Here is a 144,179-nt window from a genome sequence, read left to right on the forward strand (position 1 = left end):
CGACTCAGTTTTCTCCCCTTCCCCCATCACGCCTACGACTCAGTTTTCTCCCCTTCCCCCATCACGCCTAGTTTAAAGCCCTCTCGATGAGCCCTGCTAAGTCCTGCCCCAAAAGCCTCTTCCCCCTCTGGGACAAGTGCATCCCACCTGCCACCAGCAGGCCAGGTGTCTCATATATCAGCCCATGATCAAAAAAACCAAAACCCTGTCTTTGGCACCAGTCTCTTAGCCATTCGTTGACCTGTAACCTCTTCCTATTTACCTCCCCACCCATTCTTGCAGGAGGAATGGAGGCAAACACTACTTGCACTCCAGACCCCCTAATTAGCCGTCCCAGGGCCCTGAAGTCTCTAATATATATATATATATAAAATTCTTTTTATATTGTGAGCAACTGTAACAGTTGACAATCTTGCCTGAAGTTCAATGGTGTTTTTTTAAGGAAATTTCCACATTTGTTAAGAATTGCATCACCTTGGTACTAAAATGTTCCCTCCCTGTATAATTCCTTTCCCTCTCCATCTTCTCCTCCCTGCCACTATTCCTGTCCAGCAACTTCTTTCTCTTAATCTCTCCACTTCTTGTTGGATCCTAACAGACATATTGGTAAATGCATTCCCTCAAGAATATGGGAGTCCAGAGCTTTTATGGCTTGGGAAAAGTTGGAAACGGACCTAATGCCTCTGTGCCACCAGTTCTGTAAGAGCATCTCTGCAGATGTTGCAGCCCTAGCATGCCAGAGCATTACAGTATCCTCATTATGAAGAGATGGCAGGACAGCACAATCTGCTCTCATCTAGACTCCACCAGACTGAAATCTGAGGTCTGGAGTAGAAGGTTGGTATGAGAGCAGCTTATACGGGGTTTAAAACCTCAGTGTAGGCAAGAACTCAAATTCTGAAGAGCTGAGAGGCAGAAGTATTACAGAAACAGCTGCCAAACTCCAGTCAACTTTCTGTTGAACCTAATTCCTATTGGCTGACAAAGAGTCACAATTTTGCACACCGTGATTCTGTACTTAGAGGATTCCTCAAGGCTGTTGCTTTTGTATATAGAGAACAGATACTAAGGTAAGGGACAGGGCTTCATCCCAACCTCTCAGATAATCCCTTTCTTTCTAAAATGAAACCTCCTTCACTCATTTCAACAAATGTTGTGGAAGTAACACTTCCACAAGAACATTTGTCTCACTGTTATTTCCCCTGTAGTTTTAAGTCTAAGGATCTTCAGTGATCTGTAGACTCTTTCTAAGATGTTATTGACAGCTTAGGAAAATAAAAAAATAAATGAATGAATGGAAAAAAAATCTACTATTCCTGTCAATAAACAATATATACAGAGCCACAACAGGATGGAAAAGTTCTAGGATTTTGCAAGTCAAGGAAAAACAGCATTCCACGACTAGTCCACTAAAGTGAAATGGCTAACTGTACTTCTGTGACACTCTCCCCTTTTAGGTAACTCCCAAAAAATGGAATAAAGCCCAGTCTTCTACAGTTGCATAGCTTCACTGGTAAAAACATGTTTTGTCACACACGTATGTCACATACGTGTCACACATGTCAAATACGTATGTCACACACGACCTACACATTTTATATGTGGTCCTGATCTGGCAAAGTCTGACACAGAGATATCTTTTTTCATGCAGGTATTGTCATTGACTTCAGAGGGACTATTTCCATAAGTGAACTTAGTCACGTGTGTGACACCAGGATCAGGGACCTGCTATGAGCATGTGTCCCCATTTACCGTACAAAATAGACACATGTTGCTCCTTTCACAGTAATCTCCAGTGGTGAAAACCTCATTCTGCAAGAGACTGAGTGTGATTTACTGGCAGGTGGTCTGTATTAAAAAGGTCACTGGCATTGTCAAGCATCCTTTGAATGGTGACATTGCACCTAGAAGGTTATCAAGCCAGAGCCATGATGTCTAAAATAATTTATCTGACAATATTGTAAACAGGTAATATCTCTGACTCCTTTTTAGACTTAACAAAACAGAGGAGATTAAAGTTCTTCTGCACCTCTTTCACCCCTCTGTCATCTGTGTATACACTTCTCCTACGCTTTGTCTTGAAGTACCCTGCAGAAGTAGTGAAGTTGCAAAAGAGCTACTTTAGTTATAAGTACCACAGTAATAAATTCAAGTACTCTCATTTATCATAAAGGGCTTCCCCATCTGTCTTTAAAGTGTCCTCAAAAATGTTGTGTATTTGATAACATAAAGGTTGAGAATTTAACACATTTTTGGTTTATCCACTCCATTTTGGTTAGCTTTTTATAAGGTTGTACAACTGCATTTTAACTGAAAGAACAGATTGGTGGGAGGGGGGCACATAGGGGTGGGGAGTATGGGGATGTGTGTGTGTGTGTGGTCTCTTCCTAATTTATTTGCACTTCAGCCCATTGGGATCAAGCTGCAATCCCTGTAGGCAAAAGAAGATTAGGGAAAGTGACTGACTGTTTTTTCCCAGACACAGAAGGGAAAGCAACTTCTCAAGTACCGCAAGTTTTTCTGGCCACTGTACAAATTGTTCCTGCATATGGAGAGTTTCCAAAAGACCTAATTAGCAACTTGCTGCAAACACTTCTTTGCATTACCTAATGATCCGGCTACACTTGTAAGCAAACAGTACCAACATATCTAATCAATGCAGAAAAACCAACAGAATGCCTATTAAACATCTGGATGTAATTTTCTAGTTAGACTTAGAACAAAACAAAAACATATGCAGGCTTCTTTGATCTATGCTTCAACAAAGAACTTGTTGATAAAAAAACCACACTGCCCAGTCATTGTGTCATTTTTGTAAAGCCTGGTCATTTCTCTTCAAATGTCCTCAGTTAAATTTTGTTTGTTTCCTGCAATCTCTAATTCTACCATATTGTGTGAAACCACAAGAGATTCTTTGGATCTTATTTTATTTGAGGTTTTACTGCTGCATGATCTGCTACTGACTTTTTTTTTTTTTTTAATTCAACTCAGGGAATTTTTAAGGGTGAAATGTGGGAAGGGAATACAGACATGATGGTAAAATGACCTAGTGCAACTTTTTGAACATGCTTGCCTACAAAGAAGGCTACTAATTAAAAAAAAAATCAAATGACAGAGAGGAAATGCAATGGCTATTAGCCAAAAGATAGTGCATAATTAGAAATTTAATTGCTTTATCCTGCTCATAGCATTTGCACTTCATAAATAAATAAATATTTTTTAAATGATATTGTTTCATATGCCCTCAAAATAATTTTTATTCCTGCAGCTGGATAGGCAGTCACTATTATATGGCATGCACTGTATGACTCAGACAGTACTTTTTTTCTCTATTTGATCTGGGCTGCGCTGACAATAAAAAAAAATAAAATAGAACTCACACAGTCCTGCACATATCCACATTTTTTAAACATACTCTCTGTTTCCCCTTCAGTTGAAAATCCAATGATCTCTCAACCTAAAACTCTGAAAGCATAACATCTATTGAATTCTAGAATTGCTTCTTCTACAGATTTGCTCTGACTGCAAGGCGGTAGAACAGAGAGATAAATCACAAATTTGCTAAATTGTTTCACGCCCACCTGCAGCAAACTCATAGTGATTAACATAATCAACATTTCCATTATATGTTCCAGTTTGTGGGAAGTTAAAAAATATTGCTTTTAAATAGTACTGTCAGCAGTAAAAGAAAAAAACAAAACAAAACACAAAACCATAAACAGCATGGTAAACAGAACATCATATAATACATCATTTCCCTAAAGAACAGATGCTACATCTGAAACCCTTTCAGTATACTGAAATTACATTTTTGACCCAATACTGCTTCTTTTGATTCAAAGCTCCAAATGTTTCTAGTGTGAGTTTTCCATACATAGTCAATACAGGATTAGGCCCTGTGCTATATGAGGTAGGAACACTACATTAAAATGCTTACAGTGAAATCAAATTGATTTCAAACGGAGTCAAATGGATGATTAAACAATGCTTGGAGGGTGTGTTACGTACTAACGGCAATATTTTTTTGTATTTTTAAAATGTGAGACAAAGGTTTAAACACAACAACTTTTAATCCAGTTTGAGGATTGTGTAGAGTATGTACAGTAGTGTGGCAGAATGATCTGGAATAAAGTATTACTTTTGTTGAAAGCAGCTCTTCACAACACAGCCATATTTTGGCCTGTCTTTCAGTGGTGTAAATAGTGAAAGTTACCACTGAATGAGGATGTTAAATTTACTGGGATTAATCCCGATCTAGTCCCATCTAACAAAAAGGAATGTTTTATGCTCTAATCAGCCAATGACAATGCATTATAACTTAGCTGACTATCAGGTCATGTCGGTTATTGTTGATACTGTGTAATGTCAGTGGTTATCAGTTGAAATAAACAAACAAACAAACAAACAAAAAACATTTGAGTCTACTACTGCTTTTATAGGTCTTCTGTCATGGTTATCATGGAGAAAATTCAAAATACCCTTTAAGTGTCTGATTCCAGAATCTAAGCAGGTTAAAAGCACTTGCTAAAACAAAACAAAACAAAAAACCCCAGAAACAAACCTAAACAGGAAAATAAAGCTTTTCTGTTAAAACATGCCTTGGACATTTTAATGATGAAAAACAAATGTTACATTTCAACTTCCATGTAGGTGAGCAGTTAAAAAAACCATAACACAACCCTTTTGTTTACGTTTCAAAACACAGTGTTGTTCTCACGTCGTATCTGTTAATATCTCACTAACAAAATTTGCCAGCGGGTTAAGCGAAGTACAACCAAGTTAGGTAAGTGTTGCGTTATTCCCAACTCCATAGCTACTAGGTACACACACAATATACATAATAATAGCTTGCATTTTATGGCATATTTAATTTAAAGATCTAAGTACTTTATAACCATTTATTAATTGAGCTTTCTAATGCCATGAACAGAGCAGAGAGTTGGCTTGTCCAAGGATACAAGGGAAGAGCTGGGAACAGAATGCAAGATTTTTTAGCTTTACCTATGCACATGGAACAGCAGACAAGTTTACATTCCCATCCAGGGAACTACAATCTATCCAAGGTCACTATTACGGGCATTGCCTCATATCTTAAGAAAAAAATTAAAAGTCCTCACATTTATATATTCATGAAAGAGTATACACATATATATTGTATACATAGATACAAACACATGCATATAAGGCTTTGGGGAGACCCCAGAATGGCCTTCCATTACCTGAAGGGGCTTACAGGAAAGCTAGGAAGGACTTTTTACAAGGACTTGTAGTGAGAGGACGAAGGAAAACTTGCTTTAAAATAGAAGAGGGGAGGTTTAGGTTAGACATTAGGAAGAAATTCTTGACTGTGAGGGTGGTGAAATACTGGAACATGTTGCCCCAGGAAGTTGTGGATGTCTCTTCCCTGGAAGTGTTTGAGGCCATGATGGATGGGGCTTTGAGCAACATGGTCTGGTATAAGGTGTCCCTGCCCATGCAATGGGGGGTGGAACTAGGTGATCTTTAAGGTCCCTTCCAATGCAAACCATTCTGTGATTCTACAATTCTATACATACTTATAGGTACAGACACCCATAGGCACAGACACTATTACATTGTACATATATACATGGACACAGACACACCCACACAGACATATGTGCATCTGTTTTCAATGTCCAAACTTTGTCATCTCAGAATTAAGTCCATACCTCAATGCAGAAGACTTAAGGGGTTTCATTTTCTTTTCCTTTCATCATTCCTATGTAAAACTGGGAATAATGCAGTATGGAATCTGCACTCTGAATAAGTAAATCTAGATCTTGGTATTTGCAACATACCAAATTTTCTATCAAATTTTAAACGCAGACTGCTCTTTCTTTAGGACAGAAGATGAAGCATAGGACAACTCAGTGTTTCTACTAAATATTAATGGGGAATTGTAAGAAAATACAAACTATAAAATTACCCTTAGTAGGTTTAAGTTTTGTGATACATTTTAAGACCTCTTTTAAGGTAGTATAAATAAATATGTCTTAAGCCATTGTTTAAAGTCCGAAGGCACTGGCATTTCACACTTTATTGTGTAATTCTGCTATTAATAAGATGTTTGCTAAGAGAGGATATGTTTTGAAGTTTACTTCTCACTGCAAGCTGTGTCACCATTTGTCATCTTAGTAGTCACACACGGAGTTGGTGGAATTTGACCCTCATTTACTTCAGTGGGCCTATAAACCATTTACATCAGCAAAGTTCTTGACAGCTTTTCTCTAGCAGACCTCTCTGATAAAAAAAGTCAATTTTACCCAAAGGATAACTTCCATCTGACCAGAGCAACACTCTATAACCATTTCAGTTGGCACACTCAGCTAGGAGTGCAGTGGGTTGCAGTCCTGAGCATAGGTAGGTGTCACCAGCTCACCTACACCCAGGAATTTTAAACTTACCGGCTGCTGCACCTGGACTTTTCTCCCCAATTTTCACATGACCGTGATTTGAGGATAAAGTTGTGCCTCAGGTTGTGTCAGGGGAGGTTCAGGTTGGATAGTTGGAAAACTCTTTACTGAAAGGGCTGCGAAGCACTGGAACAGGGCTGCCCAGGCAAGTGATGGTCACCGTCCCTGGAAGCACTTAGAAGAGGTATAAATGTGGTCCCTGAGAGACACGGTTTAGTGGTGGACTTAGCAGTAATGGGTCAGGAGTTAGACTTGTTCTTCTAAGTCTTTTCCAACAAAAAACGATTAGATGATTCTGAGATATTGGAGCAACGCGAGTCTGAGGTTTGATCCCTCTTTACAGCACTTTCTGCAGAGCCGAGGGCACTGTCAGCAGACGCCACAGAACACACCGACCCGCTACGGATGAGACGGAGAGGGGTGCGGCGGCCGCCGGCCCGCCTGGCGCAGGAGCTTCTCGGCACCTGAAGGTTTGGTCTCTCTTCCAAGGGCCCGGCTCCGCGGGGCAGCCGCGCAGGCAGCGGCGAGAGACGGCGGCTGCAGGCCCCCGCGCTCTCAGGACCGGTCGGCACAGGCCCGCACAGGCCCGCACCGCACAGGGCCGCTGCCCCGGGTGCGGCTGAGCCGCCCCTCTCCTCGGAGGCCTCTTTGCCAGGCGGGAGGTGCCGAGCTGCACGCCCTGGCCCGCCCTGGGCAAGTTCCAGCCCCCGCCCGCACCAGCCCCGCACCAGCCCCGCACCAGCCCCGGGGAGCGGGCCCGCCCCGCCCCGGAGCCACCCCCCCGCCGGCACGCGCAGGCGCAGCGTGCCCCGCCCCTCCCCGCGCGCAGCCCCACGTTACTTTGATTGACAGCTGAGCCTCCCCCCATCCCGGCCCCCGCCCCGCCCCGCCCGCTCCCGCTCGCAGCCCGCCCATTGGCCGGCGCTCGGCGCCCCTGCCGCTCCGGCAGGAGCGGTTCCCAGGGAAAGGCTGAGAGGCGGCGGGACGCCGGCTCTCGCCATTGGTCCGGGCAGTCGGGGCGCGTCACGGCCCCACGTTGGTGGCGGGGCTGGCGATTGGGCGGTGGCGGCGGCGGCCCCGGTAGGCGCGGCGGCGTGGGCGGGTCGGGGCGGCTGGTTAGCTGGCGGAGTGTGAAACCGCGTGCTGAGGCGAGCGGGGCGGGCGGACGGACCGGGAGAGTCGTGCTCCGCTAGGGCCGCTCAGCGCCCCGCCTCGCCACCCCAGCTGCCCCTTCCTTCCCCGTGGCCGGCGCGGAGGGGAGGGAGAAAGGGAAAGGGGCCCGGTGCCGTCTCCGGCCGCTCGGCTCGGATTTTTCAGCCGGGGAGAACTTTCTATCCCGGGCCGGCGAGGAGCAGCGGGCAGCGCGCAGGAGGGGAAGTATGAGGATGCTGATGGTGATACCGCCGCGATGCACCGCTCTCGGGGGGCTCTTGTGAGACGCGCAGCTCCCCGATGCGCGCCTGCCCGGAGGAGGCTGCGGTGGTGCCGTTGCACGAAGGAGCTTCCCGTCTGATTTAGCCGGGATACAGACGCTTTCATTATTTTTATTTGTATTTTTTTTAAGTATATATTTTTTTAGTTTATTCTTTTTTCCCCGACGGGGCTGGCGGCTTGGCGGGTCTGGCCAGCTGGCATTTTGAGTGGTTTTTGTTTTCCTTTTGTCCGAAGGACCTCTCTGAAACTAACGGAAGAGTCTCTGCTGCGTGTGTGGTTCTCCCTCCTCTGTCCGCCTGCGTTTCGTGCATGTGCTACTGGAGCTGCTCCGACCAGAGCCGGCTGTGCGGAGCCCCCCCACTTCCTCCTCCTCCTCCCGCCTTCTCTTGTTCATCGCTCCGTGTCTTGCCGATGACCTGGCTCCTCCGCCGACGCCCGGGAACACCGCGGCTCACGCTGGAGATTTTCTCTCGTCCCTCTGGCTTGCGACAGTCCCGCCGCTGACACTTCGTCCCGTTTCCTCCAGCTGGATTTTCCCTTCTGGGCAAGAGGCAGAAGTGGGGAGTGGAGTCGCCTCCGCCCCAGTTTTCCGGCCGTACGATTGCATCGGCAACTTGAGAGCCCGAAAGGGGGATTATTTGCGGCCGCGCCCCCTACCCCCCCAAGTCCGCCCCATCGGGTCCCGCCGCGCCCGGGCGCTGTGAGCGCCCCCGAAGGAGCGTGGAGCGGCGGGGACAGTCCCGAGTGAGGACCGTCCGCCTCCCCCGGGCATCCCCAGCCCTCCCCGGAACAACGAAACAAAGGACGCCGAGGCCGGAGGATGTCTCCTTGGCGGGGGCACTGAACGGTGCCTCGCCCCGCTCCTGCCCGCAGCGGCGGAGGGAAGGCGGCCGGTGGGTGTAGCTGCTCTCCTGCCCCCTCAGCTCCCCGACTGTGAAGCCAGGGCAGGGGGCTCGCCGCGAGAACCGCGCTGCGAGAGAGCCCCGCTGCGGCCGGAACCATGTTCCCCCAGAGCCGGCACCCCGTAAGTAGGGCCCGGGCCGCCGCCTCTCAGTGGGGGTGGGTGCGCGGGGCTGGCTGCAGGGCGGGGGCTGGGCACTCCGGGCGGCACCCCCAGCTCCCCCCATGTTGAGGAGGGGAGCGGGCGCCCTCCTAAGTTTGTCCCTCCTGGGAGGAGCGCTGCATCCTGCCTGTCGGTGCGGCCGGAGAGGGGACGCGCCCCTCCCGCGACCTCTTGTGTTTCGTGGGCAACTTATTTGCCTTGGGAATGACGGGGGGGGGGGTCGCCGCCGGGTTGGGCAGCATCACCTTCCCAGCCGAGCGCGGCGTTCAGGCCGTGCCCGACCGTGCCCTCTCGGCGGGGGTCGGCGGGGAGGAGCCGGCACGCCCCGCTTTCGGATAGACGGCGGCGGCAGGAGCGGGTGGGTTGGGGCCAGAGCGGTTCCCGGAGCGTGGTCATCCTCGACCCCCGCAGATGAGGGACGGGAAGGTGGGTAACGAGTGCGTAGCGCCCCGGGGCGGGGGCGGGCCGGGCCGGGCCGGGCTCTCCTTCCTTGCTACCGTCCCTTCGGTCCGGCCTCGGCCGCAGCGCCGCCCCCCGCGCCGTGGGGCGGCCGTGCTGTGTCTGAACGTGCCTCTCTCTCCCGTGCCGGCCGCCGCCGCGCCAGACCCCGCACCAGGCTGCGGGCCAGCCTTTCAAATTCACCATCCCGGAGTCGCTGGACCGCATCAAGGAGGAGTTCCAGTTCCTCCAGGCGCAGTACCACAGGTGAGCGCCGGCGGGCCGCCTCGGGGCCGGGGGTCGTTGCCCCGTCCCCGGCCGGGCACGGGGGGCTGCACTGGACGGCGGCGTCCAGGCGGTGGCGTGCGGCGTCGCGGCTCAGCCCCGCCGCCGGACCCTGCCGGCTTCGTGTAGGGCAGCGCCGGCAGCCGCGGTCCCCGCTTCCCGTGGCGGGGCTGCCTGGTGGACGGGGCGCGAAGGAGGAGGCAGCCGTGCCCAGCCTGGGTCCTCTTGCCCCTCTTCACCTGTGGAAGGGTGGCAGAGTCGAAGCTGGAGCGGCTCGGCGCTTGTATGCGTTTAAAGAAACGAATAATACTTGTTAAGAGGTCCTTATGTGGAGGTTCTGTTTTGTTTGTTTTTTTTTTTTTAAGTATGTCGAGAGAAGACCTGCGCTAGTTCGGTGGCACAGAGAATTGAGGAGGCTAGTTGTCATGTTTGCTCGTTTGTGTGTGGTGGTAGTGCAAAGACTACCCAAATACCCACGTGCCAAAAAGCGTTGTTAAAGCACAGAAGTGTTCCTACGAAGTTGATGTGAATCCCCTGAAGCCACGGCATGTGTGTATCTGGTTGCTGTGCTGGCCTTCGAGCATTTTTGTTGAGTTTGTGGTTGCTGCTGGGGTCTCTACAAAGATTCACATTGTGGGTTCTTGCGTGCACAGGATCATTGGCGTTAAGGGGCCTGACTCTTCCTTAATTTCTTACATTTCACCTGCAAGATCTGGATAGGAATGAAAGCTTCGTAGGTTTGCCAGTTAGAAATCACTTGGTTTTGATCAGGCTTCCTGCGATACTGTAGTCTTAGTCTTATCTAAAATTGTTTTTTTAGTGTTATCTAAAATTTTTAACTTGTTTAAGCCATTTATTACTTTAAAATTATCAATACTTGGTATTGGAGCTCAAAGTGAAAAATGCTGGTTTACATTGACTGTTCCCTAGGATGCTTGCTAGTGTCATTAAAAAAACCCAGAACATCAGTTTGCCAGAGAACAAGGGGAATGTTGAGGCATCTTTCTGTGAAAGTACTCAGAATTATACTGTTGTTAGCTGTGTGATATGCAAGTACCAAAAGCAAGTTATTTGCAATTAAGAAAACAAATTTGCTAGTAAATAATCATCAAAGCTACTAATTTTCAAGCTGTGGACAAGATATTAGCTAGAGTGTACTTAAGGTTGAGAATTGTAGACATACTCAAGTTGTAATTGTAAATGTGAATGGTATTACCTGGCAGTAATTCACCAAATATAGTCCACTAAGTAATACCTCTGTTTTACTGCTGAGAAGCACTTCAGAGAAATTCAGATCTTGAAAGTTATAGCACTTCATAGCAACTCTTTGCCAGACTGTGAAGACTGGATATATTTGGGTTTTAGAGACAGTTTGAGATTAATACAACACCCATGAAACACCTTTTAAATTTCCTGTTCAGGCTTTGTATCTAGAGTATGAATTAAGTCTTTCTTTCTATATTTGCATGTTAGTTTATGAGTTTTTTTAATCGACTGCTTCTGTCAAAATACAAATTAAGTGGGAGGATGTCAAAACAAATGACATAACAGTTACATTAAAGTGTGATCTATTTTGTAGCCTTAAATTGGAATGTGAGAAACTGGCAAGCGAAAAGACAGAAATGCAGAGGCACTATGTGATGGTAAGTGTATTTGTTTTTACTTTTTTCAGTAAATATCTCCTAATACAGTGTAAGCCAGCATAAGAAAATAATGTGTGCTCCTTTATTTGCAGTATTATGAAATGTCGTATGGATTAAACATTGAAATGCACAAACAGGTAAGGCATTTTGTTTTCTAAATCACAAAATCTGCAGTTAGCGTAGTGCATTTAAATGTAGGTGTTCTCTTGATGTTTGGATGACTGTATCATGTGTCTAAATCAATAGGCTGATTTGTAGCTGTGATTAGTAAACCTTTGCCTACTTGCTGTCAAATGAGGTATAGACTAGTTTGAGTGACAAATCTTTTTTGGTATTGTTCTCAGAAGATGTTGGCAAAAATAGGAAAGTTCTCGTGTCTGTGATTTCAAAAATACTATTTGGTACTTAATGTGGTTTTATTTGGTTGATGATGAATGCTTTGATATGTGGAACTGGTCTTATGCATGTGTAGACTATGTAGTGATAGTTGCTCAGATCTTTGCCATTTAGAGGTATGAAAAGATTAGTGACTTGGAAAGCTCTTGTTATGACTATGAGTTTGCAAGTTCCCATAAAATTCACACTTATGGCCACTATAATGGTGAATAAAAAGAGTATTGAACTGGAACAAGACACTAAGGACCTCATAAGAGAAGAAAAGTTAAATGATTGCTCAGCCCAGAGGACCTTCAATTGAGTAGTCATTGTCTGCCAAATAAAGCATTAATGGCAGGGTATAAGTATTCTGTATATATATGCTGACATTCACTTTTTCATCAAGATGCTGGTACAATAAGTCTTTCAGAAATCGATGGCCTCTTAAAAAAAAATTATCATTAGATGAAGTTGCACAGTTGGACACATTTCAAAGTGCAACAATACAATTCTTTCTTGATGCGTACATGCTATTTAATCTAAAACTCTTGTTTCACTAAATTAAAGAGCATGGCTGACCGGCTAGGGCACAGCGAAGAAATTGATTAGTTCAGGCTTTGAATCTTCAGTATATTCAAAGGCTTTCATTAGGCAAGTGAATTGCAGAGCTGAATTTTGCTTTTGTAACCCTGAACTCTTTGATTTTTTTTTTTTTGTTGTGTTTTCCTCTAAAAATACTATATTCAATAATGTGATATTATAATTCCATAATAACTTCATCTGCAAAACTGGGTAGTATTCTCTTGATTTTTGGAAGTAAACTTGTTTAAATCCAAAATGCCAATAAAAGAAAAAAAATATTATGACAACTTCATTTATTTTTTTTAAATAATGCACAGAATAGACAGAACAACTATAGTAGTGTTTGACTTGTTTCTGTACTGTAGCTACATTAGTCTCCTTTTTTCTTGTTCTGTAGAATAATGTCAGTTTTTCTATGAGTTGGCTTTTCCAGGCTTTAATTTGGAGATTTCCTTCTCCGATTCTTTTTTTCCTCTCCTAAACAACTTAGTGGCACTCAGTAACCTGTGAGGAAGCCAACAACTGTATAGGTGTCTCATTTAGTGTAAAATGAATGTTTACAGAAGATACTTTAAGAGAACGTGTGACTTGAGTAAATGTAGTAGGAATTAACTTTAGATAAAAACAATTAAGCCCACAAGATTGAAGAGTGTCATAACAGAGGTTTCCACTTTGACCTTAACATCTGTGTATTGCAGCGGCTTAAAGTTCTGTATGTGTGGTGACTGTAGGCAGTGATACTTTGAGGGTTTTTAAGATTTATGACAAGAGCATTACACCCATGTTGATTCTAGCTGAGGAGAGAAGAGCATGCTTGCTCTGTGTGTGCTGTTAAAAAAAGAATAAGCTTTTAATGGCATAAATACCCCTGAATTTGAACCTCAGGTACTAAGCTTTTACATGTTAAGTAATTCTGATTTCTGATAAAAGTTGCACCTTCATGTTAAAGGCTCTTGATTTAGATGTCTGCAGTGAGGAAGTCAAGTGATGTTACAAGTCAGTATGTAGGTTGTCTTAGATTACAGGAAAAAAACCCCAATACCCTACCAGTGACATTCTTCTGAATTTCCACTGCTGACAATAAGTTCTGAGGAGATTTTTGGCAGATAGTAATCATAATTCTTATTAAAACTGGTGACGTGTAGCCCCAAGGGTGTAGCCAGGCTCAAATTGATGCTTTTTGCTGGCTGATCACCAGCATGTCCTAAGTGCTCATTTGTTGTAGAGGGGGCCTTTGGAGCTCTCATTACGTTTGACAGGAATTCTCTCTAGGGGGAAACTGGGCATTAGCTAGACTCCTGACAGGCTGAAATTATTCCTGCTTTATGGCTTATAACTAAGTGCTAGTAAGGCATCAACGGGGGACACGAAAAATTGCCATTTCTGACAACATCTTTGTTACTGGAAAATGCACTGATGGGGAAACTTTCCACTGAACAAGCTTTAACGTTTTTAAGGCCTGTATCCTATGTGGCTGCTGTGCCCACTTTGTGTGAAGCCCTTCAGAATGCTTGGGCTGCTGATGGAAAAACAAAAAATTACTCTGCAGCTGTGTTTCTTTATGCAGTGTGATGTGTATGTCAGTATTAAGGTAGAGTCACTGTAATGAAATGAAGCAGTTGGAGTTTGCTGGCATATGAAAGGGACTTGTACTAATACAGTTGCATCAGCAGTTCCTTCTTCATTTTAATTTGGTAATCTGTTACAATTCAAGTAAAACAAACTTAGTTGAGACTTGAATGTTGCTATAAACAGACTTAATTGTAGTGAACTTCCCATACACTAACAGCTGTACTGCTGAGCTTTCCACTTAAATATGTTGCATTTGAATCCAGAAATGGCCATGGAAAGGCTTCCATCACAGCTTCAGCTTTGGCACTTTGCGATGTTTAATTGCATAACAGTGTGCATACATCTAGGTACTGTTGCTGCTTTTCGGTCTGCTGGCTGAACAGTAGTCAGCATGTTGGCATACTTGTGGCGGGTTTGTGGATTTGTTTTTTTTGGTCTCATTTCTATGTGAATCTTTAAATGTTGTTTCAAGAATTTCAGAGGGTAGTTCTTGAGAGGATGTTGTGTGTGGCTTCTTACACTGTTTTCAGAGAAATTATTTTAAAGTGCATAGCAAGTTTTGTGTATCTGAAACAGGAACAAGCATCTGAGGATTTGTTTAGGATTGATTAACTTGGTTCAGATACTGTTTTTTGCGTGGTCTTAGGTTTCTCTTCTATGTGTTACTGTCCAAGTCAGATTTTCCCCACTATGACTTCTGTGGCTGGCAAAGTAGTTACATCAAATGCTATCAGCAAGACGTAGAGCTGATTTGGTGTTAAAAATCCCATTGTACTTAAAGTACTGTTGCTGCCCTTGGCCATCAGGACAGTACCTCTTTATTTTCACCAGCTCTACCTGTCATCTTATGTCATAAGTCAGAAGATAAGGCTTCCTGTGTGTTTAATGTCTGGATTGTTTAGGTGCAAGATCAGCTTTTGTTCAGTGGCAGGCAGCCAAAGAAAGAAAAAAATCATCACTACTGAACCAACTGACAGACTATATAAACTACTACAGTATGTGGGTTTATGCTGTCCCAGGGGTGACAGCTAGGTTTCCTTCTCTGGATGGGTTCTTGTGATCTATGTGACCTGCTTGGAGGCAGACCTGTCATTCAGTACCTTGCCTCTTGTAGAAAAGTATACAAACTTCCAAACTGCATTGTATTAACCAGTTCTACAAGATTTAAATGTCTGTTTTAGCCTAGACTGTTTTATGGAATAATTTCTAATGCTCTATGGCAAAGGACAGAATTTCCTACTGATATCTCATTAGAACATCTGTCTTCAGGAGTGGGTTAAATAAAAGGGAATTAAGGAGCTTAGTTAGCTCTTTTACAGCTCCTGAGTAGGATGGCCGTGTTGTTGAAAGGGATTTAAAGATAAATTAAATTTTATATATTTTTTTTTTCCCCTACTTTAATTTTAATTACCGGAATGAAAAACTTCATGACTCCTTAAGGTTTTGATGGGGTGCAGTGAGTGTTTCAAGAGCATGTAACAATTGGCACTGCCACACAAGACATGCAAAACCTGGTTTTATTTAAAGGAGAAAATGATAAGGTTAATTGGGACATAGTATTTTTTCACTCAAAAAAATTGTTCTTATTCTACAAATAGTGGGTTTCTAAATGAGTACAGTTGTGTCACTATTGCAAGCATTTCAACAACAATTAGAGTTGCCAGTTTGAAAAGAGAAAGGAAGGACTGGAGCCATGTTTTAAACTTTCTCTACTTTTGAACCACATTTAAGCTTCAGGCCAGCATTATTGTGAAGGTGTTACCTGACACATCCAGGGCAATCTGTGAAATACATCTCCACGTGGCTTTTAGATAACTATATTGTCAGATACTATCTATTAATGTCAACTCCATACACAACTTAATCTGAAAATACGTCACAGTGTAAACACTGTACGTATGTTACATACTACCTGATCATCTTGCATTTTACACGTGGTTTACCAAATTTCATGTTCCTCTCTGGGTATAGGAGGGAGAGAGGAAACATGGTTGTACCAGCTACATTGTTAAACTTAAACTAGCACTTATGAGAAGACTGCATAGTGCTGTTAGTTCTACTCAAAGCTGTTGTTTTAAAATTAATGAGGTTATCTTACTCCTTGAGGTAAGATTTAGGCATATCTAATGGCATTTATATCAAACACCATTATTTTTGTCTTTTGCATTGTACTTTCTGATTGGACACTGAATATAGCTATTTGTGCAATGGTAGTTGCTGATGTGGTCCTGTTCAGAAAGGAGAAATATAACAGTCGACAGGGAATTCCTGATTTTTTTATTTTATTTTTTTTTCTCAGCATATATTTGTTAAAACAGGTAGAACAGTTCAGTCCTTATGTTTACTTGTTGGTCATGTCTTTAAAGTATTTGCACTTGGTCCCATGTTTAACATGAACTTACAGCCTGTGCTTTTGAAGGTATCTTAAGTACTTTGTGGAGGTAATCTTGTGTGACTTCTCTTGAGCAACACTTTCCAGAGTTTGACCCACCCTCATAGTGAAAAACTGTTTCTTTCACTAACTTGGGCTTGGCCTTTCTGCACTCATCATCATTGCCTGCTTTCTGTTCTTCTGCTGTGCCCCTCCAAGAAGTGCCTGGCTTAGTCACCTCTATAATCACCTCTTTGGCAGCAATCACCTCTCCTATCCAGTTCATCCTCTTCTTGAAACTAAACAAATTTAATTTTCTTGGTATGTTGTGTACTCCAATTCCCTGCTAATCTTACTGGTGTCACTTTGACTTATTGCAGTTTGGCAACATCTTCCTTTTTGCCAAAAAAGGAGAACAGTAATGGGAACAATTTATTTTAATTAACCTGCTGGCTACAGTCATATGTTTGCATCCTCAAATAAAGTGTAGCCTTCTTCAACATAAGGGTGTGGTGTGGGGCTGATGCCTATCCAACTTGTCCTCCAGGACACCTATACTCTCTTCTGCAAATCTGCTTTCTGGTGTGTTTACACTCTGGCTGTACTGTTGTGGGTGTAGGACATCCACAGGTGTAGGACTAAAACCAACATTTGTTTGCTTTAAGCTTGGTTTACACTATCTATTTGATGGCCCTTAGTTCTAAGAACCGGCATGCAGCTGATGCCTAGCTTCTTTTTCAATGCACTTAAAATTGTATACCTCTGTCGCAACATACCTGACTTCTTTGCAGGTTGGGCAGTCCCAGCCTACAAAAGTGTGTAGCTTTCTTTTATCATCTTTGCTTTTCCCTTAAACTTTATTATTTTGAACTTAGCCTATTGAAATGACGGGAACTGTGTGTAATTCTCAGGATACAGGTGAACCAGAAGTGTATATTATGACATAATTATCATCACATAATTCTGTTTTCTAGATGCTTTTATCTTTTTCTGGTGTGAGGTTTGTTTTTTTTTTTTCTTAGCAAAGTTCCCAATACCCAGTTTCTCTTTTGGCTGCTATGAAATTATGGACTGCTGGAGTCACCTTTTGCATTTGAGTTTTTGTTCATGAATGATGTTTGGAAGCTCAGGAGCCATCATTTTACATTGAAGCTAGGGGTGGCTACTCCAGTGTACATACATTTTGTTTATATACAATACTTTTCATTGCCCACTTAAAGTTGTAAGATCTCTTTGCAGTTCTTAAGCCATTGTTTTTACGTTGAATGAATTTGCTTATGAGGCAAGCATCCTTCTCACTGCTTAACATCTTTTCCAGGCTGCATTGTTGAATATATTAGTAAAATAGATTTCAGTAAAGGCCTCTCTGAAATTCCACCAGTGACCTGTTTATGCTGCAGATGATTGAAGAGTAGAGTAGAGCTTGCTGAAACTGAGTTTATTCCTAACTGAACTCTGATTTTTAAACCTAATGAAATTTAACCTAGTTGCTTCCTAAGGTTGTCTCTTAAAAGAAAGCTGAATGATGTGCTTATTTTGGTATTCAAAAAAAATGAGCTTGTCCTGTTGCTGTGTCATGATTGATGTAAATGGTGTTGAATTGTCTTGCTTGGAACTGTATCACACTATGTTTAAGTGAAGTTGGAAATAGAAAAATGTGCATAGCTTTATTTCATGGGGTAGTAGCATTTTAACTTTGGAAGTGCTGCGTATTGTTTTACTTGTTAGCAAGCCTAGTTGTTATAAAATACTTTCTAGTATGGGGAAAACAGTTCAGGAAATTAATCACTTTGGTAGGTTTTACTGAAGTTTTTATAATAATAGTATTCTGTGGCTAATGATAAATTGCACAGTGTTTAAGAAGAGACTAATCTCTAGTTGGGCATTGTCTGGCCTGCTCTCACCTTTTCTTGATGTTGGTCAGATGTGTGAACAGATTAGCACAGATGATTAGATTACAGATTAAAGCTCTTTGAGGGGTTTTGCGTAAGCTTTGTGTCAGGGCTGCATATCTGGAAATATTTTCTGTTTCTCAAGTGATCTGAAGAGCTAACTAGCCTTTTGGCTATGTGATAACAAAAGAGAAAACTGAGGACAATTTGTGTTTTGATGTACGTTTTTTGTTGTTGTTTTTGTTTCTTCCCTCCCCCAGTAGGATGTTGCTTTTTGTGGGGTTTGTTTTTGTGTGTTTTTTTCCTGTTCAGTTTTTTTATTTCTCTGCAAGCTTTTAATGTTTCTGTAAACAGTCGGTCAAAGCAACTTGTAAGGTGACCACTCAGTGTATTGACATGAACAGACACAATAGAAAACTACTTTAGGAGGCAAGCCATTGGGATTTGCAGTAAATATATTACTGAACTCAAGTGAATTGCCGATACTGCTTGTTTAGCAGTTTGCAAGGGCAATGGTAGTATGGATTTTTGAATTAGAAGGGAAGGACTCTTCTTTCTCTGTGCTGGAACAGCTAGTAGATGGCTGAGGATAAAACTGATCTAGAGAACAAAATGCTGCCACCTCTACTTGTGCCATGTTAAAGGCTTCTATGGAATACTGAGCAAGATCAAAAAGAGAGCTATCAGTTTTGGAGAAGGGGAGCAAGAAAGTGTATACTTGTTTGGCTGCATCTTTAATTAGGTATTATGTCTTTGAGGAAACTGGCTTTTGTTAGATCAGTAAAAGGAAAGGATATCTGAAACTGGGCAGGTTTTATGATCTGTGGAGATCTTGCTATTTATTATTTTTTTCCCAAGTGTTCTAAACCCCCTGATTTCCTGTGCTTTCAGCTTCATGATATGATGATCCCAACTTTTTGAAAATGCAAAAGTTTAGATTAAATTCCTATGGGGAGGGGATGAAACTTCCTCAGTTTCTTGGGCAAAACAACTAATAGAAAAATCTTTTTTTTGTGATGTTGCCACAACAGTTTCCATTTACAGCAAAGTAACCCACAACTGCAACTCTCATCCATCTCTTCATGTGTGAGTTTGGGTGTGAAGTAATTCTGAATTTCTATTTTTGTAACTCGTTATAGGGTCTCCAGCTGTTTCTTTGCAGACAGCTAGCTGTTTGTGGTCTTAAACGATGGACATAAATTGCCAGTTAAGCAAACACAAAGTCTTTAATTAAAAAGACTAAAGGGAAGCTTTTAAGTTGCTTCTTGAAATGGAGATATGAACTGTAAGATCACAGCACTAGGAAATAACTTCCAACTTCCACTAGGAAGCGCCTTCCAATATCCTAACAGGATCAGCTATACCAGTGTACCATTGTTGCTAGTGTGTCATATCTATTAGCAAAGACATAACATTAGTGGCAACTTGCGAGCTCTTTAGGTATCAGAGTGCTTTTATGTCTCTGCCGTTGAAGTGCTTCTTCAGTTACAACTTGAATCTTTTCTTTTGCTGTTTCAGCTCTTTGCTATGCATTTTCTTCACCCTTGATAGCAAGATCTGATAATTCCCTTGCCTTATTTTGCATTTTGTATACTCTGCAGTCTGTTGTTCATTCTCCGAATGCTGTTGCCCAGCTGAAGTACAGTGCCTCAAATAAGTGCAGTTCTTCAGAGGAGGAAATGCCATGCTGAGTAGCACAGAAGGTTTACTTAGCATAGGGCTTACTGCAGTGGCAGCCTTTTTTGCAACAGCATGCTATTGACTTATGTTCAACTTCTGATCTGCTGTGACCAAGAGATTCCTTCCTGGCCCATTATTTCCTTTTCCTTTATGTTCCTGTCTAGGCATGCTATGGTCCTTTATCCCCATTTATCCCTGTCCTTTTTCCTTTATAGTCCATTTGTCCATTCACTACAAAGTGGGTTCTGAAGCTATTCTCCACCATATTCTGTCTTTCTCAGCTTGAAGCTCTCTTCAAATTAAGGATTAGAGCAAGTGAAGAGATCTTTATGCTTGTTAGTGGGAAATACTGAAGAAATACTGGACCTTTCATGCATGCAGAACTTCTTAATTTGCAGAAGAGAAGGATGTATTCATACAGTTTTGTACTTGTTCCCATGAAGTTTTAGCTGGGCTTTGCTTTTTGTAGCGCTACAAGTGTCAGATTCTCAGCAAAGACCTTAACATCTACCTCTCTCAGCTATAAGTAGATTACATTTTTGGACATTGTGTAGTTCCTGCATTGTTTACTATTAAAAAATACTTCTAGATGTTTATGGATAAGAGGCTTTTTAGTGCCCCAAACTCATAGAATAGTTACTAAGCTGGAGTCTCGTTGCTGGTTAAATTTACTGTTTTCTGTCTGTTAGGCACGGTCCTTTCATAGTTCCTATCCACTTGACATTTGCACGTCTGCAAGGTGTCCACTAGCTGCTCAGTCTCATTAATATGTTACTTTTATTTCATCAGCTCTAGTCAACTTGAAGATGCTTTACTTGCAATGCTGTGTTCTGTTCCTTTACTGTGTAAGCTGCAGTATTTGCCTTCTGTAACTAGTATTTTATGTTAATTATATAGTTAGTAATGATTTTTGCATATTTAAGACAGAGGCAAAAAAGTATAGATTTTCTGGCCGCCTTGGTGTCCCTTGACCATGCCTTTACTTTTCTAATTGAAACTTTTGTTGTCCTCTGACCATTCTGACCTATAGAGCAGTAGCTTTACAGTAGCTGTCACTTAATAATGGCACATAGTCACAAAAATAGGTGCTTGTTCTGGATGTGTTCATACTGCCTCACTTGACCTTGTTTCCATTTCCTGTGCTCTTTCCTGTTGGAATGAAGTCTGTTAAGGATTTGGGATTTAATCTCTTGGCACAATTCCATCCCTCCACTTTTTTCTCTGTCACTTCCTCTTCCATACTGTCATAGATGTCCGTAATATTGTTTCATAAAGAAAATGTCAGCTCTCTGTAATGCAGATTTGTTTCCCTACTCAGTAGCAGGTCCTGGAAAGCTGAAATTACCAGTTGGCATTTGCTTTTCTGAAGTCATACTGGTTTTTTCAGTCTTCCTTCCTATCCCAATGATTCTGCAGTGTCTCAAATTCTACAGGGGTTGTGAGTCTTGGATCAGATTAGTTTATATTTGGAAAGTTTCAAGAATTTCTTCTCTGTTAGAATTTAATCTAGATTGTATCTTTTTTACTTCTGTGAGCAACAGACTATATATACAAAAATAATAAGACAGAGAGGAAACTTACTGACTCGTTCCCAAAGTTTTGCTAAAAGATTTCCATGCTTTTTTCCCACATAGTGAGAATATTAATTATTTTCACCTTCCTTCGAAAACTTCTATGATGGCTAATTCTGGTAGTTGGCAACAAGAGAGTTGTCCATCCTCTTAACTTATTGTTCATTAGTGAGTCACTTGATGGCTCCTGACACATTTATTTGAACACTTTTTTAAGGCCTTAAATTGTTTCCCTGGCTTGTCAGACTTGTGAGTCTGTGCTGTGAATATAATCAGTATTGTAAAATGTAATATACAGTAAATTGTAATGTTTTAAGATGCAAAAGTGCACGTGTCCTGTTTGGTAAGTTGAATTGAGTTGTTATTTCTGAAGACCTGTTGAATGTAACATAAGGAATTCTTTCCCTATATTGCATGCCCATGTCTTAGCATGTCTTCTTTTTTGTCAGATAGCATTCTTACTGTTGTAGTCAAGTCCAGGTTCTACTGCTGTGATAGTCTTTCTTACATGTTGATAAAGGCTAAATCCCGATGTGAACTTCGTTATTAACTTGCATACTGTAAACATAGGTGTTTGGTTTGAGAAACCTTATGTTCTTATTTTTAGAAGCTGTGGGGTTCTAGACAGCTCTCCAGCTAGGCAAAAGAGCTCCGACTCCTGCTACCATCTCAGTAAAGTGGCTCAGTGTGGCAAGTGCTGGAAGGATGCGTGTAGAAATATGGATGCGAGTTGTGGGAGTGACAGCGAAATAACTTTTTGTTTTAAAATAATGTCCTAAACTACATGAAAAGCCAACAGAGCCCTTTTCTGATAGGGGTATAACAGTTACAGATAGACTGCTGATTTTTTAGGCCTCCTTTCTTTTACACTTCTTTCTGTCTTTTCTTTGTTCTTATGTAGTGTAGTCTTGCTCAGTTGTCCAGAGTAAATTAAGTTTTTAATGTCCTAAAGAGTAAGAATGCAAAGTGTGATGAATGATTTTGGAGACTGTGCTTCTTCTAGAGCACCACAAAAGCACGTAAGAATGTAGCCCTGTGGGAAGAGGGGGGAGCTCATCCAGTAGGTTACTTACTGTTTTCCGCAAACAAAGCTCCCAGCTTTGTTCTCCTGGTACTTTGGCCGGTTCTGCTATGTGATGAGTGACTCCTGTTGAGCCTATTTAATTTGCTGATGTCATGGTCTGCTAAGATGTCTGTTTCCCTCCTTCTTATAATGAAGTGCTTGACTAAGTTAGTTGAGGCATTGGACAAGTTGAGATCTCTCCAACATTGTTTGAAGAAAGCGTGCCTCTGGAAGCAGAGGTGGCAAGACCTTTTCTGGTTTGGAGTCAGGTTCTGACTAGCTCAACACTTCATGGAATCTAAATAAAAGTGGGATCTCTGTGTGCTGGAAAACAACTTGGAAGTCAAATAATAATGTGTGCTCGCTGTAGAGATGTAAATACTTCTGTGTGTATTGAATGTTAGCTTATGCATGGAGACTAAGCTGTGGAATTAAAATTTGGATAAACACTTCCTGAAGTTGCAAGTTCTTGAGCAAGATGGGCTAAAGTTGGATTAAAGGCGAAATGTGATAACTGTCCTGTTTAGCCAAGTTTAAGAAGAGTCTTGACATAGTGAAGATGTGTGAAAGGAGCACAACATCCTGACAACACCTTCTTTGTTGCCAGTTGGCTTAGGATCAACAGGATTTACGGCTGCAAGTGGGATGGGCAGTTGTGTACAGTTCATTGAGAGCTACACAGCGGCCTCTCTTTGTTGTTACAGAAAGCATTGAAATTAGACATCTGAAATATATCGTTTCTTCACTTTACAGTTGCACAAAGTCCAAATCTGTAGTAGAAGTTTGGCAAGTGTAGCTGAGCTGTTGACTTGTAAATGGTATGTAGCTTATGCTTACATTAACATGACCTTTCTGTAATTTAAACTGACATCTAAGGTGATTCAGATAAATGTAGTTTAGGTACTTAATTAAAAAAAAACCATCAAACTAATTTCACTTCGGAAGCCATCTAGCATTCTGTGGCTTTATCATTCTGAGCTTTTATTCTGTTAATATTTCTGGTACTTTTTCCTCTCTGCACTCCCACTTGCAATGTGGTGGTGTTTTGTTTTTTTCATAGTTAGATTTTTTCATGCCAGTCTTCTGGGGTTTTGAGGGTAACTGCCCTCACAACTAAAATGAGTAATAAAAATGTGGGACAGAGGAAAAGCTGTCTATGTTAATGATATGTCTTGTTAATTTGACAATTTATGCCCAAAATAGAGATTGTTCCTGTCTCTGAAATGAATGCTATCTGTTGCCACTTGTCAGCTTGAATTTCAAGTATCTGTTGAAAATAAACCTTCCCACTCTCTCCTGTTGGTAAGAATATTAGCAATGATAGTGTTTAAAATAAAAGAGTTTGAAGGCCAACTTCCACAGTTTGTTGCAGGGTGGTTAATACAGTGGTAAAGGGGAGATGAGTGTGGCTACTCGTGTGAATCTATTACTCAGGAGGCCTGTAAATTTGATTGGCTGCCTCAGTTCTAGCAGAATCATTCGATTTGAGAGCAATAGAAAGATAAGATATCCAATTACTGAAATGATTTGCAGGGTTAGCCAACGTTGTCATGGAGATGCGAGTTGGAACAAATTAAATTTTAAGCAATAAAATAATCTTAAAGCACGTCTGGGAACAAGAAGATTTGGCAGTGGCACTTACCTGAATTGAATCTTAGCTTGACATGCTGTTGTTTGACATTGATATACTATGGGGGCCTACATTTTTAAATGACGTTGCCTTTATTTTTTTTCTGTTTGCAGCTATTGCCAAAACAGATTGTAGTGAATTAGTTTTAAATCAAAGGACATTAATAATGTATGCATATCTTGGTGCTCAACATGGATTCAGTAGCTCATAAACAGCAATGTTGATAGAATGCTAGCATTAATCATTTGAGGTTTTCAAATATTTAAGTTTTGAGATTTAATTAAAATTTCACAATGCTGTCTGCCCCCCGGATTCTTAGTGACAAATTTTTGCAAGTGCCTAAGTCTTTCTGTAACAAAGTTCTAGCAAAGCATGCAGAGAGCTAACCACAGAGAAATGTTTCATTTCTGTAATTGCTCTGGAAATGCGTGGATTTTGTTGTCTTTGAAGATCTCAATCACAGAAAAAGAATAAAGACCGCATGGTTATTTCATTGATTTTGCGGAAAAAAATGTAAATACTAAATGGGTACTAAACTTTAGCTCAAGACTAAAATATACTAATGCAGTTTCTTACCTAAGGACTTCTGAAATATACACTTTTCTGAGTTCTGATTTGCAAATGGGATTTTAAAAATGGTCAAGCATGTCCCATAAAAGAAGGCTTTTGTCCCTGTCTGTTAGACAGATGGAGATGAAAACTGGTCTGAAGTAAAGTAATTTTCAGTGCTCTCATAACATGCGATTTTTCATCTCATCTCCATGATTCAGTAATGACCAAAAGTGCAACACTGACTTTTTCTCCCAAGTGGACTACTATGTTACATGGTGTAAATGACAGGAAGCCCATTTTGTTCTTCCAGGAGTTCAGTGTTTTACTTAGTTTCTGCATGTTGAAAGTGTAAGTGGAGGCAGTGTACTTAAAAACTGCCTTCCAAAGCATTTGTGAATGTGATTTGACAGTGTGTTCTTTTCTGTGTACTGAAGGCTGATTCTCTGGTTCTTTTGCTTTAAAGGAATTTTAGTATCCTTAGAACTTTGAGTTTTCTTGCTTTATTTTTAATGGTGTTGTTCCTAAGAGCAGTGTTCTTCCCAACCTAGTGACAAAAGTCAATTCTCAGAATTGGGTTGAAATAATTAAAGTAACTTAAAATGTAATTAGAACGTATAAGCGTGTCCTTGAGAAATGGTGATAGCATGCTTTTAAATACTGATCTAACTTTGTGTTACATGAAGTGCAATTTGCAAGAAAGAATAACAGGCTTCTGCCACACACTGGATGTTTTGGCTGAGCATTGCTTTGTAAAGATGGTCTTGACAGCTTGGAGGAATCACAGAATCACCCATGCTGGAAAAGACCTTTAAGATCATCAAGTCCAGCCTACAACTGACACCACCACATTGGCACTAAGTGCCACATCCAGCCTTTCCTTGAACACATCCAGGGACGGTGCCTCCACCATTACCCTAGGCAGTCCATTCCAATGTCTGATCACCCTCTCCATGAGGAAGTACTTCCTAATATCCAATCTAAATCTCTGCTGGTACAACTTGAGGCCATGCCCTCTTGTCTTGTTACTAGATGCCTGGGAAAAGAGCCTATCCCCACCTGACTACAAGTGGAGTCTTAGCACTAGTAACAGAGCAGTTGTTGCAATACAACTGATTGTTAAAATTAGTGGGTTGTAAGATTTAATTTGTGCTTTACGTCATCGTGGATGCTATAGCTCAGATCTCTACTGGGACATGTATGGTATACACCGGAGCAAAACCAAAATTATTATTGTTGAAACTTCTGCAGCTGAAAGTTGATTAACTAATGCTTCTCAGACAAAAGCTGTATTCTTCACTCAGAAGTGAGAGAGGAGGTTCCTGTACATTAGGCTTCTAGCATAAAATGCACATGGCTGTTAGGTGTGGTGAGAAATACAGTTAGAGTTTGGATACTTGTATTATATGTCTTTCTGTTAATTCCAGTACAAAAATCTGTAGTTGTTTTAAGAAGTCATGCTGATTTAAATGTATCTTAGATGGTGCTTTGAAAAGTACAGGCTTTCAAAATGCAAAATGATCTTGAATAGACTACTGTAGAAGAAAACACTTTTGATACTTTTTTTAATGATGCAGAGGGAAAATAATTACAATTGTGTGTATACAAGCGCTTTCTTAACTGCGTAGTAAAATGACTTATTTAAAGGGATATTTTATTTAGTAACTAGTCTGGCCACTTTGTTCTTTGTCGTGTTAAGAATTCACTTTAGCAAGAGACAAACTTAAGTACTAACACTTGAATTTGGCAATGGTTAGGTCAAAACTTTTAAGTCCTGAATTAGATGGAATGAAGGCAAAAAAATTACATGAGTTAAAAAAAAATCTGTTGGCTCAACTTAATTTTACAAAATGCAGCTGAATTCCTTCATGTTAATTTTTAATGATACTTCAGAAAGGAGGGTAGCACTTCAGTTGGGGTTCTGACAAGCTAACCTTTTGTGAATAAATCAAAAGACAGTCATTACAACAGCAAGAACCAGTGAGTGATGTAGTTTTGTCATTCTTTGATGGGCCCCACACTCAAGTCCTCTATTAAAAATGAATGTATTCAAGAGGCTCTGTATTAAGAACACAAACAATTAAGAGCTCTTCAGATGCTTCCCTAAGAGCTGCCATAGAGCTAGGAGAGCTTTCGTAAGCGATGCAAGCTTCTACAGTCTGCTTTATGAAGGAGCCAAAGAACTTGAGCAATTAGCCATGTTTGTCTATGCTCCAGCAGTTTTCTGCAAAATTTTCTTTGTTTACTTATTCTTCTGACTGCCCAACATGTCTCAAGATCAGCAGTTAGGTAATAACTGTGTTATATTGGGAGGCCTCTAGAAGCAACTAATAAGTACCTTTTTTTTTTAAGACTTTCAAACGGACAAGCCCAAATCTGGAATATATACCTCACTCTAATGCAACCAGTTACTGATGTCTATTCTTGGTTAACGAAACTCTCATAGACACCTTCAAAAAGGGTTTTAACTTCCAAGAATTTGTATATATATTTACATACACACATATGCATACATATGTGCTCTCAAAGATATTTCACTTTGATGGATGAATGTACACTGCCTTATGAATAGGTAGATGTCCATTTAAAGTAATGAAAGTTCCTGTCCCTCAGTTCTGAAAACAACCTCTTGCAACTCCTGATGGGAAAGATTAGATGAGTTGTGCATTAAAAAATAACATAATAGAGAACAAAAATACTTTTAGCATGTTTGAATAAAGATAGTTTTTACTAAGCATTTGATGGTAGCAAACAGAAGATGTATGAAATACCATAGCAGATAAATAATTTAAATACTTTATTTAATTGTGTGTGGGAAATAAGCTGATAGGCTAAGTGCCTTTCAAATGTAAGCAGGCTTTTATTACAAAGGATAGAATAGTCTTTTGAGTTTCCTTTTAGTGTCTCTTAACTGGCACTTTTAACAGCAGTGGGAGATCTCAAAAGACCCCCTTATTTATTGCATGTACGTTTCAGTTTATCCAGTGCTGTGGATTAATATTAAGAATGCTGTTCCTTTACAGTCATCAATAATGCCCTGCTTTGGTAAAGACAAAGTCAGAGGGTTGAATTTTTTTCAGTTCTGAAATTAAGTCAGATACTATTGTACTGACACAATAATTTTTAAATAAGATTGGAAAAGAGGGGAAGTTGTTTATGCCCCCTTTTTAAAAAAGAAAATATGAAAATTTAAAATCTAATTGACCTGTCTTGAGACTGGTAATTATTGCATGATGTTATATTCTCTTGTTTCACTGTGTGCTGTCTTATATGCTAAGTTACTACAGTGAAGGTCAGATATTTGGGACTTGTGTAGAAAAGCCAAATGATATGGACAACTTGCATGTTTTATAGACTCTACTGAAAATATATATTTTTTTTTTTTCTTACAGCTACAGTAAGGGTTCTTTTCTCAGTATTACAGAACAGGGAGATTAGTATAGGCCACACAAGCTGAAGAACTTCTCAGTAAAAACTTAATTAGTTTCCTGTTTTACTTTTTCTTTCCCCTTTTATAACCTGCTATGATTCATCCTGGCTTCTGTCCTGAAAACAAAGGTAAACGCATTGTTCTTGGGCAATTAACTTCTTGGAGCCTAAACTTCTTAGCTAAACATGAGGCAAATAGATCGTAATGCAACAGTCTTTCTTTCCATGGTATACTTACCTTTCTATCTGGAGAGAAGTGCTAGGTATTTAGAAAAATGCCGTCTACTATGTAACTTCTCCCAATTGTGTGATTTTTCTTCCTTGTTAACAGGCACTGAAAGTACCTATGGATGTAGTAATAGTTAAGTCTGATCAGTTATAATAGTTAAGTGAACTTCCTGGTATTGCTTTTGCTGATATGTATATAGTACAAGTACTAAAGCCACACACAGAATGATGGGTATTTTATGATCATCGGCCGCACAAAACAGAAGCAGACTGCTGTGGAACTGTGTGAAATACTGTTTCTGTTGAGTGTAGAGGTATGTTCCTTTGTCGCAGGTCACAAAGGTTTTCGTAAAGCACCTGTCACTTCATTGCCCTTGCTTAAGGGGAATGTTATTGTCCTAGGAAGAAATCATCCCAGAATTGCTTTGGAGACTCTTTTTCTCTGTTAAGCTTTAGAATGGATTTGTTAAATCTAACAGATTTTGGTCAGATGGAGTACTTCAGCTTAGATCAGAGAGACATGATGTTTTCTAAGTATCAGTGCTATGAAGTATTTCCCTGTGTCTTGTCAGAGTTGGTGGAAGAGGTGCTAAAGCTTCCCATATTTAGATGTATTTAGATCCCAAAAGACCTGTCTGCTGAGACATAAAAGAGTGGGGTGTGGCTTTTGTATCCTAATTGGTACTTGACTGATGTTTAAGAATTAGCATATTGCAGTGTCCTCTTAAAAAAAACCAAACAAACAACACAGGATGATGGGAGAGCTCAGGAAAAGGCTCTGGGGAGGCTTGACAGATGAATTAGCAGTTTTCTTCTGATTTTTTTCAAAGAGTTTATCTTTTCTTAGGTTTCTGTATGTAATTTCATGGAAGACCTAATGATTCTCAACAGGGATCAAAAATACAGAACAAAAAACCCAAGATCTGTAGGATTAATGATGTGACAGAGACTGACAAAAGCTGTTCAGTGTCTTGTGTGTAGGCTGTGTTAACATCTGGATGTTAATCTTGGATTTGTGCATCTGTGCTGCTGTAACTGCAGATGTTTCTGAGGAAAACTGCAGTTGTGCAAGTACCTTGAGGGTTATTTATAATGGTCGTTCTGAATGGTGGGCACATATATAGGTCTGAGAAGCTGTGAGCCCAGGTAGGACTGGGTACTGAGAGAAAAAGATCCCTGTACCTCAGCAGAAATCCTGTGTATGTTTGGCATGGCAAACACAGGAGATAGAAGAGCAAGGGATACATAAAGCTGTTGAAAAGTGGGACTCCAGCACATTGTCTTGCTGACTTCTCTGCTGCTTTCAGTAAAAGATTGTTCTGTTGTGTGCTGGTTCCTAGCCTTATTGTTCTCCTGTTACTCACACTTTCTCGAATTTGCATTATTGACTATCATGTTTTCTGATCTCATTCTTGTCTTCATCACTTCAATTCTCTCTCACTATGGATGTTTTAGAAGTCTGTATCTTTTGTCTCCATTCTGCCTCAGTTGTTTTGGTATTTCTTTTGTACTCCCAATGGTGTGTTTCTTTCAGCAAAACTAATTTTACCTTCTAATAGGCAGATAAAATTGATCATGCAAGAAACATTTTTCTTCCATGCATGTCAACTTCATGTTATGCTGCTTGATAATTTGAGTAATAATAAATCTATATTTTAAAAGGCTTTATCTTGGAGTTAATGGGTTTAAAAAATGTTTTACTTGTTAATGAGCTGTGTACAAGGACCAGATTTGTGCCTGAATACGTATACAGATTACATGCTTTAGACATGGCAGATGTCTTAAGAGTAGCTAACTAAATCTCTGTCCTCATCTGGGTTTTTATATTAACTATCTGTATTTGCCATAGTAAGGATGCGGATTTTTTTTGTCACTTTACCGTGCAAACTTAATTCTGTATCCTTGTTAATATATGGCAACAAATACAGTTTTAATCACAATACTTTCCTTTATAGACAGAGATCGCCAAGAGGCTGAATACAATTTGTGCACAAGTCATCCCGTTTTTGTCTCAGGAAGTAAGTAAAACTGTTCAGCTGTTGAAGTGCGATTATGTTGCTTTTCTGTTTGCAAATTAGCTAGTTTTAAGATGTCAATTTTATCACAATACACAAGTGTAAGGAACATCTGTTACAGCTGAAGTGTGCAAACCCCTGCTAATGCGGTTTTAACAAATCTGAGTTCAAGCTAGCGACAATGGTTCAGCCTCGTTCATTGCCTGACGGTGGAACTCAGTAAAATATTACCAAAGCAACAAAAATGTTTTAGTTTCTAATTATGGTGATTACTTATTGAATATTCAGTTGTCAAATAAGAACCTAGTGAAATAAGCATTCTTACCTTTTCTGTGTAATTGTTATAAAATTTTAGTGTAAAAGGTGAGTAGTTAGCTCAGGTGCAAAACACTTCGTGGTTACAAATGTGCATCTGGTCAGAATGACTGCGATTGTAGCATATTGTGGGCAGCTACTGTTACATTTTGAAGCCTGCTATTTTTGATAGGCCTTTTCAGACTCTACAGTTTTACAAAGAGTATTTGTAATTCCTGTTGAGTTCAATGAAGCACTTCTTTTCCCTGATTGGAATTTCAGTAGGTTTTGCTGTGTTGGCACAGACTATATAAATGTTGAAAGTGGCACTAGTGTGAAGTTAACATTATAGTCCTGTCAATTCAATTCGAACCTGATTATTCATTTGCCAGAAAATTAATACTGAAGTGGCATAGGGGAAGAGGTGAGCTGGTTGCCTTCAGGGCTCTTGTTTGCTTTAGAACAGGTGAGAAATAAGGAACTGTTACCTTTTACCTGCATAAGATGTCTTGCAACAGGTAGCCTGGTCTTCTGCAGACAAACTGGTTATTCAGGTGTTTGTGATTCTAGTTTGATTTTGTGTGGTTCATACTTTTAACACAAATTCCAACCCGTGCCCCTTCTTCTTTTAATAGCATCAGCAGCAAGTGGCTCAAGCTGTAGAACGTGCCAAACAAGTGACCATGGCTGAACTGAATGCCATCATCGGGGTACGTGGCCTTCCAGGTCTACCTCCTACAGTGTGTATAACTTGTTTTCATATATTTCTGCTTCGCTATTTAAAAAATAAGCTTAATGTTTTGATATATAACATGGTTTTGATGCCTAGTGTTACTAAAGTGTTTGCTTTGCTTCACACGGATTTTAGCAGGGATAAAGTTAATAGTTTACTTTGTTAGAACATTGTTTTGTTCTGTAGTGCTGTGCATAACAAAACTTTCCCTGCAAGAAAAATTATTATTAGGAAAGTTGCTTGTTTATTTGTGGGGTTTGGATGTCAGTTGATCTCGTTACCTTTGCCTCATGCTTTTTGTGACACTTGAGTTCTTGGAGCCTGTACAACTATTCATCTTTCTTTCCCTTTCTTGTGAATTTTTCATGAATTTTAAATTAGCAAGCTACTGAAAAGGAACTTCACTTGCTTTTGAAGTATTATTGTCTGATACAGTGTTCTAGTAGCCTTTCACCAAGTATGTGCTTCTAAATGTGCTGAAATAAGTTAATACTAGTTGCTTGTGACTGGATGTCAATCACAAGTCATTTGTTTTGTATTAATGAACTTTCTGAGCCATACATTCTTTCCACTGCATGAGTTCATTTCTCCTGCCTTTAAGTCTAGAATATTTCTCATGTTTTCTGCCCTTCCAGACTAAGTAAAAGAAGTAGCCGAAACAAGAACCCATCCTTTCTGATTTTATTTGTATGTGAGCGCCTTGAGCAGATTCAAATTACTCATTTATCAATTTATGTTAATTGCTTGTGAGAAGATGCCCTGCTGGTCTTTATAGTTCCCTCAGACACTTTGTAATGATAATTAGACATGCTGCTGTACGGATTAACAGTGCCATAGTCCTGTGACATCTACAGACAATGGAACCAGTTAATCCATCTGTGCTTAAAATTACATCCCAACTGGAGATGGGGGAAAAAAAAAATAGGAGTGAAGGAGAATTAAAAGAATGAGCCTCAGCTTGAAAACTCTCCTTTCATCAGTTTCTCAATTGCAGCTCTGCAGTTGGCTTGCCTGTGGTAAGCTATTGGCAGTCAATTAGGTGAAATAAACTGGGTGACCTTCATTTCCTTTTAATAGCTTTTCCTTCCTGAAATGTGGAGCTTCAGTGGATTTTCAGCTTAAGTTTTATTCAAGCTGCTTTATTACACTTGACAGATTAGTTTTGCATAAACATATCCCCCTTCAAACCTGCGCTGTTTTTTCTCCTTCGTATGAAATTTTGACTGTTACTTAGTTGATTTGAAAATCATTTCTTAGAAACCCACACAATTACATATGTATTCGTCACAATCTCCTGTGTGCTTTGCTTGTGTAATGAATTACTTTATAAATACCTGGTTTGATCTTTGAAATACAACACGTGTACATTTGTGGTATTTGATTAGCAAAGATTTGAGAACTATAGTTTCTTGCATTTTTTAAAAATACTGCTTGAGGATGAAAATGGAATAGAAAACCCTTTAAAATGAACTAGTTCTAAAGTACATTTTATGCAGTAAGTGGAAATATATATTAAAGTGTATTTTTAAACATTCTTGCTGGACTTAGCAAAATGTATTGTGACTAAGTTGTGCTGTCCTATCTCAAGCGTGTTGTATACCTCTTTTTAAAGTCTATATGATATAGTCTTTTAAAAGATAGGATAAAATAGGATCTATAAGTACCACATGCGATTAAGAACTTTTTTGAGGGGGAGGAGGAAAGCTCTTTGGAAGCTGGAATAGAAGCCTCCACCCTTTTTTTTATTTATTATTTTTTTTCCTCAGATTCGCCGGAAGAGTTACTTTCCTGTGTCTTCTGAAAAACTTGTGAATGTTCCCATACAAATCCAAAAATAGGAACGAGGGAATTAACACATTGGGCACAAAGTTTCTCTGACCATGTATATGCATGCATATACATAATGGTAAAATTAGATGTCTGTCACAGATCTTTCACAGTCTTACATGGTCAATAATTATCTTGTGCTGCACAATAAGTTTCGTGCTCTGACATATGCTTGATTTTGTTTGAAAGGGATGGTGTGCATCCTAGAAAATCTGAATAGCATAAAATTGGGTTGACAATTCAGTGGACCTTTGCTCCCCCTTGCTGAGCACACAGTGTGTCAAGCCCTCTCCCCAGAGGCGAGGACACATCAGAAGCCTGTCTGTTGCTACAAGCGGCAGCTGCACCCAGAGTGAACACGGCCCAGTTTGTTAGCAGCTGTCAGTATTGTTCAGGGACTCGACTTAGTGTGAAGAACAATGGAAGGGCCATGCTGTTAAAGGGCAGTGTCTTTCAAGATAAGAAAAGAAATAGTAATTTAATGGCTTAGACATCTATTATGATCAAGAAAGATCATGAAACTTCTTCTCAGAATGCAAATAGGCTGGAGCAATCTGTAGCAGTAGAAGATGCAATCAAAGTAGCCTCTGGTGTAATGTTACCAAGTACACTTAAGTACAATAAATTTTGAGGATAGGAGGAAGGTTTATTTTTCCTAGCTCGTGCTCACCTGTGTAGTTTCTCTTGATTAAGTCAAATCTGAATTTCTGTCAAGGTTTGACTTCTTTCCCCCTCCTTCTTTTCTCTCTTTTTGGGCCGTTACTTCCTGACACTAGATGATTCAAGAATTTCTCAATTGTTTTGCCTAGAGCAATTCCTTTTGCTGTTGGGCCATATTTTAATTATGGAAGTGAAGCAAGCTTTTAATTAGTGGCAACAACCTTTTGAAATAGTAGATGATTTTGAATTATCTTTATTTTATACTTTGATTTCCATTTGAAAAGGTGGAAGCCTGTTAGAGGACAGACTGCAAGGTTAGGGACTCGATCTCATGGGACAGTTTTTTTCAGAGAATTCATCTACAAAGCCAAAAGTCAGACTTTGGAATCAGTGTGTATTAAGCACATACAAAAAATAATGAATTGACACATTAAAAAAAAGTAATATAGTTGGACCCAGAGAGCGTGTAGGCAGTGCTAATCCTCTGTGTTGATGAAAAATTCTTTCTTCAGGAAAGAACTGTAGATGATACTTGGTTATTAACAGTCACATTTCTAGCCTTATGCTTTTCCTGCATGTTCTTGAAGGCTTTAACTTCCAGCCCTGTGGTAGCGGCATGGCTAAACAATCTTCTTGCCAATTTTTTTAAAAATAACATCATTTAATATTTTTAAAATTAAAGTTGAACAAAGTAGCAATTTTGTTAGGTAAATAATAAACTAAACAGAAACCTTTGACTTAAAAGATAAGTGCACCTTTAAGTCCTTGGCATTGCTTCAGCTGCAGGCATGTGTCCACATTTGGGGTTAAGGGAGAATCCTGATTGTAGTATGAAAGAATTAGGTAGATTATCATCGTTTAACTTGCAGGTTGGTGTTTGTTTGTTTGTTTGTTTGTTTGGATATGGCCTGGCTGGAAAATCAAAGGTACTCAAAGTTCATGCTAGGAGGTGTAAGGGACTAGATGTAAACAATACATTTCATTTTTTTTTACATTTACTTTCAACTCAATAAACTAGGTAGCTTTATTAAGAGAGTATGCAAATACATGAATGGAAAATATAAGCAGCAAACTGGAATCTTTCTAGCATTGCATTTTAGATGCAATTGCAGTGTACTGCTCATTAGTCAGATATGTCTTATTTTGCCTTTTGGCATGGATTGCAAATTGTTCTGTGAAATATGTATCTTTTAGATTGATCGTACTCTTGAGACAGATTGAGTTGTAGGCCTCTGAGAAGCCTCTGCACTGTTGCATGAGGTGATTGGTTAAAGGATTAGCAAGATGTGGGATTATTTTTTCTCTCTTGGCTGTGGTTGCCAGCTATCTCTGGGATTGTAGTGTGTGAAGCTTAAGAGGATGAGGTTAACCTCTTGAGGGTTTATTCTTAAGAGTGTGTAGTTAATCCTTAGCCTATAAATACCTAGGCTGTATGTTTCATTGTAAAATAGAAATACGACTAGACCAGAAATTAATGCACAACTTAGTGCAAAGGAAGAGCTAAGCAGCTGTAGCGTTACTTTAGATCCTCCTCAGCCATGATCTGAATTATGTGCTGAGGGAGGGGAAATTGCCTAGATATTTTAAATTCAATAAAATGAGATCTAGTGAGCACAAAGCACATTGTGCTCACTTCTAACATGAACTAGCTGACCCCAAGTCTAAATTACTAGATAGACTCTAGCAATAGGAACTCTTTTCTGTGACAACATCTTCATATTTTGCTTTTTCAAAATAAGTTGAAGCCTTAATTACATGTTAAGATTCTGTCATGGTAGATGCTTTTAGAAAACAAAGGCTCGACTTTTAAACTGAGTTAAAATGGGTAGCAAAGGAAGAAGGTATATGTTAGCATGACAATTGGTATTTTCAAAGTACTGATCCTCCAAAAAATATTTTTGTTGTTAGTGTCACTAAGGTTTGAGGGAAAAGTAAGCATTATTGATGTATATTGGTAGTTTGTCCTGCGCAAAACAGTGACCCTGGGAGAAGGTCTATAAATTGTGAGTGAATAGATAGTATCAACCAAACTTGGTTTCCACATCTAGGTTTAATATCTAAGTGACAAGTCAAAGTTGAGACCAGGTATATTGTTACAAATTTGTGAAGCTAAACAGCTTCCAAGAAAGAAGTGATACATGGTTGAGCTCTAGCTAAACACAGGTTTTTTTCTCCCAAACCTGAAGATACACAGCTGCAACTATAAATGGAGAGACAAGGTAGATTCTGATGAAATGAGCATGTGAGGTAATAACAGTGAGTTGGTACCACTTGTGAGAGTACTGTCTACTGAGCAGCTGTTGGGGATAATGGGATGTACATGTTGAATGATGTAGAGCTGTAAGTTGGTCTGTTCTGCATCAAGACTGAGATGCAGAAGGGACTGGCAAGATTAGAAAAGCCTGTTTGTGTGGTAATGGTAAACAGCAGACCAGAAAAGTCAATAGATAATGTGATTCTAGGAAGGGCTAGGTAGATAAAAGCAAAGGAGATTGACATGCTAGAAGTGATGATTCCTTCTTTTTGTGAACTTGACTCCAAATGGTTCTATTAAACAGACTTTTTTGGGAGGAATAGTTTTGCAGCAATGGAAAAGACTAAAATGAGGTAAAAATGCTGGAATAGTACAGTTAACGGCAAGAATTTACACAAAGTGTGTTCAGTGAGCTTTAATAAATAGAATTTGGAAAGGCTACCAGAAAGACAAAATGGGTTTGCTATTCAAGGTGCTTAAGGCAGAGGAGCATCAATACATAATATATTAAAATGTCATTGGTACAGAGAGGCAGGTCATGTAATCCCAGAGGAAGGGGTTACTTCCTTTGAAGAGTGATTCAAAACACCTCTCTGTATTAAGCATATGCAAGTGGAAATTTTTTCATGTTTGAAGTTAGGTTTTGTGAATATTACCCACTTCTCCCTGAGTTATCAGTTAAGTAGAAGGAAACACGCTGAAGAGGTGAGCATACCTCCTCTTCTACAAATGTCTGCTTTTTATTCATACTTTAAGTGAGATGTGTGGGGAGATGGAGTAGGTGAAGAGTCAGTAGGCTGAGATAAGAGTGTCAGGTGACCTTCAGTGCTTCTCTTGAAGGAAGTTTGAGATGTAGGTTTTGAGGAGGAAGGAGTTGGATAGAAGGAATGAATTGGTTGACCCAGACAAAAGAGAAACTCAGCTGGGACTGCACTTGAGTTGAAATCAAATTCAAAGAAGTTAGTTAAGATGAAGCAAAGCATGGAGTTGTCCTGCAACCTAAGTAGGGATAGAGAAAGGTGTTGGGAGTTTGTGATGAATGATGTACTTATCAGTAGAAGAGAGAGGTGCAAACAACGAAACATACAGGTCTAAAAGGAACTGAGGTCTAGTTTTGAGAAGCAAACGCTTTTTCACTGAGGTGAACTGACTTCTAGTGTGGTGATGGAAGTGGTGTGGACCACAGAGGCAAATATACATGTAACTGACTGACTGTGAGAAAGAGTTATTTGGAGAGTGCAGAGGCACTGGCGGAAGAGACAAGGGGATGTGAGTACTGTAAATGTTAATCATGGAAAATGTGTGAGAAAACAGCAACTCACTGTTTTTCATGGGGGAAGAACAAGGCAAACTGTTGAGATAGGGGCGATGTGGGAGGACTGGAAGAGAATGGAGAGAATCTTACTCTCCTTGTTCTAGAACAGAGTGTGCAGGATTTCTGGCATCTGTTAACTGCATTAGTTTTTCTTTATTCAGATTACTTGCTGAATTACAAAGGTTGTTGTCTTGTATAACGCTGTAGCTTTTCAAATTGACATAAGCAGTAGTATTGAGGTGGTAAAAGCCAGGATTAGTGAAACTGCCTTGCTTAAATGCATGACTGTCATTTGGTAGGCCGAAGTTGTTATGGAATGTATAGAAAATTTCCAATAAACTGGCTGTGACTGGAAACAGTAAAAAACAATGCAATGGTTTTCTCATGTCTGTCATATTTTTCATTCTTTAGTATCTCTGAAATGTTTTTTGTGGTTAATAGTAACTGGGACAGGAGGATGATGAGTACAATTCTGAATAATATATTTAACTTCTGGATTTTAATTCACCAAAAGCCTTTCTACTCAATCATTACTATCTTCATATTCAGCAAGATATAAATTTCTGTAGTCTAAAACAGCCTGGAAAGAAAATAAATATCTTTTAAGATAATAATATGCAAGTAATAAAACCCCTAGAGTAATAACCTTAGGTAATTTCTAAATTGGTGCATGCTTGGAGTAGCTGTTTTTGGCTGCTGTGGCAGCAGGAGCATGCTTTTGAACTGTCATTGGATAGTAGAGGTATGCTAACAGTAGCTAAAAAGCCAAATACATGGGTTTGAGTTTAGTAGGTGATTAATAGCAGGAATTTATCATTGCCCCAGAAAAAAATTGTGCTGGCAGTTTCTGCAAACCAGAAGCATGTGTGCTGACAATGTAATTCTAGAGACCTAAGGCTTGCATTTGAGCGTTCAGAGAGAGGATTCTGTGCTTGTCTAAAATTAAAGAAAAGCTTTGTTCTTGAACTGCCTTATACTGAGAGTGATCAGAAAAACGTAAGTGGTTTTGGAAGACCAGCCTTTGTCTTGTGTGGGCCAAGAGAATGTAAGGATTTCTTCTGTAGGTTTTAGAATGTGGTTTTGAATTTATTACTTTCCTTTAGAATCTGGAAAGTCATAGAAAAATCATCAGGTTCCAACCTCCCTGCTATGAGCAGGGACACCTCACACTAGACCAGGCTGCACAAAGCCTCATCCACCCTGGCCTTGAACAAACCCGGGGTGGTGGCGTCAACAACCTCCCAAGGCAACCTATTCCAGCACCTTACTACCCTCATGGTGAAGAATTTCTTCCTGATATCTAACCTGAATATCACCTCTTTCAGTTTAAAACCATTACCTTTTGTCCTGTCACTGCCCTCTTTGGTGAAAAGCCCTTCCCCCGCTTTCCTGTAGCCCCTCTTCAGGTACTGGAAGGCCTCTTTAAAGCCTTCCTGCAGCCTTGTCTTCTTCAGGCTGAATAGCCCCTACTCTCTCAGCCTCTCTTCATCTTCGTGGCCCTTCTTTGTACCCTCTCTAACAGCTCCTTGTCTTCCTGTGCTGAGGGCTCTAGAGCTGTACTCGGTAATCCTGGTGGATTCCAGAGCAGAGGAGGGAGAGTCACCTCCCTCGACATGCTGGCCATAATTTTGATGCAGTTCTTTGGTGAAAATATGTTTTCCTGTGAAATGGTATTTCTTTTCTATTTTTACTTTGACTGTGCTCCTCTACTCCCTCCTGCCCTGTGTCATCTGTTCTTTATAAAGGCTTCTTTGGTTCCTCCATTGTTGCAGAGTCTTTTTCAAAACTTCAGTGTGACTTTAGTTCTGCTGTTTGCCTCTTATTTCTTCAGAGTTTAGCCTAACAAAAAACCCCTCAACCTTAGTTAACCTAAGGAAATAAATACCATTATTAATGCAAGGACTCTCAGAACTTGATCCTCTGACTTTTTTTCTTTTTTTTTTTTTTTTATAAGGTGTTTGAGACAGGACATGTTCTTAAGCCATGCATTCAATGCATAGTTTTAGAATAATAGCTATCAATTAAAAACTATATATAGAAACACACAGAGAACTTTAAAAATACAAAAGTGTAAACAATCAATATATATGTAATATACACACAATGGTATGTATGTTGTATGATGTGTAGTACATAACTATAGTAATGATATATACATAATTATATATATCTTAGTATATCATGTGATGCAGAAAATGTTCTATGTGTGTATATACATACCAGGTTGTCCTAGCAAAAGAGCTTCTTTAGTTTGTGGGCTGCTTGTTGTATTGCCATCATAGCTGCTGATGCAAATAGTAGCCATGCTTCAGTGGGTCTGCAGCTGGCATAAGCTACTAAGTTTTAAGTTGACTTAAGAGTGCCTAAAAGCACGGAGGAGAGAAGAAAACCCTTCTTTTCTCTTTGCAAATGCCCTTATGTGGATGCAGCTACACCAGTGGAGTGATAGTGCGCCTTGGGGAGAAGGTGTCACTGAACTGGTAGAATTCCATCTGTAGTACTATATTTCTGCTCTGTCAATGGGATGTTAAAAATCTTACCATTTAATAATTATCACTAAACTTTTGGTAAGTAGTTTACTGCTGGTCACTTTAGAGGAAAAACTGCTGATGTGCTCATTCACTGGGTGTGGTGACAAATTATTTGGGTGGGGTCATCCACATCTGTCATTACTGTTTGTAAGAGTGATCTTTGTGAAGAGACCTAAAGTGTAATATCTTTATCTTTCTAAATCTGGTGCCTGGGCATGCCCGCAAAATGCCAGAAGGAAGCGCAGAGAAACGTAGCTGTTTTAAATGAGAAAGAAAGGCACAGCAGTGATTAGAGCACTGAGGAAAAGATGTAGTGCTTCTTTCTCCCTTGCAGTCTGAAATGCTGCTGTGGGAACTAATCAGTAGTTCAAAAGTTAGCCTTGGAAATTATTTTTACAGTTGCTATTCACATTATATTGGGGAGCACTGAGGATCTGTTTCTCAGCTTTACAGGTATAAAACTATTTACAGTATTAAATTTTAAAAATGGCATATTTCTTGAGTTGAAAGACTTCATTTTCCTGTCTAATAAAAACGCCTAATGAAATACCAATTTAAAAAAATAAAACACAAATAAAAATATACTTAGTATTTTTATCTGACGTAACGATTTTAAGAAGCTCTCAAAAAATTATCTATTGTAGTAAGGAAAAATTGAATTTAGAGTTTTGATAGGTAGATCCAGACTTCAGTAAAACCATTTTGACCCTTGCTGGCTGTCTCACTTGCCTTCTGTGGGCTCCTTGGAGGTGACCTATGTGCTCTAAGGTGAGCCAGTGGCATAGAAGACCAGCCTGGCTGAACACGGAGCTTTGGCTGGTGCTCAGGGAGAAAAAGAGAATCTGTGGCCTTTGGAGGAAGGGGCAGGCCACTCAAGAGGACTACAAAAATGCTGCAAGTCTATGCAGGCAGGGAATTAAAAGGTCCAAAGCCCAGCTAGAAATTAAGCTGGTCTCTATGGTAAAGTATAATAAGAAAAGCTTTTATAAATACATTAACAGCAAAAGAGAGACCAGGGACACCCTCCATCCCCTATTAGATGCAGAAGGAAATGTGAAACGTAGTGATGAATGATGAGGAAAAGGCTAAGGTACTAAATTACTTTTTTGTCTCAATGTTTAGTAGCAGGAGCAGTTATGTTGAGGGAAACCAACTCCCTAAGCTAGGGGAGATGGACCAGGAGCAGAGCTATTCCCCCACAATCCAGGAGGAGATGGTCAGTGACCTGCTACACCATGTAGATGTGCAGAAATCTACGGGGCCAGATGGGAAGCATCCAAGAGTGCTGAAAGAGGTGGCAGGGCTCTTTCACCAAGAGCCACTTTCTATTATTTATCAGCAGTCCTGGCTGACTGAAGTGATACCAGCAGACTGGAAGTCAGCCAGTGTTACTCTCATGTACAAGAAGGGATGGAAGGATGATCCAGGAAATTACAGGCCTGTTAGTCTGACTTCATTACCAGGGAAGCTGGTGGAGCAGATCATCCTGAGTACCATGATGCAGTGCGTGCAGAGCAACCAGGTAATTGAGCCCAGTCAGTGTGGGCTCATAAAGGGCAGGACCTGTTTGACTGACCTGGTCTCCATCTAAGATAGGGTGACACACTTACTGGATGAGGGAAGGGCTGTGGATGTTGTCTTGACTTCAGCAAGGCCTTTGACAAGGTTTCCCGCAGCATTCTCCTAGAGAAGCTGGCTGCTTATGGCTTGGATGGGTACACGCTTTGCTGGTTAAAAAACTGCTTGGATGCTGATTCCACAGAGATGTGTTCAATGGAGTCCAATCCAGTTGGTGGCTGGTCACGAGTGGTGTTCTCCAGGGCTCAGTTCTGGGGCTGCTCCTGTTTAACAGCTTTACTGATGGCTTGGATGAGGGGATAGAGTGCACCCTTACTAAGTTTGCAGATGGCACTAAGCTGGGTGGGAGTGTCAGGTCTGTTTGAGGTGCTGGAGAGGGTGCAGGGAAGGGCAACTAGGCTGATTAGGGGTCTTGAAAATTGGCCCTATAAGGAGACGCTGAGGGAGCTGGGGCTGTTCAGCCTGGAGAAGAGGAGACTGAGGGGAGATATCCTTGCTCTCTACAAGTACCTGAGAGGAGGTTGTGGTGAGGTGTTATCCTCTTCTCCCTAGTGACTAGCGATAGGACAAGAGGAAATGGGGTCAAGTTGCAACAGGGTAGATTCAGGTTGGATATTAGGAAAAATTTCCTCACAGAAAGAGTGGTGTGGCATTGGAACAGGCTGCCCAGGGAGGTGGTAGGAGCACTGTCCCTGGAGGTGTTCAAAAAGCAGGTAGATGTCATGTTTCAGGAGATGGTTTAATGGTTAGGAGTTGTAGGGTGGATGGTTGGACTTGATGATCTTGAAGATCCTTTCCAGCCTTGATGATACTGTGACGCTGTGACCCACCTAGACCAGAAGTTTGCTGGCTCCACTTCAGAATTTGTGTTTCCTTCCTGTGTTGAAATTTGTCCGTGCCATTGTTGTCTCTCATGAACCATACCACTAATTAAAAAAAAAAGTTTCAGAGAAGTTAGTGTGACGACTTAATGACTGCAGCTAGTTTTTCTTTTCTTTCTTTAGATAGAAAAGAGCTAAGAGCATTATAGAGCAAGTATATAGGGAATTACACTTGTAAGTGTTCATGCGAACTTTTCCTACTTTAGCAAGATTAGAGTGTCGTTTAATCTCTAATATGAGGGGGAAGAAGCTACAAAAGAAAACTGTCTTTAGAGCTGGCCAGTTTTAGTATTCTGTGGCGAAACCGTATAGCATCAATTTTTAGAAGAAATACATTTTGCAGTGAGACAGGTATGCACCAGTGTAAAAGTGTAGTGAGAGTACCAGAGCCTGAAGAGGTCTTTCTCATCTTCATGAGCAGCTGAAATCAGACTGCTTTTCTTATTTTGAGTTTTCTAAAGAGAAAAGGGAAGACAAGACTTGATTCTGAAAGGAGGATTCCACAACATAGGACTGAAATTGAGTTCTGAAAAGCAGGGAGATAACGTAGGGAGGAAGGAGTCAAGTGACCAAGTAGTAAAGGAGTTATGAAGGGAAAACAGAAGGCTCTTGAGAACCATAAACTCGTTTTGCAATAGCTTCTTGAAGTACGTTGGACATGCTAAGGATCTTGTATCTGATTATTTTTTTTTAATAGATAAGGTGGCAGAAGAGCTTAGTTTGTTAGTATTCTTGAAATCCCTGTATCAGTAGAAGAATTAAATACAACTTCTCAGCCTTATTTTAGTAACCTTAGAGATGAAATAAATTTGTGCGAAAAGGACAAAAAAAGCATCAATTTTCAGGTTTATTTGAGGCAATTTATGCAACCCCTTACTACTTCAAAAAAGTTAATGTGCAGTTAAGACTTACTAGTGTGGTTTGCATAGTTTAAACTAGTGGAAACAGGAACTGTGAAAAACTTAGAAGAGCTTTATATTCAGAAATGTAATACTAGTTTAAAGCAGATTCCCATAGCAGAAAAAACAAACTTAGGATAAATTTTCATCTTCTCTCTGATATTTGGTTTGGCATTGATCCTCTACACAGCAAGAAGTTTATTTGGTTGGTTGGTTTGTTATGTGTGGTTTTTTGTTTGGTTGGGTTTTTTTTTTTGTTTTGTTGTGTGAGTGGAGAACAAATAAGACCCAGAGATGCTGTCCTATGCATCTTCTACACTAAAGCATGAAACAGGATTTTTTGCTTGAGACAGTTGGGTCTTTAGGTAGTCACACCACTGCCTCACAAATTTTTAATGTATGAAATACATGGCTTTGTATGGCTTTTGGTAACCCAGGGAGATTCAGATTGGACCCCTTTGCTTTCTAAACTCCTCCTCAGAGAGGAGCCTGGGTGTGGGTGGATCCAACCTTTGTCTCAGGCCTGGCTCTTCAGGGAGAGTGATTAAACTGTCACAGTCCGAGGAATTCTCGACTCTCTGATATCCCTTAATGAGACTAAGGTGAAGCGACACTCAAGGTCTGTATTTTAATTAAGTTTAATTGAAACTATAGAAGGAATACAGATACTTCAATTATTATCTTATGCTGCATGATCGTAGTCTGACAATTAGATCACAAGGGTACAATACATAAATTTTTAAGCTGCATGACCTGAGGAAAAACGGCCTTGCATTACTTAATGATGTTAGGGAGAAAGAGAGAGAGAGAGAAGTTTAGAGAGATAGATAATAGAAAATCGCCAGTCCTGGATCCAGCATTGGGCCAGCCAGTGCAAAGAACTGGTGTCAGTAATGCTCCCAAGCCCACCATTGCAGCCCCCTGTTTTATAGGCCTAGTTACCTTGTTTTGCAATCCTGTTTGAGTCATAGGACTGAGCAACGGGAGTGGATCTCCACCTCCACCACCCCTCCATCCTTATCTCAATTGCTGTACATGCCAGCTGCAAGCAATATGCAGGCCATCAGAGTTGTCTCCATGGTCTCAGGCAGGCCTTTTGGGATGCAAATGAGACTTTGTTTAGGGGTTACAATGGGATTTCAACACCAGTTCCAGCAAGTATAGGTCCTGAGGGCCTGTAGGGCCTGAGGTCCCTCACTAGCTCATTTTTCTAAAACAAAATAGGGAGAAAATAGTAAGCAGTAAGAATTTCAGAATTTCAGAATCCCTGAGCTTAGAAGGCACCCCTGAAGGTCACCTGATCCACTCCCCTGCCAAAGCAGGACTACCTAGAAACAGTTGTGCAGGACAGTGTCTGTGATGGGACTCCACCGTATCACTGAGCAACCTGTGCTAGGGCACAGTCACCAACACAGTAAGAAAAATGTTCTCTGATCTATGGGAGGAACGTCCCATGTTTCTGTTTGTGCCCATTGCTTCTTGCCCTGTTATTGGGCCATCCAACAATGGGCCACAAAGATGGTAAGTGGACTATGGCATTTCATGCATGAGATCAGGCTGAAAGAGGTGGGACTGTTTAGTTTTCTCTAGGCCCAGGATGTATGCTCTCCAGTATGTCCGTGTCTGTCATGTATTGGGAAGTCCAGAACTACATGCAGTAGTGCAGGTGTCCTCAAAGATGAAGGCTAGAGTGGAAGGATCACCTCACTTGCTCTTCTGGCAATACTTTGGCTAATGCAGTCCAGAATGCCATTCACTTGCTTTGCCACTAAGCCACATTGCTGGCTCGTGTTTAACTTCGTGTCTGCCTGGACCCTCAGGTCATTTTATATATAGCTTCCTTCCAGCTGAGTGGTCCCAAGCATACATATATCAGTCACTCCTTCTAGTTCTGTGTTATCAGCAAAAGAAAGCAAACCTCAGAGCTTAATTTTGCAGGTTACTGATACGATACTGAAGATTAAGTGAGAAGGAAGTGTCTTGCAGGGGCTGCTGATAGACTTTGTGATTAGTTAGTCTTAATGGTGATATTATCAAGAAGAAAACCCACAAAACCAAACCATCCACAAACAATGAAGAGGAAACACAGCTTCTGCTGCTAGAAAATGGAGTAGTCCACTATCTATATTGGTTAACTCATATATCAGTCTGTTGATCTACCATAGAACGGTCTGGATTGGAAGAAACCTTCAAAGATCATATCCAATGCCCCTACCGCCATGGACAGAATGCTTCCAGGAATGGGGCAACCACAGCTTCTCTGGGCAACCTGTTCCAGTGACTCACCACCCACATTGTAAAAGATTTTTTTGTTATGTCCAGCCTAAATCTACCCATCATAGAATCATAGAATATGCTGAGTTGGAAAGGACCCATTGGGATCATTGAGTCCAACTCCTGTCCCTGTGTATGGCACCCCAAAATCACACCATGTGCCTGAGAGCATCATCCAAATGCTTCTTGAACTCGGGCAGGCTTGGTGCTGTGACCACTTCCCTGGGAAGCTTGTTCCAGTGCTCCACCACCCTCTGGGTGAAAAAACTTTTCCTGATACCCAACCTAAACCTCCCCTTATTCAGCTTCCTGCCATTTCCTTCCAGCCTCAGCTAGGTATCACAAACTTGCTGAGGGTGCACTGAGTCCCACTAGCTATCATAGAATCATAGAATGACAGGTTGGAAGGGGTCTTAAGCATCACTTGGTCCAACTTTTCTAGGTAATACTGTAGATTATATGAGAGGGCTCAGCACCCTGTAAAGCTGAGGCTCAAAACTGTCCAATGTAGGGGAATCTACCACTTCCCTAAGGGAGACTATTCCAGTGTTTAACAAAAAGATCGCACAGATCAACACCTGACTCCGAAACTGATGATACCAACAGGACTTAGGGTTTTTTGATCACAGTTTGGACTCCAGGCCTGCTGGCACTGGATGGGAAGACCCTGTCCCACAGAGGAAAAGGGGTACTAAGGCAGGAGTTAGCAGGGCTTATTGATAGGGCTTTAAATGTTGGAAGGGGGTGGGAGATAAAGCCAGGCTTACTACACATGAGCCTAGGGGTGGTGTGCCCATGTCGGGCATGAAGTTGATAACCCAGCCAAAGTGCATTTACACCAATGCACACCGCATGGGAAACAAAGAGGAAGAGCTGGAAGCCCTTGGTGCAAACACAGGGCTCACTAACGGGTTATTAACCACGGAAGTGGTCAGGTCAGCTAGTCAGGCAACCTCACTGGAGCTTTCTACAAATGATGCAGCATGGGGAATAAACAGGAGGACTTAGAGATGAGGGTGAGCCTACAGGGCTGTGATCTCATTGGCATCACTGAGACCTGGTGGGATGGCTCCTAGGACTGGAGCATCAGAATGGAGGGTTACAAACTCTTTAGGAAGGACAGACAGGGGAGATGGGGTGGGAGTGTTACCCTGTATGTCAAAGACCAGCTGGAGTGCAAGGAGTTCTCCCTGGGGATAGATGAGGAGCCAACAGAGTTTATGGGTTAAGATTAAGGGGAAGAAAGGCCAAGGGACATCATGGTGGGGGTTTGCTGTAGGTTGCCTGAGCAGGAGGTTAATATAGATGAGGCACTATATAGACAGATAGGAGCAGCTTCATGTTCACATGCCATGGTCCTCATGGAAGACTTCCACCACCCTGACATCTGTAGGAAGAACCACTCTGCTAAATGCAAACAATCCAGGAGGTTCCTAGAGTACCAGAATGATAACTTCCTTTTCCAAGTAATGGAGGAACCAACAAGGAGAGGTGCTATGCTGGATTTTGTCCTCACCAACGAGGAAGGGCTGGTGAGGGATGTCAAGCTCAAGGGCAGCCTAGGTTGTAGTGACTATGAAATGGTGGAGTTCGAGATCCTTAGGGCAGCAAGGAGGGCTCACAATAAGCTTACTACCCTTGACTTCAGGAGGGCAGATTTCAGCCTGTTCAGGGACCTGCTCAGAGAAAGTGATAACATCCTGAAGGGTAGAGGGGCCCATGAAAACTGGCTGATATTTAAGGATCACCTTCTCCAGGCTCAGGAGCGTTGCATCCCAACTAAGAGGAAGTCAAGTAGAAACTCCAAGAGGCCAGCGTGGATGAGTAAGCAGCTCCTAGAGAAGCTCAAACTAAAGAAAGAAGCATACAGGGGGTTGAAGCTAGGGCCAGGTATCCTGGGAGGATTACAGAGAGGCTGTATGAGCATCTAGGGATCAGGTTAGGAGAGCCAAATCCCTGCTAGAATTAAATCTTGCCAGGGATGTTATGAACAATAAGAAAAGCTTCTTTAGGTATGTTGGGGAGAAAAGGACAACCAAGGAGAATGTAGGCCCTCTCCTGAAAGAAACAAGCAGGGTAGATACACAGGACATTGAGAAGGCTGAGGCCGTCAGTTACTTGTTTGCTTCAGTCTTCTTTGGCAAGTGCTCCAGCCTCAACACAAAGGCCACAATTGGGGAAAACTGGGCATTGGGAGAATGAAGCAATCCCATTGTAGGAGAACAGGTTCGTGACCATCTAAAGAACCTGCAGGTGCATAAATCTATGTGACTTGATGGGATTCACCCATGGGTCCTGAGGGAGCTGGTGGATGCAATTGCTGAGCCTCTGTCCATCATATTTGAGAGGTCATGGCAGTTTGGTGAGGTTTCTGCTGAATGGAAAAAAATTAACCCCTATTTTTAAAAAGGGGAAAAAGGAAGACCCAGGGAACTACAGGCTGGTCAGTCTCCCCTCTGTGCCTGGCAAGATCATAGAGCAGATCCTCCTGGAAAGTCTGTTATGGGACATGGAAAATAAAGAGGTGATTGGTGACAGCCAACATATCTTCACTAAGGGCAAGTCATGCCTGACCAATCTGGTGGCCTTCTACAGCAAGGCTACAGAGATGCTGGATGGTGGCAGAGCAACTACCTGGATTTGTGCAAGGTGTTTGACACTGTCCGACGTGACATCCTGGTCTCCAAACTGACTAGACATGGATTTGACAGATGGACCACTCGGTGGTTAAGAGATTGTCTGGATGGCCTCACCCAGAGAGTTGTGGTCAATGGCTCAATGTCCAAATGGAGGCAGGTGGTGAGTGATGTCCCTCAGGGGTCAGTATTGGGACCAGTGCTGTTTAACATCTTAATTGGAGATATGGACAGTAAGAATGAGTGTATCCTCAGCAAGTTTGTGGATGATACCAAGCTGTGTGGTGTGGTCGACACCCAACAGGGAAGGGATGCCATCCAGAGGGACCTTGACAGGCTGGAGAGGTGGGCCAGTGCCAACCTCATGAAGTTCAACAAGGCCAAGTGCAAGGTCCTGCACCAGGGTCGACACAACCCCAGGCACAAATACAGGCTGGGGGGAGAATGGATTGTGAGCAGTCCTGAGGAGAAGGACTTGGGGGTGGTAGTAGATGAGAAGCTCGACATGAGCTGCCAGTGTGCGCTGGAGCCCAGAGCCAGTTGTGTCCTGGGCTGCATCAAAAGAAGTGTGGCCAGCAGGGCCAGGGAGGGGATTCTGCCCCTCTACTCTGCTCTGGTGAGACCCCACCTGGAGTATTGTGTACATTTCTGATGCCCTCAGCGCAAGAAAGATATGGACGTGTTGGAAAGGGTCCAGAGAAGGGCCACCAAGATGACCAAAGGCCTGGAGCACCTGTGCTGTGAAGAAAGGCTGAGGGAGTTGGGCCTGTTCAGCCTGGAGAAGAGAAGGCTCCAGGGAGACCTTATAGCAACCTTCCAATGCTTGAAATGGGCCTACAGGAAAGCTGGGGAGGGGCTTTTCAGCAGAGAAGGTAGTGACAGCTTAATCTCTCATGGTGCTCCAGTGGTATGAATCATCCCACCGTGTTTCAGTTACTCGTATGATCTCATAACTACCTGAATGGACATGGAGCTGCAGTTCTTCCTGTTTAGTTCCCAGACTGTGTGCGTTTGTATATATACTCTTTAGGTGGCTGATCTTTTCGTTCTCATTTCAGGAGACAGCTGAGGCACGTTTTACACTACTCTGGTTGGCCTGGTTTATTCCTCAGTTGGTTGCAGTGGTGATGGTGGTGGGATCACTGCCATTTTGGATCCCTCCCCCTGGTACTAGCGCACCGCTCACAGGCTCCTTTTTAGTAATACCAGTTTTGCCACTGCCTCCCTTCAAGTCTAGTTTAAAGACCTTTCTGTGAGTGCTCCTGGCTCCTGACTCAGGATCCTTTTCCCCCTTTGGGATAGGCATATCCCATCTTTTCCAGCAGCCCGTGGTCACAGAACGCAAAATGCTGTCATGTAGCCATGCATTGATCTGTAGGCTCCTTCTGTTTATCCTCTCATCAGTCCTTGCAACAGGTGGGATAGAGGCAAACACTGCTTGTACTCCCACCCCCCTAACCAGCTGTCCTAGGGCCATGAAGTCTCTCTTCATTGCCCATGGACTTTGGTAGCAATCTCATCACTGCCGACCTGAAAAATTGCTAATGGGTAGTAGTCTGAGGGTTGAACAAGGGTAGGGAGTTTTTCCTATACATCCTTGATGCTGGCCCTAAGGAGGCAGCAAACCTCTGTCATTGATGTTTACAGAAGTTGACATGACATAGTGCTCTTTGCATTTTAGGTCTCTTAAATGACTTTTGTGCTTGCCAGGTATTTTTTCAGAACATCTCTGTGGAACTTGGGGGAATCTGTTGATAATATTATTGTTGCTAGTGCTGATGTGGTTTTTGAAAACTTTCTACTCAGGTGCTTGTTTTGGAGGACACAAGACAGCTGTTGTAGTTTAGCACAAGATACAACCTTTTTTCCCCACTATGCATGTACAATCAGATGTGAATTTTAATGTAGTGCTTTTCAACAGATACTGAGTAGTACATCATATATCTGTTCAAGAACAGAAGAATGCTCTCAGCATTTAAAGCTAGGAATTAAAAAACAGATTTTGAAGTAAGCCATAGGTGTTCATGACCTTACAGAGATACTTTAAGGTGGCTAGTGGGATTGTATGAGCTCAAGCTCTGTCTTGATAAGCAAAGAGCCTGAGGGAGGCATGGCATTGTTTATGTATAGGAAATCTGTTCCACAAAGACTTAACTAAGTATCTGACAGAGAATGAAAATTAATACGCAGTTTTAAGTCCTAGTTAAAGAGCTCTTTATGGCTTGAACTTGCCTAGGATGTTGAAGGTGAAAACCTGTGCTGCCTTTAAAATTGTTCAGAGGTGCTTGCTCAGAGAAGCAAGTGCTGTGTTTTTCATATGTTGATTTTTGGGTCCTTGTGGTCTGATTAGAGGGATACTGGGGAAAAAGAAATATCGAAGTAATAAAAGCAACATGTAGCCAGTAAAGTAAGTTGAATTTACCATTCCTTTTCTCCCTTTGCAAATATAAAGAACTTCTGTTTTTCCAAGAAAATGGTGGGTAAGCTATTGATGCTTATAAAATCATTGCTGTGGCTAATTATCTGAGCGCAGTTGCTTATGTATGCATCGTTGCACTGTTCTCTACCTTCCAACTTCCCTCTGAAAGTGGACACAGCCCTTGCTCTGCAGATCATTATCATAATTGGTAGTAAGACAGACCTGTTACTCATCCTTTTTTGAGCACATTTCTTATGGCAGGTGTCTAGTTTTTAATTAACTGCTAATGAACATGCCTAGTAGACCATGATACTCCTGCCAGCTTAGACTGTTTTATATCTCATAGCTGCTATGCTCTTGAAAGTTGATAGAGCAGTCATTAGTGTCTTTGAAGTGATAGGAAAGTGATTATATGCATAACATTGTTCTTTTTAGGATCTGCTATGGCAAATGACTTGTTACTAAATACATCTAGTGAGTACTGCTGTTACCATTTCACTGGTGTTTACTTTCTTCCTCTGTGTGTAGCATGTATTCCTTTTTCACCTTCTAGGAAGAGAATGTTATACACTTTTTAAAATTCAAGTTTTAAAATAGAGTAAGCATAAACTTCTGGAAAGGATCATCTTTGTCTTAGGCAGAACTTTTACATCTATTATGAATGGTAATATATAAACAATAATTAGTATACTTCAGTCTTAAATAGCAGTGAGCCTCAGATAATAAACATTAAATCATTATATACCTTTGGCTTAAACAACCACAATCAGATTTTTAGTGTTAAGTCTGTTTAATGTAGTGGTATATTTAAGCATCTTTGGGTACCATTTTCCTCTGCTGTCCTCAGTAACCATTTCACAAAGCTGCTAAGATGTTGTGCAAATGTATTTCCACTTACAGCTCTCATATTCCATTCTATGTCTGACAGTGGGCATTGCTCTTCACAGTCCATATACAGTCTTGTCAGAGAAACAGGATATAGCTCTTCTTGCCACATACTTTCAGCTTCAGACTCTGGTAGAGGACGTTTATCTGATCCTCATTTCTGGGACTTTTTAAATACTCTATATGTAGGTTACAAAGCAGAGCCAGAAAAATTGTAGGTAACAGTTTGGTTTCTGAAAACATTAAGCTGTGCTTCCTGAAATCATGTGGGTTAACTCATTTGCAAATTAAACCAAGCAAGAGCAGTGTGAATAAACGGAATATGCACAGGCTTCCTGAAGGGGTAGGGACAACAGCAGAAACAATTTAACTTTATTTCCCTGTTTTGGCCTTCTCATGCCCACAGCTAATTTGAGCTCACTGTTGGAGAAGGGTGGAAATTTTTCTCTATGAAACCTATTCTTGCTCTTTGCCAATTGTATGCCACAACTAAGTAATCCTGTGTGATAGTACAGCTGGGGAAAAGTAAAACCAATGCCATGAATGCAGTACAGTACTGCTGATGCATGGTATCTCATGGCTGGAGTGCAGATGATTGACCTGGCTTATGTGGTCAAAGAGGAAGGGAATGACTAAGGGTACCATCTCTCTGAGAGAGTCTCCCAGAACATCATATTATGCCCTGATTTGAGGAAGCATGCTGGAAACTACTGAAGTCTTGATAAAGTCCGTGAGAAGAGAGATGTACTTTTGTTCTTTAGAGGCTGAATCAGAAAAAACAACACAAAAAGCAAACCCAAAATGCCTAGAGCCCTGTTAGACTTTACAGTGGTTTTCACTGATACTTCCTCAGTTAAATGAAGTTCTGCTAGCAATAGCTGCTTGATTTTTTTAGGTGGTGGTCTACTGCTGCAACTACTTCAAATAAAAATAATTCTTAAACTTTATTAAAAATGCTTCTTTTTTGGGTTGTTGTCAAGGATAGTGATCAGATGTACATAATGCAATGAAGCCTAGCAAGTCTTTATGCAGCACTTGAAAATAAATTCCTGATACATGATGTGAGAAAGATTTGGTGAACTTGTTGCTTTACAGAATTGACTACAGGGATTGTGGTAAGCTTTCAGATTTGTCTTTTAACTAAAAAATAAGTAAATGATGGCTGTGTTACAGTTGAGACAGCAGAAAAGTGGAAGATTAGCAGGTCCAGCCCAGAATTCTTCAGTGTCAGTCTCTTGTGTCTACTTAAAATTATAAACAGCTCAAGGCTGTTTATAATGTCTGGGTATGTGTTTATGAGAAATAAAGTACAGAAGTGAAGTAGTTATCTAAATGGTAATAGATTAAGTAATTCCTATGCGAGTAGATGTTATACAAGTATTTTTGACAATTTTCTTCAGTCTTCAGACCTATAGGAGCAGACCATATATTTTTTGATTATTTTGAGTTGTGTTATTTTGGAGTAAATTGTGAAAAACTATGAGTTTAAGTCTGTGTATGATTTCAGTAGTTCAGCGGTGCTGCAACAATTTTGCCTGCACTTGGACAAAAAGCATTGACCAGGTCAAACTCTTAGGTCTAGCTAAGCTCATTCTGTTCAGAAATTCACATAACTGTCTTCTCTGTTATCACATGAGTTGAATGATGCTCTACCGTTTGGCATGATATCTACCTTCAGCAGAAGGATGGTGAAGCATGCCCGAAGTTCTGTTAATATGCCCTGGCTCACAGAAGCAGGAGAGAGAGGTAGAAAATATTTTTGTCTTAAGCAGCCTAAAGGAAAGCTAGGACTGAACTGAAGATGCTTTTGAAGCTTAATTATATAAATTAATCAGTGTTGAACATTTTGGACAAGTTAATTGATTAGCTGAATTTGGAAAATACTACTGAAACCATAACAGAGGTAGCTGGAAAATATACATGGAGAAGCCAGTTCATTATAAGGACTCTGTTTCTAAAATTGCTTATAGGTTAATATGCTAGATGGGTTACAGGGTTGTGTGTCCACTCATGATACTGAACTTGCGAGCTGCTTTTGAAAGAGTTAGAGGTTTTTCAATTCATATATACCATGTTTCTTGTTTAGAATTCCATTACCTTATTGATGCTGTCTGGAACACTTCGATTTTAAGCTCAAAGTTAGTTCTTAAATACAGTGTTAGTTATTGTGGGGTTTTTTACCGCAAAAACTGAGTTGAGTAAAATACAAATTTAAATACACAGAATATTAAATTCAGGAGTGTGTTTTAGATTTTTTTAATACTAAAAATGTAAACCTGCTTACTGTTTCCAAACTGGGGAAAAGGAGGGGGTTGAGTTTAAATCAGTCTTGCCAGTGAAACACTTTTTTTTTTCCCCCTTAGAACAGTAATACTTCTTTCTATAGAAGGGAAAAGGTATTTGGGCCTTTTACTGCTATGTGTTTGTCACTGGTGAGGCAGTTGGCAGGCAGTAGCTGCCCAGAGCAACCTGTAGTCCTTAGGCTGCACAACAAATATCCAGCTAGCCTTTTTTGGTTAATGGGACATGAGCAAAGCTGTCCACAGACAGCATGATGTAATGCAGTATGTATGGTGTGGTGGAACAGAGGAGAGGATAGATTTAAAATAAACAAATTAAAAAATCCTTTTCTGACTCTGAATAATTAACCAAACTTCTCCCTTCTCCTTCCCAAACTATGTGCTCTGCATTGTTCTTCTGGGGATGATGATACTGCTGGGAATAGCAGCAGCAGTTGCAAGCTCAACATCTGTCCCATGGCCATGGACCTCCAGTGCCTCTAACACCACATCCATCAGGACTTCAGCCTCCAGGAATCCCTCCACTTGCAAGCAGTGCTGGCCTTCTTGCCCTGTCTAGTGCTTTGGGTGGGCAGTCTCACTTGGCAATAAAAGATGACAAGAAGCATCACGATGCAGAACACCACAGAGGTGAGAGGCATGGCAGGCCTGATTAGGACATTGTGAAATTTGCGCATTGCTGCGAATTATATGCATCTCTAAAGAATTCCAGTTGCATAGAATGAGAAAAAACTGTTGGCAAAGTTGCAAATGTCTGCATATATATCACTGAAGCAAAATTCAGCTTGGAATTTTTCAGTGTTTTAAAAGGGGATCACTAGGTGTCACCTGCTCTATAGTTTGCAGGACATTTTGACATCCTGGTATAAACGCTTAGTTGTAACACGAGTGGCCTGCACCATATTGTGGAAAATTGTTAAACTAAACTGCATAATGGGTAATTTTTTTTTCAGAGAAAGTAATGTTGTTAAATGGGTAGGTGGGAAGATAGGGGGGACAAGAAGTTAAAGTTTGAAGTGAATGTGTTCAAACAAAAGATTTAGATAATTGCATCTGTTACTTTAGTTTTGTAGGTTTAAATTCTAGTACGCAATGAAGTATTCAGCAAAATTGCACTTGACTAATTTTTGAAAAGAAAATAATTTATTCTGTCATGAAATAAAAGTAGGCTTTGTGTATGGTTAAACTGTAAATTGTGTTTACAAAATACTGTAATTTTCAGGAAATCGCTGTATTAGGAATGTGCAATGACTTATATAAATAAAAGCCATTTTAAAACTGTTGGTGGCTTGTGTTCTAATTTTTTTCCCCCCTTTTTATTTCTGTTCTTGCCTCTGTGTCTGAACGGGCATGTCTGTGCATTTCTTGGTTACTGCGGGAGCAGACAGAGAGCCAGGCACAGTAAGTACCAACATTCCTGCTAATGTTTCCACTTCTATATAATGTAATTATGAGATGTTGCACTATTTTTCTGCTTTGCCTTCTTTTTAGTCAGTTTCATGGTTACTAGGCCTGTCTGTTTTCTGTTAAGGTGTCTCTTGGTTTATGCATAACACCAAGCAATTTGTTTGGAGGACTGTATGACTCAAGTTTCTTTCTTGAGCAGAATGAATTTGGGAAAGTTGGAACTTGGGGTTGGCTTATTGGTATTGTGCAGGAAGCTCCAAATCAAACAAAACATGGCTGCAACTTAAAGTATAACATTATTAATAATAGTTCAAATTTTTCCTGTAGGATTTTCAGAAAACAAGAGTTGAACAACAGATGATAATTTTAAAATTAATGTGTCATGATGATGTTTTTCCCTAGGTGTTTCTCTAACTGAATCTGTTAAAGCCATACTAATGACTTTACTGCTTAGTTTCTCCTTGAGGTATAACTTCCATAGCAATACTTCTTTTCCCTTTAAATATAACCTGAAATAGATTGGGTCTAAGACAATGTTGTCTGAAAACCTGCCAAAGGACTGCTTTCTTACAGCTTTTTATAGTGTTGTTTTTTGAGTGCTACTGCGACATTAATCTACTGGAGATGAGCATTTGCAACTTTTACAACATTTCAAGTAATAAAACTGAATTTCTTGTTAAATTTGAGTCTTTTTTTTATTATTATTAGAAAGGTATGAGCTAGAAAATGTCATTTGACAGGTATTTTTATGGTACTAAACTTCTGATTTTTGCTGCTGCTGCTTTTTTTCTTTTTTTTTTTTTTTTTTGTACCAGGGCTTGACAGTTATTTACTGGACACTATCTGCATATATTTTGTGGTAGTCTGTTTTGTTTTTACATTACTAAGCAAGAATCATTCATTTCAGCTTACTTAATGTTATTAATGACAGTGTAGTTGGAATTAATTTTAGGATGGCTTTTCTTGAATCCTCAGGCTTCAGAATGTTTTTTTGAGTGGTACATATTTCTTTGAGTGATGTTAGCCAAGTGCAGGATTCTTAACAGCTTTTCTTAAGAAATAAGGAAAGGAGGTTTGGAGTGTGTGGCTGTGTACACACACATACGAATGTGGGAATTATGACTTTTATGTTTTGCTTTGGTTGTTATGTTTCCTCTCCTTGCTCTCTGCCCATCTTCCCCTGCCCTGTCCATCCTGTGCTTTGCTAAAGGTTTTTTGACTTTAAAATAAATGCTTCACAGTGTTGTGAAACTGAGAGTCTGAATTGGTCTTGTAGAGGAGCATAGTTCTTGCCTACAGAAGAACTGTCAAAAAGTGAACCCAGCTTTTGTGTTGTGGGAGATTGACAGTATCACTTGCTTACTTTCCTGTGTACATTTTGATTTATTGAAGTATGTAAAATTGTTAACAAAGTTACTTTTCCATATGTGTAACTCATGATTGTTTGGTTATTATCTGTGGTAGGCTTTATGATGTGTTTACCACAAAGTAACCTTTGAAGAATCTGAGGCTTTATTTCATAAAATAACTTTGTCATATGCATATTGCTACACCATGGTGGCCACAGTTTCTTTTTGGTCCAAGTGGAGAATAATAACTCATACTCTAATTGAACGTGGATAGCTGAATACAGGTGAGCTTAAACTTCAACTTAGAATTGTTTGAATACAGTGATGCATTAGAATCTTGGCTGAACAGCAAATGCTGTCTTCAGTGAAAGAGTCATAACTCAGATGATAGTCCAGTTCAAATCTGTGGCTAAAATGATCAGCTGGGAATGGTTTGCTCTTTGAACTTCTGCAATTATCTTTTAAATTTATTTCTTTTTATTTTAAAATAAATTTTTGAGGATTATATAAAATTGGTCATAAGACACACAGCACACCAGTAGGTCTGTTTAATTATTGTTTGTAGTTCCAACTGAGAAGTAAGCTCTTATTTTGCAAATTACTTCATAACGTCTGAGCCACCAAGATAAGATAAATTTGCTTTTCATAGTAACATTTAAGTGTAGTAGTGCTGCCAGAAGTCTGACAATAGCTTGCTTTTTTCATTCAAGACACCAAAACTCATGCTGTTTGTTAGTTACCTAAAATAATAATGATATTTGTATTACTGTGCAGTTTATAGTACGATTTTCATCAAATATGTCTAACGTCTGTTGCCATCAACAGAAGCTGACAGCTTTCACTGTGCAAATTAGAACGATTACAATTTAGTGCTTGCCTATTTTGTTTTAAATTGATTTAAAAAAAAAAACAACCTAGCTTTGTGTTAAAGCATATTGTGGCATATTATTTGAGCATATTCTGGTTTAAATGACATCTGGCTTTGTTTTTTTCAAGTTTCCTTAAGCAAACAAGCAGTCACAAGCTTTTATGTATTGTGTATTTAGAAAAACTTCCTAGTGCAGTGAGATTAATTTATTTATAAAGGAATAAAAATATCACAAAATCACAGAATCTTAGGGGTTGGAAGGGACCTTGAAAGATCATCTAGTCCAACCCCCCTGCCAGAGCAGGATCACCTAGAGCACATCACACAGGAACGCGTCCAGGTGGGTTTTGAATGTCTCCAGTGAAGGAGACTCCACAACCTCTCTGGGCAGCCTGTTCCAGTGCTCTGTCTCTCTCACAGTAAAGAAGTTTTTTCTGATGTTTCCATGGAACCTCCTGTGCTCCAGTTTGCACCATTTACCCCTTTTCCTATCACTAGGCATCACTGAAAAAAGCCTGGCTCTGTCCTCCAGACAGTTGCCCTTAACATACTTGTAAACGTTGATGAGGTCACCTCTCAGACTCTTCTCCAAGCTCAAGAGACCCAGCTCCCTCAGCCTTTCCTCATAAGGGAGATGTTCCACTCCCTTAATCATCTTTGTGGCTTTGTGCTGGATTCTTTCAAGCAGTTCCCTCTCCTTCTTGAACTGAAGGACCAACATGCAATGATTTCCTTATTCTTGGTTGTGATCAGTGTCCATTTTTACCTAGTTTTGCTATTTTTAAATGGCAAGGGCTGCATTTTTTAATATTACTTACAGTTTCAGGAAATAAAAATACAAAGTTTTTTGTAAATGCTTGTTTGTGAAACATTTAAAATAGTAGAAATTGTAAACTTCATACATGAACTTTATTTTTTAAATTAAATTATAGGACTACATGAATAATGGCAGGTAGGTTTTGGCTGATGCAGCTGTAAACAATTTGAACTGGGTTGTGTTATTGTGGGAATGTAGGCATCCCTGCTATTGAGATGCAGTCTAGCTATAGGTAGTGAAGTCAGGCAAAGTAAGCAAGTTTTGCAGCTGAAGCTTAATAAAGTTTTGGGAGACATCAATACAAGAGAACTTAGATGTCTGCATTTTTTTATGTAGGGAACATGCTTTCAACATTTTGCAGACTAGTCTTAGGTGTTCGTTTATCACTTGTCTTCTCACTGTTCTAGTATCCTGTTTGGACAGTGTAGAAATGCAAATGTTCTGAATTGCTGTATTAAATCAGTAGTAATTTGTAGACAGTGATATCTAACTAATGTGCTTGGGATTTACCCTAAGGTTGATGTTTATGTTTTGTCCTCATGAAAAACATTGAGTTTATTTTATAAGTCTTAGGGAATATTAAATTTCCAAGATACTTTTTTGCCTTCATTGTTAAGCATAAATGTTGCTGCTGTTTTGTAAAACAAATGCTCTTTTCTTACAGCAGAAAAACACTGTGTCCATTGCTCTCTGTCCTATTCTTTTCTTCCCAGTCTTGGAGGTAGTGGGCATACACAATTTAATGATATTTTTTCATTGATATTATGTGCAGGCTGGTTCACTTTTGTATTTCAATTATTTTAAATAGGGAAGGCAGGAGAGAAATAATAAAATAAGTTACATGAAAATGTAGGGTACTTTTCAGTGTAGCACATGTATACTTCTTGGCCTTTGTGAAGAAAATATTGTTTTCCATTAATATAGTCTGCAATTGAAAAACTTCTTTAATCAGTTATATCTTTTATTTTTATTGGTTCAATGGATGCAGCAGGGGTTGCTTACCTGGAAGAGCTGTGGGATGGTGTGTTCAGTTCAGTTTGTAGCTGATACAAAGCAGCCTCCTGAGGTTGATGACAAAGGGCTGGAGGATTGCGGTGGTCTTATGTAAATTTTTATGGACACCCTGATTTTGACAAACATTAGCTAGAATATACTGAATCAATAGAATCGTTACTCTCTGTGTCCCAATTATTCAATACATGTGGAGGGTGATTCAAATCTATGTAGGCTTCTAGACTTACTTGTTCCTAATGTGAACATACTAGTCTAAAGGTAACTGAAAATGGTGGGTGAGAGAAGAGTAAAATCAGTAGCTTTCCATTACTGGTAATTTTAAACTAAACCTGATGACTTTGTGTCAGCTTTTGGGTTGTTGACGTGTGTTTCCAAGAAACATATTCAACAAGTGGAATTTAATGATTCTTGACTCACTTTGCATGCAATCTTATTGTGCCTTGCTGGGGGGTGGTTAAGCGGTAGTCCCTCTTCCAGTCTCCACTATGTTTCTATCAGGGAGTCCCAGCAACGAGCAGTGGGACTGCTGAGCAACTGGTATTTTTGTTCTAGATGGTAGACTTGGTACTGTTCTGCCTGCTCAGCAAGGGACTGCATTTGTTCCTGTCTACATATGGATACCTGTAGGTCGGCTTTTGTGTGGTGCAGCAACATGGGTGCAGTGCCATGGTCAAATAAACACAGCAGCCCTTCTTGGTGATATGGGCAAGCACCAGTTCTCAGCTTTACTAACTGGCTGTAATGGCAGATGGGTGCAGTTGGTTTTGCTGTATGCTAAGTCAGTGAATAGCTAAGGACAGAGCAAGTGTGTGTGTGTTTCTTTGGGACAAAGGGGACTGGGGGGAATAGGAGCCCAGCACCAGAGGAGTTCTTAATTGGGACCAGGTGTAGTAGAACAGTCAGCACAGATGTGATGTAAAAACTGTTATTTAACTGCTGTAATGATCAACATACAGTTAATTGTCAGTTCTGTATGTTCTAGTGAGTTTTCTGTGCTTTATTATAACTGGGCTAAATGAGGTACTGTGAGCACTCAGCCTGTACCTCTGGCACGCATACTTGTGGTTTGGAAGTAATTCCTATGGGAAGCAGCATGGCAGTTGTAGAACTGCATTTGAATAATGTGCATTATATCACTTACAGGGAACCTGCCTTCTCTGTGTGCATCGTGACTAGGTTTACATTTCGCATTTGTTGCTGGTGGTTTCAGTATTTTAACTTTTACTGGAAGCAAAGTTGAGTTAGTATCTCAAGTTGCCTTTTACACAGCCCTTATACAGTCTGGTAACTTTTGATAGGAGGTGGTGCTACATTAGACTTTTTTTCTGCTTTTGGGACTTAATTAAAGAAAAGGGATTTATGTGAATAAATGTTGAATGGTCAGAAGAAGAAAACATATAAATAAAATTGATTTTGACCATTTGTTGTGATTGGAGATTGATGATTTACATATGTTATATTGGTAATCCCTAATATATTGAACTCTTAATATAGAAGAGGGGATTATCCTCTTTTAGGTATCTAGTCTACTGAATTTTAAGACCAAAAACTGTTGTCATGCTGTTTCTCTTTAGGAAATCCACTATGCATGCATCTATATCTATATCTATATATATCTTTTTGCCCTTTTTGTACTAACTGATTATTATTGAAGATCAATCCCAATTGAAAATTTCTGTTGCGTTATTAAGAAAATTATATAAATATTATTGCTAAAATAAAAAAAGCTTGTCCTACTTTTAAAAATAAGTCATATGTTAGTAGGCCTGGTAGAAGAACTAAACACATTAGAACTAAAGAGATTTTAAATTTTTTTCATAGAAAAGAGAATTTTATTGTTATTAAGCTGTTGCTCCTAGCTGGCCCTGTTTTTGATAGTGGTCATATAGCAAATATAAACTTCTCCAGAGCTGACATGAGGTAAAGTGCCTTTTAGACTGTTCCCTGAACCTTAACGTGTCAGTAAGACATGCAATCTGTTTTCCAGTTCTTATGGGTTTTTTGTTTATTTCCTCTGTTACTTTACTGTTCTGGATCTACCATATGCATTGCTTAAAAAGATGTGTAGTTTTATATTGTGGAATGAAATCTTACACAATTAATGCTTTGAATTATAGTAGTAAGTTATAGCAGCAAGCTATTTTTTTCATTAAAAGTTATGTTTTAGCTGATTTTTGTCTGAATTGTTAGAATTTTCTTGAAATCTTAAGGGAAATAAACAGTAGCTTTTTAGTTATTGTGTTTACTGGTAAATTTTGCCAGAGTGCAGCAGCTTCTAGAATGGATGCTATGAATCCAGAGAACAGTGCTTTAAATTAATGGGGTAAGTTAGAGAAAGGCAGTGTAAATACAGCCACAGGGGAGATGTTTTGTGGAGTAGACTTCTGAGGACTTTGTTATTGTTATAATTAAATATTTATGTGATGTGTAAACCATCAGTCTTTTGAGGAAAAGTCAAATTTAGTATTTTTTTGGCTTTTAGGTATCTCATAACTAAGACTTTCTTAAGACATTTGCAGTACTCATCTGTTGTCAAGTTTTAATTGACAGCTTGCTTAAGATGTTTCTACTGTTACAGACATGGTGTATTCAATATTAAAATGTTAAATATGCATTTTAATGTTATTCAAACTAGTGAATCCCTGAGTTTTTGTGTATCTGGGAGGAGATGAGGGGTTAAATTCAAGCTGAATTGTCAAGGCAAGTAGTTCAGTGATGCAATAAGCCTACATTATTTTGAGCTTTATACTGAATTTCATTAGATCATCCTGTATGCTTTATGTAAGCCCCTTGGCATTTGTTTAGTTTGAATAGTAGTGAATAAAATAGCTTAGAGTTGGTTTTGAAGTGCAGCTTCTGAAGTAGGAAGAAGAGGATTCAGATTGCCTTGTATACCTTTTTGTTTTCCTTTTTCCTTGGGACCAAACATAAATGTCACAGCAATAGTACTGTAGTGTCCTAAGGTTTTACAGGGGAAGCCTGTCAGTGCACAGTTCACTGGCTGTTAGTATGTGTTTATTATACATTGAGGTTAAATAATGCTGGCTCTTGGGTAGATCTAAGTGTCTTTATATTTGAGGACTTACACTTATGTATGTGTATTTAGATACTCTCTTCTGAGAGGTACACGTAGGTGTGTAAATAGGTGTTTACTTTAATATTTATGTGAGCATACATTTATCTTTGTAAGCATGTACTCAGCTTTTAGGAACTAGGCTTAGCAGGTCTTCGTGAAAGGAGATTTTTTTCTCAAGTCATTCAGTATTGTTCACAGCATTAACACATCACTGAACAAATTACCCTCTTGCATATGCTAATCCTGCACTTAAAAGAACTCATTGTATCACATTTTAATGCTTTAGCTGGAACCAGATGGAGATGGGAATTGCAGGCACCTAAGTTTGTCATGTGACTGAAGAATGTCTAAAATGCCTTTCTCTTTGGGTCAACAGTTTGTACTTAGCTAAACTTTGGATGAATGAAGGAGCCCATGTAGCTTGAGGAAAAGATTAGTCTTTGCTTTTGTCATTTGTGTGTCTGTGTTGGCCTCTTGTTTTTCAGATCAGCTCTGATTAAACAACACTTCCGCCTTAATTTCACACTAGCAGTGACTGTTATGCTGGAAGTAAAAATATTTGATCTTTGTTTGCAATACATTTGTTGAAGGTATCCAACTGGAGTTCACTGCAGCTAACAAGTGATTACTGCATAACCTGATTTTGTAAATATTTCTTCCTCTAAGAGTTAAAGGCAAGTTGCGATATATCTATCCATGCCTGCAGGTGTAGACCTACCAAAACCTCCTTATTTTTGGTGGTCTAGAAGCAATCAATCAAATTATAATTAGTAAGTATCTTTTATTACATGGTGTATGTATATTTAAAAATACATTAAAAAATAATTGCTACCTGCCCTTGAATACAATGTGCCTGCTTCTCCTAAACAGTTAATTCAGTTCAATTAATTAGTTAACTAGGTAGTGACTGACAAATGAACTAAACTTTTGGTAATTTGAACAATGGAAAGCCAAGCTTCTTGGAATGCATGAAACTGTACATGTTTGCCTGGAGGACTTCTGAGTTGAATTAAATGGAATGAAGGACTATGTAGGTGTCACGTTTTTAAAGCATCTTTCACATACAATTTGGGTTTTGAAGCATATATGAAGGAAAGGAGTTTTTTGTTTACCTTGTTTCTTCTCTTTCCAGAGTAATTCACTGTTGGTCCCAGACAGTCTGCGAAGCACAGATAAACGCAGGAATGGCCCTGAATATACTAATGACGTCAAAAAGAGAAAGGTGGATGATAAGGATTCTAGCCACTATGTAAGCAAATCTGTGTCAAAGAAATGATCAATTTATTTGCTCATACTGTGCTTGTATGAGGAGTAAAGAGCTGTGAAGAACAAGGCAAGGTGTGTCCTATGGCCAATGTAGTACATGAATATACTTGTCAGGGAGACCATTATTCGTGTTGTGGGAAGACTAGTATTGCAATAGTTTAGGCTACCATCAAGTTATACTCCTCAGCAGGGAACAGTGAGCCAGGACTAGCTGCTCGGGTTTCACAAGTGTTCTCAGACATTTCTCAGAGTTTGAGCAAGAGGTCCTTTCTGTACTGCTCTAAAACCTACAGGTTTTTTAAGAAATTGAGTAGTTTGTTGACTTGGAGCTTTTTAGCACATTTTTCTGATGCTAGTTGTTAACTATGTTCAGGAATAATTACCATTGCAAATTGCATATGTTACAAACCTGTATTAATTTACTAAAGCTTGCTTTTATTTTATATGACAGTTTCAACACAAAGCTTATTGTAATATAAAATGTTCAGTTTGTGTCCTGCATTTTTTACTAGCTTGCTTGTTGCTTGACTTTGAAGAGACACTTCAGTACAACAGTGTGGCATACATGAACCTCGAAAGATTCAGATAGAATATAATGTCAGGTTTAAATGCTCAGTCAAATCACAGGCTGATATGTGAACAGGCTTTAGAGACTAGAACTTTTACGAAAGAGTCTTGAAAAGTAGAACTTAAATCAAACAGAAAATATTCTTCTTTGACATAGCAATAATGTGGCACATTACCTGATTTATATTAATCCAAACTAATTACTTGCTTGTTACTGAAACCCAAGAGAAAATCAGGTGCCACTTTAATTATTTGGTGTTTCATAGGGGAATTTCTCTCCACTTGAACCCAGAATATCTCTGAACAGCTGTTGGATGTCCCTGAAGCTACTGGTAGTAGATGGGTTACTTTCCCATTTCTGCACATTGTGGTAGTGTACTACTGTTACATTTTTGCAAGTTGCATTTTCAGCACTTGCTAGTAATTTTGTTTTGATTATGGAAGGGCTTGGCAAACTTGCCTGTTGCTCTCTCAGCTTTGAGGGTTTGATATTCTATGGGCATTTTTCATTTTAAATGTTTGAAGATTAAGAATTCTTAAGCTACACTTGCTGCTAAGAAAAACAGGAAGAAAAACCTTAACTTGCCTGTTTTTCTTGTATTTCTACTGGAAATAAATGTAAAGGATACAGCTGCGAAGCAGTTTGTTTCAATCCACTTTTTAAGTGTGTTGTCCTGTTTACTGTTCACTTGAAATGGATTTTACAGATAAAGGCAGCATGCAAATAAAGAATTGAGCAAAAGAAGGATTCAAAAGTTCCAAATTCATTCTAATCTGGAAGATATTATTTTTTAAAGGTTCCTAGTTTTGGTATACACAAAGTTGCTGATTTCAAGCTCATTTAAATGAGACCCTTGTATGCACAAGGAAATACTGCTTTTGTTAGAAGAGAGATAAACGAGTTGTATGAATTGTTGCTTTTAGAAATAAGATGCAAAATGCAATTTTTTTTTCTTCTGACCAGTTTTAATGTTAGGACCTGCATAATTTCAACCTATGGGTTTATTAGTGAGGGGAGTCTTCTTATGTTAATAGTAGATGGAGATGCCTTTGATAGTCCCAGTAAATTTATGTTTCTTAAGATGACAAAGCTAGTGGAGTGCACTCAATAGTTGATTGGCAGCTATTTTTGTTCTCCTCAGGGGCAGTATTTCTGGTGAGCTAGTGTCCCACCTACTGTGCTTCCACAAGTTCAAATGTGTTCTAACCTATTCTTGCCTTCTGGGTGCTTTGTACTTTTAAAGAAGTGGCAGGTAACTGGGGTTTGAAGCATTCCTTTTCCTTCTCCTTTTGCACTCTTTGGTTGGACAGCTTCCTGAGTGGCAAACAGAGCCACCGATCTGTCTTCAGTAACAATCTTGGGTCTCTAATAAGTTTGTGATGTTTCTTGGAGCAATATTCAGCTGCTGAAGCAGAAGGGAAGCATTGAAACTATTTGAAGGTTTGTTTTTTTTATTTTGGGGGTTTTTTTGTTTGTTTGTTTTAAAAAAACACAAACAAAAGTGAAACATTGTAGAGAGGCTGGTGCTGGTCTCTTCTCACAGGTAATTAGTGACAGAACAAGAGGGAATGGCTTCAAGCTGCAACAGGGTAGGTTAAGAGTGGATATTAGGAAAAAAAAAATTCACAGAAAGGGTGTTTAGACACTGGAATAGGCTGCCCAGGGAGGTGGTTGAGTCCTCATTCCTGGATGTCTTTGTGTCATTTGGATGTGGTGTTGGTGGATATAGTTTAGGGGAGAACTTTGTGGAGTAGGGATGATTGTTGGACTTGGTGATCCCAAGGGTCTTTTCCAGCCTGAATAGTGCTGTAATTCTATGAAATGTTGAAATGCCTTGACATTTCTGAAGCTTTTTCTTCCCTACAACTTTCCATTCTAAACTTTCCTTTCTGGAAAAGGATAAAAATTATCCTATAACTTTGAGGAAGTTGATTCATCAAACCTGCCAAAATGCTCCATTTTTCTGAGGTCTATTGTTTTTTAAGGTATGCACAAGCAGTAATTTCCATAAGATTAACACATAAATTACCATATGAATAGAATGAGTCTCTTTTAGAAGCATAGGTAACACTGTTTATGATGGTAATAAGCAGGGGCTTTGGACCATCTTGCACTGATGGGGAGACCACTGTCTTTGAACTAGTTCTACATTATTTAGGTTTTATTATTGAAGCAGAAATAAGGTGGTGTGTTCCGATTTAAATTTGTTTTCACTGTGGCTAATAAGCTAATGAAAGGCTCTTTGCTTCTTGTTTATGAAAAACAAAAACATGTCTGAGTAGATGCATAGTCTTTCTCTCTGGGCTCTTCATGTACTAATTGAAATGAACAATATATTTATTTATTTTTAATAGGACAGTGATGGGGACAAGAGTGACGATAACTTGGTTGTAGATGTATCCAATGAGGTAACTTTTTTCACTTTTGTAGTCTTGACATTTGCCCAAAGCTTTAAGGAAAAGTAAATTTAGATGTTAGAAGAAAAATAATCCTCTATGTGGATATGTTAAAATATTCACAGCTTCTCTTTTGTTATCACTGCAGTTACTATGTCTTCCTTTGAGCTTTATCTAGTTGCCCTCTCAGCCTTTCCTTCTGCGGGTTTGTCCAGGTCTGTTCCATCTGCAGTCACCTTCTGATTCTTCACAGGTGATCTGTAAAGGAGACAGTTGTGGTGAGATGCAGGTGGAGGGCTGAGGTTTTCAAACTATTGTCTTCAAATGAGAAAGGAGGATAATAACTAACCTTGTATTTATTAGTAGGAGTATTATTAAAAACATTCTTGGTACCTTAAAAGCTATTAGTATTTTTTTCATCCTACATTAAAGACAGCATTTTTAAGAAATGTTTTTTTTTTAATGAAGTCTGCTGAAGTCAGTGCACAAAATTTTCCAGAGGCTGCACCTATTTTTTCTCCATGACAGAGATTTGGCAGTTGCATCAAGGTGAAGGGATGGGCCTTCCCTTTCCTTCATCTTCTATTTCATACAGCAAAGAGATTTAGGAAGCCTGAATATGGTAGTGAGGTTGTTCTGCTCTGTGAAAGGCACAGGGAGAGAAGCTGGTGGAGAAATGCCTTCAGCAGTCCCAAGTGCCCAAATTATGTCAGCCAAGGAGAAAAATGGCTGACCAACTAAGGATTTTAGAAGCTACAATGAAACTACTTAATAATGACACCATATACTTAGTGTCCTTTTGTGAGGACTGTTTCCTCCCTGTTGCTATTCTCATGAGCCAAAGGAGCATGGAGAACCTGTAGAGCTCTGATGGCATTGTAGCTTGCTGGGCTGGCTACTTCAGGTTGAAGTAAATGCAGAGTGTGCCTCTGGAAGACAGAACGCTTAAGTAGCGAGACAACTGAAGTTGGTATATTATTGAAATGTTTGTTGTCACTAGCAGCACATGGGGAACTTAGAAGGAAAAAACAGCATTAACTTACTGCGGTTGCTGTTGGTCTTGTTCTTAATGTGTTGTGTGCACTTGCCTTAGTTTGTGCTTAGGTATACTGAGATTGCAAGGTCTTGCAATTCCTTGGAAACTGTTTATCGTTACACGTAGTGTAAGATTAAACCAGATTGCTTACTATATGAACATAATTCTAGCTCTAAACTGATGAAGGGGTTTCAGCTTTTTTTTTTCCTACAAACATAACAAAACATTGTGACATTTGAACTTCTTAAATTCTGCTAGTTTTGTTTGTTTGGGTTTTTTTTCCCTATAGAGTCTTTAGTGGTGTTTGTATACCAACCCATGACATGGTTCTGTGCTGTTTTTCCTTTCGCATTGTTTTAGGATCCTTCTTCCCCAAGGGCAAGTCCCACTAATTCACCACGTGAAAATGGTATAGATAAAACCCGCCTGCTGAAGAAAGATGCCTCTAGCAGTCCAGCATCTACGGCCTCTTCAGGAAGCTCTACTTCCCTCAAATCCAAAGAAATTAGTCTGGTGGGTAGCCGTCTGTTGTCCAGATAACTGTTCCTTCTTCTAAAGTCTAACTCTCCATTTTCGTGTAGCTACTTGTGGCAGAAAGTGCATGGCTTTAAATGTTTGAAGCTGAAACCGACTACTGTTTTTTACAGACGTCTATAGTATTATTCAGCTTTCCTCCTCAGTAATGTTTTTTGTTTCATTTTGATTTCTTCTTTTTCCTACATTTCTGTCAAATGAGTCACAAATTTATTACAAAGCACAAGAGTTGCTTAAGCATTGTTTATTATTTCATAAGCAGTAGCTTATCATTTGACATAGTCTATATGTAGTCACTAAGAAGTCCTCTAGGCTTTTGTTAAACTCTTCTAAATAAGCTGTTACTTTTTGAAAACTTTTCCTGCAGTATCGCTAATAAATTGATCAGATTCCCTGTAGCTTTCTTGTCACGAGTTCTTTATATTATCAACCATGGTGGTATTTTGCATTTTTACATAGATTTGTTGTGTCCAGTACTAGTGGAGAGAGTAATAATTTCAAACTAACATAATTTGGTGATTCAAACTGCATTTTCCTAAAAAAAAATTAGCTTAGGCATTTATTTTTTTTCTTTCATGCCAATGGAAGAAGGAAAAATGCCTTTCTAAGTTTATTTTCTTAAATGAATTTTGGCAGCAATCAAGAAGGTCAGCATTTCTCTCTCACAAGTTAATGTTGTCAGCATTGCACGGACTTAAGAAAATCGGCTGAGTTACTAGGTCATAGGTGCCCCGCATCCCAGCTGCTGTTGTGATAAATTGTATAGTATGACTTGGATTAAAAATAGTACTCATTTAATTTGTTTCGTGGTATCAGCATGAAAAAGCCAGCACGCCTGTCCTGAAATCTAGCACACCAACTCCTCGAAGTGATGTGCCAACCCCTGGCACTAGTGCAACTCCAGGACTTCGTCCAGGCCTTGGCAAGCCTCCAACAATGGACCCTCTGGTTAACCAAGCTGGTAATGTATTACCTCATGTGTTTTTATGGTTCCAAAATTAATATTTTTTTATGTATGTAGTTCTGTGTTAATGTTAACTAAATGTATTGCTTTCCTCCTGATATCAAGAGAGGGCTTGATGAGAAGCAGATGTTTGGATTATCAGGAGTCTTATATCTTTCAATATCTTTCTATCTCTTATCTCTTCTTTGTTTACTTTTGTCCTTATCTTTTTTGCAAATAATCCAGAGACTGAATGCAATATAAAAAGACTTCTCAGAAGTTTCTGGTACTTACTCTGAATGCAGTCTCTTCTCTAGCTTTTTGTTTGAGTCTACTAATATCTGCTGCAGTGTAAATCTTGACAAATTCAGGGGGAAATTTACTTTTTCTATTCAAGCTGGTACAGCGCAGTTGCTTCAGACATGAGCTGTGTAAACTGTGTCTGTCAGCTTTACTGCTTAATTTGGCAAAGGAGAGATTAATGTAAACAGGGAAATATTATAAAAATGGAAATAGGTAATGCTGGAAGAGATTGTTACAAGTCATCAGCAAGTTCAGACTTCAGGAGATCTTGTTTACACTGAGTGAAAAGAGGTGGTGATAAATTATGGCAATGTTTCTTGGCAACCTAAGTATGTGAGAGGATAAGTTTAGGTAATGTACAGGAAGAAGAAAGGGCCATTTTCTTCCCTGTATGCAGTAATACACAAATGAAACTACCTGATTTCATTATTCTGTAGCTGCAGGTTTGCGGACACCGTTGGCTGTACCTGGACCATACCCTGCTCCATTTGGAATGGTACCTCATGCTGGCATGAATGGAGAGTTAACCAGTCCAGGGGCCGCCTATGCCAGTCTGCACAATATGTCACCCCAGATGAGTGCTGCTGCTGCTGCAGCTGCTGTGGTTGCCTATGGAAGATCTCCTATGGTAGGCCATACGTTGCGTGCAATCTCAGTCACATGAGTTGAGGTTCACAGAGAAGAGGTACATGCTTCATTTACCACTGTCAAATTCCCAAGTTACAACAGTGCCAGAGCCTGGACAGCTTCACTGTGGGTTTCACTTTGCTGTGTGGCTGGAGAAACAAATTTGCACCTTGAAAACAAAGAATCTTGATATATTTGTGTATATTTCTTTTTTCTTCACCTTCATCAGTGCTTTGACTGATTATTAAATGCCAAAACATTTTTTTTATACTTAAAATGTAAGAGTAGTTTTAGTAACTATGAAGTATTAAATTGCTGCTGTGGACATCTGCTTTTCTCTTGCTCAACCAGGTTTGTGTTCTGTACAGACATACCAAATTAATCTTGAAGTACCGAGAAGTCTTTTTATCTGTCTCTGTGCTTGTATTTTGTTTTTTTGTGGAAATTAACATGAGAGGTTGGTCTGTACATATATTGGAGCTCTGTGATAAGGCATGTTACGAATAGTTGCTGTTGTGGATGTAGTAAGCAAATGGAGCGTAGTAGTTAAAGCTACTGTCAAGCACAATAACCGAGGTACCTGATTCTGCAAACATGAGCTAAATGGAAGCTTTATGCATAGGCAAACTTACTTGTAAATTTGCAAGATTGAACTTAAGCTAGTAATTTTCTCATTATTGTAGTTATGGCTACTTTTTTCAAACTGGTAAAAAGGGCTTTTATGTGAAAATATGGAAATTTTAAGCAGCGTATGTGCTTGTTAAAGCAGGAAGAATTTTAACTCGGGTATAGTGTTCATAATAAAAACTAAGTCTGGTCCAGAATTTCTGTTTGGATTATATGATGTACATATTTATTCAGGATATAACGTTTAGCGTAATTGTAGTATGTAAATTGAAAATAGTGTATTTAAGCTCTAGACAAATTTCTCTGACCCTGCAAAGTAGCACTGGGCGTGATCTCTAAGCTGATGTGCCCACACAGTGCAGTGTGGAGCTGTGCAGAGGTTCTAGCTGGGGCCTGAAGCTGCTTTCCAGCACTGCGCTGTGCCTGCATGGGTCTCTGCTTGCTGTTGCAGAGCTAACGAGCACTGGCGTGGCTACATGCTGGCATGTCAACAATTGGTGCCAGGGTTAGGTCTGTGCTGACATGGATATTTGTGGTATGCTCAGTGGTGTGAACGCATGCTATACATTATTGGTTTTCTATTCACATATGAATACTTTTAGCAGAAGCATGCCTAGGGAAAATAATCTTGTTTTTCCCACCCTTTGAAGGGACATGCACTTACCTAATACTGTGGGTAAAAGCTAGGTTTTGGATAAATGCATAGTATCTTGGGGGTGAAGCAAAGGGGGCTGCTGAATGAGAAACTAAAAGTGTGAGATTTATTTATTTTTCATTGTCAGGTTGGGTTTGATCCTCCTCCTCACATGAGAGTACCTGGAATCCCTCCAAATCTAGCAGGGATTCCTGGGGGAAAACCGTAAGTAACTTTTTAACATTTTGGTAACATCTACAATATCTGGAGAGAATAACATTACCTTGTGTCAGTGAAGAAGAATTCCAAAGGGGGTAGTGATTAGTTGTTTCCAATGTTTAAGGCTTCTCCTGGTAAGAGATATGCAGCATATAAATTCTTAAATTTAGCTGTATTCTAAATCAGGTGTGCATATACCCATGTCTAAGAAAAAAACTGTTGAACGTATACTTTAAGGTTTTTTATTTCCTCCATTCTGAGGAATGGAGCAAATAACAAACAAAAGGGAAAGGACAGCAAAAGGATTATGAAACATTTGTGCAGCAGGTGGTGCATAGATGTAGTATACTTTTCACAACAGGTTATTTTAATTTAAATGTTGTAATTATTTATGAAGAGGTGGTTATATAAAATTCTTGTGTGATGCTCTAGCTTATTTATGTTTCAATAAAATAACCAGAACAGGATACATCAATTATTCAGTAATTTGACTTTAATTGAGACTGAGCTTATTCATTTATAGTAGAATCATAAGTAAGTATAACCTCTTAAAAAAATGTGATTATATTTTAAGTATTTCAGGACAACTAGTCTATGCAGGTACAAACAGACTGTAGACTGCAAATTTGACTGATACGTTTTCTTGGAGAGAGTTGGCCAGAGGAAATCATAATAGGTTTTTCAACAGCCTCTTAGAACCTTTTGTCCCATCAGTGCTTGGCACTCAGTCCTGTCTTCTCTTTCAACAGAAAGCTGCAGTTAGAGTAGTTTCTCTCTAGCTAGATGCTAACATAGTTTTGGAATGCACTTAACATGTTGCACTTCTATGTTGGGTGTTCTCTTATGTACTGTCTTGTTAACCAGTCTGTCATGGTTTAATTCTTTTTGTAGCTTCAGGACCATTTCAAACTAATGCTTACAGGATGCTGTCTTATAGGATGTTGATCTGCATGAGGATAGGGAGGCTCTATGGAGAGACTTGGGTAGATTCTGTCATTAGGCTGATGTTACTGGTATGGGCTTCAACAAGGCCAAGTGCCAGGTCCTGCACTTGGGCCACAACAACCCCAGACAACCATCAGGCTTGGGAAGTGTGGCTGGAAAGCTGTCTGGCAGAAAAGGACCTGGGGTTTCTAACTGACAAGCGGCTGAATATGAGCCAGCAGTGTGCCCAGGTGGCCAAGAAAGCCGGTGGCATCCTGGCTTGCATTAGAAATAGTGTGACCAGCAGAAGTAGAGAGGTGGTTGTCCCCCTGTAGTCAGCACTGGTGAGGCCACACCTGGAGTATTGTGTCCAGTTTTGGGCACCTCAATTCAAGAGAGATATCTAGGTGCTGGAGCGAGTACAGAGGAGGGCAATGAAGCTGGTGAAGGGCCTAGAGAATAAATCTTACGGAGAATGCTTGAAGGAGCTGTGAATGTTTAGTTTGAGGAAGAGGAGGCTGAGGGGAGACCTCATCAGTCTCTACAGCTGCCTGAAAGGTCATTGTAGAGAGGCTGGTGCTGGTCTCTTCTCACAGGTAATTAGTGACAGAACAAGAGGGAATGGCTTCAAGCTGCAACAGGGTAGGTTAAGAGTGGATATTAGGAAAAAAAAAATTCACAGAAAGGGTGTTTAGACACTGGAATAGGCTGCCCAGGGAGGTGGTTGAGTCCTCATTCCTGGATGTCTTTGTGTCATTTGGATGTGGTGTTGGTGGATATGGTTTAGGGGAGAACTTTGTGGAGTAGGGATGGACTTGGTGATCCCAAGGGTCTTTTCCAGCCTGAATAGTTTTATGATTCTGTCTAAGTTTTAACACATTGTGTTAAAAGTTAAATACACACATATTTTTGAGCACGCGGCAGCGGTGAGAGCGCAGAGCGGCAGCGGTGAGAGCTGCTCCTTTAATTACTGAGGATTAGAGAAGAGACCGGGCTTCCCGGAGACGGCGAAGCCGGAGCAGAGCGAGGAGACCCGAGTCTGAGCGGGAATCCTGAGAGGAGCAGGAAGGCTGACGTGGCAGGGGGTGTGGCTGAGAACCGCGGCAAGGTTTAAAAGCGGCCATCTCGGCAGCTCCCTCAGAGCACGCGGCAGCGGTGAGAGCGCAGAGCGGCAGCGGCAGGAGCAGGGAGTGAAGTGGCGCGAGGGCTGGGAGCGCGAGGGCAGGGGGAGAGCGGCGTGAGTGGAGGCAGGAAGCAGAGAACACCAGTAAATTTCTCTAGCATGGTGGCAACACGCCCTAAAACTGTATTGAAGAAGGATATGGGAACTCAGACGGAGGTTCTGAGCAGGCATGCAGCCGTGCAGGTCTCTGGCTGCAGCGAGTGCCTGAGCCTGGCACTGGTGCCAGAGGGAGCCAGTGGCACCGCGTGTGTGCGGTGCGAGCAAATCGATGATCTCCTCAGGCAGGTGGTTAGACTGACAGAGGAGGTTGAAAGACTGAGAATTATCAGAGAATGTGAGAATGAAATAGATTGGTGGAGTCAAACCCTGAGGCAAGGGCAGGAGGAAGAGATGCTAGAACAAGTGATGGATCCCCTTCCCTCCTGTTCTCAGACAGAAGGAGAGAGCGTTAGGGACATGGAGGAATGGAGGGAGGTCCGTCCTCGGAGAGGCAAGAAAAAACCCTCCCAACTCCGTCCATCCTCCGAATTGCCCTTGAAGAATAGGTACGAGGTCTTGGAACTTCAAGGAAAGGAAAATGAAGCTGGAGTGACAGATTTGTCTAGTGAACCGCCTATGACTTGTCGCTCAGCTCCACGACTTAGGACTTCTTCAACTAAGAAGGAAAGGAGGGTAATTGTGGTGGGTGACTCCCTTCTGAGGGGAACAGAAGGGCCCATCTGTAGACCTGACCCATCCCACAGGGAGGTCTGCTGCCTCCCTGGGGCTCGCATTAGAGATGTTAAAAGGAAACTCTCTAGTATGGTAAATCCATCTGATTACTACCCACTGCTGATTTTTCAGGTTGGCAGTGACGAAATTACTACAAGAAATGTAAGGGCAATGAAGAGAGACTTCAGGGCCCTGGGACGGCTAGTTAGGGGGTCTGGAGCACAAGTCGTGTTTGCCTCCATACCTCCTGCAAGAATGGGTGGAGAGATAAGCAGGAAGAGTTTAATGATGAATGAATGGCTAAGAGACTGGTGCCAAAGGCAGGGCTTTGGCTTTTTTGATCATGGGCTGCTCTATGAGACACCTGGCCTGATGGTGGCAGGTGGGATGCACCTGTCCCAGAGGGGGAAAAGGCTTTTGGGGCAGGACTTAGCAGGGCTCATTGAGAGAGCTTTAAACTAGATGTGAAGGGGGAAGGGGAGAAAACTGGGTCTGTTAGGGACAAGCCCAAGAGGAACATACCAGGGCCTGTAGGAGGATGGGCTAAGGAGGATTTAGTCCCACCGATGTGCTCTACTTGCTTCCTGAAATGCCTGTACACCAATGCACGCAGCATGGGGAATAAACAGGAAGAGTTAGAGGTCTGTGTGTGGTCTAAGGGTTATGATCTGGTAGCAATAACAGAGACATGGTGGGACAGCTCACATGACTGGAATGTGGCCATGGATGGCTATGTGCTTTTTAGGAAAGATCGGTCGGTGAAGCGAGGTGGTGGAGTTGCTCTTTATGTGAGAGAGCAACTAGAATGTATTGAGTTTTGTACAGGGGCTGATGAGGGGCGAGTTGAAATTCTGTGGGTAAGAATTAAAGGACAGGGTAGTATGGGTGACACAGTTGTGGGGGTCTACTACAGACCTCCTGATCAAGATAAGGAAGTTGATGAGGCTTTCTACAGGCAGCTGAAAGCAGCCTCACAACTGCAGTCCTTGGTCCTCATGGGAGATTTTAACTATCCCGATATCTGCTGGAAGACTTATACAGCCAGCCTTTCACAGTCTAGGAGGTTCCTCCAATGCATTGATGACAACTTCTTAATGCAAATGGTGGATAAGCCAACTAGAAGAGGAGCGCTGCTGGATCTTGTGCTCACCAACAAGGAGGGCCTTATTGAAGCAGTGGTGGTCAATGGCAACCTTGGCTGCAGTGACCATGAGATGGTGGAGTTCAGGATCCTGTGTGGGAGGAACAGAATTTCCAGCAGGACCAGAACCCTGGACTTCTACAGAGCAAACTTCGGCCTCCTCAACCAATTGTTAAGGGAAGTCCCATGGGACAGAGTGCTAGAAGGTAAAGGGGCTCAAGATAGCTGGACAATATTCAAGGACCACTTCTTGCAAGCACAGCATCAGTGTGTCCCAATGGGTAGAAAATCTAGTAAGGGAGCTAGGAGACCAGCGTGGTTAAAAAAGGAACTGCTGGGGAAACTCAAGTGGAAGAGGAAAATCTATAGATCATGGAAGGAGGGACTGGTCACTTGGGAGGAATATAGGAATGTTGTCAGGGAATGTAGGGAGGCAACTAGGAAAGCTAAGGCCTCCTTGGAACTTAACCTTGCAAGTCGGGTTAAGGACAGTAGAAAGGGCTTTTTCAAATACATAGCCAACAAAGCTAATACCAGAGGCAATATAGGCCCACTGCTGAATGAGGTGGGTGCCCTGGTGACAGAGGATATAAAGAAGGCAGAGGTGCTGAATGCCTTCTTTGCCTCTGTCTTTACTCCTGCAGGCTTTTCCCATGAGCCCCAGATTCATATAACCCCAGAAGTAGTCAAGATAGGTGAGGACATACTAGATGAGGATTGGGTTAGGGATCAGTTGCATAATCTGGACATCCATAAATCGATGGGTCCGGATGAAATGCATCCAAGGGTGCTGAGGGAGCTGGCGGAGGTCATTGCTAGTCCACTCTCCATCATCTTCGGTAAGTCATGGGTAACTGGAGAGGTGCCTGAGGACTGGAGGATAGCAAATGTCACTCCAGTCTACAAGAAGGGCAAGAAGGAGGACCCAGGTAACTATAGACCGGTCAGCCTCACCTCCATCCCTGGAAAGGTAATGGAACAACTTGTCCTTGGCACTATCTCTAGACATATCAAGGAGATGGGGGTCATCAAGAGCAGTCAGCATGGTTTTACCAAGGGTAAGTCATGTTTGACTAACCTCATAGCCTTCTATGAGGAAATTACTAGGTGGATAGATGATGGTAGAGCGGTAGATGTGGTCTATCTTGATTTCAGTAAAGCATCTGACACCGTCTCCCACAGCATCCTTGTAGATAAGTTGATCAAGTATGGGTTTGATGATCAGGCAGTGAGGTGGATCAAGAACTAGTTGAAAGGAAGAAGTCAGAGAGTTGTAGTCAATGGGGCAGAATCTAGTTGGAGGCCTGTGACTAGTGGAGTCCCTCAGGGGTCGGTACTGGGACCGGTGTTGTTCAACATCTTCATCAGCGACCTGGATGAGGGCACAGAATGTACCCTCAGCAAGTTTGCTGATGACACCAAGCTGGGAGGAGTGGCTGACACACCAGAAGGCTGTGCTGCCATTCAGAGAGACTTAGACAGGCTGGAGACTTGGGCGGGGAAAAACCTGATGAAGTTTAACAAGAGCAAGTGTAGAGTTTTGCATTTGGGGAAGAAAAACGCCATGTACCAGTACAGGTTGGGGGCTGACCTGCTGGAGAGCAGTGTAGGTGAAAGGGACCTGGGGGTCATGGTAGACAGGAGGATGACCATGAGCCAGCAGTGTGCCCTTGTGGCTAAGAAGGCCAATGGCATCCTGGGGTGTATTAGAAAGGGTGTGGTTAGTAGGTCAAGAGAGGTTCTCCTCCCCCTCTATTCTGCATTGGTGAGGCCACATCTGGAATATTGTGTCCAGTTCTGGGCCCCTCAGTTCAGGAAGGACAGGGAACTGGTTGAAAGAGTCCAGCGCAGAGCCACAAGGATGATTAAGGGAGTGGAACATCTCCCTTATGAGGAAAGGCTGAGGGAGCTGGGTCTCTTTAGTTTGGAGAAGAGGAGACTGAGGGGGGACCTCATCAATGTTTACAAATATGTAAAGGGTGAGTGTCAAGACGATGGAGTTAAGCTTTTTTCGGTGATGACCAGTGATAGGACAAGGAGTAATGGATACAAGTTGGAGCATAGGAGGTTTAAGATGAATATCAGGAAAAATTTTTTTACTGTAAGAGTGACAGAGCACTGGAACAGGCTGTCCAGAGAGGTTGTGGAGTCTCCTTCGCTGGAGACATTCAAAACCCGCCTGGACGCCTTCCTGTGTAATGTACTCTAGGTGACCCTGCTCTGGCAGGGGGGTTGGACTAGATGATCTTTCGAGGTCCCTTCCAACCCCTAGGATTCTATGATTCTATGATTCTATGATTTCTGTTTGCCTTAATTTGAAACTACTTTCAATAGCTAGTGATACATTGTGATGTTGGTCATGCATATATCCTTAAAAGTATACCAGGTTATAGGCAAAGAAGTATGTGTTTCCTTCTTTATTTTCTTAACAGTAGGAAAGAGTAGATTTAGATTAGGAAAGCCACCCTCAATGGAAAGGGACAACTGTCTGGCACCAGCTGTCTGCCGTGACCAACTCTCCATTGCTGACTCTCCACCAGACACTGCTTCAAGTTCGTACATCCTGCTGATCTGCACCAGATCGTCCCAGAGGAGAGTCGACAGTGTAGAAGTACCTGGCAGAGAAGAGTTGGCTACAGAGAAAGGGCTGTGGACAGTTGTCTTGGACCCTTTTTGAATGTATTTTTGTTGTTGCCCACCGTGCTTCTGAAAACAGACTTTCCTACCTGTTGTCAGTATGAGAAACTTGCTAAATTTACTTAAAGAAAAATTGGTGGGATATTGAGAAGGCTATTGAAGTGAGAGTTCAGGGAGTTGGTGTTAGGTGTCAGATAGTGGTGTATTTAGATTCAGTACAGTAAGGAACAGGCTTTGTTCTCAAACGATTCTTTTATTAAGGGTCAGACTCATTCTTGCTGACTTTAGTGGAATTTGGCATACTTACATAAGAAATTTCTGGAGATCACATAATCCAGTGGTTTTAAGGTTTTACTTATAAGTATATTCATAAGCTTTTAATGACTTATTCCATTAGTAATGCTTGGCAATATTTTATAAGCTATAATTCTTTTAACAAGTCAGAAAATTTCTGTTGCTCAGTTCTTATTGTTGCACTATTCAAGGCACAAAAGCAGTCATAAGTATGCTGCTACACTTTGCATCCTGCTATTTCACAGCTAAATTACAGTCTGTGTGGTTTGGGGCAGTTTTTCTAATATTTTTATTTAGTGTTTTCAGTGCTTCATTCACACTACCTCGTAGATCATGTACTTTGATATGTACTCCTTACTCTCCACTTCATTTCATGTATCCTTAATGTTCTTTTGTGGCTGCGTTAGTTGGACTAAGTAATTAATTTCCTAAAGTGACTTTGCTTACCTAAGGCAAACCTAAAAATCCATAAACTTATTTGTTATCTTTCCATTGACAGCTTTAGAGCTATCTATTGATTTAGTCTTCATTGACTACAGCTTAGCTAGATGCCATCTGCTACCTGCAGTGTGTGAGTATCTCTTACCTCCAATATGCTAGTCTCCTACAGTTTCTGTACATAGGTTATATAGTAATGCAAACTAGTGGAGTACTGGTTTTACTTCCAAAATCTGCCTTTTCCTAGAGTGCAATTAAGGTGTCACATTGAATTTCTTTTCAGATCTTTGTTAATGACAGGGACAGTGGGATTGAGTGTATCCTTAACAAGTTTTCTGACAATACCGAGCTGCGTGGAGTAACTGACACGCTAGAAAGGAGGCAATCCAGAGGGACCTTGACAGGCTGGAGAGGTGGGCCAGTGCCAGCCTCATGAAGTTCAACAAAGCCAAGTGCAAGATCCTGCACAAATACAGGCTGGATGAAGAATGGATAGAGAACATCCCTGAGGAGAAGGACCTGGAGGTGTTAGTAGATGAGAAGCTCGACATGAGCTACCAGTTTGTGCTTGCATTCTGGGCTGCATCAAAAGAGGCACAGCCAGCATGTCAAGGGAGGTGATTCTGTCCCTCTGCTCTTGTGAGACTGCAGCTGGAGGACTGTGTACAAGTTGCCCCGGGAGACTGCAAAAGCCCCCTCTGTCGATGTGTTCAAAGCCAGACTGGATGAGGCCTTGTACAGCCTGGTCTATTGGAAGGGGTCCCTCTCATAACATGGAGGTTGGAACTAGATGATCTTTGAGGTCCTTTCCAAACTTAACCATATGATTTTATGATTCTGTGATTCTGTGCAGAGTTTAGGCTGAGTCTTGTTGCATGTGGTAAAGAAAATTTTTAAGTTCAATCCCAGCCATGGTTTCACAATTTTATCAGTGGTTCTGCTTTGACCATCTTCTTCACCCAGCCCTGCTTCCAAGAGAAAGTTAAGTTCCTTTTTCTCCAAAGAAATTATGTTTCTCATAGCACCCAGTTTTCTTCAACGGCTTTGTACTCTGAGATGTGTTAATAACTAGCTTGTTAGGAAAACCAGCAGGCTCTTAAGAACCCACTCCGAGTTGTCTATCTGCTTTTATTAAGGGTCTGTTGTCTGTAAAGCCTGTATTTGGTGGATGGTGAAGGCACCATCCCCAGAGATGTTAAAAAAAGGGGTAGACATGTTTTTTTATAAGATGGTTTAGTGGTTTGGGGTTGTAGGGTAGATGTTTGGACTTGATGATCTTGAAGGTCTTTTCCAACCTTGACGATTCTACAATTCTATTTTGATTGCCTTGTTTTGTAACTTAGTTAAATATATCTTTAGTACCATCTTTTAATGTTCCTAAATGTTTTGCTCTTTGCAGAGTCTAACCTTGTTAGTAGAAATACAGAGGTACTTGGGAAATAAGGAAGCAATCTAGAAAGTCAGTGTGTCTGCAGCAATTTCTCAATTATACAAATGAGTTAACCTGTGCAATTGTTAATAGGTATTTCATATTACTTTGACATTTTGATATACACAGATGTGTTCTTAAATTAGCTGTTTTCTCTAGCTGTCTGTAGTTCAGTAATTACTATTACAGACAAGGACTTGATAATCTATATGTGTATAAACACGCATGAAACAGGTTTTCATCTTGGTTTCAAAGTTGTTTCCCATCAGTAGATTATTCTTTTCTTAGCAGCTTTTCTGTTTTTTGTTTTGTTGATTGTGGGAGTTTTTGTTTTTTTTTTTTTGTTGGGGGAAGAGATGCCACACGTGTCCTTTTCCTTCCAGATTACCTTGAGACAAAACCTAATCAATAATTATATTTAAGTTGGGAAACTACTACTAGTCCTGAGTGGAAAATCAGTACTAGTTTTGCATATGGACATGTAGTGTCTGCCACCTTCAGTCTGCTATTTTGATACATTTAAATATGCCCTGGACTATAGATCTTGGTGTGTTCCTGTAATCAAGTTTTTTCTTTCATAGCCTTTCTAGCAGAGTACTTATTTAGCTTTTAGTCTCCTATAGCTGCGAAATTAATGCTGCTGTGGATTTCTCCTTCATGTCAATCACACCTTCAAATAGTTGGACTGTGCACTGAACATGGCTTTTCAAGCTCAGTGGTAAATGTGTGTCTACAGAGCTGCTTCTCTGGTGTCTAAATTGTGAATTGTAGCATCGAGTACAACTGCATTTCTCAGTGTTTTTTTTCAAATGTGGTTTTAATTGAAGTGTAAGGTGTTAGACACAGACATAAAGAGCTGAAAATACACATTTCTTATTTAATAGAAAAGGGAAATTTCATGTGGTAGATACTAACTCTTTCAACTTCTAGGTAGCTGACTTTTCTATGTGTTTTGGGAATGGAATAGTATATTGTTGTGGAATTGCTCAAGGCAGAAGTTAAAAAGATGTAAATTCCCTTTATCTTTACACTTGTTCAGTGAATGTACAATGAGCAATATTTTTTTTTAAATTATATTCAATTTGGCTATAATAGGTTGGCTTCTCCCACCTAGTATCTCTGAATAAAATTATTTGATGACATGTGTGAAGTTAAAGATTTTGTTATTTCTGTACAAATACCTTTATGTTTACTTCTTGCCATTTCATCCTATATAAATACTCAGATATTCAATGTTTATTGTGATAACTGAAAATATGCTGGAGTACAAAGAAAAGCTGAAAGTCAAATGCACTCATCAGTAGAAGGAGTTGTCTGTTTTTGTGCTTTGCAGTTGGGGGATCTTTGTGCTAGGTAATAGAATTCTGTTTGAATTGAAGGGTTGAAGTGGAAGCTTCTTTTTTCAAAAGCATGGTACCTTAAGTAGGTAGAAATTGTATGCATTATATCAGTCTGAATACTTAGAGTAGACAGCAGCTAGGTAGTTTAGTTGATTTGCCATGTTTTTTGAGCAGTGAATTTAGTATTCTGAGCTGTCCTCAGCATGTCACATGGTAATTATTATAGATTTACTTGATATTTGTTTGGAAATTGGAGAGCCATAATGACCAGAGAAACTGGGTTGTGGTAGTATTACCTACTATGTTGTAATGTATAGGAGCTCTGCAGGTTCCCAGTTCTCCTTTGACACAGGTGAGAAGTCATCTTTGGATGCAAGAGATAAGAAGAATTTTTCTGTTACTAAGAATATAATAAGAAGTGAAAGTATACTGCTTCTCAGAACTCTTTCCTAAATAAAAGGCATGCAAGTTTGTTTTATAACTGTTCTTTCATAATATACAATTAAATACGAGTGTATATTTACATTTAATGGATATGTACTTAGCTTGTTTTCTCTTAAATTGTAATTGCATTCTGTAAGAACTTTTCTTCACTGTGGTTTTTAGCACCAGATGAGGAAGGGCTATCTTAATGCTAACAGTCATTTAACCAAAAATGGATAATCATGGAATCCAGTCATTTCACAGAACCAGAATGCTGTGCATGAGGAAGAAATCCATGATCACCATGAATCTGAACAGCAGTTTCTGGCATATACTGTCAGTTCTAAAAGTTCATTGTAATAGGACAAAAATGCAAAATGCATTTTTGCAGTGTTCAGAAATTCAGATGCAATTTATTGAGGAGAAAAATGGGTGGGTGAAGAGTGTCTGTCAAGAAATACTTTCAGCTTTAGAGAACTCAAGAATTTTACTAAATATTGATTAGTTTAACTTTGGACAACCAAACGTGTGTGAGTTTTGAGAATTTAGGCCTCTGGTTGTATCCACAGAATGAAAAATTGAGTCCTTTCTTGATTGTGTGTGAGTACATCTACACGTCTGTAGGTGTAGCACTGGAAGTACAGTCCTCCCCAGAAGTAAGAGAGTGGGCCCTCTGTCAGGGTGACATGGAGAAGTAGACAAGAACAACAGCGACTGAGCTGGAAATAACTGTCTTTGCTGTCTTCAGTACTGTGTTCTTCTGGAGAAAGAAGCTTTTCTTGTCTAGGGAGTGTCAGTCTTGCAACTAATGCAAGTTTTTTCAAAGTAGAAGGTATGTGTAATGAAAAGTCATAGTACCTAGTTACTAAACCAAATGAGTATGCTGACAGTGGTGATGCTAGCACATGTCACTGATCTTCAAGCAGACAGAAGCATTTGCTTTTTCATGTGCTTGTCTTGGCAGGGACAGAGGGCTTTGGCAATGTGTAGCCGTCTCAGTGGATTGCTGATAAGTTGCACTGTAGAAAAGGCAGTCTTTGCTTCCAAGAAACTTTCACTGGTGTGTTTATTAGGCCCACAGACTCAGTTACCCTGAGTCCTAGACCAACCAGTCTTGGAAGCAAATGCCTGCTCATGATGATAAAAAAGAAAAACTGCTTTTATGATTTACGTAACTGTTCTTCAAACATGGGTTTACTGGTAAAATTCTATATGATTAGAAGTACACTGGGTATGTATTTGATGTTTCTGAGCAGAAGAGACATTGTAATTCCACACTGTGCATGAATTGCCTGAAAAATGTCTCCTCCCACCTCTTTCAACAAGAACTGAGAAGCTGTGTGTACGCATGGAAGTGTTTTTTTGAATTGAACAGAACATTTACTCTGTAACTTTCCATTAAAAAAAAAATCATGTGCAAGTGCATTATTGATCTTAAACAAGCTGGAAAAAAATTGCTTAATACTTACTTAGTTGTTTTTCTTCTGTCCATGATAAAACCAAGGGCAGGCTGAGACTTCAAAGTTGTGTAATTCTGTGTACTCTTACTGCTAACAAATATACTGCGAATTACTTTGATCAGGAGCCCAGGATGGGGCCCAACTTTTCAGGCTCTTAAGTGCTATGACTCGTTAGTTGGATTCTGTACTTGAACGTGAGCAGTTGATCAGCCTTGAGCAGTCTTGTTGCCACTCCTCTTCTGCTTCTTCTCACATCCCATGTCTCATCTATTCAGTGAATAAATACTTTGGGACAGTCCTAACTCTAGTTTTCTTCACAGAAATTATACAGATTTGTAGTTAAGCCTTTTCCATTAATTCTTCACACAAAAGAAAAGAGGTGCCATGGGAAGAAATACATTCAGTATACTGTGCATCTTGAATACATGCAAGGGGGGGAACTTTGCACTTCCTTTCTTACCTTGCATTTCCTATTCCTAACACTTCGTGACAAAAAAGTTTTGTCATCACTCATCCTCCATTTCTTTATATTCTCTGAGCAGGATTTCAACTCACATGTCCAACCATGAATCATGAATGAGGTACAGGAATTGCATGTATATGCACTTAATTTTTTCTTTAATAGTGGTTACTGCTGAGCAGTTTTACCCTTCCCTTCTGAGAAAACTGTGATACTACATGGGTGACTATTCCCATTGTCAGCTTCTTTAGGAAAGAACTGTAGAGTTCTTTTGTTTCTCCACTTTTTTTTAAAGGTCCATCTTGTGCTCTCCTCCTGTATATAGTCAGTTGTTTTGTGATGTCTGTTATGAATCCAGGCATCTTGCTTGTTCGTTCCTCTCCAACTGTGCAGTACTTGGAAATATGCTGTAAAATACTTTGAAAATAATGTCTCAGAGCACGTATTGTTGGGTCTACATGGAAGAGACATGCAATGTTATTACTTGAGCTCCAGTGGCTGAAGATTTCTGAGGGAGAAGCTACATTTGGAAAAGGAAGGGCAATTCTAAACACAAGAATATATTAGAAAAATAAAGTTATTGCTAGGGATACAGTAGCTCATTAGGAAAAAAAGAAAAATAAAAAGAAAAAAGCATACTCAGATCTCACAATTTTTTATCTGCTTTGGACTCTTGGAGAGTGGTGTTAATGTAACAGCAGCATCAAAAATGTGAACTATGGATGTGATTAAAATAGAACAAGCAAAAAAGAGTTCACCAGTATTACAAAAAGCAGCCTTTTGCAGTAGTATTTTAATTATTATTTAAAACAAAACAAAAAAAACCACAACCCTGCACCTGAAACTTTTATTAGCTGCTATTTGTGCCTTGGTCCTTGACTAGAGCTGACTTTAAACATTACAGTGATCATGAAGAAATAATTTTGTGTACTTTCTCCAAGGAGGACTTTTTTTATTCCGTGCTGAGATTCACTTTCTTATCCCTCAGTTTCCATATACTTGAAAACATGTGTTGAACATGAATAACAGGTGTTACAGAAGTGCCAAAACTATCTGGGAAACGGAGCCTTTCACCTTTTCCAAAATACTTATTCAAGAAAACATAATTAAGATAAGATAGTATCAGCTTTCTCATTAAAGGTGTGTGCAGCTGCTCTGCATGCTTTCATTTTCTGTTTAAAGCACTGGAAAAAGAGGCATTGTGAGCACAGCTGGTGCTGATGTTAAAGATGAGCTGCAGGAACAGAGGAAAAGTTGACCTTTGGCTAGTGCAAGGCAACAGGTGCAAGCCTCATGGAAGAAGTCTGAAAGAGTAGTGCCTGATGAGGGACTACTGCTTCAGGATTGCAGTGCTGAGACTTGGAACTTCTGGCTAGAAACCAGGGTCTGAAAGATCCAGGTGGCTGAGGGATAGCAGCCATGATCTTGATCTATAGAATTGAGGTTGGAATTTAGCATGCTTCGCCACTGCACTAGTACTTTATGTGAGGCAAGCTGAAAATACCTATTGTGAATCCTTGTTTCTGTCTGAGGTTTCCTGTGCCTGTATTAGTTGGCACTGTAGTTCTGATTTTCATGAGGAAAACGTTGGCGAAGACATCAAACAAAAAAATACTGTGCTTTCCTTGTGTGTAAGAAGGCACTGGCTGATTTATTTATTTTTTTTCTTAATTCTTCTTTCCCTTCCCCAAAAGAGCCTACTCCTTTCACGTTACTGCAGACGGTCAGATGCAGCCAGTTCCTTTCCCTCCTGATGCCCTCATCGGTCCAGGAATTCCGCGCCATGCCCGTCAGATCAACACTCTGAGCCATGGGGAAGTTGTGTGTGCAGTTACCATCAGCAACCCCACAAGACACGTGTACACGGGTGGGAAGGGTTGCGTCAAAGTCTGGGACATCAGCCAGCCTGGCAACAAGAGCCCGGTCTCTCAGCTGGACTGCCTGGTAGGTGAACAGGAACCTGTGCACAAGGGTAGCTTCTCCTTGGAGAATCGATAAGGAAATAACCGTGCTTGTCTGGATTTTGTTCGTATTACAAGGAAATGGCAAGCGGTTCTGTTTCCTGCTTTACATATTTAGCTGTCTTTCTATTTTAACACATGACAGGTGGAGTTACAGAGAAGAGTGCTTGTTTGTTTAGGCATAAATATTATCACTAAGAGTCAAATAACTGATAAGATTTCTGAGTAGAGAGAATCAAGATTTCTTGATTTTTTTTTTAATTTATTTTTTTTTTACTTCTAGTCATACTAATGATTTTTGTGCATGAGTTTAAAAGGAGTGTACCCTGGCTTATGCTGGACTACACAGAACCTTCCTAGTTGTTTTACACCAGGAGTGGCAACCTCTTTTTTTTGGAAGAGGGTAGCAACCATATGAAATAAAGTGACAAGATACCAAGTTCACTTTAAGTCTCACTATGCTTTTGTTGGTGATCTACAAATTACACATTTTGCTTGGTTGTTTCACATCTGCAGGATACAAAAGGGAATGAGTCTGGTATAGTATAGTTAGCTGAAAAGCTAACTCAAAAAAGTTAATGACTCAATAAAAGATGCTTCTCTTATTCATAGCAATATAGATGTTTGTGAAATGTTACCTGAGACGACTTAATGTTGTGAAGCACAGTGATATATATTCGGAATGAAAATAATTTCATCTTCCATGTTGATCCAATTAGATATGCTGGGGTTTTTTTGTTTGGTTTGGTGTTTGTAGTCTATACCTTTTATTTATTGGTACCTGTACATTAGTTGTCTAGTAGTAAAAGCTTGGTTGAGCATGTGTACTGTTCTTTGGCAATTATGTGTCTGCGCAGTTCCAGCTGCTTTCATTTTAGTTATGTAGAAGTAATGGCTGACTAACTAAGGCAATTTTATTGCTTTTTTGCTTATTGCTCTTTTACTGTGTATTAAAAAAAAAAAAAATAGTAGTAGAAAGAATGCTGTTGACTGCTGCTTGCAGTGATTTTTTTTGTATCTTTTGAGTTAGACATCTTAAGCCTTCATTTCCTAAAGAACTGATAACTTGATAATTTGGCACCTGTTACGGAGAAATGGGCATCCACTACTTAAGGAGTCAAGCTGGTAATAAGTGAAGGTTGAAATGTTTTCCACCTCAAAGTCTCCTGTAGTACTTCTCAATCAGTGGTAGTATCACAAATGTGAAACTAATAATATAAAGTACAGTAAGAATTATGCTGCACAGCAAAGGACCAACATAAATCCATGACCAGCATGGGAATACTTAATATTTTAACTTTAAAATGGTGAATGGAAAATAGTATTTAAAAGAAGACTCCAGAACCTGATGGCATGAAACTTGAACTGCATTTTCATATTAGGTTGCTTACAAGCGAAATCAAAGGTAATTTCCCGTAACCTTTCTGTTGCTGAAGACCTTATCTTATGGAGTGCACTTGCAGAAATGCAAGCTTATTTGGCTCTGCTTTTACATAATGAGGTGGAAGATTTGCTTTTGCCGGGTTTAAAACAGGGTAGACTGTGGCAACAGGAGCCCGCAGTTTAATTTCTGCAGCTTCAGTCTCTGGTTAGTGACGAGAAGTACACATTTGAAATCCTTTAGGATCTGCTGGTTCCTCTTCAGTACTTTGGTAATGGAAAATACACTATTTAAAACTTGGATGCAGTCAGAATCATGATAGTGGTCATTATTGGCAGGGACCTATTAACATAACTGAGGTGATTTTTGTTGTACAGAACAGAGATAACTACATCCGCTCTTGTAAATTGCTGCCTGATGGATGCACCCTAATAGTTGGTGGGGAAGCCAGCACATTATCTATATGGGATCTGGCAGCACCAACTCCTCGTATAAAAGCAGAACTGACATCCTCAGCCCCTGCCTGCTATGCTCTGGCTATCAGCCCTGATTCCAAAGTGTGCTTTTCCTGCTGCAGTGATGGGAACATCGCAGTGTGGGATCTACACAATCAGACATTGGTCAGGTGAGTCATTACTTGTTTACAGAAAAGCTTAATTGAAGTTACTCATTGGACAGCTAGATATATGCTTATGTGCTTGTTCATGACAGCATATTAAATAGTATTTCTTAGCCAAATAATTCAGTTGGCACCCTGAGTTGGGCAGAAACTAGTTTTGGTACCTTCAACCTAGTCCTGGACCTAGTCAGGGCTTAATGGGTTGGTCCATAGCCTACTGAAGTCAGTATTAAAAAAGTTCCTGCCGGTTTCAGTTAGTTGGGCTTTGTCTGCAAGTTTCTGCAAGCAGCATTTCTGCTGATTTGTGACTGATGTAGACTGAACGTGCCTTGTAGGGAACTCTGAGGTTGTTCTTAGCCTGAAGCCTTGTTAAGTAATAAAGAGTTAAGTAATAAATTTTCCATAATTGTTTAGTGATGACAAGTAATGAAATCAATCCTACAAAAGCAATTGAAACTATAGATCCCCTCAGTTTTTTAGGAAAGCATAAAGGATTTGAGATTTTGGGGGGAATTTGCTCTCTAAAAGTTTTAGAATGGGTTGCAAAGAGTATAATAAATGAATTGCCCTGTAAATTACTTTTCAAATCTTGTTAGATCATTAATTAATGTATTAGTAGAAGATTAAACTGTCTGGCACATTAATTCATTGTTAGTGCTGTGACAGAGAAAGAAAGATGGAGCCATGTGTGAAATAGCTCTTAGCAACTCACCATATCATCTATTAAAAGATAAATTTTGGTTTATGCTTACCAAGATTTGGTGGTGGCTTACAGCATTATGAGAAGAAAACCTAATTTGGGAAAGGCCATGATATTTTTAAAATTTCTGAACATGAACACTGAAGAAGCTCCTTAATCTGCTGTTTTTCAGTGAAATTTTTGTATACCACTAATATATACCTGATAACTAACTTATGTGCAGAGTCATATTAATGTGCATGCAAATTTTACTTTCTGTTGAACTTTTAGGTCAGCAAAGAAAATTTTACTTATATAAAATCTTCACTTTTCCCTATGCATTCTTAGTCTCTAAAGTTGCACTCTCTCCATCGATGACTGTCTTTGCCTTTTGAATGTTCATTGTGTTCCCACCACTCACTGGCTGATCTTGCTAACTGATAACAGTGGAGTTTTGAGACCAGAGCTACAAAACAAAATGTGCCCGGTGACCTTTCTGTGGCAGCTCTTAGTGATTCATACCCTTCATTCCCAAGCTAGTTCCCTTTTTCACCCCCGCCCTCCACCTTTCACCTTGAGGCACAGGACTTTCCTAAAGCTAATTGCTGATGAAAAATGCAGGAGCCTCAGAAGGCTTTTTGCAAAAGGATTAAGGAAAACTTCAGATAACCTTCTGGTTGCTGAAAGCGGAGAATTACTAATGAGAAGATTTTAAAACAAACTGTGCCATTTAGATTTTTATGATAGCCTACCACAGAGAATGCAACTTTCCAGACTCAGCAATGCTTGTTTTTAACTATCTGTATCTCTGTCTGGATCCCTTCTGATTACTACATCTTGCCTTGCAGCCAAAGAGAAATACAGAAGCTGTTTTCTGAAACTGAAGGAGTTTTATTCCCTCAGTACTTATTTTAATCTGAGTTGTCCTTAATCCTTTTAACTACAGTTGCTGTACTTTAATGTTCTCACAAGCTTTTTTTATTATTTTTTTTTTTTTTCTTTTCAAAACCTGATAGGAGATATTTTACTTTGTTCAGCTAGCCATGATGCAATTAATTTCTCTGGCACGTGGAAAACATTTTTTTTTAATACTCTTGTATTTTATGCTTATAAGAGGTAGGGGCTGATTCTTGCCCATCAGCAGACACAGAAGAGATGACATACACATTCAGAGTCCAAAACTAACACCACAACAGTGTTTACCTTGAGCTCTGGCAGGAAATCATTATTCAATCTGGTTTGTTTTATCAGGCAATTCCAGGGCCACACAGACGGAGCCAGCTGTATTGACATTTCTAATGATGGTACCAAGCTCTGGACAGGAGGTTTGGATAACACTGTGAGATCCTGGGACTTGAGAGAGGGGAGACAGCTCCAACAGCATGACTTCACATCTCAGGTAACTGGATTTTCCTGCAGCTTGAGAGGGAGTGAGACGAGAGAGAAACACTAGGATGAAAGCTGAGAATGAGCCCAGTTCCTTCTCTTCATTTTCACTGTTCACAACACAGTATTTTCGAGATTTCATATGTTTAGTTTCCAGAACAAAGTGATAGCTTGACAGCTCTCTTCTACTGTTTTTTCTAACTTTATAGGTAAGAACAGGGTTTATTTAGACACTTGAGTTTTGAACAGCAGTCCTACTGTTGTACTATGTGAATTGTATTTGGCCCTTCTCTCTCCCTCTCCCAATTAATTTAACCATTGCAGGAAAAAATAAGAACAAGTGTATCTGTAGGAAAAAATAACAAGTGTAAATATGGTTTAATTTTCAGATATTTTCCCTTGGCTATTGTCCTACTGGTGAATGGCTAGCTGTGGGAATGGAGAGCAGTAATGTAGAAGTGCTACATGTAAATAAACCTGACAAGTATCAGCTGCACCTTCATGAGAGTTGTGTGTTGTCACTCAAGTTTGCTTACTGTGGTAAGTTGCTCTGAACATAGAACTGGGGGTCAGGGCTCTAATTCATGCTTCGCTGATTAGTTATTACATAGTCATAGCTCATTTGATAATAAAAATGCATTTATCAGTTTCTTAATTGTGAGTAAATATATCTGCTTTATTAATTCAAATGTACTTATCTACAAATACCTGTCCATTCTTCTAAAGGCTGCTGTATAGGTTGATTTGAGTGTAAAAAAAGCCATTTCTACTTAGAAAGTTTAGGGATTTTCTAAAATATAACATGCAAAAGCATGAGTGTCCACATTGATTGTAAGCAAAGTACTATGTGGATTAATGGTGAGAGCTTTCATAACAGTAATTAGTTAACATATTTCATAGATGTGAGTTGAAAACCCAAAGTCTGTCAGATATCTATTTAAAATATTTCCATAGTCCTTCTGTTATATATTCTAGGTAAATGGTTTGTGAGTACTGGGAAAGATAACCTTCTTAATGCATGGAGGACTCCTTATGGAGCCAGTATCTTCCAGGTGAGTATGATGATGCTTTTAAAGAACAATGATAGAACACCCTGAGTCCCAAGAGGTGAACTAAGATATCTTCACCTATGTAATCTACCCAAAATGGGTTGTTGAGATGAGGGTAGCTTTTTTTTTAATGATGTAATATATTTCTATTTTTCTTCTAGTCCAAAGAATCTTCGTCAGTGCTTAGCTGTGACATCTCTGTGGATGATAAGTACATAGTCACTGGCTCTGGAGACAAAAAGGCTACAGTCTATGAAGTTATCTACTGAAAACTATGATGGGGATAAAACTTTTAGAAGTTGAACTGGGCCAAAATTGTTCTTAATTGTAGAAGTAGAAAGGATTTGCCTTTTAAAAAAGAACAAAAGTATTGAGGTTCCAGACCTTGCCATGAAACTACTCCGATTTTTCAAAATAGAAGGCAACATCCAGCAACTAAATATTGGCTACATGGACCAAACGGAACACAGAGGCAAAATGGACAGATGTAGCCTAGGTTTTTGACATAGTTTTTAAAAGCCGAGTCTACTGAAGAATGTTGGAGCCTTTTATTTTTTTCTTTCTTCGTGACCTCATGCAAGTTGTTCTCATTGCCTGAATACGGGGGATAAATACCTTTTTGTTCCTTGCAGTTCAAGTTGCATTCTGTCCTGTGTAGAGCAGTGGTGTCTCAGATGAACTTGTTCCCTGGTTTTGCATCTTGTGATATGTTTGTATTTTTGTTGAAGGTCAAACATTTGTATAAATTGTAAATATATTCAGTTTATTACAGTAAAGGCTTTAGTACCAACAACCAGTCTTCCCATCTCCCCCCCATGCCCCTAGACCACCCTGCTTATTTAAAATTAAAAACCTTTTGGGGATATAAGTACCTTTTTAGAAGCAAAAGCAAACACTATGTATAGTTTGAAAATGGTCTTTTACTTTATAACTCTTCCTAGATTCCTTTATCATACTTCAAAGTAGTTGTTTTGACATACTAGGGTATCAAGTCCAGTAGGTACTGTCTTGTGCTACAGAAAACTTAAAAGACAATTTTGTACTAATTATAGTGTAAATATAAAAATTGAACATTTCATAAAGTTGTGCAGTTTATTTTAAGCTTATGCTGATGTCCCATATATATGTTTTTTGGCAGATACAGAAATATGTGCCTGATCATAACTCATTTGGTCATTGAGATTACTTCCTCTCCTTTCTCACCCAGCTGAACAGAATTCATGCAAGACTACATTTCAACTAAATATATCAGAGCCTTCATTCATTAACTGAGGATGGCTGTGATTAAACAAAGCTGTATAAGTTGCATTCTTCATATTTTACAGACAAGTGGTGGTTAATGACCATTTCCTTTTTAATATCTTATCTATACTTAGATACTCAGGTAAATTTAATTAAATTACCAAAAGTGTGACTTTTATAGGGGATCACTTAATGTTAAAAACTTGCAGGGATGCAAGTGAAGTGAATTAACCTAAGCTAAGTTAAAATTGCTTCTTAATTTCTTGTGAGAATATTGACAAAGGACTATTTTGATTTTTAAATAATCCACTGTACAAATTAATTAGAATTCATTTTCCTGAGTGTCCCATGTTACACAGGCCTATAGGCTCTATGTATTCGTACTGGGCCGTCTGACTCCTTTCAACTGTTGCATCAGTGTAGGACATATGTGAAGAGCCATGCTAAGCAGCCAGTTACCAAAGCTGTGCATCTACAAATCACATTTTCTTAATGTACTTAAGAGAAAAGGATGAGGAGATAATGTGTACATTTTATTCTGTTTTTTTCAGATTAGCGAGTTCTACCACTGTTTGCTAGACTTACTTAGCTATTGCACCAGTCAGGGCTATACATTTCCTACATTATGTAATCTAATTAGAATTTCTGTTGCTAATGAAGACTACAGATGAACAGAAGGATATATTTGAACAAACAGCTTGGATTACACAAACTAGCAGACAGGTTAAGACTTACCTGTGAAGAGCTGCTTTCTTATTTTGCTAGCATTTAACAATGACCTATTTGCCCATTCCTTCAAAAACATGTAACTGGGAAGGAACAAGGTTGACAGAGAGATGTCTTGGCTAGATAGGGAGTTTCTCATCTGGGGCAAATTTTCTCTCAGTTTCCAGTCTGAAGGGACATCAGTTTTCGTTTTACATGACAGTTCTACTGACACCATTTTATAGCATCTAGAATTGTAATAGCCTTAATACATTAACTTTGCCTTTGGAATGTAAAATGTTAAAATGTTAACCATTCAGAATTATCTGGTTTCCTAGACGTTTAAAACGAGTGTTCTATCTTTATGTGTCTATATCTTTGTCTATTTCTCTGTTCTGAAGATGACAGACCAGCTTAGGTGGTGGTCATCTTCCTTTCATACATAGTGAGGCAAAAAGCAGAATTATCAGGCTATTTCAGGAAAAAATTATATTTGCTACATTGAAATACTGTGAAGTGCTATGCCATTTTAAAAAGGCAAAGTTTTAAAAATAGAGTATGTGCTAGTTTACTTGATTTTTACACTGACCCTGTTTTCATATTGAAGTTTTTCTGAATGTCTGACTGCCAACAATCATTTACTTTGTTTTGTGGCACTGGCAAATTTGCTGTAGTTAGGAACATTTGGGTTTCTTCCAAACTACTGTCAGCTGGGCTTTTACTTAATAGGTGTTCTTTTGCCTTTCTTAAAAGTTAGTATCAGAGGAACTAAAAATGCATGTGTTCAAATACATTCATCTAACTTAAAAAAAAGTATACACATGTATATAATGGATCTGCTATAATTTGTGGCATATTTGTTGGTTGTAAGACCATATTCTTGGCAGCAGGAAGTTCAAAATAATAGTGTCAGTAAAATAATGAAATAACGTGTCTTTTCTTGTTAGCTTCTAGATGCACAGTGAGTCAGAGCAGTTGTGGAATTGGATATTATTTATGCATGAGAATGAATTTAATCATATTTGTACCATATGTTTCTTGGTTGTAATTAAGAAATTACTTGTTTTCTTCCCCACCAAGATCTACTTTAAGCCTCGGGTCTGAAAACTGCGGGATGCATCATAGAATAGTCATCTTATTTTTTTGTTTCACATTTCATTTGGGGTTTATGAAACTTTTTTCATTTCTCAAACAGTAAAGCCTATCAGCAGATATAATTTTTAGTGAAAAGAAGCATTTGGTGAAATCTTGGCATGTCTATCTACAGTATTACCTACAATATTTAAAACCTGTAGAGCTTAAAAATTCTGTAAGTACTTACAGCCCTGTGTAATATAGTGGGTGGAGATACTTGCGTATTGAATGAAGAAACAGGCCAGCCCAGACCAGCAGTAATGGAAAAGGTACTGGGAAAAGCACAAGGGAAAAAGAGGTACAGCACCAACTATGGTGTAGGTAACTAATTTTAATTTTTTTTCCATTTAATTGCAATCCTAAAAGATTCCTTTGATTAGCCCCTTTCTGGGACTGTCTTTGTTTGCTAGGTGGCCCTCAGTATTCAGAAATGTCTGAAAGCAGTTCTGGCAAGCACTAGTGCCAGATAGAAGCAGGGAGTCCATACAAGTGACATATTGGTTGTCAGTAAAACAATAGCTGATGAAGAGGAGGTTTGTGATAATATCAATTCAAATGAACAAAATCCTTTGCCAGCTCTAATATGTATATTTTTTATGTGCACTAGGCAAAACCTTTTATAAATCAATTGTTCAGAAAATAAGGATATTATTCTACACAGTGCATTTGTCAGTGTGTCTGAGTACCTCTTATTGATTATCGTTTAATGCAAAGAAAGTTTCCCCACATCAGCCCAGAAGCAGCTGGTCCCTGAGAGAGAATTTTTATCTGCATTAATTCTTTGAAACTCATTTGGCATTTCAAAAACTTGTTATTTTAAAGGAAGGAGGAAGCATCGGATTATTATGAAGTTCATTTACTTAAAATAATAGCACTATTTTTTCGTATAAATATCAAAGTAGAATCTGTCATCTAGACATATGCATACTTTGGTGAATAAACAATTGACCATAATTTTTCTATCACATCTTTGCATTGGTGATGCAGGTAGAATTTTCAGAAGTCTCTAAGATACTTAAGTGACTTAAACCCAGACTGAAAAATTGAATTTTGTTTTGTTTGTTTAGGGTTTTTTGTTTGGTTGGTTGTTTTGTTTTGGTTTTTTTATTTTATTTTGTGGAAAGACTATGACCCACTCATAAACCTGTGGGGTCATGTAATCTATTTAGAGTAGTCCTTTGTATTTTCTATTATACTAGTGCAATTTTGAGTCAATGGGGAAGTTTCACCATTCTGATGATTAAGAAAGGTGGATTTTAATGTTTTCAGGCTAAGGAAGAGTACTGAATTAATATTTCACGCTACTGATAAAGTGTTTACCCCTTAAGCCACTTCACTGAAAAAGCTGGACAGGCTCAAGGACATAGAAAGAATGTGAGAATGTAGGTTTTTACAAAATTTTGAGTCATGGTGTCCTGCCAGAGGGAGATGTCTTGTGAAGCAGTGCAGAGTAGGACCTGATGAACACCAGAGTGAAAGAATGAGTTCATAGCAGAGAATACATAGAGGGATGAGAGAGAATGGGAACTTACACCTGCATACATTTTAGTGGTAGTCTAACATGTAATCTACAAAATTCATGTAGAATGAGGTTCCAATATGCAATTTCAATGACTTCTGTTTCTCAGTAAAGTTGTTCAAATGTTTCTTCATAGTATCTCAAGGACACCTGGAGGTGTGTATTGGAACTGGAAGTGGACATTTCTTTGACATCCATAAGCAGTCATCTAATCCTAAGAGGAAAAAGAGTTAAATCACAGCTAGTTCTCAACATTTCCCATTACCTAATATTTTTGTAGGTCAGGATCAGGTTTCCAGCACTTGATAATCCCATTTTCAGCAACACGCTCCCAGATGTCCCATTGCAGCTTAAGTGCTTAGTGCAGTGTGGTAGATTTTGCTAACCAGAAACCAGACATGTAGGAACTGGGTGCTTTAAAAATCTGCCCTGTGGGTCTAGCTTACTGAAGTTCCTGGGAAGTTTTCTCAGAATTTCTGTTCAGGTATACAGGAGAGGTCAAACCCTCAAGCATTTTCTAAACTAGCAAAAACTGTGGTTTGAATATACTTTAAGTGCATGGGTATGCTTGTGGTTTTTTGCTGATGATCTGTTTCATTTTTTCTTAATTTAAAAAAAATCTATACATTGAATATAAGAAAACACAAAGGAAAATAAGAAGAATGAGTAACTATTTTCAGAGAGCAGAATGTTCTTAAAGATGTGTATTAATTATTGGGAGAGTTGGATTTATGTTTTCCTTGTAGCTAAAGTGCTGTTATCCAAAAACTTAATACCAAAAAAATTTTTGTGTGGGGACCAGTGTTAGTTACAATTTTCTAATCTAAGCAGAGGGGCTTTTTTGGGTTCCCCCCCTCCTGTGTTTGTTATTACCGGGCCCATTCTTACAGTTCATTCCTAGAAGCTAAATAACAGGCTGCACCTTTTTCTGGCTCGTGCATTAGTTAAGAAATTTGTTGCTAACGAGTCTGTTAGTGAAATTTTCCTGGTGACTGCAGGAAAATCTGATTGAATCTTTTAGTGGATAGCTGCATAGATAGTATGAGCCCGTGTATGTTGTAATAATTTCCTTTCCTGAGGCAAGCACCCAGAGATAAGATAGCATCATTGTTCCATACTCATGCTTTTATTGTTTGTGGAATTGCTTGTTGGTATAGTTGACTCACCACAGAAAAATTCTCTGGTGGCTTCTGGAGGTAAAACTAAAATTTTGGGATCTTTCCTCTCTAAAATTTCTTGTGTGATTTTTCTCAGTCAGGTTCTTTTGATTCACAGAAGATATACTGCAAGAAGCACTAGACAGTTGTGATTTCATAGAGCTTGGCAAGGATTGCCTTTGCCACATTCACAGTACAAAGGTATCTCTTGAATGTCATTTCTATCTCTGTTTTGTGCCAAGAATGAGTTAGAAGTGAAGATAACACATAGTATGGAGATTAAGTAATCAAACATACTGTTATCATTATCCCTTTTGTATACTCTGGCTTTAGCATAGAAAGTGGACGTGATAGCTTGTAACTGCAAATAATAAATGCTGTTTTTTCTTCAAGGACTGATTTTAATGGCAGCTTAAAAAAAGTTAACAAGCAGAATTAAGAGGTCATAAATGGAAGTTAACCCATAGTGCTGGGAAACTTGGAAATCACTTGTTACTTTCTTGGCAGTGAGCCTAATGGTTTAAAATAAAATCCGTCTGTTCATTGCAGTCTTTCTCCCACTTCCTTACAGAAATCCACAGTGGATTACCCCATTACTTTAAAAATTTGCTGCCCTTCTGATAAGCTAATAACCCTTCTATGGTTCGCTGTAGCAAGATATTTTGGAGAGCAACAAAACTTCCTTTTATTCTTAAAAACTAGTCTGCTATTGTTATTTTTTGCAGTTGGACCTGAGTATTTTCTTAATCTGTTTTCAAGTGAGTATACAATGATGGCTTTGCAAATTCAAAATATTTTATTCAGCCAAATGCTGCTGATAATTATGTGAGTTACCTTAATGTCAGTTTGGTATTTGCTTAGCATGCCATGCATGCAACAAAACTTTGGAGTGATTCAACTTTGGTGGCCCCTGTAAATTTACTTCCTGGCTTAAGTTTCCTTTTCATACAGGGACCAGTTTACTACTGTGCTCCTATGTGTTTCCTCCTGAATATGTATTGGTCCTCTAGACATGTTTTAACGTGTTATACACACATAATGCTTCTACCTTTCTCTGTCTTTCTGGCTGTTAATTATTAGACGTGTATTTCTGACAGCAGTTGAGTAAATATTCACTAATCTATGATATAACTGAGTTTTTTAATGTGTACTTCAAGAAGTTTATAGACTTGTATAGAGAAATAAGTAATTTTCTTTTGTTGAATTCAAGAATCTCAACTCCTGATGCTCTTTTGTGTTTTTATTAGTGTATCTGTTTAAGGAAGTGCTTGTGTTTTTTGAATGGTTTTCATAGCTTTTTTATTTGTTTAAGTAGACACTCTTCTTTGAGAGCAAGTTATTGACCTGGTACTCTTACTTATAATTCTGCCTGGTTCTTCAGTATTTTATCTATCTGTAACTTATTAAAAACCACAAATATGAAATGGGGATATTAATGACAAGTGGTTTAAATGTGAGAGATTCAAAATGCATGTTAGAATATTTCAATACTTTGTTCACTGTAATTTTACAATTTTTCATTACTTAAACAATTAAAAAAAATCCTTAGGGTTGAATTATAGTAAATTTTTATACATCTCAGTACTAATTTTTTCTCCCAGTGGACAGCAATAATTTAGATGGGATTGTTTTTTCTCTACCTAATTTATTCCTACTGGAGGGAGGGGAAAATATTAATCTTGCCAATTTTGCTAATGATAATAGTTCCATGAATCTTGTTGATTGTTTTTAATAATTTCCATGCCTTTAGAAACTTGTTCTTCTATGTTTTGAAGAAATATATACAGATATACAGGGTTCTGTAATAGGATGTGTTTACAGTATTTATCCCCTGGGTTTGCTGTAATAGTAAGGGGAAGTACAGGGACAGATATAACTTGCAATAGTTGCTAGTGTTATGTGCCTTTGAATAATTTTATTTAATTATTTTATATATATGTCTTACATGAGGGTTAGCAGCTTTAAATCAGTTTAATTTCTACTAAAGTGGGTATGGTGATAAATTCTTTTAGCTTTACTAGTTTTGCTAACAAAATAATTTTAAATCTGTAAGGTGGATGGTTGTATGGATGGTTTTGAACTGATTGTAGCCTCTTGAGTTTAACTTTTTAGGTTTCAAGCACTGCTAGAGTAGAGAGAGAACTTGCCAGTCATGTTTGTCATTTTATGCTTTCATTTTGTACTATACCAGTGGGACTTATTACCACAATAATTGTGCTCACTGTAGTGGCTTTTTTTTAATGTTCCTATGGTTTGCACTGTGTGATGAATCTGAATCTAGCTTACAAAACATTCCCTTTCTGTAGGCATCTGCTTTGTACCTTGACAGGTATGAAAATCACCATTTGACAATGAGACTGTGTATTACTCTGTTTTCTGAGTGTGAATAGCATTTAGCAAGGCTTGTCTAGTTAAAAGGCAGTTAAACTAGTAATCATACATGATCTGTGTTTAACTGTTGTTTATAGAAAAAGTGCTACAAAGTGATATGTAGGGATAAAAATTCAGGAGAAGAATATGAAATTCAGATAGCAGCTTGAATGATTTGCTCTTAGCATGGGGCCCAGTAACACTACAAAGCTATAAACTCTGTCTTTCTAGATTGTGCAGTTAGGTGGCAGAGATGCAATTTGTCTTTTCTGAAGCTGCCTGCTGCTTGCTAGCTCCATCTCCTGTCACAGCCTGTTAGCTCCCCAAGAAAATTGATGGGAAATTGCCTGCAGATTGTAGGAAATTGCATCTCCAGGCTCTGGAAAAAATGTAGGATAGCACAACACTGATCCTCCCAGAGCAGCTATTAATACAGCAAAAGCTGACCTTTGGCATGGTGTGAAACGACTTTGCTATTTGCTGAATAAAGACTGTATTATGAGTGGTTGATGGAGGGAACAAATTATTATCCTAGCTATGCTTGTAGCCAGCCTGCTCCAGGAGGTTGAAGCATTAGTGATAGTTTTTGCTGCCCCCTACTCCTTCCTGTTGGAAGCTGGAAGATGTTTGTCCTATCCAGAGATTTAATTTTACAAATGGGCAAAAGCCACCACATATTTAGATGATGATAGTACATAAGAAATACAAAGGTTTAGTGACAAAACCAAAAGATAATTTATGAGGCTAATATAAAATATATATATAATTGCTTCTGCATGGTCAGAGGGAACAGTTTCTTGGCTGTATCATTCTTTGTGTATATCCACAAGAAACACTTGATTTCGGAGCAGTTACAGCGAAATGAGGCTGATTACTGCTGAGTGTAAAGTGGTGTGACACACATTAGTTCTGATAGATTTCAGCATTAAATTACTTGCCACTGGGAAACTCCTGTCTTGTTTAAACAAATTCCCATATGTTCTTGATGGTTAGATAGGCAATGAGTTTTGTGCTCTGTCATATCTACTGGAGCTACCTTTCTAATATTGTACTTTACCTCAGTTTTATAGGGCCTTTCAGTAATAGTCAACTTTTCTGTGAGTCCTGAGAGAGGGGATGTGTAGAAGTATTTTGTAACAAGAAAAGATAAATGCCAACATTTTCCTTGAGCTTGCACTTGTACTTAGTTGGTTCACATCCTCCTGAGAGAGATTTGTGGGTGAATCAGAATGATGTATTGATAAGAAGTGAGTGCGAGGAGGGCAGCAGCAGGGAAATAATAATTTTGCAATCCAAGAGCATTGCTGTTTTCAAACACAGCTGAGATCTACTGATAACTGGCAGTTGCCCAGGGATCAGAGTAAAATCAGTATGTTCATTTCCTATTGTATTAGTGTCCACTGATGTAAATGAGCTGACAAGGCTTACTAACACTCACAAAAGTGATTAGAGAAAATTAGTGGCCTGTCACATGTAGCTGCAGCAGAGGAGCTGAGCATAGGGTAGCATGACATAACAGGTACTCCTCGTAGTTCAAGGCACAGCTGAAGGGGATCAAGAGCATTTCATATTACAGGGCTCTCTGGGCCCCTGTTTTGAATTCTTACAATCATGCATGCCCACGAATGTCAATCTGAAATGCTAATTTGTTGAGGCATTGTCTGTATGGATTAGTTACAGTACCTATTATGGTATGCAGTTTAGTGCTGTGTGTCTTTTCTAGTAAAACACAAATACAGAAACAGAAGAGCTATGGTGCTTGAGCCTTTATTCTGTATTTACAATAGCTGTTCATCTTCCAAGGTATTACATACTAATTTCATTTTCAAAATAAACTTTGCCATTTAGTAACAAACATGGGGGTTTTTGTATAGTGCAATATTTGTATTGGAATGAGCAAAAAACATTTAGAGGATACAGAAAATCTGCCCCATTTAGAGAACACAGAAAATCTGCTCTGGATAATCACTGAATATCCCTTCTCTTTAAACAACAAACAAACAAAATTGAGTGGTATAGTATCCAGAAATTAGTTTCTCCTTGTTGATGGGATTATGAAGACTGTTACCTGCATGCCTAATCTGGTTTTAATGAGGTGGACCCCATTATTCTATGCAGAGCAAGGAGGTAACAAATCATTCTTGTATGAAAAGCAGAAGCTTCTTTTCATTAATCTGAAGTTGCAAGCACTTGCTTTGTTATGGAAATAACAAAAATTCGGATTGGGCAGTGAGGGATTTGGAGTGCACCAAATGCTGCTCTGGGTAGTTGGCTGCTTTAAGAGTGCTGGTGGAGAAAAAAACAACTGAGGCAAACACGTTCTCATCCAATGCATAAAGACTGGAAAAGATGTGCAAGCCATAAGTAGCACCCTTCATCCTGTGAAAACTTAGGAGTTCCAGCAAAAGAAAAGTCACTCAGCTGTCCTTGCATTCTTTTTTCTGTAATTAGTTCAAAGAGAGTTTGTTCTAAGCTCTGGTCAGTCTTAATATGCTCAGGCCATGCTTTACATATTGCATAAATACAGCCAATAACACATCAGAAAAACAAAATCTGAGTTCTTTAATCAGTTTGGCTTGGGTTTTATTTATTTTTTATTCTTCTCAGTGTAACACTTCTCACTTGCCATACTAGGAAAATGCAGCTTTTCTTGCCCATCTTTGTTAAAATTTCCAATATTCCAAATGTCATCAAATGGTTCCAATTTACTTCAGTATCCTGTTGAATATCAAGTGTTTTGCTAGTGTCATTTTGCCTAGCCCCAGCAAAAACATTTTCAGCTATGAATAGCTCATTGTACCCAGAATAATATTCACAGTTATTCATTGAAGCAATTTACTTTTTTTCCAAACTGTCCATCATTGCCTTCCACTGGGTGTTTAATTTTTATTAAATAGTTGATCTGAGCATTCCTGGTCTTTACTTTTCTGATACTCCAGCTGAGAGTAAACCAACCTAGTTCCTACCATTTGCTCTTAAGAACCCAGCACTATGAGGCAAATCCAGCAGTGCTTGGTCCAGTTAGCCAAAGAGCTTATTTTTCTATGAAATATCCCAAAGCTTTTTTGATATACTCTATTCTGCTTATAAAAGGGCACTATCAGGCATATGGCATGACCACAGCCTTCAATGCTGGAACAGTGTGGAATGAAGGATGAAACAGGGAGGAGGGGGGGCCCAAGATGAAGTCCAAAGCCTCCCTTTTGACCAGATTTTTCTCATTAGCACTCAGTTTGTGATGTGGGAGAGGCTGGTAAAGCACACGGCCTCGATGGGGCCAGCAAGGGTTTGGAGAGGCCCATGTACCATTTTCTGGTTGGACCCTAAACAATGTTGGAGGTGGGGGGAAGGGGACAGTGAGCAGTGGTGTACCACAAGGGGTTGAGGTATAGTATGGCCTCCCCTTTGCCCAGCCAGCTGCAGTGCTTGTAGGGAAGGGGCTGGGGTGTTGGAGAAGGGGCTGAGGAAGGACTGGCATTTGGGGCCTGATAGGACAAGGGTTGCTGGGGGCAAATTCAGGGGTGCAGGGTGTGGGCGGTGGGAAATTTGGATCAAGAAATGCAGTATAAATAAACCTCTTGTGGATGAGGATGAGCTAACGAATTCATGAATTAATAATTTACAACTCTATCACTAAGTGTTGTTTGGAGTCTAAGCTTGTCCAAGATGGTCAAGGGGCAAGTGAAGAAAAAGATCTGGAAGAGAGGGGTTTGTGGAGAGGCATCAAGAGTCTGGCTTGTTGTGGCTGTTTCCACATCTGGGGTGTCTGCTAAATTAACAGTGAACTTGTCATCTCCCTCACTTACCTGCAGCAAGCTGCTCTGGAGCAGATTTGAAGCACCTGAGGGGAAGGAATTGCACACCTTGGTTCTGCTGCCTCTTTCCAGCCAGGGTGAAGAACTGCCTTGTCTGGGGCTTGTTTACTGGAAAGGAAGGTGACTGTGGATTGGATTGTAAAGGAACATTATTTTTCTGCCAGCTGGGAAGACTTTTCCGTTTATAGAGGAAATGGAGATATATTAGAAATAGCACACTTGAGCAGCAATGAAGATGTAACACCAGAAAGGTAAGCCAAGTCTTTATACTTGATTGAGGAGATCTGTGCAGAATATTACATTGGTAAAAAGCAGAAAAAGCCAGGAAATGCTGTTGGTTGTTTATGAGGAAAGAAAGCAGTGGAAGAGCAAATATCCAAGCAAATGTTTATTTGCATGTTTGCTAAGTTCCTGAGAAATGGTCTTATCCAACCAAGGGATGGCTAAACTGTGGTTAAAGTGTAATGTGCTTTTGGCAGAGACCTCAGTGTTCTGGTTTGAGTCAGCTTACTTTGAAATGTTCTAATGAAAATAGGCTGCATATAGGTGCCATTAGAGGTCCTCCTCTCTGTTCCCAGGAAAACACCTTACTTACAAGGATTTTCATGTTGCTGTTTAAGTGCATGATTATGTAGAAAAGACTGAAAATTCCCATTGCGAATATGTTTATGATTAACTCTTAATCGGTCATGCTGGAGACTTTGGAACCTGCATATAGGGCAAGAAACACAAAGTATTTGCCCAGGTGAAGCCTCTGCCTTTTGCAGCATGAGCAAGTATAATATGACATAAATAGCTCCTGTTTTGCAACTAATACAGGCCAGTGTCATAAAGTGCTGAACATTGCATGGCATTTACCTCCAAAAAAAAATAATAATTCCTTTGGCTATCCTACTGAAAATACTTCTCTCTCTAATCTTTGCAAACTGGCAAATAATACAGAAAATTGCAGGTATTGTTCAAAATCACTGTCTCGTTTCTTGTGCTACAGAAATCCTTAAAGGTGGATATTATATTTGTGGGGATTCTGTTAATCTTATATACAGTGACAGAATCTGTTGTCAGGAACAGAGTAGTCTTCTGTTGTGTTGCTTTGAAACATTCCACTATATGTGCTATAGCAAAGTATCTTCCCCGGTACTGCTTTGAAGTCTGAGGCTTATCATAGCAATTTCCCATGCTTTCATCCAAAGCCTGAAAGCATGCCTTAAGCAAGACAATCAGTTGAAAGTAAAACATTGCCAGTTTTTTCACTGTCTCTCCAGCTCCTTGGGAGGTAGCTTGCTGCTACGCCTATGTGAAGAAACTCAAGCTACAAATAAGAACAGCTTCAGCTATGAGCAGTTGTCTGAGTGTCCCACAGGAATTAAGTTTCCCCTTCTAGAAGAAATTTATTTTGATCCTATTTTTGCTGCACTTTTGAGCTTTTTAAAGAAAGCATCTCTTTTTTGAATATGTCTAAACAGAGATAGGGAGGATTTTAAAGACCTGCCTAACATCTGTATCTCTTCTACTCTTTTTTTCCTGTGGATTTTTTTTGTTTATTTTGGGATTGCACATAAGTAGAATATCCATTTCTCTCTTACCCAGTCCTGAGGAAGCAGTGTGATAAGTGGGTTGGGCTGCTGTACTATTCTGCATGAATTTGTAAATCAGGAGGGGCCTCTAGATATTAAACTAGTTAGAAATGGTATGAAATACCAATTTGCTGGTCTTTGGAAATTTAGGAGGCTACTGTGTTTAGTATCTTGTTGTATGGGAAGAAGGAGCTGTTTTGTTACTTCTTTTAGTTTTGCAATAAATCTCACATTGTGCAATCAATATGTGCTTGATTTCCTGCTGTGGGTGGAGGGAGGTTGTCTTGTAACTACCAGTTCAGGCATAAAGTTGGAAATCTGTTGGAAAAAAAAATAACCAAACCAAACAGCAAGTGTTTCACTTAGGGTAGTAGACTTATTTGCTATACCAAGGGGAATATGACACATGCACATACACCATAGCTCTCCTCAATTTTACATCTATGCCAGCCTTTGCTAAAATCTAGCTATTTTTCAGCCACTTGTGTTTGTCCCATAAAACTACCCTATTTATTTAATGTAGGCCTCTAGCTTCATATCCTCTTCTTCCTTCCTAGTGACTTTCATGACCACTTCAGTAAAACCAAGAAGGAAACAGAATACTTGTGTTGATGTTTATTATAAAAGCTTCTGACTGCCTGCTAGCTTATTTTCCCACAAAGTCAGTTCTTGTCAAAGTTACTGATTTAGCTTGGAAATTCTCAGGCAGTCTGTGTCATAGGATCACTAAGTAAAATTTAGATCAGAAGGAATATCTGTATGTCTTGCACAACATCTGCTCAGACAGGCATAGAGTCAAAGTTGAGCTGGGTTGCTTAGGGCTTGGCCAGTTGAGTTTTGCATAACTCCAGGAACTCTGAAGAACACGCTCCGGCGCCCAACTGTTCTCATTATGACTTTTTTTTTTTTTTATTTAAAATCCAGTCAGAATAAGGGCTGCTGCCTCTGGTCCTTTATTTGTGCAGTCCAGAGGGCTGTGCAGTGCACTGACAAGCAGAAGTAGTTTGATGGGGCACCATGATTTGTGGTCTGTTATTTCTGCCCAGGACTCTTTGAGAGAAGAGACTGTCTTCCATCTCTTCATTATTCTGAGTCCTTGCTCAATTTTTATTATGTATTTATCGTATACTGGAGTAGGACAAGTGATAACTTGCATTCATTAGTGATGGCAAGGTGTATCACCTGCCATCTTAAGTTCTGGGAGACAAGTGGCATGAAATAGAAGAAGAGGTTAGACGAGCATGAGATGAGACAGCAGTGAAGGTGGTAACCAGCTAGGATAAGAGGATCTGGAAAATACAGTCTTAAGTAGGTAATTTTAATTCCTCCATGGGGATGACTCAGTCTCAAATGGGCTGTAAAATCCCGTCAATGCTTTTTTCTGCTTTCATGATATAAAGAATGAATTTATACCTTAAAAATACCATTGTGGTTTCCATCCTTGAGAACTGTTAAATCTCTTCTGTATATAAATCTCTCCCTCCCATGTGGTGGCTGAGATGACTTCTACTTAACTGCAAGCACAGCACTTGGCATACAGCACTGACTTTATGGAGAAGGACTTATTCTTGGGTGAACTTCAAAAGCACTGGAAATCTGTTATGTGTTCTTAATTGTTTCTGAGTTGTCCTAAAAGCTCTTTGTATAACCCAAATGGTCACAGGATCATCATATGTACTGGAATGAGTTTGTCTAGTGATAATAATACCAAGTGTAGATTCAAAAGGACAGAAATTTTTGCATGACCATCTTTCTCTTGGCATACTTACTGGAAAAGACCTGGGAGCACTCAACTGTTGGTGCTCTCTGAGCCATGCATGTGTCCAGAGGCAGTGTGATGGACCAGAGGAGCTCCTAAGAGAACTACTCTCCTCCTACTCCATTTTTCAGCTACTTAAAGCTATGATAGGGTCACAGCGTTGGTGGACAAGAGCAAGTGATGTTATCTACCTGGACTTCGGCAAAGCATTTGACACTGTCCAGCATGTTATCCTGGTCTCCAAATTTGGAAGATATGGATGCAATGGATGAACCACTTGGTGTATAAGGAATTGGATGGCTGTTCACACTCAAAGAGTTGTGGTCAGTGGTTCAATATCCAAATGGAGACCAGTGAGGAGTGTCGGTTCTCAAAGGTTGATGCTGGTACCAGTGCTTTTTAACATCTTTGTCAGTGACATGGACAGTGGGATTGAGTGCACCCTGAGGAGGTTTGCTGATGACACCAAGGACACCAAGCTGTGTGGAGCAGTCAGCACTCTGGAGGGAAGGTAGATACGCAGAGAAACCTTGACAGGCTTGAGAGGTGTGCCCATGCCAACCTCATGAAGTTCAACAAGGCCAAGTGCAAGGTCCTGCATGTAGGTCACTACAATCCCAGGTACAAATACAGGCTGGGCAGAGAATGGATTGAGAGTAGCCCTGAGGAGAAGGAGTTGGGAGTACTGGTGGATGAAAAGCTCAATGTGCATCAGCCATGTACACTTGCAGCCCAGAAAGCCAACCACATCCTGGGCTGCATCAGAAGAAGCATGGCCAGCAGATCAAGGAACATGATTCTTCCCCTCTACTCTGCTCTCTGAGACACCACCTAGAGTGCTGTGTCCGTTTCTGGAACCCCCAAATCAAGAAAGACCTGGAGCTGTTGGAGTAAGTCCAAAGGAGGGCCACAAGGCCACAAAGATAGCAGAGAGCTAGAGCACCTCTTCTATGATACAGGTTGAGAGAGTTGGGGTTCTTCAGCCTGGAGAAGAGAAGGGTCCAGGGTAACCTTATAGCACCTTCCAGATCCTGAAGGGGGCCTGCAGAAAAGCTGGGGATGGACTTTTTACAGGGGCATTTAGTGATAGGATGAGAAAGTCAGTTTTAAGCTGAAATAGGATAGATGTAGATTAGACATAAGGAAGAAATTCTGTAGTGTGAGGATGGTGAGACACTGGAACTGGGTGCCAAGGGAAGCTGTGGGATGCCCCATCCCTGGAGATATTCAGCAGAGGCTTGAATGGGGCTTGGAGAAACCTGGTCTAGTGGGAAGTGTCCCTGTGCATGGCAGGGGGATTGGAAGTAGACGATATTTAAGGTCTCTTCCAACCCAAAACATTCTGTGGTTTTGTTGTAAAGCTTCACTGTGTTCTCATCCAATTAGACACCGTGTACTGTGCTATGGCATTGAGATACATAGATTATCTTTGGTAGTTATCAGTTGTAAGGCAAAGTTCCTGTGAGGCAGAAACACTGTTTTTCCATTGTAATGACTGTAGATCAAAAACTATGTGTGGATATTGATAAGATAAAATGTGCCTACCAGATGAAATGCAGTGCGTGATGTGGCTTGTAGACACAGCTGAACAAGTTGCTCCAGAAGCTTCAGAGGTCACTGCAGTGTAAACAGAAAGCAGGGCTGACCTTTGCAGCGTTCTCAAGACATAATAAATACATGATTTTTGCTGTTCTTATCTTCTGCTGAATCAGGTATTTTAAAACACTGTGGGATTCCTTCTCTGAGCAAAACTTTGAGTCTCAACTTCCTGTATTTCAAACATATCCTTGAAACTGTTTATCCTTGAAAAGTTGCATTTAAGTGTGTTTGAAGTTGAAGTCTTTATGGAGTACAATGTAAGGTACTGCTTGAAGAATATTAAGAAATTTTTAGAGAAATGAACCTAATCTGGCTGTAAATTTGACACAATTTTGTTGAGTTTGGTTAAGAAGAATACCTTGTGCTGAATGAAGAACTGAACTACTTTAGTAGCTGTTGAACCTTTTTTTCCTGACTTGGCGCTTATGCACTGTCCGGGTATTTTTATTGGTTGCTTTCTATATTGTAGCTTGTTAGTTCTATTATTAAAAAATAGCTTGTCTGATTCTCCTTCCAACTCAGTAGGGATGAAAACTGGAACATGCATGGGGACTCCCCACTCCATGGGGAGAGTGGAGAAACTGATGAATTCAGATAAGTTTTTCTGAACAGTGCATGTTTTGTACTCCTAGGAGTTCATGAATAATAGGTGTCTTATGGGTAGGTACTAATTTTGTCTTGGGTTTTTTTTCTTGGGGTAAAGCTCTCATTTTTAGACACTAACTGATCTGATATATTGACTTGGCTGTCTGTAGATGCTACTTGCTGAGCATATGTTACTTCACCAAGGAAAGAAACCTCAATAGTAGTGATTGTCTTAATCAAAAGAAAATATAAAATGAGTCTTACCTTCATTGTTACTTATGTTGATTACCATTCAACTTCCCAAGTTTGAAGCAGGTACCAGCAGGTTGTCAGAAGAGCCTTGGAGCCTACCACAAGTTACTGCTGTGCCAAATATGATGTTGCTAGACATATATGTGGAACTGAAGGAAGAAAAATACTCAGCAATCTGCCCTAACTTAATCCAGATGGTCAAGTTTATATTTTCTTTAAAATGCAAACTGTCTCCAGTGAATTCATTAGAACCATATTGTAGCTTTCTTTTCTAGTATAATTTTAGCAGCTTTGTTAAAAGGCCTGGGGCTGTCAAACTAATCTCAAGTGCCCGATTATTTTCTTTCGAAAGGATTTAAACTGTTCAACAATTCTCCGCTCTCTTCCCTTCCTCTTCTCTCTCTTCTCTCCTTCCATTTTTTTTTATTATTTTTTTTTTTACTTAACCCAGTGCAACATAGTTTTTGTCTGGAATTAATGTAGCTGTTCAGATAATATGGTGCTGCAGTTTTAATATATTCAGCCAGGGTATCTGCCTTGTTCCTAAAATGGACAGGTCACTTATTGAATAAGAAATATTCGTCTTCGATATTGTAAATGTCTTTGTCTACCCATGTTTCCAGACTGTTGCCTCCTGTACATTTTTGTTGTTTTGAATTTTATTTTTAATTTGTTTCAAAGATTTGCAAAAACTACCCAAAATTTGGAACAGGTGTTCTTATTTGCTTGTTTAATCAAAATAGGCTAAAGCTGAAGCATTTCTGAAAACCTAAATAAAATGTTCTTATACAAAATAATTATGCTAGAATTTGATCCTTAAAGCAACTCTAATGCCTACCACTAGTGAGTTAAAAAAATTCCATCTAAGTAAAAAAACCAAGAAAACACAAAACTATCACTGCTTTGCACCAAAATGTCAAATGTAGGATTACTGATCTTTCCTGATTATTAGTACACTGAGAAACCAGAAAATCAAATTTCTAATGAAACAGAACAAGCATATGCTGGGACAATAACAGGATACTCACTGACACATCTATACAGGTATAGTGTTTATTTTTAAACTTGGGAAAGAACAGGGCAGAAAAGATAGTTCTGGGTGTTGCTGTTTCATAGGTTTTCTTTTTGTTTTCTTTTTGTTTTCTTTTTTTTGGTCACTCTTAAAATAAAACTAGCTTTTATCCCTCTGTCTCATCTCTCCTGAAAGAAGAAGGAGCTCATCTCTGTCCATTTACAATGAGACGAGCTCCTACAGTGGACAGCTCTCAGTTGTCTAAATTGCTTGCAGTAAATAGTATGACTATTCCCTGGATGTACAGGAGACATACTGACATAGGTAAGTCAGCTGATGTTTTATAATGTAGCATAGCAGGGATATGAAGGGAATAGGTTGTATGTGTTTTTTCTTCCTGATATTTTAGTGGTGAGGAAGTAATTCTGGAGAGAGGTATGACATATAAACTGATCATGTCTTCTGAACTACCCAATTTAAATTAATGTATTGACAAAACATCAAAAGTTTCCATTTGCTTACTTAAGAAGATCAGATGCTAACAAAAGCTGTTTCATGCTGGAAGCAGTTGCTTTCCCACTCTCAAAATAAATGCAGCAGCTGTATAGCATATCCTCTTTGAAGGTGTCTGGCAGTCCAGTTCAGACTCTGGCTATTGTCTGCTATTTTTTTCACACTGAATGCCCTTGAACATACCAGGTGCAAAGATGGAGTGCCCCATATGCATCATAATAGTCATCCAGCAGAGCATCATCTCCAGATAGTTCACAGCCCAGTAACAGGCCAAAGTCTGATCTATTTCTGTGACAGAATTGCATTATGTTGTGATACCAACGCTGCTAAAAAATAAAGCACCTGGGTAGTACCCAGGACCACATCTGCCATGTACATGGTACCACAACAGCAAGTCAAAGATCAGAGAAGAAACAGATTATGATTGGGGTAGAAATAATGTTGTAATATCAAATGTATAACAGTGAGTATGCTTGGTTTTGTTATCTTAAGTGTTAGGTGATTGTTAAGCAAAACTATCTCTGTTTTATAGTATGCTTCAATTTCTACAGTGAACGTGAACTTAAATATGCAGAGACTAGTGTCTGCATATGAGACAGTGAGATACAGTCAACCACAGTAGTGTTTGGACCATGTTTGCTGTATCTGATGCAGGGGACTTTCTTACTTTTCTGAGGTGCTGCTTTCAGTATTACAGTAGTGTCCAGTAGGTATGAGCACCTCACTAGCTGCCTGTTTCACTTGTTGAAGCAAATAGAAAGGTATCCTGTGGTAAAGACCACAGGATCTACTTTGGAAAGGTAAATTAAACTTGGAGAAAGTTAGAGAGCTGGCCTAGATTAAGCATATTTTAGCTTCTTTCTGGAAAAAAAAAAATAAAAAAAAAAAAATTGAAGAATAGCTTCTCTGTAACACAAGGGAAATGGGCACTGATTATTTGTCAGGTAGTGCAACACCCAAGGGAATGTGCCAGTGTTGGTCCAACAGAATGTTACAGCAAAAGGGTTGTAATGATATCCATAAGCAGCCTGCTTCTGATAAATCTTGTTTTGTGTGAGAAATGGAGCAGGAGTTAGAGGTTAGAAGGAAGATGCTTAGAGATTTGTCACTTGTCCCAAAATCTTTTCAAGTGTATTTCATATGTCAAGGCTCTGAGACGCTGAGTAAGTTAACTCTGCCAGGAGATCTAGGAGCACAAGATAGATACCTGGTATAGCTTGAAATAATGCTGAAATCATTAAGAGTAAGACAAATTCCCAGATGTATGTAGGATTCAACCTTTGGACACTCAATGGAAAAGTGTTTTTTGTAAGCTTATGAAAACATGCATATGATGAAACTTGCTGATATATCTCCATTGACTTCAGTGAATCTGGAATTTTACCGTATTTTCTACTATATGTTTTTAAAAGCCAGGTCTGCCTAACAAATCAGCTTTATCTACTGTCTCTTCAAAGTTTCTTCAGGGCTTGGTTGCAGACCTGCCTGAAATACGCAGGACTGAATCTCAGAAGTTTATAAAAAGACATGAGAAACTTTCTTCTTTTGTTGGAATTTTTTGGTTTGTCAGAAGAGGAAATGCTTCATGATGATGAATTACCTGAGACAGTTTAAACCTCTTGGAGCTCTGTCAGCTCACTGACCTAAGCTTTCAGTAGCCCTTTTTGTTAGGGTTGCTGGTGTTTCCCAGGCCTCCTGGGAAACACGAGTCATAAAACAAGCTCTTCTTGCAGTGGGCACTACTAATCTCAACAAATCATACTTATCCAAAATCCAACTGCCAAAAAGCAGTATATCTTCTGGTGGTGGATTTTTCTGGCAAAACACAAGGAGTCTTGCTCAAGGAAAGCTGCTGCTTTCAGAGGGACTGTCACTAAGAAGAAGCTGAGTAAAGACTACGATATGCCAGGAGATGGCCCTAGGCAGCATGAATGATTTACCCCACTTAATGGTCCTCAGTTTTCTCTCTGTCTCAATAGCCTGCAACTCTTTTGTGAAACAACAGTATAACAAAGACAATAACAATGAAAGCACAGCTAGTGCTTTTTACTTACAATTGTACCCCATACAACTTCATCCTTCTGCCTTTTCTCTCTTCTGCCAAGAAAAAAACTGAATAGTGAGAATTAGTGCTCCTTGAGTACCAGTTCACTTGCCTAGCAATTTTATTCAGAAAACAGATGGTTCAGTATGTGAAAGAGGGCTGGTAGGGACCTCTGTGTGAGGTCCTTGGCAGGGTAATCTCATTCCAAAGACCTAGGTGGCTGGAATTCCCTCCCCCTTCCCTTTAATACAAATCCTTAAGTGTTAAGTCAGGCAGAAAATGAGTCTAGTCTACATTTATCTTCCTGAATGGCAGTCAACTCCTGCCTAATCTTTCAACATATATTTGTTCAATGGATCAACAGATTGTGTAAGCAGCATGACGAACGGGTTTAGAAATGTCTGCTTATGTTTGGTTTGTACTGAACCATTGACCATTTTGTTTGTGAATCCATCATAAATTACATCTCCAGGTTACTCAGTACGAGTCAGGAGGGGAAATACTTGTTCTCACTATGTTGAAAGGCATCTTACACAGCTGTCAGCCTCCAGAAAGGAAGCTGAATTGCATCAGTACTGCTTTAGCTTTTGTTTTTCAAAAGCTGGGTGGATGTGACTCTGCTTTCACAAGTTTTTGCTACTTGTCACCATAGTTCTTATTGAAGATAACATGAGACAAAAGGTAAGAACTGCTATTGTCAAATATATACATAATTATTTGGGAGCAAAGGCTCGATTGTTATTGTGTATGCAATTTTAGCTGCATTTGACAAAAAAACAAGGCTAAGTAACAGCAGGAATGCATGCAACATTTTTAATAATGGAAATACATTCTAAAATATAATTGTTAGAAATAATGCAAAAATTACCTGATGGGTATATATAATGATATCTGAATAAGCTAGGAAGGTGGCACTCCCAGCATTGACAGGAATGTTGACTGTGTAAATGCTTCAATTAAGACTTCATAATCTGAAGACTGCTTTTAACATAGTTGTTAAGTGACAACTGGTGCCTCACATGGCAGAAGAACGAACAAGTGGAAATTCCAGCACCTAGAAACTGCCCTTCTGCAAAGAGAGAGCTTTCCTGGAAACAGGTGAGGAGCAAGGGTTGTGGAGGTGACCAGAGTCCTGCCAGACATTCTTTCCCAGGGGCAAGAAAGGTCAGAAAGCCGAAATTCAGTCTCTCTCACTTTTGGTAACTGCATTTGCTTTGAGCCACTGCCTACCCAGGAAGCACAGGCATATGTGGCACAAAGCTTCCTTCCCCATAATGCATCCCTTCCCCAGGACTGGGTAAGGGTGTAAAACAAAAGGAAAAAAGACCAGCAAAACGTCACCATTATAGTTGCCACCCATCCTCATTTCCAGCTAAAAGTTAAAGCCTTCAGAGTAATTCTAAACAGGAAATACGCTCGCCCTGTCCTAGGTACATATCTGAAGGCAGAGAGATTCAGGCATGACACCCTGCAGCCTGACCTAAGCTTTGTTTATTTGAGGTCAAACTGAATGGCTCTGGAAAAGAAGAGCAATGAGGGGAAAGTTGGAGAAGAGAGGACAAAAATCAAAGGCCTAGGTTTCTTTATCTAGTCAGAAGGAAGAAACTGCAGGAGAGTGATTGGTGTTGGCTATCTTGCCGTTTTAGATGTTTTGTCTTCTCATGTTGGCAAGTGTTTGGATTAATGCTTTTTTCTGTGATTTCTGTTAGCGTTTTTTTAGCCTCTTATGCACTGAGACTTTTTGAGATAGGTAGGAACTGATCGGATTTTTTTGTTGATTGAAGATGAAGCTTCAGTAGAATATATGTACTGAACTTTTTTTAAAGAAGCACGGGGGAAAAGGCTATTTGTGGGCAAAAAAAGTGCACATAATTTTGTTTTAATGTTCCCCCCCCCCCCCTTTTTTTTTCCCCTTTTGTGATGGCAAGTGGGTTTGTAATTTCTTGATGAAAAAATGCTTTCAACTTTTAGTTCAGCCAAGAAAAGTGTTTTCTTCCTAAGCGTCCATAATAGGATTTGAAAAATCTGATAAAAAAAAAAAACAAAACATGAACAAGAAGAAAGAAGCCTTGAGAGTATGAAGAAGAAATTAGGAATGGAAAGTTCTTCATTACTATAGAACTGGAATTGGGGCATCAAAAGGAAAATGAAGCTTATAACACAGGGTATCACAGGGTAGCATGACACGCAAATTTGTGAAGCATTCCATGTTTTTTTACTCCGTACAATGCTACAAGCTTGGGAAAGTGTGGCTGGAAAGCTGCTCAGCAGAAAATTACTTTGGGGTACTAGTTGACAGCTGCCTGCATACGAGCCAGCAGTGTGCCCAGGTGGCCAAGAAGGTCACCAGCATCCTGGCCTGCATCAGGAATACTATGGCCAGTAGGAGTAGGGAAGTGATTGTGCCCCTGTACTCAGCACTGGTGAGACTGCTCCTGGAGTACTGTGTTCAGTTCTGGGTCCATCGCTACAAGAAGACATGGAAGTGCTGGAACTTGTCCAGAGGAGAGCTACCAAGCTAGTGAAGTGTCTAGAGAACAAATCTTATGAGGAGCAGCTGAGGGAACTGGGAATGTTTAGTCTAAAGAAAAGGAGGCTGAGGGGAGACCTTATCACCCTCTGCAGCTACCTAAAAGGAAATTGTAGGGAGGTGGGTGTTGGCCTTTTCTCCCAAGTAAGTAACAACAGGACCAGAGGAAATGGCCTGAAGTTGCAGCAGGGGAGGTTCAAGTAGGACAAATTTCCACACTGAAGGAGTGGTCAGGCACTGTAACAGTGTGCCCAGGGAGGTGGTTGAGTCATCATCTGTGGAGGTGTTCAAGAAATGTGTAGATGTGGCACTTCAGGGCATGCTCTAATGGTTGAGGTTGTGGGGTTTGTTTGGTTGGGGTTTTTTTGTGGTTGTTTTGGGGTTTTTTGGTGGTTTTTTTTTGTTTGTTTGTTGGGGTTTTTTTGTGTTGATGGTTGGGCTTGGTGATGTTAGCAGACATCCTTTCCAGCCGTGACTATTCTATGATTCTATGAATGTTATCTTGTGAGCCTGGAACCACTTTTTCTTAACCTTCATCCTCTAAGAAAAAATCCAGCATCTATTGAGTATCCCTGATGTATGATTTTTGTGATTTTACTTACTGTATTTCCTTTATATGGGTTGTGGTGCTGATGGAAGTTTCCTTTCCCTCCTCCTCTATCTTAAGATGTAGATGGCTTTAGGAATTGCTTCTAGAATACAGTGTTTTCCAAACATTAGCTCGGGAGTAAGATGCCCGTGAACTCTCATGTTTGCTGGAATAAATAATCCCACACTGCCCTTGTGAATACTTTATTTGTTTGTTTGTTTGTTTTCCATATTATTTTTTTAAATGAAGTTAGGAGTGGGATGGTTTGTGTACTCTCTCATGTGCCTTTAAAGCCTTTGAATGTCACATTCTTACTTACCTAATTTTCAGCTCTTCCTCTAGACCATATAGAGATGTCTTTTCTTAGCCAGAAATGATAGCATGATTTCCAGTTTCTCAAAGTTTTGAAAAAAAATTAATTACATTATGTAAATCAAAACAAAAACCCTTCACCCAGCAGCAAGTGCATAAACTTACTAATGCACAGATAAAAATATTGACATATAACTTCACTACTTCTTTGACAGATAGTTCTTAATATGAAATATTGGGTACTCTGGCTGTGAAGTTTAATTGTGATTTACTGAATTACTGCTCTTCTTCCATGTACTTATGTGTATATATGGTAGATATCAAGGGAGGGATAAAATTCATAATTTTCTCTCAGTATGCATTATCTCTCAGGCTGGCAAATTGAAAATTATAGTACGAGATATATAATAACCTGCTCATTTGGAAAGTAATTCCTTTAGAAGTGTATATTACTTCCATTTCAGTATATAACTAGATAATTTGTTATTTGTTTTTATAATGGTTAACTGCAGAAATTTGGTTAGAATAGCTGCTGGCCCTCCAACAACAAAAAGGTGTTTGCTAATTGTATCTACGGCTGACTGAAAATCTGACATTTTGGCAAGAAGCATGTTATCTTACAGCAAATCTAGTGCTCAGAAGTCCTTCACTGAGGGCAACTGAGGAAGGGAACACAACCACTGTCAGCTGCAAATGATGGATCACAGGAGAACCTGGGCTAACTGGGAAGACTGTTCTACACAGGAGAATATGAGCATGAAATCTTTGAAGTAGCAGCCCCACGTATTTCCATTATGAAATATATTTTTTAAACGGTTTATATCCTTTGAAAGTTTATCTCCTTGCTCCTTTTTTTCCTAATATATGAAGTAATTTTGAGTGGAAAACATGAGTTTTGTTTTGAACTCTGCCACTGCCATGAAAGTCTAACAATTCAAATTTTAGACAATTTTAGAGTGTTTTTCACTTTTGCTTTGAGAGCTGTACCCTGGGTATGCAAATTAGAATTTAAATTCTCACTCCAGCTACTTTGAAACCATGTTATATGGCCAAAGAAGGATGAATCAGCACTTCAAAGTCTGCAAAAAGTCTTAGAAAGAACAGACGGGAGAAAGTACATGCTTTGTAGTACTGATCCCTTCTCCAGCCTTAGTAAATGTTTAGGTGTTGCTGAGGCAGAGAGGTGGTACTGAGACACATGCATATATAAGGATGTTAGATAAGGCTGTGGTCCTCTCTGAGATGCCTTTTGACTCTTCTTCAAGCCTGTCATATGTATAGGGACTCAAAGCTGCCTAAGCCTGGTCCTCTATGCATGCTATGCATTTGCTTCCTACTATAAGTAGATAAGAATTTCAGCTCTGGATATCCAGTTCTACTTCATACATTTATCTTTCTTGAAAGCTGTAGCTGGAATTTTGTTTATTCAAGTCACAGCCTTCAGGTTGTTTAAAAAAATATGTTTTTTAAACGCTGACTTTTCAAAACCAGGGCTCTGCTATTTTTGCCACCTTACCTCTAAAGAGGCATAAACTATCTTTGTTGTATTTTATCAAAAGGATCTTTAAGTATGCTTTTTATTTTTTGTCTGCTGCTTAACCTGTCTTATCAGTGCTAGAGACTACATAATTAGGAAAAAATGCTTCAATATGTTCTAGTACAGCACAGTAGACTAGAGTGACTGGCTGAAAGCCATTTTGGTTGTAATTATCTGCTAAAGAAATATATTGCAGTGTAAAACAGTTACTGGCCTTTTTATATGGGATCACATTTTTGTTACAGTTTTACTTTGGTTTGCAGGTATAAATTGGAATGGTATCTAGGGGTTTCATCTGTAGAAATGGGTTTGAATGGAGTCTCAAAATATGGCACTTGAGTGTGCTAGAACAGAATAGCACTCCTGATGAAAAAAATCAGCAGGAGGAAGGATTTGAGAGAAGACCAATATGTGGAAATGGATTCCTGTAGGAGGCCTTGTGCCTTCCCTTTTCTCTTTTACATCAACAAGAACTCAAAATAGCATTGAAACCCTGCTCTTTGGACGTGTGACTGCAAGGTGTTTCTGAAGGTTTGCTGTCAGGCAAGGAGCACCCTTGTTAATGAACTTGCAATTTCAGTGGCCAGGAACTGATTTCCTGAGCAGCCTCTGGCAGGCTGTTAAACTGTGCTGTCTGTCAGTCATTTCTTTCTGCTAAATGGCATGTTGCTTACCATCTTCTGTAGCGTACTTTGAGATTCACAGCTAAAATGGCATGTAAAACCTAGTTAGTACTAATCAATGCTGGCAGCTTGTTAAAGTGTCGTGGTTTCAGTGATGCATTTGTAACCACTCTAACATAAGATAATTGTGACAAGTGCTAATTCCAAACAACCACAGTTACTGAAACTGAGAACAGCTTAGCTGAAGCACTTTGAATTTTCTGAGGACATCTGAGGTATACAGTTATGGCATCTCATCTCTTGCCTTTACCTGAAAAATGAAAATGTTACATTAAAGATCCAAAACTAAAAGACAAATGGTTGTTCCAAAATAAGTTAGGGTAGATATGTATATGCATGTGTTTAAGACCTTCAAACACTTCTCATTCTCAGGAGAAAGTGAAGGAAACTGCAGGGCAAGGATATGTTTATCTCCCTATGGAGAAAGAAGAAAGCTAATGTCCAAGGACCAAGTCCCATGCATTAGCACAACTTCATTTGTGAGTGTCCCTCACTGTGAGTTTTTCCTGCTGAGTCTGAGAAATGGACAAGAAGTGAGAAGGAGACCAGCCAGAGGGAGGAAGAGGAAACAAATCTTTATTTGATGTGTTCCCAACATGAAGTGATGCCCTTTTCTGGCTTGAGTAGGAAGAGCTCTACATGACAGTGCTGAAAGGTAGACCCATCAGTGTCTGTTGTAAGCAGTGGCATTTGTCAGGAATTGTAAATTCTGATTTAAAGAGAGAGAAAGAAACTGCATAATTTTCAATTGGCTTTTACCTGTGCGGTTTGGGTGGGGAAAATGGGAAGACACTGAAATGCCTAATGGCAATTTACAAGAAAGTGCAAGATGTCAACATAGTATTGAAGAATGATTGAGCAAAAGAGTACCTTGCTAGTGCTGATGACTCCAAGAAGGTGAAAGTCCCTTTATGACTGACAACAGAAGGTGTTTGGGGTAGTAGTAATAATTGTGCAATTGCAGAGCTAGCCTGGGACAGTGAAAGAAAAGTGCAAGACAAGATGAGTGAGGGGTATGCAAACCATGAAGCAGGCTCTCAGCTATACTATGAAGGGTTTACAGATTGCAATATAATTTGAGTGTAACTGCCAGAATAGAGTGCAGAAAAGTCTGTTTCACACAGGAAAGAAGAAAGCTTATACTGGAGATGTGTAAGTCACACCATATGGGGCATGCATTTGTGCAGAAACTGCAGAACCTCCTTCTGGGGAGTGGAACTGTGCAGAAAATGGGATTCCTTTCCCATCATAAATCTCATACCTTGATATTTTTCATCCCAAGCAAGGATAATATAAAAAGCCTCATTAAAAGAATGTTTTCCAGAAATTATTTTTCAGAAATGATTGCTTTCTGTGGGTATTTAGACATAAAGAAAGTTTTCTGGATTGCAGTTCATAGACACTTCAAGGTTATCTTCCTAGAGAAAAAAGACAAAGAAGCAAGGATAAGGGTAATGAACTTTATCCTATTTGCCAAAATTTTAACTTGGTCTTGAAATACAGTTTATGCAATATTTATGTATCTAATCCTTTTATTTTTTTCTCACTTGCTCTTTACCCATGAAAATATCCTTTGGTATTTGATTTTTTTTTGGTAGAGAGCAGTATTTTCGCTTTGTTGTTTTCTTTTTCTTCTGAAAAATGTAATGCAGTCATTCTGTACTCTTGTTCCAATTTTCCCTGGCACTCCAGCTACATCTTCCTTTGGTTTTTGTTCCTTCATGTTTTACACAGTTTTCTTACTGTGAGCTTCTTACAATGAGCTTATTTCCATGAATTATTAGATATCATCCAGGCTAAACTGGCAACATTAAAGTCTACCCAACAGTGCTTTATTCACATTATTCAGTATTTAATGGAATATACTGCATTTTACAACACAATTGCAATAATAACTCCTTTAAAATGACAGATCTATCAAAATAATTTACTGATTTTTATGGCAGAAATAATATACAAATAGTTGGAAGATTGTAATTTTTTTAGTAGCTATTTTATAATTAAAAATGTTGCAAACTTTGAATGAGTCTCTTTTCTGCATGAAGTACTAGTTATATTGAAACAAACCAGAAAGTTAGCCTCTTAAAAATGCAAGTAAAAATTATTTGCATCAAAAAATCTGAGAAACACATCTGGATACAACATCAGGAAGTCATGAGTTGGTAGTGCGTGCAGGTGGCTAAGAAGGCCAATGGCATCCTGGCTTTTATTAGGAATGCTGTGGCCAGTAGAAATAGGGAGGTGATCATTCCCCCGTATTTGGCACTGGTGAGGCCACACCTTGAGTATTGTGTTCAGTTCTGGGCCCCTCACTGTAAGAAGGACATAGAAGTGCTGGAGGGTGTCCAAAAAAGGGCAACAAGGCTCGTGAAGGGCCTACAGCTCAAGTCCTGTGAGGAGCAGCTGAGGGAGCTGGGGTTGTTTAGTCTGGAGAACAGGAGGCTGAGGGAAAACCTCATTGCTCTTTACAACTACCTGAAAGAAGATTGGAGTGATGAGAGGGACAGCCTCTTCTCCCTGGTGACTTGTAGGGACCAGAGGGAATGGATGCAAACTGTGCCAGAGAACGTTTAGGTTAGAGATTAGGAAGCATTTCTTCACCGAAAGGGTTGTCAAGCATTGGAACAGTTTCCCCATAGAGGTGGTAGAGTCAGCACCACTGAGGTATCTAAATGGAGGTATCTAAAACACTGGAGGTATCTAAAACACTTGTTGATGATGTACATAGGAAAGGTTTAGTGGTGGACTTTGCAGTGCTGGGTTAGCAGTTGGACTTTATTATCTTAAAGGCCATCCCTGGAGGCATTTAAATGGCACATGTACCTGGTGCTTAGGGACATGGTTTAGTGGTGAGCTTACGGTGTTAGGTCTAGGGCTGGACTGGATGATCTTGGAGGTCTCTTCCAGCCAGACATTCTGTGAAGGAAAGGAGCATTGAAACTCTTCTGCTTTCAGTATAGTTATTCTGAAATTGTGTGGTTCATGTGTAACTTAATCTCATATGGTTTCTAATAGTAAAGTGAACAGGAGGAGGTGAAGTTTTTTTCCTTGGCCATGGTACAACAGTTGGAGTCTTCGAGTTAGATCCCGTGTATCTGGAAAATTATCTTTCTGGCTCACTTTTAACACATTTCTCTGTAGAAGATAGCTTCTTCAGGGTTAAGATTCCTCTTGGCAACTAGGTGTTGTTTACGTGCTTCAACTTGCTCTTTTGAGACAAAAGACATATGGTTGGCATCTTGTTCTTCTGAACTGGGAGGTGCCTTACAGCAAAGCATGTACTGTTAAGGGCAGAAGTGAGAGGTGGGGGAATTCAGAGGAACAAGCATGCACTCAAAATCTCAATATTTTAATAAATTCCTGCTCAGAACTACTTCTAAAGGCTATGGGAGTGTGGAAATTCCCCTAAGAGGCTATCTTAGGTGTAATCAAAATATCTTTACAAGATTTCTGATAAATACATTTAAATAAAATTAGTTGCGGTTCTTGACCATAGCTGTACTTTTAAAATATTTTTTCAATTCCCTTTCTACTTCAGTGTATACATTGTGGTACTTTCTTGTATAAACCTATGAAGTTTTATTGTGTAATTAGTCACAGTTTTTGCTTAGGCTTAAAGATAATCTTGTTCTATAATATTTCCCTTCTCTCTTTCTACTATTTGCAAATCTGGGAAATGGTCATGGAGCTCAGAGAGAAGCAGTGGAACATGATCATCCGTGCAGATTCTCCTATATAACATCAGGTGGTTTCTCAGTGGCTGGGCAGGGTGGCCATGAGGTCAGACAGTGATAGCCAATCCATTTGTGTTCTGATCAGCAGACAAAATGTTATTTTAGCAGTAGTGTAATAGTAGACCTTGAATTAGTATGTATAACATGCCCAGCTCTGTGCAGGAAATGTAATGTAGCTGTAAAACCCTGGCTTGACATTGTAAGTGAACAGCAGAGAGGCCAGAGGGGGAGAGAGGGAAGTGTTAGGGAATTTCCTAGGGCTGCGCAAAGAAGAGAGTACTAATGAGTCATGTCTAGTCGAGGATGAAATGTGTGCATCTCCCTCCTCAAACTTGGATTTATTTTTATTGTTTTGGGCTTTGCAACAGTCTTGATCTCTCTCTTCTGGCACTGCATGTGCCTCTGAGTAATGCCTGTCACAGACATATGGTCATAAACACTGAAATTATCTTATGACTAAATCTAGCTAGCCCTGCATCTTCTCATCTACCCAGATGGCCACCGCTGGCTGTAAGTCAGCTTAGTGCCAGCTGGCAGCTCTCTTATCAACTCTGAGATGTGCAATGGACAGCAGCAGTGGAGCAGCATGAAGACCTTTTGCAGAAAAAAGACCGGGAGCACATTATGTAAGTGGATGTCTCTGTGCCCCATAGCAAGGTGACCCCTTCCGTGAGGTGGCTGCTGTCACTAAAATGCCCCTTCTCAAGGTGAGTGTACTGGTTGCATCAGCTTGGTGTGAGCATCTATGGGAGGCCTGGAGGAGGGATGCCATCTTTCCCCCAAGGGGTGAATTTTTAGTTCAGCCAGATGATCTGGATGTTGCCTTCTGCTGAGAGCTGAGCTGTGTGAGTGGTCTGTGGGTCCCCCTGGTTATGACAGTGGTGGTGACACATGCAGCACTGGCCACCTGAGCTGCAGGCAGTACCACTGCTGGCCTGCCTGGCTCCAGGTTTCCTGGACAAAATCTGCCTCTTCCCTCACACTCAGGCTGTATGGCAGACCAACAGGTCCCAATTCTCTCTTGCATCAGACATCTGTTCATGTCTTAGCTGTCTTTACCAATTTGAGCAGCCTTTAAAAGGAAATAAAGAAGATTGCAAAAGTGTGGTGTGACCCCTATGTTGAAATTCTTATTTTAAGAACATGGAGTGGACCCATGTGAGAATACAGGGAGGTGGTTTGCACAGCACATGCTCTCCTTTTCCCCATGGTGCTCCTTTTTGTATTATGATGATTTGTCTAGATTAATAGAGAACAGGATTGGGGTTGTTTCGTCTGAAGGAGAGGAGGCTGACGGGAGTCCATACTGCTCTCTACAACTACCTGAAAGGAGGTTATAGTGAGGTCAGGTTGGTCTCTTCTCCCAGGTAACAAGGGATAGGACAAAAGGAAATGGTCTCAGGTTCTGCTATGGGAGGTTTATATTGGATATTGGGAAAAATTTCTTCACCGAAAGGGTTGTCAAGCATTGGAACAGTTTCCCCATAGAGGTGGTAGAGTCAGCACCCGTGGAGGTATCTAAAACACTTGTTGATGATGTACATAGGAAAGGTTTAGTGGTGGACTTTGCAGTGCTGGGTTAACAGTTGGACTTTATTATCTTAAAGGCCTTTTCCAACCTAAAAGATTATACAATTCTATATTATATGATTCTATATGTACTGCAAATCCCTGGTGGAAGTTTGCGAGTGGTACAAGGCCGGTTGGTGCTTGGAGCATTGCTGTATCATCTGAAGCAAGGACAAATTATAAAATTAAAATTATGTTTACATGTTTCTGCAGACATTCTGAGAAAAGAAAATATTTATAAATACTTGATCATGCCATCATGAAAGTTAGAGATAGAAAAGTAAGAATATAAATAATCCACATTTCTACTGCTTCAGAAATGCCTCCTTCCTTTGGCAGATGTTGCTGACTAGCCCCTCTATTTTCCCATAGCCTAAGTTATATTCAGCTAGTATATGGGGGCTAAACCAAGCAATAAAATAGAAGTGCTGTATTTTTCTGCACACTGTAATTATAGTATTGCACATTTCTAGAACAATATGTTTACATGATGATGTAGATGTAGGTTATTGTCTATGTGCAGAGAGAGCAGAAGAATGGTGTACTTCACGTCCAATAGTGAATTGATTAAGTACGTAAATTGGAGGAGAGTAAAATAGATCTTCTGCAAGATGGTAAATATTTTTATTTCAAAATTTCTATACAAGCTTAACTGTCAGCAGAGGTGTTCTAATGTCTAAGCTCATTTAGGGAAATGTTTTTGAGCTGAGTTTGCACGTGTGGATATTAGAACTAGGTTGTGTCACTGCTTTACCCAGCATATACAAGTGCACATAAAAATGTATATTGTGATGCATTGTCTCTGCAGTTACCCTTGTCCACTTTCACCATAACATCCTCAAGGATCAGTCCAGTCCTGTTCAACATCTTTATCAATGACCTTGATGATGGGACAGAGTGTCTTCTCAGCAAGTTTGCTGATAATATGAAGCTGGGAAGGTTGGCTGATTCACCTGAAGGCTGTGCAGCCATTCAGCAAGATTTGGACAGGCTGGAGAGCTGGGCAAAAAGGAACCTAATGAGGTGCAACAAGAGCAAATGCAGAGTTCTGCACCTGAGAAGGAACAAGATAATGCAACAGTACAGGTTAGGAGGTGATCTGCTAGAGAGCAGCTCCATGGAGGAGGACCTTGGAGTCCTGGTAGACAACAAGTTATCCATGGGACAACAATGTGCCCTTGTGGCCAAGAAGGCCAAAGGTGTCTTGGGGTGCATTAGGAGTGTGACCAGCAGATCAAGGGAGGTTCTCGTCCCCCTCTACTTGGTCCTGGTGAGACCTCACTTGGAACACTGTGTCCAGTTCTGGGCTCCCCAGTTCAAGAGGGACAGGGACCTACCTAAGAGAGTCCAACGGAGGCTACGAGGATGATTAAGGGACTGTAACACCTGCCTTACAAGGAAAGGCTGAGAGACCTGGGGCTTTTCAGTCTAGAGAGGAGAAGACTGAGGGGGGATCTAATTACTGTCTACAAATACCTGAGGGCTGGGCATCAAGAAGGCAGGGATAAGCTCTTTTCACTTGTGCCCTGTGGTAGGACAAGGAGCAATGGATTCAAACTTGAGCACAGGAAGTTTCACCTCAACACAAGGAAGAACTTCTTTACTGTGAGGGTTACAGAGTACTGGAACAGGCTGCCCAGAGAGGCTGTGGAGTCTGCTTCTCTGGAGACTTTCAGGGCCTGTCAGGATGCCTGTCTGAGTGATCTGCCCTAGCTGTTTTTTTTCTGTCCTGCTCTGGCAGGAGGGTTAGACTCAATGACCTTCAAATGTCTCTTCCAAGCCCTAATATTCTACGATTCTATATGTGCAGGTGTCTATGAGACTCTCTGCTCACTAGACTGATACAAGGCTACCACTCTTGGTAGTAGTCAGTTTAATGGTTGGACTCGATGGTCTTCAAGGTCTTTTCCAGCCTAAGTGATTCTGTGATTCTGTAGACTTGCTACTTGCAAACAGAGAAGGACTTGTAGGGGAAGTAACAGTTGGAGGAAGTCTAGGGCATAGTGACCATGAACTTACAGAGTTTTCAATACTTGGAGAAGTAAGGAGGGGGATCAGTAACACTGCCACCTTGGAATTCCAGAGGGCAGACTTTGATCTGTCCAAAAGACTGATTGACAGAGTCCCCTGGGACACTGTCATGAAGGGTAAAGGAGTCCAGGAAAGCTGGACACGCTTCAAGAAGGCCCAGGAGCAGGCTGTCCCCATGTGCCAAAAGACTATCTGCTGGAGGAGAAGAGACCAGCCTGGCTGAACAGAAAGATTTGGCTGGAACTCAGGAAGAAAAGGAGAATTTATGGCCTCTGGAAGGGAGGGCAGGCTTCTCAGGAGGAATGCAGAGATTTAGTAAGACAATGCAGGGAGAAAATTAGGAAGGCCAAAGCCCAACTTAAACACAACTTGGCTACTGCTGTCCAAGACAATAAAAAATCTTTCTATAAATACATTAATAACAAAAGGAGGACTAGGGAGAATCTCCATCCGTTATTGCATACAGGCGGAAACATAATGACACAGGATGAGGAAAAGGATGATGTGCTAAATACTTTCTTTGCCTCAGTCTTTAGCAGTCAAACAGGTTGTTCCCTAGACACCCACTCCCCTGATCTGGAAAACAGGGAGGTAGGGCAGAATGAGACCTTTGTAACCCAAGAGGAAATAATCAGTGACCTGCTACACCACCTAAACACCCATAAGGGTGTGGGGCTGGTTGTGTTGTACCCAAGAGTGCTGAAGGAGTTGGCAGATGCAATCGCCAACCCTCTTACCATCATTTACCAGTAGTCCTGGCTAACTGGGAAGCTCCCAGTGGACTGGAGGTTAGCAAATGTGGTACCCATCCACAAAAATGGCCAAAAGGAGGATCCAGGGAACTACAGACCTGTCAGTCTGACCTCAGTGCCAAGGAAGGTCATAAAGCAGATCATCTTGAGTGCCATTACACACCGTATATAGAACAACCAGGTAATCAGGTCCAGTCAGCACGAGTTTATGAAAGTAAAGTCCCACTTGACAAACCTGATCTCTTTTTATGACAAGATGACCCACCTGGTGGATGAGGGAAAGGCTGTGGATGTTGTCTATCTGGACTTCTGTAAGGCCTTTGACACTGTCTCCCACAGCATTCTGATGAAAAAACTGGCTGCTCATGGCTTGGACAGGCGTACGCTCTGCTGGGTAAAACACGGGCTGGATGGCCGGGCCCAGAGGGTGGCAGTGGGTGGAGTTAGATCAGCTGGTGGTGGGTCACAAGTGGGGTTCCTCAGGGCTCAGTGTTGGGACCACTTCTGTTTAACATCTTTAGCAACGATCTTGATGAGATAGAATGCACCCTCAGTAAGCTGGCAGATGACACCGAGTTGGGTGGGAGTGTTGACCTGCCTGAGGGTAGGGAGGCTCTGCAGAGGTACTTGGACAGGCTGGATCGATGCGCTGAGATCAATTGTATTATGTCCACAAGGCCAAGTGCCAGGTGTTGCACTTGGGCCACAACTACCCCATGCAATGCTACAGACCTGGGAAAGAGTAGCTGGAGAGTTGTCCAACAGAAAGGGACCTGGAGGTTCTGATTGGTAGGCGGCTGAACATGAGCCAAGAGTGTGCTCAGGTGGGCAAGAAGGCCAATGGCATCCTGGCCTGTATTACAAATAGTGTGGCAGGCAGGACTAGGGAGGTGATCGTCCCTCTGTGCTTGGCACCGGTGAGGCCACAGCTGGAACAGTGTGTCCAGTTTTGGGCAACTCAATACAAGAAAAATATTGAGGTGCTGGAGCATGTCCAAAGAAGGGTGGCCAAGCTGGTAAAGGGTCTTGAGAACAAGTCTTATGAGGAGCGGCTGAGGGAACTGGGGCTGGGGCTATTTAGTCTGAAGAAAAGGAGGCTGAGGGGAGACCTCATCACCCTCCACAACTACCTGAAAGGACATTGTGTAGAGGTGCTGGTCTCTTCTCACAAGTAACTGGTGATAGAACAAGAGGAAATGTCCTCAAGCTGCACCAGGGGATGTTAAGACTAGACATTAGGAAGAACTTTTTCACTGAAAGGGTTCTCAGACGTTGGAACAGGCTACCCAGGGAGGTGGTTGAGCCACCACCTCTGGATGTGTTTAAAAGGCATCTAGATGTGGCACCGGGGGATATGGCTTAATGCTAGACTTGATAGAGTAGGGCTAATGGTTGAACTCGATGATCTTGAAAGTCTTTTTCAGACTAAGTGATCCTGATTCTTCTAAGATCCAGCAAATAAGACTTAAACCAACACAACTTCCAGAATGAGACAACAAATCCTGTTCCCCACAGGTCCAAGAACTATGGCAGATCTACTGGGAAGGACCAAAAGAACATGTACAGTAAAAGTCTGGTTGGAACATGTTGAAAACAGGAGATAGGGTGTGTTGTTATGAGAATCACACTTGAAAGTTGCTTGCCGGATAGCAAAGTCAGCATGATAGGAATGACAGAAAAGAAACACAACCAATTTCTCTTTAAGTGTTAGTAGTAAATCCTGCTAAAAAAGAAAAAAAAAAAAAGAAAAGAAAAAAAAAAAGGCTGCAGTTTGGCCTCAACTGAAGACAAGAAAGAGAAAATAAGGTTTCCGTATTCTCAAGGGGTCTAAGTTTCATGGAATTTATTTTTGGCATGGGAGGGATAAACATCCAGTCTAGAAATCAGCCACCTTTTCCACCCGTTTTGCTTTCCAACACAGCTCAAACTCTTAGCATCTTCCTGGGTTGTAATTAATTCCATGCAATCATTTCTTCCTTTTAGGAGAGCTGTTTTCTTTCTAGAAGCTTAGTTATGAGCCTGGTTTCACAGAATCACGGAAAGATTATAGAATCACAGAATGGTTTGGGTTGAAAGGGACCTTACAGATCATCGAGTTCCAACCCCCCTGCCATGGGCAGGGACACCTCCCACTAGAATTTCCAACAGAAAAGGTATTTCTTAAACATCTAATAAATTATGTTTGACACCCTTGGACAACCTCTTCAGCTTTCCTCAGAAGCAGCTGAGGTTTCCCTGGCTGGAGCAGGAGGTGGATCAGAGGTCTCCTGAAGTCCCACCCAGCCTCAATCACTCCATGTTTTCATAAGCTGTTCTCCAGCATTCACCTCTGGGAGAAAGAGCCATCTTAGGCCTCATCTTGTGACCATGACATGCCTGGTCACACACCATAGGAAAAAGTCTATCCTGAAGCTGAACAAGTGCCCAACGTCAAATAAGGTTGTTTCCCACAGCAAGCCTTTGCTGACCTCCTGTTTGTCGGGATGCTGGCTCAGACAGCCTCAGCCCAGGAAATAAACACCACAAAACCTGATTTTTTTGATTCAGCATTTCTGTCACCGTCTGGGAGGAGCAGCTGGCACCAGGGACATTTCTGGACCAGTGCATGCACTCGTCCGGACAGGCAACACCTCCTTGGAAGTACACATCATTGGTAGCTGGTTTGGTGCATGTTTTATTGACAGTAGGTGCTAAAGAAGTAAAAAAACCTCTGGTTTAGTCCCGGGATTTCTCAAGGAGGACAAACTACCAGGCGAAGCCTCCTGTCTGTTCCCCTCATGGCTTGCAAGTTATTTTACTAGCTTATGAGTTCATGGTTGAATGTTAATTTAGGATCTTTTTCCTTCTAGAAACATATTTGGGGGCAGGCAGCAGCACCCTGTGTGATTTCGGCAAAGTAATGACACAAACGCTCCTGTCTCCCTGTGTCACCACTGCTTACAGAGGGAAGAGGGAGCCCTGGATTTGCTTGTTGCTGTTTTGCACGGTGAAAGATTGAGTCTGCAGCCTCGTAACTTCTTGCTGGATAGTTGCCTGATCCAACCAGAATGGGCCTACAGGGTTCCTAAAAACCTTTCTGGTTCACAGATGCCTTGGCTTTGCATCTATTACACCAGGCTCTCACAGCTAAAGGAGGACCTTTCCCACACATGCTGACTGCCCTGTGGGGACAATAAAGGCCACAGCAGGTGAAAGTAGGGACTGGGGAATGAAGCATTCCCTACTGTAGGAGAAGAACAGGTTCATGACCATATAAAGAACTTGAAGGTACACAAGTCTATGGGACCTGATGGGGTCCCCCCAGAGGTCCTGAGGGAGCTGGTGGATGCAGTTGCTAAGCCTCTGTCCATCATATCTGAGAGGTCATGGCAGTCTGGGGAGTCTCCCACTGATTAGAAAATCTCCTATTGTTCTAAGCCCTTCAGCTTGTTCTTTTCCTGTCCACCATCTCGCATAACCTCTGTGTGCTGCCCTGCACCTTAAAAGATTTGCCAAGCTTAGTATGCTCTAAGGAAGACACAGTCTCTCCCATATCCCACTCATCACTCTTCCATTCTACTGTTCCCTCCACAACCTTATTGAAAGCCTACATTTTTTATTGCTGATGTTTTGGTTGTGGGGTGAAGTTTTTTGTTTGCTGAGATTTCTTTTGATTTGTTGTTTGTTTTGGTTTGTTTATTAGTTATACTGTGAATTGTACATATATGAAAATGAAAGCTAGAATTCACTGGAATTGGACAGTTTGATGAGGCTATTCCTGATTTAAATTAATTTAGAATGCAATTGAAGTAATCCTTAGATCTAACTGGAAATCAAAATCAGTCTATACTCTGCACACAGGCATTGCAAAATCTCTAGTAGGTGGGTTTTTGTCAATACTGTTAGTTTTCCCTGAGCATTTCTTTTCTGATAATGCATGCCCTTGGCTCATGGCTGCCAATACACTCCAGTGCAAGTATATTCCCTAAAGATCAGCATAGTAACACAGGTCATCTTTCCTTGGGATTTAAGTCAGATTAACAACCAGGTCTGCATTAATCTTTTAAGGTGTTTTTTTTGTTTGTTTGTTTGGGTTTGTTTTGTTTTTGTTTGTTTGGTTTTGTGTGTGTGTGTGTTTTTTTGTTTTGTTTGTTTTTTTTTTAGTTTGGTTTGGGTTTGGGGTTTTTTGTTTTGCTTTGTGTCTAAATCTCATTCTCTGCTTTGCAGAAAATGCTGAAATCTCAAATATATACTGAAGGAGACCAAAATGGCTCTAGTTTTTTCCTGTCCTATAGACATACAGAAAAAAAACAATTAGATTACACACGCTGACATACTTCAAAAACAAGGGGAAAATATTTGGCAGTTTTCAACTTTACTAAGAATAGCACCTTTGACTTTGTAAGGACTCACTCTGGTGGATCTCAGGAACAGATGATAGAGCACAGGCTTCCAGAGACAACTTTCCTCAACAATTACATTTTCCTCCCTTGTACACAATCCCAGTCTTATTAAATGTTTGCAGACCATTCACTGCAGGAGACAAGGGACAGCCAATTCAGAATGAAGCCTGGAACAGGGATAAACACTGAAATTCTGGAACCCACCTAACAGCCAAGGGTCTGGAGCCAGGGCCGGGATACAAGCTGAGGCAGAAGCCAAAGAGAGAAATCTAACAAGCTGCCAAGGGGCAGGAACCAGAGCCAGGATATGATCCAAGGGTTGAGAGCCAGAGCCAAGATGCAAGCCAAAGGTCAGGGACAGCTGCCAGGGCCTTGGATGAACAACAAGCTTCAACGGTTCAACAGCTGAAGCACAAATGCAGACACCGCTTTAACGCCCAGAAACTAACTACAAGGGATGGCCACACATGTGACTGTGCTGCTGAAAAGCACCAGACTTCCCTCACCCAGCAATTTCTAACAGGCCCCAGCTAGCACTGAACTCAGGCCAAATCCAGCAGTCCAGACCCAAGGAAGTTGCAAGCTATTGCATCACAGCTAAGTAACTGTACTGGGGCACAAGGCAAGGTCTGAAAGTAGCATCACAGTTTTCTTGCTCCCATGGCCTCAATCAGCCTGATAACATGATTCCTTATGCGTAACACATGCATATGGCACTGCATCCTTGTGCCTTCAGAAGGCTGAGTTAAAACACACATTACTGCCACTGTGCATTAAGAAATGGAATGTCTAGATGACTGAAGTGGAGATTGAAATGCAGAAAAGTTACAGATTAAACACTGCTTTTAGTTTCATCAGCAAACTTGTGGCTGTGAAAAAAGATATTCCAAGAAAGCTAGTTGGAAAACGGGCCCCTTTTTCAATAATCGATAATCAGGCTGTCATACTTGTTAAAAAAATACAGAAGAAAAGACAGTGTAAATACATAATTTTGCTTAGCCACAGACAAATAATTATAGTGTCATAATTAACTCACTCTCTCCTATGAAGTCTGAAAAGGCTGAATGAAGAATTAGAAGCTTCAGAAATCAGAGCAGAAAACCAGCATGAAATACCTTATCACACTCTTTGACTAGCCAAGCTAAAGGAAGACCATCAATTGCAAGGAGAGGGCTTACCTAACCTGTAACCTGACAAGCTCAAGTGGTAGAGGAATGAACCAAGACAGATAATCAGAACCCACTGCACTGACACATCCAAAGCTCATTCAGTTACAATAAGAAGCAGTGATAAAATAAAGTTGTCTAATTTGCTTTTACTGAATACATGGCATTTCCAAAACCTTCATCCTCTCTGTATCATGTTTGAAACAAGTTTTAGTGAGATGCATATATATTTCCTTTAAAGCAGTCTTCAATTTTTATTTCTGCAGATGCCAAATTATAGGTTGTATAGCAAGAAACATTATGAGCATCCAAAATCATCAAGAATCATAGAATTAATTATCTTCCACATTTACATTTTACACACTGCTGAGCAGGTAAATGCCTGCTTATTGAAGGAAAAAGGTGATGTTTTCATTCTGTTGCCTTTACAAAGATTTTGTCAACTTATGAAAAGGTGAATTACATTTGGTTTATAGTTTATAACAGCTCCTAATCTTTGCACTCACTATAAACACATATGTATACGTGTTAAAGGCTGTAAGAGGTCAAGGAAAGAAAGGGCTCTCTAGGCAGGAAGAAAGTGAGTGGTAGGGTTGTCCACTAGGATTCCTAACAACAGCAAGTCCAACAAACCTATATTCATCTTGGCTATTTGATATGGCCCTTCTTTGTCCTAGACTATACACATGATGTCTCTGTGCCATATGATGACACATGATGTCATCAAATGCAAACTCATCTACAGACATTAAGAGTGTGAGTGGTTTTGGTGGAGGAAAGGAAAGGGAGAGTAAAAAGGAAGAGGAACAAAATTTTGTTCAGCTTGGCTTGTAAAGAACCACCCTGCCAAAACATAGATGATCTTGCTTTCTTGATGAAAAAGTTTTATGATACTATTATTTCCCTTTATCAGAATCTCTGTATGTGCATCTACTCCTAGGTAAATTCCAAAGACTAAACATTATTTTTAAAATAAAAAAAACCCTAATTTTTTAAAACATCAACAGTTTTAAGCTGAAAGAGGGTAGATTTAGGTTAGACATTGCGAAAAAATTCTCTAGTGTCAGGGTAGTGATACAGTGTAAGAGTTTGCCCAGGGAAGATGTGGATGCCCTGTCCCTGGAGGTGTTCAATGTCAGGTTGTGTGAGGCTTAGAGCAACCGATCTAGATCTAGGAAAATCTCCTTCCTGACTTGGTGAGATCAAGAAATAATAGATTACAATGACCTTAGAAAGTGACCCATTTTATTGAGTGCAGATTTACCATAATTTTATTTATAAAGTGGTACATTAAGGAAAAAAAAAAAAGTATGATACATGGTTTCTAAATATTTTAACAAGTGCAAGTGATAGGGCATAAGAATCCAAATGTCTCAAATAATGGCTGCTAGTCTGCTAAAGAAACCAACACTCAGGCTTCAGAACTGCTAAAGGTAGGCTTTCATGTGGTTGTCCTCTCCTGGAAATCAGAACATAGGCTGTGAAATGACAGAGAAGGTTCCAGCTAAAAGCTTGTAGGAGTGGAGGGAAGGAGCAGGGAAGCAGGAGAGCAATCCCTTCTCTAATTTTTGTGGGAACTGTGCTGAGGAGATGGACATTAAGTTTCTTGCCACTGCTCAGATACCATTACTGAAAGTCCATTTCTTTCCTTGAAGGTCTAAAACTTTCTAGTCAAATACTGAAAAATATTTACTATTTGTAGTGGTAATGTAATAATTTATAATTCATTTGTTAGATAGGATCTCTCAAACAAGAATGCAAGCACTTAATACAGGATTTTTTCACAGGCTAACAAAATACCTATGCATTGATAGGGACAAGTCATCTGGAGTTGTTAATATCCTTTAGAATAGCTAGAAACCATTTAGTCAGACCACCCCTAAAGCTAAGAAGACTAAAAATAACTTTCAGTCTGTTATTTAGCCTGAGGTCTAAAAATCCTTTCTGACAAGGTTTTGACATATGTCCTACAAGTAGAAGCTTACTTCTCTATAGGGGAAGTACCTGGCTTCTATTAAATCTAGATGAGTTGTTAACAACACAGGTGCCCCTGTAATTTCACAGCTGCCTGGAGGGTTCCTCAGGTATCTCTTCACTTAAACATCAGCCAGTGCCTGGGGGCAAAACCATATTTGATGAAAAGGACTCTCCCAGTAATTTCTTACTTGTAAATCCCACTAATTTATGGCCCTGTGTTAATGCCTCAAGCTCTCTGAAGAACTACAACATAAATCTTTTTTAACTGCATTATCATGTCTTGCACACAAACCATAATTTATTTTAAGGACTTCAAAGGTCATCAGTTATCCTGGCTGCAGCTCCAGCCTGACGTGGCAATCCATTAAAAACAGAGAAATTTTCCTTACAATTTTTTTTTACTTTAAATTGCCAGATGACTGAAATTGTTAAATGGTCACTCTCAGACAAATAGTCATCATATTTTTATCAACTTTAAAAGCTTCTGTTCAACTCTGCAGTCTATTAAGACATTAAGTCATCTTCCTCATGGCACATATTTTTTCAAGAATTATACAATATCCTCAATATGATATGTTACCATAATTATCCCAAATAAATTCTTAAAATGGAGCACACATCAGGGAAGAAGCTTCTGTTTTGTAAATATACCCAGAAGACATGCCCCTTTTCCAAGTATTTAAAGCAAAATTTCTTTGGTGTTCAGAAAAATCTGCCAACTTCACATTTGTTTATACCCTCAGTTTGAATATCCTCTCTGTATCAAAAGGATAAAACTTCAGTAAAAATACTTTGGGTGTTTATCATAGAAAGTAAAAAAAAAATATCTCCGGAGGAACTGGAAAAATATACAACTAAAAGAAAAAACCAATTTAAAGGGCTTGAAAGCAACTAAAACAAAGAGGGATTTACCAAATGGAAAAGGCAGCTGTAATGGTTGAACTCTCTTTATCAGTATTCCAACAAATAATACTCCTGTGCTTTAAATATTTAATGTTAAATCCATGGATTTAAATAGCTTACAAAATGCTAGAGGCTTATTATCTTTACAGATTGCATGAAAGGAATATTCATATAATTTGATTCCACTGTTTAAGACAACAGGAATTCCTCCAGGTGCTAATGGTAGATAACTTTGCGTGTTGCTTCAATAATCTACTAATTATAGAATCCCTCAGGTAGAACAATGTCATTAATCTGATTAAATTACTTATATTTCTGGAAACCAAAATCTTATTAGGTTCTTGGCATTTGACTGTGTATATTATGCAGATGTGTTTGTAGTTTATGGTGTGGAGGAAAAGGTCTGTATTTTACCTAGCCATCACCATAGCTGGAAGAGGACCAGAGTGTCATGTCCTAACGTACAGTGCCATTCATAAACTTCAGGGCATACTCTGCATTGCTTGGGTTGTCCACATAGAGCACTATAGCATTTCTGAGAGTGAAGGGTTTTTGTGAGGCATGTACCAGGCACCTCATGTTCTCCAGAGCAATACAACCACAGACATGGATAGATTCACACCTATCCACTACAGAGTAACCATGTTAACACTAATGAAGCTATCAGACACATTAATGTAATATCAGAATGAAATTATCTGCCAGAATTAAAGTGAGAGTTGTTTTTTTTTATTTAATACAGCAGGAAAAACACAAATGTGACCTTTGTTTGCATAAAGCACAGTCAAATCGTACTTCAGTAGCTGTGATTTTAAAACGGGGGAGCACAGGGAATCAGGAACTGTTATATACATTAACTTGTAAAGCAGCATATAATAGTGGCACTAAAACTTGATGCTTTGTAAGTTATCAAATCCAGAAATTTCACATCACACAGGATACTGTGCTGCTTGTTTGCAGATAGGCAACAAATACCACTGTCATCTCTGTACCCTTTTGCACAGTATCTCTAACTTATATTCTGCCACACAGCTCCATTTGAAACTTTTCTTCCTATGTTTGCACAAAAATTGGAACAGCTATAGTCAACATAAAGATGTTGCCATAGGAAAGAAATAAAATAAACAGTACGTTTTTAGTAATTTAAAGGATTTAGAGGACTCTTAAGGATATGATTTGCTGTTGGACCTGTCTTAACTGTCATAACAGACAACATACACATACAATCATTTACAGACTACTATCAGTCTACCTCTGTACGTCATGATTTGGTAACACTTATTTACAGTCAACTTAAATTCCCATCCATTAAGGGCTAAGAACTGGTTTAAATGTTAGTAGTATACCTTCAAGTAAAAGATTGCTGTTCTGCTTTTATAAAAATACATGATCATTTAACTTTTGCCATTCTAACCTTTTAGAACATGTACAAATGTACAAAATGAATAGCATAGAAAAAGCTGAGAAAAAGCAGTGACCCACTGGGCATGTATTAAAACATAAGATCTAATGTTCCCTTCTTTTATTAAAAACCTATGAACTCTTAAATTTCATATTTTGGCATGAAATTCAATGGTGAGACTAGAAGGAACTTACAAAATACATACTTTATGTAGTCAGACACTCTAAATATTATAAAGCATTACAAATGCTAACACTGGATAAGCTACAGCTTTTTATTCTTTTATATAAATTACCAAAGACTCCTTCCAGTGCATTACTGGCCATCTATCAAATGCAAAGGGTACCTGGAAAGGAAACAGAAGGAGCAGTTTCGCATATTTAGCTGATTCTTCTAACAAACATTAATTTCGGTTTGTGAGTCATCTTACTCTCTGGCAGCAACAACAACAACAAAAGCAATGACACATTTCACCTCTGTCCTACACAAATCTGGTCATATAAAATGTAGGATGTTCATCACAGTGAAAGTGAGAGAGAAGAGTCCTCTCCACCCTCCAACAGCTTCTGCAGTGAGTCATAGCGAAAAGTCACCTTGCATAACATACAGTATCTCCCTCGGTCCAAACTCTCTGCTGGTTGATCTGGCACAGTATAAATGAATTTATTTAACCAGCAACCATTTGTACCATAAGAAAGTTCAGTGCTCTTTTACCAACAGGTTTCTGATGTGCTTCTTGAGAACAGACTTCCCCAGGGATGCCTGGTTTACATAGCACAGATCAGAATGACAGCACATGCCTGCTGATAGCACCATGCCAGCAGACTTCCTTAAAGCCTCTTCAGTGAGAGAAATGTCCTTTCTTTTAGACATGTCCACTTGAACCATTGCCAGAAAAAATTTACAGGCCAAGCTGGAGATGTAAAACTGATGATTCTTCCATCTGCCATAAATCAGAGGGGTACTAAGTATGCTTCCACAATCAGTTCACTGCTCAGTTGGACAACATGCTCAAGGTTTGAGGCTTTCTTATGTTAAAGAAAGTACTTGCTGCACAATGAGATACATAGATACAAGCCCACTTTTCTTGTGGCCATCCTTACCATTTCTGAGGCCAGGGAAATCTGATGCATGTTTGTTATATGCAGTAAGCTTCTGCTAAATAGTTGACTTTACACAGTTACAGAAAAAAAACCATGCAATTTCTTACCTTCAAGAGTAGAGATCTCACTTTCTCATACTCTACAGCTGCTATTGTATCCAGCATGTGTAATGTTCCAGCAAAGTCTACTATAATAGGTGATAAAAGTCCAAGTAGGTGGAAAACTAAGATAAATCAGTGCTGAATGAGCAGTAAAGACCCGTTACAAGCTCTATGCTGAAGGATTTTTGCATTTTCTCTGGAGGATACTCTGATATGTTTTCCTATGTCTACTAGCTATCAAATCCCAGAACAATTACCTTTTTTCACATGTAAAATGTTGTATCACATATCCGAAGACAAATCTAGATTCAGAAGGTAGTTTCCTATACCTGTTAGTACGAAGGAGAAAGAGTAAAGATATTAGAGAATCAGCTGTAGGCAATGCTGCCACCTTATCATTAGCCCTCAGTGCACAAAGACTTTGTGCCCACATACTTTCAGAGTACATTATGCTCTGATCAGGGATGAGAAAGGGTAAAAAGGTGCTCAAACTATCAAGCCTTCAGAACTAATGTTCTGAAGAACTAAATTCTCTTCCAGTCTTTTGCAGGAGGGATGAATGATTTCATTAGGAGGGTAAGCATGGGAACCCTGTTCTTTCCAAAAAACTTATACACCTCCACTTTCAAAATTAAATCTGCTTTTGCCCTATGCAGAGGGCAGTTTCTACTTATCCTCAAAAAACAGAAAATTAGTCATAGAAATTGTTGAAGAATTAATGCCTTTATGATACTCTTTTTTCAACAGCAGTTTAAACAGGTCCTCAGTTCTTATGCATGTGTACTTCTTTCCTGCGTTAAGTTAAACTGCAGAAGTAAATGGTTCATCTGAACTGGATGCAAGTAGAAATACTGGAAGAGTAGAGTAAGTATAGGGCATGAAAAAAAGTGAGGGAATGGAAGACAGAATAGCAAAGGATAGAAGGAATAGATTATCTGTTGTAAACTGCAGAAGGTTTTCTGCCTCCAGTAGAGTCCAGCAGTTTGTGCAGCTGAAAGCCGCCCTAGAATGGGATACAGGAAAGAGAGATTGGACAGAACAAGAGTATGTCCCAAGGCCTCATCAAAATTGGATTTTAGGTGTTAACTGTTGTATTGAGAGATGTTTTTATTTCAGGCTACTCAAGATGGGAGTGCAATGGTAGTGACTAGAGAGGTGAGTGGGTAAAAACATCTGCCAAGTGAGAAATATCCTTTTGCAATGTTAACTGTCTACTCATAGTGTGTATTACAGATGCACTCTTTGGCAGGGGGTGAAGGTTGCTCTTTTTAATTTTTTCTACATGACTGAGTACTTCACTGTGGTTTTGTGTTTACTATCAGTTTTTGGCATATTAAATAACAGTGTGTGAATAGAGGATATATAGAACTGTGCATTAAACAAACAAACAAACCTGTTCTCACAACAGCAGCAACAGGCATGTAACTTTTGTACCTCTTGCTCATTCAAAATGATGACCTCAGGTACAAAATAATTCACAGTTAAGCCACTGGGAAAAAATGAAAAATCTCATTCTCAAAATTAGAATATGCTTAGATAGGTCTGCTGCCTCCGGCAAAGTGAATCTTGATGTTCTTTATAGGATCTAGCAACAAATATCTGCAAATGTGAATGAACTCATTAGATGTCTGAGTATGTTATCTTTCCTTCCACTATTATTCAGGCTTCTTTTCCACCTAGAGAAACATTGGTAACAGTATCACTCAGACTTACTCTTGCTTTTTGTGTTTTTTAATCAGTAATGTATATTGTGCCTCAGTCTACTTGATTGTTTCTTCAGATAAAACTGGGGTGAAATGCAGTAACCACACAAATACTCGTAGCCCTAATTAAAGAAAGCTGTAATCTCAGATAGCTAGAGCCTATTAACCTAAAAAATTACAGAATCACAGAATATTAGAGTTTGGAAGAGACCTTCAAAGATCATCGAGTCCATGATGATATTCAAGTGCATGCACTGGTCCAGAAATGTCCCTGGTGCCAGCTGCTCCTCCCAGACGGTGACAGAAATGCTGAATCAAAAAAATCAGGTTTTGTGGTGTTTATTTCCTGGGCTGAGGCTGTCTGAGCCAGCATCCCGACAAACAGGAGGTCAGCAAAGGCTTGCTGTGGGAAACAACCTTATTTGACGTTGGGCACTTGTTCAGCTTCAGGATAGACTTTTTCCTATGGTGTGTGACCAGGCATGTCATGGTCACAAGATGAGGCCTAAGATGGCTCTTTCTCCCAGAGGTGAATGCTGGAGAACAGCTTATGAAAACATGGAGTGATTGAGGCTGGGTGGGACTTCAGGAGACCTCTGATCCACCTCCTGCTCCAGCCAGGGAAACCTCAGCTGCTTCTGAGGAAAGCTGAAGAGGTTGTCCAAGGGTGTCAAACATAATTTATTAGATGTTTAAGAAATACCTTTTCTGTTGGAAATTCTAGTGGGAGGTGTCCCTGCCCATGGCAGGGGGGTTGGAACTCGATGATCTGTAAGGTCCCTTTCAACCCAAACCATTCTGTGATTCTATAATCTTTCCGTGATTCTGTGAAACCAGGCTCATAACTAAGCTTCTAGAAAGAAAACAGCTCTCCTAAAAGGAAGAAATGATTGCATGGAATTAATTACAACCCAGGAAGATGCTAAGAGTTTGAGCTGTGTTGGAAAGCAAAACGGGTGGAAAAGGTGGCTGATTTCTAGACTGGATGTTTATCCCTCCCATGCCAAAAATAAATTCCATGAAACTTAGACCCCTTGAGAATACGGAAACCTTATTTTCTCTTTCTTGTCTTCAGTTGAGGCCAAACTGCAGCCTTTTTTTTTTTCTTTTCTTTTTTTTTTTTTCTTTTTTAGCAGGATTTACTACTAACACTTAAAGAGAAATTGGTTGTGTTTCTTTTCTGTCATTCCTATCATGCTGACTTTGCTATCCGGCAAGCAACTTTCAAGTGTGATTCTCATAACAACACACCCTATCTCCTGTTTTCAACATGTTCCAACCAGACTTTTACTGTACATGTTCTTTTGGTCCTTCCCAGTAGATCTGCCATAGTTCTTGGACCTGTGGGGAACAGGATTTGTTGTCTCATTCTGGAAGTTGTGTTGGTTTAAGTCTTATTTGCTGGATCTTAGAAGAATCAGGATCACTTAGTCTGAAAAAGACTTTCAAGATCATCGAGTTCAACCATTAGCCCTACTCTATCAAGTCTAGCATTAAGCCATATCCCCCGGTGCCACATCTAGATGCCTTTTAAACACATCCAGAGGTGGTGGCTCAACCACCTCCCTGGGTAGCCTGTTCCAACGTCTGAGAACCCTTTCAGTGAAAAAGTTCTTCCTAATGTCTAGTCTTAACATCCCCTGGTGCAGCTTGAGGACATTTCCTCTTGTTCTATCACCAGTTACTTGTGAGAAGAGACCAGCACCTCTACACAATGTCCTTTCAGGTAGTTGTGGAGGGTGATGAGGTCTCCCCTCAGCCTCCTTTTCTTCAGACTAAATAGCCCCAGCCCCAGTTCCCTCAGCCGCTCCTCATAAGACTTGTTCTCAAGACCCTTTACCAGCTTGGCCACCCTTCTTTGGACATGCTCCAGCACCTCAATATTTTTCTTGTATTGAGTTGCCCAAAACTGGACACACTGTTCCAGCTGTGGCCTCACCGGTGCCAAGCACAGAGGGACGATCACCTCCCTAGTCCTGCCTGCCACACTATTTGTAATACAGGCCAGGATGCCATTGGCCTTCTTGCCCACCTGAGCACACTCTTGGCTCATGTTCAGCCGCCTACCAATCAGAACCTCCAGGTCCCTTTCTGTTGGACAACTCTCCAGCTACTCTTTCCCAGGTCTGTAGCATTGCATGGGGTAGTTGTGGCCCAAGTGCAACACCTGGCACTTGGCCTTGTGGACATAATACAATTGATCTCAGCGCATCGATCCAGCCTGTCCAAGTACCTCTGCAGAGCCTCCCTACCCTCAGGCAGGTCAACACTCCCACCCAACTCGGTGTCATCTGCCAGCTTACTGAGGGTGCATTCTATCTCATCAAGATCGTTGCTAAAGATGTTAAACAGAAGTGGTCCCAACACTGAGCCCTGAGGAACCCCACTTGTGACCCACCACCAGCTGATCTAACTCCACCCACTGCCACCCTCTGGGCCCGGCCATCCAGCCCGTGTTTTACCCAGCAGAGCGTACGCCTGTCCAAGCCATGAGCAGCCAGTTTTTTCATCAGAATGCTGTGGGAGACAGTGTCAAAGGCCTTACAGAAGTCCAGATAGACAACATCCACAGCCTTTCCCTCATCCACCAGGTGGGTCATCTTGTCATAAAAAGAGATCAGGTTTGTCAAGTGGGACTTTACTTTCATAAACTCGTGCTGACTGGACCTGATTACCTGGTTGTTCTATATACGGTGTGTAATGGCACTCAAGATGATCTGCTTTATGACCTTCCTTGGCACTGAGGTCAGACTGACAGGTCTGTAGTTCCCTGGATCCTCCTTTTGGCCATTTTTGTGGATGGGTACCACATTTGCTAACCTCCAGTCCACTGGGAGCTTCCCAGTTAGCCAGGACTACTGGTAAATGATGGTAAGAGGGTTGGCGATTGCATCTGCCAACTCCTTCAGCACTCTTGGGTACAACACAACCAGCCCCACACCCTTATGGGTGTTTAGGTGGTGTAGCAGGTCACTGATTATTTCCTCTTGGGTTACAAAGGTCTCATTCTGCCCTACCTCCCTGTTTTCCAGATCAGGGGAGTGGGTGTCTAGGGAACAACCTGTTTGACTGCTAAAGACTGAGGCAAAGAAAGTATTTAGCACATCATCCTTTTCCTCATCCTGTGTCATTATGTTTCCGCCTGTATGCAATAACGGATGGAGATTCTCCCTAGTCCTCCTTTTGTTATTAATGTATTTATAGAAAGATTTTTTATTGTCTTGGACAGCAGTAGCCAAGTTGTGTTTAAGTTGGGCTTTGGCCTTCCTAATTTTCTCCCTGCATTGTCTTACTAAATCTCTGCATTCCTCCTGAGAAGCCTGCCCTCCCTTCCAGAGGCCATAAATTCTCCTTTTCTTCCTGAGTTCCAGCCAAATCTTTCTGTTCAGCCAGGCTGGTCTCTTCTCCTCCAGCAGATAGTCTTTTGGCACATGGGGACAGCCTGCTCCTGGGCCTTCTTGAAGCGTGTCCAGCTTTCCTGGACTCCTTTACCCTTCATGACAGTGTCCCAGGGGACTCTGTCAATCAGTCTTTTGGACAGATCAAAGTCTGCCCTCTGGAATTCCAAGGTGGCAGTGTTACTGATCCCCCTCCTTACTTCTCCAAGTATTGAAAACTCTGTAAGTTCATGGTCACTATGCCCTAGACTTCCTCCAACTGTTACTTCCCCTACAAGTCCTTCTCTGTTTGCAAGTAGCAAGTCTACAGAATCACAGAATCACTTAGGCTGGAAAAGACCTTGAAGACCATCGAGTCCAACCATTAAACTGACTACTACCAAGAGTGGTAGCCTTGTATCAGTCTAGTGAGCAGAGAGTCTCATAGACACCTGCACATATAGAATCGTAGAATATTAGGGCTTGGAAGAGACATTTGAAGGTCATTGAGTCTAACCCTCCTGCCAGAGCAGGACAGAAAAAAAACAGCTAGGGCAGATCACTCAGACAGGCATCCTGACAGGCCCTGAAAGTCTCCAGAGAAGCAGACTCCACAGCCTCTCTGGGCAGCCTGTTCCAGTACTCTGTAACCCTCACAGTAAAGAAGTTCTTCCTTGTGTTGAGGTGAAACTTCCTGTGCTCAAGTTTGAATCCATTGCTCCTTGTCCTACCACAGGGCACAAGTGAAAAGAGCTTATCCCTGCCTTCTTGATGCCCAGCCCTCAGGTATTTGTAGACAGTAATTAGATCCCCCCTCAGTCTTCTCCTCTCTAGACTGAAAAGCCCCAGGTCTCTCAGCCTTTCCTTGTAAGGCAGGTGTTACAGTCCCTTAATCATCCTCGTAGCCTCCGTTGGACTCTCTTAGGTAGGTCCCTGTCCCTCTTGAACTGGGGAGCCCAGAACTGGACACAGTGTTCCAAGTGAGGTCTCACCAGGACCAAGTAGAGGGGGACGAGAACCTCCCTTGATCTGCTGGTCACACTCCTAATGCACCCCAAGACACCTTTGGCCTTCTTGGCCACAAGGGCACATTGTTGTCCCATGGATAACTTGTTGTCTACCAGGACTCCAAGGTCCTCCTCCATGGAGCTGCTCTCTAGCAGATCACCTCCTAACCTGTACTGTTGCATTTTCTTGTTCCTTCTCAGGTGCAGGACTCTGCATTTGCTCTTGTTGCACCTCATTAGGTTCCTTTTTGCCCAGCTCTCCAGCCTGTCCAAATCTTGCTGAATGGCTGCACAGCCTTCAGGTGAATCAGCCAACCTTCCCAGCTTCATATTATCAGCAAACTTGCTGAGAAGACACTCTGTCCCATCATCAAGGTCATTGATAAAGATGTTGAACAGGACTGGACTGATCCTTGAGGATGTTATGGTGAAAGTGGACAAGGGTAACTGCAGTGTGGTAAGCCTTTCTAAGCAGAGGTACTTAAGCATCTCTCTCTCTGGGGAGAGCTTGGACTTCCCATCAAGTCAGGGAGACTGCTGGTACCAAGTGCATTGTCTTGGAATTTAGTGGTTGAAGGTCTGTGAATTGTCTCTGAAAGTCTTATGCATTCAGACAAACACCTGTCCCAAATAAGCTGTGCAGCACAGAAATACTTTTTTTCTTCTATTGTGCCTCTTTGTAGTTGCTATGTAAGTCAGATTTGGGAGTTGGGACTGAAGTGATAAGCTGTATGCACTTCTTACTTGCCTAATAAGGTGGATTGCTGCTTAATTCAAAGTCATATTCCAAACTGGATAAAAGTTGCACCCTTGTGTAAGCTCTTTCACATATCCAATGCAGTAAGTCATCTTGCACTCATTGATGGGGGAGGAATGTACTGGCTTCTTCATAGCTGCAGAATCAGCCTGTTTGTTTAATCATCAGACCACTCTCTCAGTGGTTGCAGCCAGCCCTGTTTTAGGTGAAGACCCAGGGGAAAAACTGGCAGTCATGGTGGGCCTTCTTTCACTCTTGTCACTCTTGTTGGGTGTTATTTAATTGCCTAGGCATAAGGCCTGGAAATCTGGCTGCCCCAACCAATTAGGACTACATACAGCA

The 144,179-nt window shown here is 40.2% G+C and overlaps 1 protein-coding gene across 6 annotated transcripts; it reads left to right on the forward strand.

The window, feature by feature from the left end:
• The first annotated feature begins 7,576 nt into the window (after positions 1–7,576).
• Positions 7,577–100,921, forward strand: LOC127395306 (transducin-like enhancer protein 1). 6 transcript variants are annotated; one of them, XM_051642032.1, is made up of 20 exons: positions 7,577–8,892; positions 9,536–9,636; positions 11,234–11,297; positions 11,390–11,434; positions 30,195–30,257; positions 31,184–31,288; positions 54,166–54,370; positions 55,125–55,141; positions 63,404–63,520; positions 66,460–66,513; positions 67,898–68,050; positions 68,888–69,032; positions 69,755–69,945; positions 71,354–71,430; positions 85,559–85,808; positions 87,584–87,831; positions 89,756–89,903; positions 90,280–90,430; positions 90,866–90,942; positions 91,101–100,921. In XM_051642032.1, exons 1-20 carry the CDS (start codon positions 8,869–8,871, stop codon positions 91,206–91,208), a joined length of 2,343 nt encoding a protein of 780 aa, XP_051497992.1. In that variant the 5' UTR covers positions 7,577–8,868; the 3' UTR covers positions 91,209–100,921. The 6 variants fall into 6 exon arrangements, with proteins under 6 accessions (XP_051497992.1, XP_051497993.1, XP_051497995.1 ...); XM_051642033.1 differs by having other exon boundaries at positions 54,169–54,370; XM_051642035.1 differs by having other exon boundaries at positions 31,184–31,258.
• The last annotated feature ends 43,258 nt before the right edge of the window (positions 100,922–144,179 follow it).

Source organism: Apus apus, chromosome Z, assembly GCF_020740795.1.
Source record: "Apus apus isolate bApuApu2 chromosome Z, bApuApu2.pri.cur, whole genome shotgun sequence".
NCBI classification, from domain to species: domain Eukaryota; kingdom Metazoa; phylum Chordata; class Aves; order Apodiformes; family Apodidae; genus Apus; species Apus apus.

Coding starts and splice junctions, on each gene's coding strand:
- LOC127395306 (XM_051642032.1), top strand. CDS start 8,869: ATGTTCCCCCAGAGCCGGCACCCC. Junction 68,051..68,887: donor AATCCAAAGAAATTAGTCTG/GTGGGTAGCCGT, acceptor TCGTGGTATCAG/CATGAAAAAGCCAGCACGCC. Junction 85,809..87,583: donor TCTCTCAGCTGGACTGCCTG/GTAGGTGAACAG, acceptor TTTGTTGTACAG/AACAGAGATAACTACATCCG.